We start from the raw sequence: 141,995 nt of genomic DNA, 5'->3' as shown, positions 1-141,995 counted from the left end.
ATGCTCCTAACAGTGGCCCCGTGCCAACTACAATTCTGTGCAGCCTCATAACACTTGCCATCTTTCAAAAAGCCCTCTGAAAGTTCCCTGACTGCATATTTTTATCTTTATTACAGCCTTCTTAAAATTAAGGAGGATACAAAGGCAGACACACTATTAGCACTATCCTACATTGTCACTCAAATCAACCATTGCCCCTGCCCAGGCAGGAACATGTAAAACTCAGAAATAATAAGCAGAAGGTCTCAGAGCACTGGGTGTGCACATCTAACTGCTCTGCCCAAATACACTGGCTCTTCTGCCTCCAGTCACCACTCAGGGAGTGCTCAGCTGTACTCAGTTGCCAGATACTGCCAGAATTGCTCGAGCATTTCAGGAAATAATCATCTTCCCAACAATGTCAACACCTTACCAAGGTCAGAATGGAATTAACTCCTGCAGAACCTGGCTTTAACTCTGAAAAACTTTCCACTGAGTGGCATGGCTGATTCTAGATGAAGTACCTACAGACTATGATGCTGAACTATGACCCCATGAAACAGCCCTGTGAGAATTGCTCAACCCATGTAGCAAGCACGTAAGACAGCATCAGTGGGCACCACGGGAGGCCACTCTGAAGCAGGCAGCTGTGCCTGTCATCCCCACTGGGCAGCCCTGCAGTACTCCTGGTCCTTAACATCCCCAGCCACAGCAGGTACCGACCTTCAAGGAGTGAGTCTTCTGCAGGACATCGAAAAGGAACTGTGCCTGGAGGATGGTGGCCGTCTCGGCGGGGTGCGAGGGCAGGGCCACAAAGCCTCGGTTCTGGTTGCGGAAGCCCAGGTGCTGCTCGAAGACCTGCGTGAGGTGCTGCAGGGTGGGGGTGAGCAGCGTCAGCGTGCTGGAGCCGTCCAAGACAAGGTCCCCTAGGAGGAACCGAAAGGACAGAACGGATTGTAAGCACGGCTGCCCCTACACCGGGGCCTTCACCCCGGCCAAACCCAACGGGTTCCACACTTACCCGCGTCCTGCAGAAGCCGCGCCAGGCCGCGCACCAGTGTCTCCGCCGCCGCCATCTGCAGGGGACCGCCAGGCGGAGGCGGAGGTGGTCGCGGCGCCGCTCGACACAGCCCGTCCCGTCCCGCGCCGTTGCTGCCGGTCTCTCGCACTTCCGCGTTACCACAGAGACGCGCCCTTCCGCCGCACCAACGAGGCGGCCTAAACAGCTAGAGCGTCGCTGCTTACATCCGGTTGCCATGGAACCCGCCCCAGCGTCCCCCGTTCCGCCCGTCGGGGCCCGCGCCCCCCAGCCCCCGCCCCGTCGCCGCCACCCCGCGCTGCCTGGGAGCTCCCCGCGCCGTCGTCCCGGAGCCCCACCGGTAAGCGGGGAGCGGCCTGGGAGAGGCGGCGAGCTTGTGCCGCGCCCAGCGCAGGGCCGGGGGAGGCCGGGAGAGCAGCGCCGCCCGCCGCCGCCGGCACGGCACGGCACGTGTCGGGCGGAGCGCGGTGGCGGGGCCGGGGCGCGGCGCGGCGGCGGGCGGCTCTCCGTCTCCGGCGGTGCGAGGTACGGGCCGGGCGGGGGTTGAGGTGGGGGCGGGTCCTGGCGCTAGCCCCTCCGCTGCCCCCGCTGCAGCAATCCACGGGTCCCGCGGTCACGCGTGGCGGGCGCGGTTGCCCCTTAGAGCCCAGGCAGCGCGCTCGGCTGCTCTTCTCCGGCCCCGTGTGCGGGACTCGGCGTTCACAGGGCGCTCCGGTGCTGCAAGGTGCATGGTGCGGTGCACGGCGGTGCATGGCATGGGGCAGGTCGGTGCATGGCATGGGGCATGGCACAGCACGTAGCGCAGCCCCGGGCACGGCACGGTACGGTGTGGTCCCGCGCACCGCACCATACAGATTGCACGGCATAGTACAGCACAGTGAGTGGTGCATCCCCAGTGCCGTCGCTCCCGTGTGTGTGTCTGTTTGTCTGTCAGAGCCGTCCGTACGTCCAGTGGAGGGGTGTCTCCTTGTCACTGTCTGGTAGTGATACTTCGTTGTGGAGCGGGTTTTGTCCCCATGTGCTCCTGTGTGTGTCACTGAGCTGTGTGGCTCTGTCCCGTCTGGTGCCTCCGTGAGGGGGCTGGCAGGGGCGGGTTGGGGAACGGAGCAGGTGCTTCAGGAGTGAATGGCTGTGGTGGCGTATCCAGGTTCATTCAGTTTTGGAAGGTGTAGGTTTCACTGAAATATTTAAGGCTTATAAAATACTTCTGTATTATAACTGTCGGTGTAGCCATGTGGCAGAGAGGATCTACAGGTTAAACCCTTCATGCATGAAAACTTTCTGTGTTTACTGTCTTATGTGTTGCCTTTCCATTCTGGTGTGTGTTTCCATTCCACCGCTGTGGCTGGGGAGAAGTGAGGGCTGCACAGCCCACTCCCGTTTTATTCGGTTTTGAGGCTATGACTGTCACAGCAGGAGCTGAATGCTTCAGTGTATGCAGCAGCACCCCTCTGGCCACTTTCTCTCCTCTGTGCACAGGCTTGTCAGTATGTCTTCCCAGGAAAATCTTCTCAGGCACCTAATCCTTCTCCTTTTTGAGCTCTTCCCATCTGTATCTATCAGTCAGTCTCTTCTCTTCCTCTGTCCCCAAACCAGCTTTACCTCTGTGACTTTATTACTATCTTAACATCCATGCCTTTTTTAGACACTCCACCATTAAATTATTCTCAGCCCCTTGCCCAGGCAGCTGGGGCAGCCTGCTGTAGCCTACCTGGTTCATTTTTAATACAAAGGGGCAGCATGAACTGCTCCACTCTGCCCCCTGAAGACGTACCAGATGCGTTTTTCTCAGCAAAACAGGAAAGCTCCTGTACTGCCACTCTAAAGCAGCCTTGGAGGTCAGGGGAAACCCAGCTGGAGTCCCTGTTAGCACCATGTGGGAGATGCTGTAGCTGGAAGTGTCATGGGGGCATGGCTGCTCACTTTCCTTCAGCATTCTTTTATCTTAGGTGGACAGTACGAGGTGTGGCGAGTTAGGTTCTGTTTCTGGCTGCGCTTGCAGAGAGAGCAGGGAGGTGTGAATGCGCACAAGTCGGCAGGCTGTGGATTTTTCTGGCCTCCCTTTGAATCTGGCCTGCTGGCGTGACGCTTCTGTTACTGAAAATTACTTCTAGCGGGAGTGCTGAATCACGTACTCCCAACAACCAGCAGATACAGTGGGATGAAGGCATCATTCATTCAGTTTTATTTACCGTTTTTAAAATTTTTCTTTCTTCTTTTGTCTTGTGTTCTTATAGCAGCCCATGCAGTGACGCCAGGAGGCTGCGTGCTTCAGCTTGATGTTCATTAGCAGAATTATCCCTGATATTAATTTTAAGTTTCTCTTTTAATTTTTAACCCATTTCCAAGTCTCTTTATGCAGGGCTGCCTGAAAAAAAAAAACAAAACGTTGTCATGTTTTACACCCTTGAGATCTTTCCAGACTGCTGGTTTGTCCCCTCCCTGTCTTAGTCATCACATATTGCGCTAGACAAATTTAGCTCCTAACCTTTCCTTATAAATCAATCCCTCTGGCCAAATGGCAATTTTCTGTTGCTCTTCTCTGAACTCTGTCTGTTGTGGGTGGTAGAAAAGCCAAGCCAGATCTGAGGGAGGTGTCCATCCAACCTTTCTCCACCAGTTGCACAGAGTAAGGGGCAAGTGGCCTCTAGTGGCCAGCCATCGATTAATGCACCGAAAGGGAGCACCGGTGCTCCCAGGCAATGGGATGTCCCTTTCTGAGAAGACAGGAGAGCCTGCAGAGTTAGGACCAGAGAATATGCTTCCCATCCTCACCCCTCTCTTGGCCCCAAAGTGGCAGACCCCTCAGCAGCTCTCACCCAAGCCCCCCCCCCCCAAGCTTAGAGTGCCCACCCAATGCATCCCTCTTTCACAGGGTGATGAGTGGGGGATTGATGGAAACCTGTGATCACCTTGCAGTCCCTCCAAAATTACAGAGCAACTCCCAGAGGCTCTCTTACTTTACTGCTAGTACCACTGCTTGCTTTTAGCTGTTCATTAGCATCATTAGAGTGACATCTTTTTGGTGTATTACAGAATATGCTGCTTGGATGCATAAAGAAAGACTAAATGCTGGATATTCCCTCCTTTTTAACTTCATTTAGACAATCAGGCTGTAGCTTTAAATTCGGTGTAACATCTGGCAAAGCTGGAGTCATCAGAGTTTGTTGCACCCAGCAGCTCTCCTGGCTGTGGGTTTCCTCCTGCCCAGAGTACTAATGTCGTTGTGAGCCTCTGCCTAGCTCCAGACAAAGCTGAGCTTGACCAAAACCAAAGCACATTGTCTTACAGCATTGCCGATAGTGTTAAAGTTTCCTTTGGAGGCCCCATATGGCGCATTGGTGGCACACAGGTGGAGCTGGGCATTAGCTTATTTTTGGGGGCTAAATTACTGTTTCACAAGTTTTTAGGGTTTGTGCAACTACAGGAGCTGATGTCCAGAGCTCCGTTGTCATTTTATTCCCTGAAGCAGCAGTGCTTGCAACGTGTTTTTGCAGGCAGTCTTTTGCAGTAGCTGTTATGTTCCTTACAAATCCTCAGTCCTTTCTTCAACAGTCATGATGCTGTGGCCCTGCAGGACTGCAGAGCCACGTTACCCTGCCAGATCTTCCCACTAGAATAAAGCATTCCCTGCCTTCAGTTTCAAATGTGCTGCTGTTTGTTTTCATGGATGCCTTCTTCCTGAGTTGAATGCAAAAGGAAATAAAAGCCATGTATTACCCTTTTCTCTATGAATGTCTCCTGCTGAAAAGCAACTCAGTTTCTGCTTACAGATTATTTCTCCTTTTTTCTTTCTCTCTTAGAACCCTTTTGCTCTATCTTTCTTGGAAAATGGGGTGTGAAGTTGATGAGTACAGTTTAAGATCTACAGGATAGATTGTGTATTTTCATTTTTTTTCTTGTCCTGTTCTTTATGGCCTAGACTCTGCATTTGCTTTTAGACATTTGTCTTGGCATCATACTTCTCTTGAGCTGTTCAAGTCTCATCAAAGGGCTCAATTACTGAAGAGTCCAATGAGATGTGTTTGAGGGGTTTCTTCCATTAAGTTTTGCCTTGTTACTGATAATTAGGAGAGTGGACTAAGGGAGCTTACTTTATCAGTGGTCAGATTAGCTCCTCAAAAACTTGCCTTACAGATGGCCCTAGGGTTTTGGTTTGAATTTTCCAGTTAGGATAAGCCATTCGGGTAAGTAGAGTAAGCAGAGACTGTAGTAACACCTTCTGGAGACCTTCAAAGACAGAAGGATGGGTGATGAAGTGGCCTTACTGATGTCACGTTTAGACCATCTATTTTAGTGCTTTAGTGGTCTGCTTTGAACAATTGCCCATATAGGTACATCAGATGAGGTAGTAAGAAACCCTTCAAACAGATCAGTGTGATAAAACTTATAATACTTTTTCCAAAGCTTTCATAGCTGGAGAACAGCTTGTCCTGAAATATGTGTTTTAACTTCTCTTTATTTTCATTGTCACAAATCTGGCAACTTGTTATCCAGAGAGATGGCCAAGCTGTCCTCTGACTTTGCAGTTTTTTTGCTCCTCGATGATATCACTGGAAAAATTGTTTTCTTTTGCCAGTTTTGAACTTATTTGTATTCTACCCCTGTAGTTTTAACTAATGTCTCTTTTCCTGTGCTGTGACTTTTCTTGTCCCTGTTTCCAAAGCTGCATGCAGGTGCTTCCATCTTCTCTCCTTCTCTGTGTGAGCTCAGATGAGTTTTGGAGGGGTCAATGTCTTCCCAGTGCCATTTTCTGTGCCATCTCCAGATTTTCCTGGGGTGCAGCAAGTGCTGAGATCTGCACCGTTGCTATAGATGATATCACTACTTTTGTTTCTGTGTTAGTTTCCATCCCACTCTTCATCAACTGTGGCACCTCACTGATTCTTCACTTTGGAGTTGTATAATGAGCAGAGCCTTCTGACATGGTCATTTGTGACCCTTAGTCACACCAGTGCAGACAGGGCTCAAATCTGCAGTGTGGAGGTTGGCCTCTTTCCTTGTAATGTGTTGTTTTGTGTTTGTTGTTTGAATGCTGAAATGTTTGTCCTTGTGCCATCTCCCTGGCCTGCAGAGGTATGTCTGAGCTTCCCTCTGGCCATGTCCAGATCTTCTCAGCTGAAGCTAGATACAGCTGCAATTAAGCCTGCTCCTGGTATGCCCTCCCAGCACCGAATCTCTCCAACTTTATCGTTCCACAGCAGTCTGTCAAGCCCTAACTTTGCACAGGTGTGCTGGTGAGAGGTGGCTGGGCAGGAAGCCTTTCTTTCTCTCACACAGCTGGTGCAGAAGTTATACATAGCCACTGCCTTGGTTGGCCCCTGCACCCTCCACTCAGCAGGTCATTTGGAGGAGGACAGGTTCCCACCAGCCTGTGAACTGTTTGAGTTGGTGCACAAAGCAGCTTGAGTTGGGCCATTCCTGTCCCCTTGCTGAAGTGTGCCAGGAAAATGTCCTAGGAAATGCTGGGGAGGTTCCCGAAGGACCTCTCTGGGTTAGGATCCACGGGGGTTGAGGGCAGTAGCCAGCTGTCTCCCACGACATTCCCTTGTCCTGCCCTCTCTCCACAGGTTATGCCACTCTCCAGGTTTGCTGGGTGCCTGCCGGTGAAAGAGAAGGGTTGATATTTTGCCCAGGCCTTTAGGTCCTGAACCAAAATGGCAGCTGGAGAGTCCCCTCCCATAGGAGATGTCTTCATCGACCTGCAGCAGGTGAGGTGGGAATCCAGCAGTCATGGGGCTGTCTCTTCCCCAGGGACTGTGCTCCTGCCAGGCTGCAAGCGGACCAGCATCCTGGCAGCTTGCTGCAGTAGGAGATCCAGCCTCTGGTCTCCAGGAACAGGTCTGCAGAAAGGGTGCCCCAAGGCTGCCCACAAGCCCGCATCCGCTCTCACAGCAAACTGTGGTGCAGAAAAGGCCTGAGATTACTCTTTGGGGTCTCTCTGCCTTCACAGGCTGTTGGGTGGGATAGGCAAGCATCAGATAGAGCTAGGCAGATTGCAGTTAGAGTCTCCCCGTGGAGACCAGGCTTGGGACACCCATGCTAAGGTGAGAGGAGAAGCAGTCTCACAGACAGGTATGAAGCTGCTCCCAAGGCACAGCTGGGAGCAGATGGAGGATGTGAGGAGAGGCACAACTCGGCTAAAGCTCCCTTGCTCCCTCTTTCCGCTCAGCACAGACAGATTTGTCACAGTTGGGCCTCCTTCTGTTTCCATGGAAACACGGGAGTCCACAACAGCTCTGCGCTGGCATTTTGGCTTTATTGACGAAAATTTTAACAGCTGCAGCTGCTCGGCAGGCAGAAAGGACAGGAGTCACCTGCCGATGCTCTTCTTGGAGCATCTCCACCAGTAAAAGGCAGAGAAGTGCCCATGGCTTGAAGAAAGCACACCGGGGGGAGCTGGGAACCCCTAGGAGTGCTGAGAGGAGGTGGGAAGGCACAGCGTGGTCTCTGGTCTAAGAGCAGCTTACCAGAGCAAGGATGTTGTTTCCCAGGGGTAAATACAGAGAAGGTTTAAGAAAAGGAGGGATGGCAGACTGGTCAAAGGGAAGGCCAGAGGGCAACAGTTAGATGTGAAGTGAGAGAAATTCCAGCTAAACAAAAGCTCTTTATCTCCTGTAGGAGGAAAGACATCAGTGGCATAGTCCCTTGATGCCTGTCACTCAAGAGAGGTGTAGAGGACTACTAAGGCTTGCTAGTCTGTCGTGAGAAGCCTGCTGCCTCTCAGCAAGCCCAGCACTGTGTGCAGGATCCAAAGGGGTGTAGGGGTCTGCAGTTTTTGATTCTTGTCTGGCGACTTCTGTGCAGGGCAGAGATCGTGCAGAGAAAGGCTCTCCTGGTGCCGAGGACGATGAGGACTTGGATAAGACTTTGTCAATCGAGAGGTTTGGGGACCTGATAAGCAAATCAGCATCAAGCAATCTGGAGAAGCAAAGACGCAGCTACAGTGAGAGAGACTTTGAATGTAGGTTTGAACTGTTGTATCCACTTCCACCTTCACCACCAATCCTTGCTCAGCCCTACAAGCTCTTGTTCAGGCTCTTCACTTCCTCCTTTCAGCCTCTTCCCAAAGTACTACATATGCCCAGTTTAGTACCAATGCCCATGGCCTCTTCCCAGTCTGTTCCCTGCCCAGCCCACGTAGTAGCATAGCTCAGACTGGGGTGTTCACTCACCTCCTCACTCGGCATTGGGGACCTCTGCAGCTGCTCCCTCCACATTCAAATTTCCAGTTTGAAACTATTTTTGATTTCACATGGCTTCAAAGAAACATCCAAATATGGCCACAAGCCAGGCTGTCCTCAGTCCAAAAGCAGATGGCTACAGTTAGGCATGCCTGTGTATTTTTGAATAGCAACCATAAGACCATCAGGCTTCTCTCTTCAAAGAGGACTGCAAAATAAAAACGGAGCGTGAATTTAGAATGTGAAAACAATCTCACCTGAACTCCTCTGATCAGCATATTTATTCCACTAATAGCCCTTCCATGATGAAGGCAACTAGTCTGCCCAAACTCACTTTGGCTGTAAAATGGGAGTGTGCTCACAAGAGTTGCCATAAGCCATTGCCTGGTGTAGGTGGGTCACGTTAACCTGTAGTAACAGCAGTGAAAGGCAGGAGGAAGAGGCCCCCATCCAGCAACCTCCTGGTGTGGCAGACAAGTAACAATGGTTGGAAGAGTTTCCCACTCTCTGGCTCTTTACAGTCAGATACTGCTTATTTTATGAATTAGCTTTAATGGGATACAGCCTTGGGAGCATTACTTTCCAGGTAGATCACCAGGCTGTTTTCTGCTTGGCCACTCATTTCCGATGGCTGCTGTAAAGGTTTGCTGGTAAAAGTCTATACTGTAGTGTGCTCCGGCTGCTACTTTCTGCTTGTGTCATTTCTCTACAGAGGCTCCATTCAAATAACACTTTCTGCTTGAGCACACAGTCACACTCACACATGGCTGCAAGGTGCTGTTAGCTTTGCTGTGGGTTGAATACCTGTTCTGTGCCTGTAGGACTTACTTGCTTAGAAGCTCTGCCTATGTGAACAGGTGTGTGGGTTGGCTTGGAGGACATGGAGAATCTGCTTGAGCATGCATGGCAGAAGCTTCTTTGAAAAATTGACTAGAGATTTGTACTGTTTGGGATTTTTGTTCTTCTTAATAGGAGAGTTCTTCTTTGTGGGAATCAAGCTTATTTTCCTCTGAGCTCCTGATGTATCCCTGTTATCTAGGGCTACATCAACCCTGGTTATCAGAAATTTTATGCAGTTCATATTCATATAGCTGCAAGATCTGGTTAAGTCATTGAACTTTGAAAGATAACATACCAGCCCAAGGAGGTGAATGCTCTCTAGGTTTAGTAATGTTTCCTGCCTTATTCAAAGCCAGGAATTCCTAATATTCCTTCTGGGCTCCCTATCCAAATGACCTTTTTATATTTCTCGTGTCAAGTTCAGTGAGAAGTGTAGTCAAACATCTAGTACCACTGCTTTGGCAATAACCTTCCACACAGGCAGGTTCTGCAAGGGAGGAAGCAGGGATGAAGGGCAGGGGCTGAACATGCAGGAATTGCAGGAGGACAAGGAGGAAGAAGAGGGAAGTAAGAAGCCTTTCGTGTTTGGAAGAAGTACGTTTTGCCCTCCTCCAGGCAACCTCTGTTGAGATGTGATTGGCTGATATGAGGAAGGCTGAGTGCAGGCATGAAGAGCAGTGCTCCCCTCTGTTGTGTGAGCTTGGCTGCTTACCATCACTGCCCTTCCCTGTGGTCTAAGGCTTCAGCTTCCCTCTGATCCAAAGGGTAAACGTTTCTGTCTGTCTTGGGCTGATGTGAACAAGCCAGAAGGGAAAGATGCACTGTGTCCTCACCAGCAGCTTTGTGCTGTAGAAGGAGCAATGTCTGTACAGCTGGGGCCCTCCTTGCTTCTTCTTACATTAAAAATTCATGGCTGACCTATCTGTGGCATGCAGAACAGTGCTACAGGAGTGCAGCAGAGGGACAGGAGGGTCTTGAAGCCAAAACCTGTGACTGAAATAGGGTACATATAATTAAGTAAAAAAAAAAAAAAAAGAGCACTTTGGAGGAAAGAGAGTTTTTAAAGAGCCTAAACTCTTTCCGATTTGCAGATATCTGACCATTCCAGATCTCCTCTAATTTTGCCACAAGCCTCTCTTACTGAACCAGGGATGTGTGTGAAATATCCCTGCTGTTCCCAGGGGGGGAAATAGGGAAGAAAAGACTTGAGAAACCAAAGGAAAGGAAACATGACAGCAAAACAATGAACCTGCCTGGCTCTCCCAGGGAGCAGGTTACAGCTTCCATTGAAAATGTCCTTTGAAGGTAGTTTTCACTATAAACAGATTCTGCTGCCATGTCACAGGAAAGCTGGGAAGGAACCAAATCAAAACAGACTGTGAACAATTCCTCAGGAAGAGCTGCTGAGCAAAGCCCCCTTGCAAAGTGGCTGGTGCCCCTGTGATTTCAGCTGCTCTGGGTGCAGCCCCAGGAGCTGTGCATCCTGCAGACTGCCTGTGGGAGCCTTTGTGCCTGCAGGTAGCCTGACAGAAATTGCTTTCCTCTCTTTTGGCAGGCTGAGCTTACCCTGCTCTCTGCCTGGTGTATTATCACTGGTTTTGAGTGAAGGCTCAGAAATGCCATTAATTTCATCTCACTTTGTAATTCCCTCGACACCCAGGTCAAGCCTATATGAATTTCTCTTTGTAGATTAGTTTAAAGAAAAGTCCTTCTGCCCTGTTTTTTTACCCTGGTTTTTGAAAGACGGCCTCCTAATTGAACCTGTTTTTTAGAGACTGGTAGACACAAGTCCTCACAGTACCTGGCATGTGGATTTAAGTTGCACCTGCACTAAAAGGCATTGTCTGTGGTTCCTGTGGGTATGCAAGAGGAACTGTCTGTCAAAGACTGAAGGATAAATAAGGTGCATCTATTTAATCCAAAGAACACTGTGCTGGAAAGAAATCACAGAATCACTTGTATTGGAAAAGACCTTTAAGATCACAGAGTGCAACTGAAAACCTAACACTAAGTCCACCACTAAGCCATGTCTCTTATCCCTAAGCCATGTCCCTAGAATATTTGTAAAGGGCCCAAATCATGCCTGTTTGAGACTATGAGAAACATTTCCCCATGTTTAGGAAGGGAATGGTGCCTCTGGCAGGTCATCACAGTTCTGCATAGCCATGTGGTGGTGGTGGCTTTCAGTGATGCTGGGAGAGCAGCCCTGCCTTCCCCAGGGTAGTGGAGCTGGACTGGAGTGATTTGGCCCTATGCAAGGGCTGCCTCCCCGGCTGCCCCAAGCTGGACACAGCCTACTGCATCACTGGAAGAGCTTAGCTATGTCCCTGTGGGCTGGTGGCTCTCCTTGCCCTTCCTGGTCCTTGATCTCCAGACCATGCTGTTTCCTGGAGGGGTGCCTGGCAGGTTCCTCCCAGCCTCTTCCTGCCCCTGACTCTCTTTTTCTCTCTCAGTCCACCGTCAAACCTCGCACCACATCCATCATCCGCTTTCCACTCACCTCCCTTCTGCCCTCAAGTTTCAAAAGAGGACTCCCCGTGCCAGCAAAAGGAAAAAAAGGAGAAGGAAAAAGAAGAAAACCTCGGTACCCCCATCGGAGGTCACCCCCACCATCCAGGAAGAGGACGAGGAGGGGGGAGAAGAGGAGGAAGAAGAGGAGGAAGAGGAAGAAGGAGAATCTGAGGCAGAGGAAACCCACGACAAAGAGATATCTGCAGAGTCTGAGGGTGAAGCTCGTGGGAAGGACACATCCCCTAAGCTGGAGCCCCTAAGCAAACCAAAGGCAAGGCTAGGGCATCCCTGCCTGGATGGGGGTTGGAGGCTGTAGGAAGCTGGAGTCAATGCCAAGGGGGTGCCAGGGTGTATGATCATGGGAGCATGCTGCTCAGGAGGAAGAGTTTGTGCAATATTGTGAGAAGAGTGGGTTTGTCCCTGACTAGCAGATGCAGGCACTGCAGAACAGTGATAGATAAACCATTTCTTGGGGTGGATGCTGTGCATGACCATTTTGGCAGTGTAACATCCGTGGGGGAAGATCAATGTGTCTGTACTTAGAGTGTATAGGATATGGGGGAGGGGCTCAATATGGCCAGTCCCAAGGTATGAGGCACATGGGAGAAGTGGTGTAGCCCATTCTAGGAGATGGGAACATGGGGAGGCTCTGTGTGCCAGGGGCTGGGATGAAGGCTGCTTGCCCTGACTCTGTCAGGACCCTTGTCTCTGCAGTTCACCATCGGTAGTGATGAGGAGGAGTCTGGCAGTGCACAGGCCCCTGCACAGTTCCATGTGGAAGAGGAGTGTGGCATCCTGTCCCCCATGCCATGCTTCACTGACGTGCTGCAGGACAAGGGCTCTGCCTCCCTCCACAGGTAGGTGAGAGGTGCCAAGCTGCCTGCTGCTAATCCTGGCTCAGGGGTGCTGCACAGACCTGGTCCTTGGGCATAGTGGCAGTGCTCAGCCTGCACTTTCCTGCTGAAGCAGAGGGAATATGGGGCCCAGAGAGTGGCTGTGAGCAACACAGCTGCTTTCCAATGGGACAGTCACCCCCTGGGTCTCCTGCAACCTCCATGGGTCTGTGGAATCCCCAGAGTGTGGGTTTCGGGGCACTGAGTTGCACATCTGAAGTACTCCTTCTTGTGCTGTTGTGTTGACCTGCAGGCTGGGAAGCCTCCAGAGGCTCATCTGAGTCAGGGGACCATGAGGCCATTAACTCAGAGGTGGGTCCCTAACACTGACCACAAGCTGATCCCACTCTGTGGTGGGGTAGAGGAGGAACAGAAGGGACAACCTTTAGGTTACTGGGATAAGTGACTCCTGGCTTTCCTTCTCAGGGTCTTCTTGATCAGGGCTGAGCTGAGGGACCTGAGCCGCTGAGGGGCCGGGTCCCACCCTCGTTCACCCTGTTTTCTACCATCGGTCTCTTTGTTTCTTACAGCCCCTCTGGGCCTCGGGAGCGTCAGCCTCGCAGCTGGGAGAAGCGCAAGCCCTGGGGCCAGGTGAGCGGCGGGCAGCGGGTTACCTATGACCTGAAGGAGAGGATGTGCATCGGCAGCATGACCACGCTGGAGAGTGCTGCGTACCAGCGTGTCCCCACAGACGAGGCCGAGGCCCAGATGCTGGCATCCGCTGACCTGGACGGCATGAAAAGTGAGGCTTTGCAATTCTACTTACATTACTGTGTGCATGTCCCTTGTTTCTCCCTACTTTGTCCTCTTCCCTAGCAGCTCCATGCCTAGTCTTCAGCCTGCTGAAGGAGCTGGTCCTCACCTCCCTGTCCACCAGCCCCTGCTTGTCCAGCCATGATTCCTGTCTCTCAGCTTTGTGATGTCCACAGTGTTGGTCCCCATGTTTCCAGCACCTCTACTCACACCTACCCCACCAATGCTTGCTCCTCCACCTGTCCTACTGCCCTTTCTTGTTCAGGGCTCCCTGCATTTCCCTGAGACCCAGCTCTCTCCTCTCCTGACACACTTTCCCAACGACCAGCCCTCCGTGTGACATGCCAGCTCTGGCATCGCAGAAAACGTGAGGTGAGGAGCCCTCCCTCTTCTCTGCTCTCTAGTGGAGAGCCAGCTGGCCCTCCAGAGCTCCTCGGAGCAGGACTGCCCCTATGTGCTGTGTGAGGGCAGACAGAAGAGACGTCATGGAAATGCACGCTCCGGGCCCGAGGACATGGAGAATTCAATAGGTTGCTCTGCAGGCTGGAGAGGGAGGGAGACACCAGAGGGGAGTGAGGGAGAGAAGCGGTGCTGCACACACAGCCTGGCTGTCCCTGGGCCGTGGGGATCATGTCCCTGGGCATCTAGCACGAGACTCTGCAGCACAGCAAGGACCCTACTCCTGAGGAGCTGGTGGAGCAGTCCCCCACTGGAGCATCCCTGGGCGGACCTGGTCTTACAGGGACCTCATCAGTCCTCAGGGACTGCTGCAGCCGGCACCTTCATGCCCTGTGAGGAGGGGAGTGAGGCATTGGGGCTGACCCCAGGGCTGTGGTGAAGCTCTCCCAGGAGCCAGCTTGATTTCCATCATCAACCTGGCTACCCCAGCCCCTCCTCTGAAGGCAAGTGGCTCATGGCACCTGACCCCTGACCTTCACAAGGACAAAATGACAACCCTTCAAGAGAGAGAGGAAACAGCAAAGGAATTGGAAGGGGTCAGAAGCCCAGAAGTAGCAATAAACACCTGTATTCGCAACTCACTCAGCTATGAAGACTTTGATGAATTTGCCTTCAATTTTGAAGACTATGATTTATGGGAGGCTATCAGAAACCATCTGGGCTATCCAGGCAGTGAGCCCACCTGTAAGTACCAGCCAGAGCAAGTGACCCCATGGTTGTACCTGTAGATCAGAGCCCCCAGCTGAAGTGCTTATCCCTCACGCTGTGTTTGCTGTCTGCTCTTTGTGTCAGGTTGGTTTCCCGGTTTAGGGGAGCTATGGTCTGCCCCACTGTGTGCCTGGGGACGCTGGAGGAGCTGCCTGGTGTCTGTGTGTCTGTGTATCTGTCTGAGGTCTTTGTACAGATCTGTGCTGTAGTGCTGTGGTGCTTCCCTGGGTGCGTCTTGCTCAAGCAGCTCTGGAAGCAGCTCCATCTTGCCTATCAGGATGTATCTCATGCCATGGCCAGAGAAAAGGCAGCTGCTCCAAGGTGTGTATAAGTTCAAAGACATTTCCCCTTTCATCTGTGGCACAAGGTGACAGCATGCTGCTACTCTGTTTGCTGGAATTCAAGCTGAGCTGCGGATCCAAGAGCCGAGGTGGATATCAGGTTCTCAGCTCTGCACAGTAGCCTAACACCCAGAGGAGAAAATAACCTAGTCCCTGTGTCTGCAGGCTCAAGTGTGGCTGTGACAGGGGCTTATGGCAGGCTGGCTGGGGTGCCTGGAAAGGGGTACAGAGGAAGGAAGCAAGAGGGTGAAAAGCAGGGAAGGTGAATAGGAATCCCAAGGGTGAAGAACACCTCTGTTCTCCACATCTGTTTCCATACCTGCACATCCCTTGGGAAGAGCTGGATCTCCAGGCTTTCCCAAGGGCTGTGCAAAATCTGGAGCCTCACCCCCATCTTGTGCAGGAGGTCCTTCCTCAGCATAGTGGTAACTCACAGTTAAAAGGTGTCTTTGCCTGTCACCTTAGGACTGACACTGTTCATAGCCATAGCTCTCTGGCAGTTGCCCTTGTCCCGATGATGTGTTAATTTTTCAAGGGATTTTAGGAGTGCATAAAGGAGGGTAATGTGGTCTCAGAACTAGCCCTCTTACTGGCTTTGCATGCAGGGTAGAGAAGCAGAGTCTTGCAACAGGGACTCCGGATACTTTAGCTTCTGGCTCTACCACAGCCTCTCTGCATGATCTCAGGCGAAGATCCCCAATCCCAGCATCATGTTGTCTTTCTCAGGTGGTCCATCTTTACAAGCCTTCAGGAAAGAAATGTCTACCTATGTGCTTCTGCAGGGGCCAGCAAATGGGGATTTGCTTCTGGTTGGGTCTGTTACTTGTTACCATAAATTGATAGATATCAGTAGATAGCAGCAAAGTTCAAAATAGTACCTGGAGTGAACTGGCTCCATTGGCTGTCCCAAGCTGAGCAAATTGTACATGAAAAGTGTGAGAAATTGCCTTAGGATCACTCAGGAAAGGATGGCTATTCTTGAGAAGGTAGAAGGGACAGATGGCTTCTGCAAGGTGTGATATGCATCCCTTATAAAGTGGGGAAATGGGGCTTGCTAGCAGTTAACATATTCATTAATTGCCACAGCTAACACTGCAGGTGCTTTAAATAGGGTGTGCTGTACAGACAACTCTTAATTATTTCTGCACAATGAATCCACACTGTGGATTAATCCTGCAGAGAGATGTGGTGGAGGCAGGGATGGCAGGGACACCAGAATCAGTTCTGTGCAGAGCCAGCTCATGTCCAGCCAGCGTACTTGCCCAGCTCCATGGCAGTACCTCTTCCAGGATCAGCTCAGATCCAGAAAGAATTGAATAGCTTTTGAGCAGAACAGAGTCCTGTTGGACCTGAACAGGTTTCCTTGCACTCCTTTTAGTGTTGAGAGCGTGGGGAAGGCCATGCAGGGACACCTGGATGGCAGCAGGGATGAGCTGGGGTCCAGCTGTCCCCATCACATCAGCCAGGAGAAGCTTGGAGTCTGTGCAGGGCAGGGCAATAGCTTTTTCCAGAAGCCAGCATAGGGTTGTGACTTACTGTATGTTGATTAGCGTTGTGTTTAGTCTAATTTTAAATATTCCAAGTTCAGTCTCTTTTTTTTTTTTTTTCTCTTGCTATAACTTAACCATTGGGATTACATGGGAAGTGTGCATCACTGCTGTGATGCTGGACTAGCAAGTTGCTCTCTAGTACTGATAGAAATACTCTTGATGCCTCTTTCTGTGCTTCCTGCTTGTGGATAGAGGCTAATGAAAGGAGGGAAGCAGGAGCTAACACATAAATTGAGGGCAGTTGCCTACTGATCTGGACTGGCTTGCACAGGCACTCTGGGGGAAGAGTATAACCAGTACAGTTGTATGTGTCATCTTCAGTTTAAGCTGGTGGGAAAGGAACTTGGTCTTCCAATGAAATCTGACTGTGGAAGCCAATATGGCAAGATCTTCTGAAGGAGGCTGTGGGAGATGCTATGTGGGAGGGTGACACTAGTTTGTTGTAGTGGGACTACCACAGGAATCACTGTCTGTCCTCAGACATTGTCACTATCTCATGTGTTGCTCCTAGGGAGCACTGAGAGGTACAGGAAGAGCTGTCCTTGGCTGTTTCCCAAACTGGGGAGTTTGGCTTCAAGGAAGGATGGCAGAGCTATGCCCTAGGCACATCACCCTTGGGTCTCAGTCTAAGATCCTGTCCCAAGTAAGAACCCCAGACTCAGGTGCTTGCTTGAGTTTGACTTCTGTTTGGGGAAAGTGACTTTCATTTGAGGGAGGTACCAATCCGATGGGACATAGAAGGGCTCTCTGTGGAGCAGCCTGCAGAGAGCCCTTCTATGTTCCATCGGATTGGTACCTCAGCTGGGATCTGCTTCAGACTCCCAAAGCCAGCAGCCTGTTCCTAAATTAAGCCCATAAGTCCACCCTGCTCCCCCAGTTATCTCCCCCAGATGGCATTTCAGTGGCACTGTCAAAGGAGAGCAGCGCAGCGTTTCGCTTCCCAGCCTTGGTAGAGCTCTGGACATGTGCTGTCACCAGCTCCCTCTGAGCCTGCAGCACTCTGGCTCCTCTTCCTGTCAGTGAGTGTGGGAGTCACTGGAGATGCTGGCAGGAAACTTGTCTCTTTCCATTTTATCTGTCCTCCAGACATTTGGTGGCTGAGATTGAACGCCTGTGCATGCTTTCTAAGGCTGTTGCTGAGGAGCACTGCATTGCAGCTTGTTATCACCGTGGGGGAGGCTTGCCATGCTCTGGCTGAGTGCTCTCTCTTGCTGGGCAGAGCATCCTCTAGCCCTGGTCTTCCGGGGATGTGGTGAGAATGAGTCCCAGGCTGTGTGGCAAAATCAGAAGCTGCAGGGATTGGAGCGAAGGTGCCAGATACCAGGATCACCTGCCCAGTGGACTGTTTGTTTTATGCTTGAGCATGTAGAAGTGGCCACCATGCACACAAGAACTGAGAGATCCACACAAAAGCCTGAGGAAGCCCCACACATGTCCAGCTCCCAGAAATGTTTGTAGGAGTGGGCAGTTATTGGCTCCTATTGACACAGCAGTGCAGTAAGTGGAGCAGGGAGGAGCCCAACTGTCAGCTGGACATGCATCAGCAGGGCAGCCAATGGGGGAAAATGCCCTGAGGATCAGAATTGATTCATTTTATATTTAATTTAGTGACCCAGATTTACAAGGAGCAAGGCCATGGTTTGCCTGGCCAGATGCTGGATGTGTCTTTCCATGCCAGAGATTCACAGATATTTTCCTACAACACTGAGGAGACCACTTGGCCTTCAAAACCAGTGCTTTTTGCTATCACCATTGCCCTGAGAGTGCAGGTCTTGAAGCTAAGTGTAGAAAGACACATGGAGACAACATTCATTCCAGACAGTGAAGAGCTGCCTTTGGTCCTCCAAGGAGAAGACCTTGGCTTTGCTTTACAAGCAGGGCCAGCAAGCCTTGGTGGACTGAAGCTGAGCAAACCCCCTCATTCAGTGGATGCCTGTGGGAGCCTGCCCATCCTGGACCTGGACTCTAAGGCCCCATGGGCTGTCTGTGCTGAAGAAGATACACCTGCTGTCTCTAAGTAGTGTCCAGGGAAACTGCCCTCCACGGCAGCTTGTTGCCCAAGTGCTGTTTCTCTGGCACTGACTGGCACAGTTGCGGCCAGGTTTTGGCAGGGGCTGGCTAGCCAACAGTGCTGGAAGCTTGGTGGTCAGTCTGTAATGCAGTCTCAGCAGTCACTCTGAAGGCTTCAGGAGGCTTTGATTCAGCCAGCCAAACTCTGTCAAATGGACCTTTAAGAAGCATTGCAGTGGCACTGCAGATCATCTGAAAGCAGCAATAGCTGGAGCGAGCTGCCCAGCCTCCATGCAGCTCTGGTCTGCACTGTTATCCTACAGTCTCATTGCACAATTAAATCAGTCATTGATATTTCCGTGTGTCTCCCAGATCAGCAGCTAAATATTCTTCCCCTTCACTGCCCTTTATGCTTGTTGAGCACCAGGCCTTCCTCCAGTGGGAGAAATGATCCCCAGCCAGGTGCCCACCTATGCTAGCTGGGTGCACAGCCATGCAGACAAGGCTTCAGGATGCTTTACATTGAGGGTTAATGCACCACTTATTTGGGTACCATAAGTAAAAGCTTTTGCAATGATTCTGCAGTGTATGCTCAGTCTGGGAAGCCTTCTTCTTGAAGGAATTAGCTCACAGATGTCTGGAAGAGCTGAAAGAAGGCAGATAAGTCAGAAAGAATCTTCAAAGGTCTGGAGGATAATTGCAAGTGCTTCAGCTGCCAGGACTTTGCTACTGTAAGCTAATGAGAGAAGGATGGGCTTGAATGTGTTTCTCTGACAGACAGTGTGTTTCCACTAGACAAACCAGTGGTCTTTTTTCCTTTCCTGTGTCTTCAGGCCACCGTTTTGAAGATAACCCAGGTGTGAGGAGGCATCTGATGAAAAAACCATCTCGGAGTCAAATCACCAGGACAAGCAAAAAATTAGCATCAGCTCCATCTGTCAAGAAAAAGAAGAAGAAGAAGAAGTTGGATAGAAAGCCCCATGAGGTAACCATGTGCTTTCCTCCCACACTTGTTCAGAAACCATAAATCAGGACTGGAAACAAGCACTTCATAAAGTCATAAATGTGGTTTCAGTATACTTAATTTTTTACATGACCTTAGGGTGGCATTTTAGGCTCTTATTGATTATCATAAGGGCTAAAAATACACTTCTTTTCCAATGAAAGCAGAGATTTCTCTGAAACCACAAAGCTTTGACCTTGGAAAAGATGCTATAAAGTCCCAGGGTAGTGCTGTTGTGGAAGTTGGCAGCACAGTAACAGCACCATCTCTGCTAAGTGTGGGAAATTTGGGGGGGAAACCAAGAAGCAGGCAGATGACAAAATGGTCACAGTTTGGTAGAAAAGAATTCAGCACTGTATCATTATCCTCTGCCCATGCTATCAGACTTGGAGCTTTCTGATTCTCCACGTGCTGATGGAATCTCCTGTGATGCTGCCAGTGATATTTGTCCTGCGTGCTTCTGTTCACTAAACCTCTGGTTAACTAAGGCAGGCTTGCTCAGGCAGCACTTTAGACCAAGTGGTGCCTTGAGAACAAACCCAAGGCTTTCCACATATTGCTGCTGGAGAAGTACACATCAGGGAAATTCCAGTGTCCTCTGTAATTCACATTAGGTGTTTGTGGAGCTGAATGAGCTGGTGATGGATAAGAACCAGGAGATGCACTGGAGGGAGACAGCCCGCTGGATCAAATTTGAGGAGGATGTGGAGGAGGACACAGCAAGGTGGGGGAAGCCCCATGTGGCTTCACTGTCCTTCCGCAGCCTGTTGGAGCTCAGGAAGACAATTGCCCATGGTGAGTCAGAAACCACAGGCTAGAGTTGATGTGTTACTGTGGGACAGGTTTTATTGCACAGCTTCTGTCATTGTTTGACCCCTCACTGTAAACAAGCTAGCAGCATCTGTGTCCAGGTTCCATATAGGGTCTGTGATGACAGACCATCCTGCACCCAGTTTGCCAGGGTTTGCGTTGGCCCAGGCCTGCCTGTGTCAGTTCCTCGCTCTGCTTTGCTGCTCTCAGACGTGTGGCAGCTGCCACATCCAGCTGTGCATAGGCCAGCAGGTCTTGGACACATCTTTGGTGTGAAAGGGCAAATTTGGGCAGAGTGGGAATCCAAAATGAGAGAAAGATATCATTGCATCTTGGAGCTTTTGGGTTCTCTTGGGACAAGGATTTACACAAAGGGCATGAGACAACTGGACTTGAGACATTTCTTGGTTGAGGTTCTCTCCAGCCAAAGCTTGGCTCCTGGTGGGACAACTGTGTCCTCAGAGTGTGCATGTGGTGGGGAGCATTGCACGCTAGGAGCAGGGCTCTTCCCCTCCTGCTGGCAGGTGCCATCCTCCTTGACCTGGAGCAGACCACTCTGCCTGGCATTGCTCACCTCATGGTGGAGACCATGATCATCTCTGACCAGATCAGAGCAGAAGATAGAGCAAACGTGCTACGTGCCCTGCTGCTGAAGCACAGGTGAGTGGCACATGGCTGAAGGCTGCCAGGGCTCAGGGGTTATCTGTGAGCCCCAGGTGGCAAGGGAGGCAGGTCCCCTCATGGCCACCACTCTCCCCCTCAGCCACCCCAATGATGAGAAAGAGGGCTTCTTCCCAAGGAACCACTCCAGCTCCAGCATGAACTCCGTCGTGGGGAATCACCACCACAACCACACCACTGACACCTGTGTGCCTCTGATGGGGGAAGAGCGCATTGAGATGGCTGACCCCAAGGCCAACGAGACTGAGTGCAAGGAGGTGAGGGTGATATGGAAGTTTACTGCTTCCTTTTCCACACCCTGGGGACAGCTGTTAGCTGGTGGCAGTGCTTGGTATCTATCTCTGGGGCCTTTAATGGGGTGCCTTGTACTTGCAAGGGCTGGGCTCCCCTGGATCACCTGGACTGCTGGAAATCAGGTCGCTGCGTTACCCTTTCAAGGCCTAATTTTAGTCTCGTGCTTTATGCAGATGTCTACTTGAGCATCCAATGGCAGCAACAGCCCTGGCACTTGCAGGGTGGCCTCTGCCTTGTCTGTTGAGGCTAGGTGTTGGGTGTGCAGCTGAGGCAAGCCCAGTTGCAGATATGTCAGTGGGACGCAAGGTTGTGTAGGGAGACCAAGGAGTGGAAACTTTGTGCTCACTTATTTTTATTCTTCCCTGGCAGAAAAACCCTCATCTCCATAATGCTGAGGGCCACCGTAAATACCTGAAACTGATGGAGAAGATCCCCGAAGATGCAGAGGCCACAGTGGTTCTTGTGGGTAAGAAGCAGCATGTAGAGTCCCCCAGCACCAAGTAAGACTAGTGCAGATCCTGGTCTGACCCCAGCTGTCTGTGCCCTCCTTCCTGAAGAGTATTCTGTCATCTTGTACATGTCCCCAGCATTCAGCTGGGGAGGGAGCCTGGTATGCTCTCTCCTCTGGTAGTGGCATGTTTTGTTTGTCTGCAGTAAATGTGTGGGGTGCCAGGGTGGTTCCTCTCCTAAATTAAGAAAGAGGTTGATAGACACTGCTTCTAGGAGCTGGGGCCCAGGTTAGAAGAGAAAGTCCCATCACGCTCACCAGAATATCCTATTTTGGAGCTCAGAAGTGGGCAAGTGGTGCCTGAGGGACTAATGGCCAGGCACTGATTGCTATCAGTCCTCACACTGTCCTCTGACTATGGCTGCCCTCCTTGTGGGCTCTTCACACCTCACCAGCAGCTGGACCCTGCCCCTGGCCAGTGTTGGTTGCTGGTTGTGTGTGCCAGGTTGCTTTGAATTTATGGAAGCAGAGCCTGGCTGGTGGCAAGTTCTTGGGTATCAGCCATAACACTGCCAGGAGATACTTCTTTGTACAAGAGGGGTGTGAGCAGGCAGCCTCAAGCATCAGCGGGCTTGGTGCCTTCTGACCACCAGAGTAATCCTCAGTACTTTACTGATATTAACATCTCAGCAAAGGTAGCTGCACTACAAGCAAAGTGAATGTCATTGCCTATCTAGTAGATGAAAAGTTCAGACAGGCTTGGCAGCTCTACCAAGCCGATGCTTAACCACCATGAGGCCACATCGGCCTCATAAATACACTTTGAATACTCTGATAACTAAGCACTCCCCATTGCTGAGGTCAGGCTGTTGTAGGATTTGCTTGGCCACTTCGAATGGCCCAGATTTGCTACTCCAACACAGAACACAGCTGCTTGCTGGACACAGATGGCAGAAAGATCAGCAATAATGCCAGAGAAATGCAAGTGTTCAACAGAGGTTTGTGTGCAGCATGGGAAGGAAGCGGCTGCTGTTCCAGAGGATGCAGGAGTACTTCCCAGTCTGTTAGGAACCAAGGAGGCTGCCAAGCATTGATGATATCTGGACATTGTAAAACAAACTGTGCAGTTTGCACCTATGAGTCTTTAGGAGAACTAGCTCATTTTCATCTTAAAAAAAAAAAAAGTCTAAGAAGCAGGGAACATAAGAGAAAAACAGATGAGAACTCATAACTTCAGTGCTCTAGAAGGGAAGGGCAGTGATCCAGTACCTGTAGGTTGGTCAACCTGATGTCCTTCCCGGACAGCATAATGGCAGAGCTAATATGGGATTTGTTTAATAAAGAGCTAAAGAATAAGAATGTAATTATTGCCAAGCAATGAGGTTTATGGGAAATAGGTCATGTCAAGGAAACCTGATTTCATTCTTTGATGAGATTAGAAGTTTGTTTGATAAAAGTAACATGTAAGAGACTTCCTTCCATAAGGCAGTGGGTTAGTGGAAAACAACCTTGTGATTTAAAATTAGCCCCTTGTAGTATAAGTAGAGGCCCATCTGTAAGAGGTTAAGATAGGACTATCTTGGAAGCTACCAAAAGTAGCACTGCTTGGGAGTGATCAGGGAACAAAGGACTTAGAGCAGTCCCCAGCATGAAACTCCATGCTGTGTCAGTGCTCTGCAGACAAGCTCGGGACTGCAGGGCTCATGGGAACCCCCAAAATCCCTCTTTCCACTGTTAAAGGCAGCCCAGTGCAGCTCACCCCATTGACTAACTCTGCTCAAAACATTGCCTCCGGGTAGGTTGTGTGCAGTTCCTGGAGCAGCCAACTATGGCCTTTGTCCGACTAAATGAGGCCGTCTTCCTGGAATCTGTCTTGGAGGTCCCAATTCCTGTCAGATTCATCTTTGTGCTGCTGGGACCAAGCCAGGCTAACATGGACTACCATGAAATTGGCCGTTCAATCTCCACCCTCATGTCTGACAAGGTGAGGAGCTGACAGACAGTGATGCTGGCACAGGGGAGGGAACTTTGTTAGCTCCTCCGAAGTCGGTCCTGGGACAAGAGTGCTGAGTGATGCTGTACAAAACCCCAGGTGGGGCAGGCAGATGTGAGCATCTGGCATTTCTAAGAGCTGTCTGGCTTGACCAAGTAGGATCCTCCCAGACATTTGTCTGGGACAGAGAGCACTAGGCTGGGTGAAGAAAGGTGTTCTGTGTAAAAGCAGGAACAAAGAACTGCCCAAGGTTAGAGTTGTGCTCAGCTGACATTTTACAGAGAGGAGGGGAGGCTGAGCAGTGCCTGTGACCATGATGCCTGGCCCAGGCCACACTGACAGTAAGACCCAGCAATGGCTGAGAACTCTTGTCAGGTGTTTGGATGAAGCTTTTTAGCTGAGTCCTGTGGCTGGGTCATCCATGCAGAGGAACATAGCTATGCAGGAGGGAAAATGAGGAGGCAGAGAGGTTTTTCTGCCAAATGTGTGCACTTCTAGAAGCTCCCCATCTGGCTAAATGGTAAGAAAGTGAAATTCCGTATCATGATAAGCAATTAAAGGCAAAGAAAAGACAACCCAAGCTTCTGCTGCGTATGTCCAGGACAGAAGAATCAGAGGTTCACAGGATCCTCCTGGCTGGTACCCTGTAACTATAAGAGAGTAACAAACTGTCATGCCATCAGTGCACAGCTCTCCCTGAACTGGGGAGTAAGAGATGCATTCACAGCAGGTGGGTTGTGGCCAACAAGGGCTCTGATCCTGAAGATCCCATCCTGGGAGTTACTCAGCTGAGGCTGTGTCTTTAGCCGGGAGAGGTGAGGTGCCATATTCCAGCTTCGGCACTGCCTTTGTGGGCTGATCTCGCTCACTTGAGCCTCCTCTGTTGCAGGAAAAGGGGGGCAGCTGCTGCAGCTGGGGCTGGCTGTAGCAGGGTTACACAGTGGCTGGCGCCATGAAGACAGCATGGTATCATTTACACGTTGAAGCTGAGGCTCCAGAGAGTCTGTGCTGCAGAGACCTTAGCTGTCTCCTACCTGCTTTGCAGACTGTTCACTTGTTCATCTTTCTTCAGCCTTTTCTTTGCAGACATGTTCCAGAGGCAATGTAGCACTTCCACCCATTTGCCAGCATATCTCTGCCTATCTGCAGTAGTCCTGTCCCCTCATGGTCTCCTTGGAGTCCTTCCTTGCCATCTTGCCCTCACTGTCAGGCGTGTCTCCCTTTTTCTGCCTAGTTTCCCTTGCATGGCTTCCCTCATGCTGTCACCTCCTATTTTCTCTCGCTTGTGGAGAGTCCCAAGAGTCTCTTATGTTTCCTACTCAGGTGCTTTATCTCTGGTGCTTTAGGGCTCCACCAGTTTTTTCCTCAAAACAAACCCAAGACCAGACTCAGAGGACATCAGTCTGTTGCAGAGTCCTAATTTTGAGCTACAAGAGGAATGGTGGTTGGGGGAGAAAAGCAGGGGCAAAGATGGAAAGGATGGATAGAGAAGGGAGGGGAGACATGTTGTTAGGTGGAGGTCATTGGATGGAAGGACTGGCAGGAGGGACTCAGGAGTGTGGGTCACAGAGTGGCGATAGTGAGACTAGTAGTGAGCCGAAGAAGCAGAATGTTAGTCTGGTCATAGCAAGCATTGTGTTTCCAGGCTGTTGGTGACTGGATGCAGTCTTGGTCTGAACTTTCTCCCTTTCTTTTTTTCCCTGCACCTCCCAGCACTTCCATGAGGCTGCATACATGGCAGATGATCGTCAAGACCTCCTCAATGCAATCAATGAGTTCTTGGACTGCAGCATTGTCATCCCCCCATCAGAGGTGGAGGGAAAAGACTTGCTAAAATCCATTGCCACTTTCCAGAAGTTGCTGCTGAGGAAGAGGAAGGAGAGGGAGCAGAAGTCCATGAAGGAGGGGGCTGTCCAGGAAGCCAAAGGTCTCTTCACTCACATTTTGGCAAAAGAGTTTGTGTGCAGTGCCCTGTGTGTCCCAGTGGGCCATGCCCTCACAGAGCCTGGTAGAGGGGTGAGCAGGACCTGGCTCCTGCAGTGGGCACTGGGGATGGGACACAATGGCTGGGGCAGCTCTGGCAGCTGGGGGCAGCTGGAGGCAGTGGGATGTGCAAGTTGCAGGGTGCCTATCAGGTTAGCAGTGCTGGAGAAAGGTCTTCATGGGGTATGGAGGAAAACAGCCCAAGGACAAACCTGCATTCCACTGCTCAAGCCCCACTCTGTGCACTTCCAGAGCTGTGTGAAGTGAAAGCTGATGAAGAGGAGGAGGAAGCTGAGGATGACCCTTTGAAGCGGACTGGGATCTTTTTTGGAGGTCTGGTTCGGGACATAAAGCGCAGGTACCCCAAATACCTCAGTGACATCAGAGACGCCTTGCACAGCCAGTGTCTCGCGGCCGTTCTCTTCATCTACTTTGCTGCTCTCTCTCCTGCCATCACCTTCGGGGGACTCCTAGGTAATGGGCCTGCTTTCTGGTCTGCCCTTTGCACACTGGGACACTGGCTGTGCCTGTGTGATGCTGTGCTGGGGTGGGCTTTGGTGCTGCTTGCTCAGGGAAATCAGCAGCATTGCGTCTCGGCTGCTGCCTTGTCCCTTCCCTGCCACTTGGCCTCTCCAGCCTCGGCTCCCCGGGCTCCCTCTGTGCTCCCTGTGCAAAGCAGGGGACCTCTGACTGATGGGATGAGGACCTGTCTCCTCTGTCTGGAGCTGTGTCTGCAACCTGCCTGCTCGTGGTGACAGTGCCTGTATCTGGGCTGTAACACTCACATGTTATTCTCTTTCTCAGGAGAGAAAACTGAGGGTCTAATGGGGGTTTCCGAGCTCATAATCTCCACCTCGGTTTTGGGGATCCTCTTCTCCCTGCTTGGAGCCCAGCCACTCCTGGTCATTGGCTTCTCAGGGCCTCTGCTGGTGTTTGAAGAAGCTTTTTACAAGGTACACGTGAGGCAGTATCCATGGTTGGCACTAGCTTGCTCTGCCCTTGTGCTGGAAAGGGCAGGGAGCATTTCTCACCTCTCCAAAGGATCTTTAGTGGTGTAGGCTCCTTGGATTCTGCCAGGTTGCTCTCAGCTCAGCCAAGACTGGCCCTGGCTTTGCTGACCATTTGCAAGTAACACCATAGAGACTTCTGCCTCTTGCTGTATCCTGTGGGCTGACCTTCCTGGATGTGTGATAATGCACTCTGCCTGTGTGGAGAGCTTTGTTTCCTGACTGTGAGCAGAGGTTTGTTTCCCTGCTCTGTCTTGCAGCCCATCCTGGCACAATGGCCACTTGTAGCTGCATCCTAAAATACTGGTCCATAATACTTTCTTATTCTTGAGGCTTCCTTAAAAGACCATTTCACAGCTTTTACCTGTGCGCAGGTTCCTTGTGTAGGAACCCAAAAACATTCAGTGTGCCACCTGTTTGAGATGTTCCATGTACATTACACCCACCTCTTAGGATGAGCCCAAGTGTACACATGTGCAAGGATCCTGACAAACTCGGATGGACATGTTCCGTTATGAAGCAGCATGATCGCTTCACTGTTCCTCTGTTCCTTCAAGCAGTGGGTCTTATCCTTCTCCTTTTTTTATGAATCCTATCATGTCTGGGATTTTAAAGCATGGGCTTTCCTACAGCTATATTTTCAGCTTGGTGAGTCAGGAGTTTGGAGCTGGTGATGCCATTGCACAGTGGGAAGTTCTCTGATCTCCTGTGACCGCACCACTCAATGAATGCTTTTGCTTTGCCCCATCAAGAGTGTACAAAGATGAACTTCTGTCCTGTGTGAGGGCACTGTCTACAATGGCACTGAGGAAGGCGCCAAGTGAGGGATATGATTTGTGCTGGAAGTAGTTGGTGTTGCTGTGTGGATGAGCAGAGGCAGTGGAGATGGTCTGGTCTGTGGTGACAGCCTGGGGGCTTTTTTTCTTTCTGTCTGGGATCACACCTCACCTAACGTAGCCTTTCTGCAGCAGGACATAGCAGGGTGCTCTGGCTCTCCCTTGGGGGTGAACAAATTTGTGTTGTTGAGTGCATGGAGCAGTGGAGAGCTGTGTTGGAATAAGGGCACCTGCATGTGGGTGGGATGGGGAGCATCATGCATGGAATGGCTTCAGCAGAGAGCAAAGGAGGCACAGTTACAAAGACTGGAGTGGTAAAGACCTGCTTGGTGAGAGCTGGCTGATGTTAATGACAAGCTTGCAATTTTACCTTTGACTCCACTGAATTCACTGTCTCTGTATTGGATGCCCAAGCAGATCTAGATCATTTTTTTTCCAGGAGAGTCTTTGATCTTAATATGGAGCAGATGTGGGAGGCAGCCTTAGGAGCCGTGATTGACTTCTTCCCCTTTCCATTTCAGTTCTGCCAGACACAAGGCATTGAGTATCTGACAGGCAGAGTGTGGATTGGTTTGTGGCTCATCGTCTTCATCTTCATTATCGTGGCAGCTGAGGGAAGCTTCTTGGTGCGCTACATCTCGCCCTTCACCCAGGAGATCTTTGCTTTCCTCATCTCCCTCATCTTCATCTACGAGACCTTCTACAAACTATACAAGGTGAATCTTCCCTGGGGAGATGGGCTGCCACATCTCTTGCTCCCCTAGGAACCTGCTGCTTTAGCATAGATAGGGGAACAGAGCCAGCTCAGCCACAGCTTTCCTAGGCACTCAACAGAGCAGTTCTTTGCTACCCTCTCATACCCCAGCCCAGCTGATCCTTGTGCCACCACAAAGGCTGGCAGGAAAATCCTAATATCTGTCTCCCATTCTGTTCCTGCAGGAGGCATTAAAGAAGTGCCACTTTCATATCCCCATCCTTCTCCAGCTGGGTAGGTGGCGTGGCAAAGTGACAGATGCTGGGATTGTCTGTGCCCACCATCTACCACCCTCTTCACAGAGCGAGACACCCCTGCTGCCCCCTGTCCCCAGTGGTGACAATGCTCCCTGCCTCTCCTTGTGCTGACAGTGCCTGCTGCTTCTCTCACCTGCCCAGGTGTTTGCAGAACATCCTCTGCTGAAGTTCTACCCCCCAGATGTGCAGAGTGGCCTGAACGCCAGCATGCTCTCTGCGGATGCGATGTCACTGGGAATCAGAATGCAGCCCAACACTGCTCTCCTCTCCCTCATCCTCATGCTAGGCACCTTCTTCATTGCCTTCTTTATGCGCAAGTTCAAGAACAGCCGTTTCTTAGGAGGAAAGGTGAGAAATTTGCGGTGCCTAGATTTTAAGGACAAGGGATGTGCCAAACAAATAATGCTTCTTGCTACAGCCCTTGGTTCTTCAGAGCATTTTGACCCTCCCAAAGAAACACCAGCAATCCCTTAAATATGAAGCAGAATGCACGAAAGCCTGACTTAGGCTGCAGACCAGAGCTGGCTGTTGGTGGTATCTCCACTGTCCTTCTCCAGTGAGCTTTAGTGAAAAGTCCTCTGGGCCCTGGGAAAGCTCCTTTGGCTGGATGCAAATTTGTTAAACTAGAATATAGGGGAAGAGTTTACAACTTGTTCTGTTTGGACACTGCTGTACATGCAGGGCATCTGTGTAGCAATTGGAACACCTAATAGGGCAGCAGGAGCAATACCATTCACTTAAGAGTGGCTGGAGGACTGTGTGACGTGGGCAGCGCGATGCACAGCCCTGTGGGTCAAGGCTGGGTTCACTTGGCTTGCTCATCAGCGGTGCTGAGGTTTGCTGTGGTGCTTGGCTCCATCTGGGACTTCCTATTCCTACAGGCTTCTTGCAGCAGGGTGCTACCACAGAGACAGTCTGTTCCTTTTGTTAGCAAAGGTGTTTGTTCTGCAGGCACGTAGGATCATCGGAGACTTTGGGATTCCCATCTCCATCCTGGTCATGGTGCTGGTGGATTACACCATCACTGACACATACACACAGGTAGGTGCCATCACCGCCCTCAGAGCCTCTCCAGTAGCCCAGCCGTGATCCCTGTGGCACCATGGCCTGCTCTTGTGCAACAGGGATTTGTATTTCCTGCCTCTGTAGTCATAGCAGGGCAAAGCAAGCAGAGGCACTTCCCTCATCCTCATTCCCATGCTGAAGGGAGGCTCCAAGGGTCTTGTTGAGACTTGAGAGAAGAGCTACAGGGTCTGGAGTGCCCTGATATCCCTCTGGTTCAGCTGTTAGTATGGAAGGCTTTAAGGGACCAGAAAGGTTCAGTGCTGTTAATTCCTTATAACTCTTAAAACTTGCAGTCAATCAATGCAGCATAAACTGGTTGTGCACTCTGAAGGGGGTGGCATTTAGAGTGGTTTGATTATAGGCTACTAACATTTTGATGACAATCATCTCTTTCCCAGATTAAGCATAAACTTAATGTTACCAAACAAACCCATCTCACAGGTTTCCATTTCTCTCCCTGCCCCTTTTTTAGAAGATGTGTAGTTATGTCTTTTTGGCTTGGTATTTTTTTTTCAACTAACATTGTGGAGAGGGTGGAAGGTATTTCCTGTTCAGCATGCAAGCTTTCTCTCAAGACAGCCCAAGGCTTAATGGAATCCAAATGGATTTTTATTCATTTAAATGACAATGAAAAATCTGGGTTTATCAAATGTTAATAAAATCACACACTTTGTTACATCCTTTTCATACCCTTCTACACTTCTACAATTAATATCAAAAGCATTATCATTTCAGTATTCACTCAGCATATGTACAAAGCTTTCTGAGAAAACAGTAGCTAGTTACAGAGCTTAGCTCAAGTACAAGCATTCCAGGAATATTATTCATACTTATGCTGATTACCATAAATGCAAATGATAAGCTCTCTCTGCAGCGTTCATGCAGGAAGATAGCAGGAACCACTGTAGAACAGCTCAGAGCCAAGAGTTCAAATGCTGGTGAACACAGGGTTGGGACAATGTACAGTCAGGAGTCTGTGTGGTCTCTCATGGGAGCACAAACATGATATTCCCTCTGAACTTAATCAGAGTGAGGTCATTTCCAGAGAATGTGGCCACTTCTGGGGTCCGTGCTGCAAAAACAATACCAAAAAATGTCTCGGAAAAGACTTGGAAAGTCTGGAAAGCCACCTCAGAGAAGGGCAAGCAGTTCAGTACACTTGATTTCCTCAGAGGCGGGAGCAGCCCCATGGATATGGACTGAGATGGGTTAGCTGCTGAAGCCTTCCTGTTTGAACAGGTCTGCACATGCCCGAGGTGTTAGTCTGCTCCTCAGTGATGAGCAGATGAGCAGCACAGGGGTTTTGTCTAATTATTACAGTCTGTGTAACATACTGAGGGAAAATGAAGGCACAAAGCCCCCAAGAGAGAGCTGGTGCTGTTTAACCTGGAGAAGACTGAGGAGGGGATCTCATTAATGCTGATCGATAGCTAAAGGGCGAGTGTCAGGAGAATGGAGCCAGACTCTTCTCAGTGGTGTCCAGTGACAGGACAAGGGGCAATGGATACAAAAGAACACAGGAGGTTCTACATAAACATAAGGAAAAAAATTCTTCACTTTGAGGGTGGAAGAGCACTGGAACAGGCTGCCCAGAGAGGCTGTAGAGTCTCCACCTCTGGAGGCATTCAAACCCTACCTGGATGCGTTCCAGGGGACGTTTCGGTTGGATGTTAGGAAAAATTTCATTGGAACTGTTTGCCCAGGGAGGTGATGGAGTCACCGTCCCTGGACGGTGTACAAAAAATGCGTGGCCATGGCACTTTGAGATATGGTTTTGTGGCCATATTGATGTTCGGTTGATGCTTGGACTTGATGATCTTAGAGGTCTTTTCCAACCAAAACAATTCTGTGATTCTGTGATTTATCCAAGGAGAGGTCAAGGAGCATTTTAACCATGATCTGCAAGCACTGACATAGGGGTGAGGTTCCTGAGGGTAGATATTTCCTTGGTCTCTTGGACAAACCCCAAGGGAATTCCAGTAGCTGAAAGGAAATGAGACAGGCCCATATTAGAGGACATGGAATTTTTTTGCACTGAAGGGGATTATCCATGAGAAAGTGCTGCTTGGGTCAGGGTAGCTGTCCCATCATCGGAAGCATTCAGACCAGAGATAGCAGGAGAATCAAGGTGAGTCCTGTGCAAGGCTGTGGGCATGTGTGTATTGATGAGTAACTGCAGGGTTTTGTGGCTACACCTCCAGAAGCTGAACGTCCCCTCTGGCTTGTCGGTCACATCTCCTCACAAGCGCGGCTGGTTCATTCACCCCATGGGCAGCAGTGGAACATTTCCGATGTGGATGATGTTTGCTTCTGCAATCCCTGCCCTCCTGGTCTTCATCCTTATCTTCATGGAGACACAGATCACTACGTGAGTATCTCCCCTGCCAGCAGCATCCATCACTAACCCCTAGGCAGCCAGACTGAGACAGATGCTGATGCCATTCATGTGGAGATGCATCTGGCATTCCAACAGGACAAGGGCAGGATCCTGGTCATTTCAGATGGTATCCTCTTGGGTTCTCATGTCACCTCTTGGCTCCCCCGCCTGGTGTACAGTGTGGTGGAGGTCTGTATTAGCCAAGCCAGGAGGAAAACTCCAACCTGAGGTGACAGCCACTGTCCCTCAGCCATCTCCTTGTCTCTGTGTGTGCTCTCTTCAGAGAGTGAACGCTGTCCCCAGCCACAGTGCTGTCCCTGTACATTGGGCTGAGTGTGGCAGAGACCCAAGTCTGTTCTTCCTTCCAGGCTGATTGTGAGCAAGAAGGAGAGGAAGTTGCTGAAAGGCTCTGGCTTCCACCTGGACCTCCTGCTCATTGGCACAATGGGGGGGCTTTGTGCACTCTTTGGGTTGCCTTGGCTGACTGCAGCGACTGTGCGCTCCGTCACACATGTCAACGCCCTGACGGTCATGAGCAAGGCCATTGCACCAGGAGAGAAGCCCAAGATTGAGGAGGTGAAGGAGCAGCGTGTGACAGGAGTGCTTATTGCTGCCCTCGTCGGTGAGCCTCTGCTCAGGTGAAGGAGTGAGGGGGGAAGTCAGGGCCAAACACTTGAGTCTTCTGGCAGTGTCCCTGCCCCACAGCCAGCCTGTGCTCTGACTGCTTGCTGCAGAACTGTCCCCACCTACACTCAGCTCTCCTCCAGCAGCCTTCAGTACCACCCCCCATGATCCATCCATCTCTGCAAGCCTTCCAGATAGACTACTCTTGAGCTTCCTTTCCCTTGCACCCTGAGACAGAGAGGAGGTGGGAGGGGGATGAAGGTGCCGTGCAGAGGGGCAGGTGTGGGACACCCCATGCCCTGAGCTCTGTCTGTGCAGGTCTGTCCATTGTGATGGGGAACATGCTGCGGCAGATCCCGCTGGCTGTGCTCTTCGGCATCTTCCTCTACATGGGCGTTACGTCGCTCACTGGCATCCAGCTCTACGAGCGGCTGCTCCTGATCTTCATGCCATCCAAGCACCACCCTGACCACATCTATGTTGTCAAGGTGAGCAAGGTCAGATTACAGGGAAACAGATAATGAAGAACAGAAGAAGAAGAGGTAGGTGAGGGGAGGAGGGTACTTTGCTAAAGTGATGCTTGGCTTGGTGTCTTCCCTTGGCTGCAAGTTTGTGCTGAGAAGTGTGTGCAAGCCATGCACAGAGGTGAAAAATACCAGGATAGCATGCTGAGAGGCTGCACACAGGAGTGTACTGCCAGGGGATTGTATGGAGAGACTACTTAGAGGAGTGATGCATTGTGTGAGTGGGTGTAGGGACACTGTGCTGCCAGGTGGGAATGCTGCTAGGTTGCACAGAGGCTGATGCATTAGGCAGCTCAGCCTTGTTGTAGAGTACAGGCAGATAGGGCGTGCAGCTGCATTGCCTTACTGCACTGTGCTGTGTGGAAGGGTTTTCTCTTGCCATCTGGGTCTGTGTGGATGGAAAATGCATTCTTAGATTGGATTTACCTTGCTAGGTGAAGACCTGGAGGATGAATCTCTTCACCTGCATTCAGCTGGCCTGCATTGTGCTGCTCTGGGTGGTGAAATCTACGGTGGCATCCCTGGCTTTCCCCTTCGTCTTGATCATGACAGTGCCACTGCGACGCTTTGTGCTGCCTCGCTTCTTTCAGGACAGGGAGCTGAAAGCGGTAAGCAAGTAACTGTCCTCAGAGTCTAGCTCACAACTTTAGAGTAAGATTGAGGAGCTTTGGCAGACTGAAAGGCTTTTCCTGCTGTTGTCTGGGGGTCTTTGTCTAACATCAATAGCTTGGTGGATGGTTTCCTCAGAGCTTGTAGGTCTGAGTGCAGTGTGGGATGGATGGGTACCCTAGAGTGACCTACCATGCAGAGGCCTGCAATAAGAGTTTCCTCTTCCATTCTCCTCCCTATTTGTGGCTCATTCATCGAGAGACACCCCACTTACCCATTGAGACAGCAGTAAGTACAGCCCAGCAGAATACCAGTCCTTGGCATAGGAGCACCTAGCTACAGAGCCCCGATGCTGGCAGCTCTTCAGGTGCTCGCAGTTCCTCTGCTTCTGCCAACATCCTGATCTCCTGTTGGAGAGCAGCCTGCAGGAGAGGAGAGGGAATCTGCTGGACCAAAGTGCTGGATCAATGCCCCAGTGATGGGCCACTGTCAAACACAAACATGTATAGGAAAGGGCATCAGACTGGGGATTCATGGATAAGTGTGAGGGGCAAAAAAGGGAGCCAGTTGGGAAGGAAAGGAGCAAGAGCTTTGCTCTTCCTAGTGCAGTCCAGCTACCTGGCCTGCTGTGCTGCTGATCTCTTCATGCCAGGCTTGACCCTGCACTGGGGGTGGCTGTGGCCTTCAGAGTCCGGTCTCTGCTTCTCCCCAGTTGGACTCAGAGGATGTGGAGCCGAACTTTGACGAGGATGGCCGTGATGAATACAACGAGTTGCACATGCCTGTATGAGCTGGGAGCTGCCCTCCCTGCTCATGGGACAGGCCACTTGTGCCTGTTTATTCCTCACACAGACTAACTGGACACTTGCTGTGAGTCATGCGATATCTTGCCTGGACCAACGAATGGCTGTTCAATAGCCCTGCAGGAGGCAACCCCAGCTCCTGCTGCCCCATCACTTACTCAGCAGAGGCTGTGAGTCTCTCTTCTCTGGGACCTGGTGGGCTGAGAGATGCCTCCCCACACCCTGAAGCAGCATGAGTCCCGAGTGCCCATGGGTCAGGGGTCTACCCCCTAGTTGCTGGAGGCAGCCTGTGGCTGGTCTCCATGTGGTTAAGGGGAGCCATGCCAGCTGGTGCCGCTGTGTCCCTCTCCACCACCATGAAATTTATGTGTCTCAGCACCACATGCCACCGAGCAGTCACAGGGGTAGGCTGGATGCTGCCTGTGGACAGCCAGTGGGCTTATCCCAGCCCAGCAGCCTCCTTGCTTAGCTGGCAGATGCCTTGTTCCCACTCCCTCTGCTTCCTTCCAAGAGCGCTCACGCTGGGCCTGTGTCACAGCCCCTGGCCCATGGCACTGCTACAGCCTGACAGATGGACAAGGAGGGACCATCACCCTGGCCCTGTCCTCCAGACCATCATCTGTCCAGTCACCCTCCCACAGAACTGTTTACAGCTCTTGCCTGGCACAGGCAAGGTTGTTTGCTTTCTCCTTATTTTCCCAGCCCGCTTCCCAAAGGAAAACTGCACAGGGAGGGAAGGCTGGCGACAAGCAGGTATTATGAAGATTCAAGTGCCTGCCCTCTTGCAGAGACTAATAGGAGTCCTGTGCCAATCAGCACCTCCACAAAGATTGTAGGGGTAAAAACATCACAGGGCTGCATCCCAGTTCCTGATCCCCATGTTCCTGTCCCTGAGAGCAACCCATATTTGAGAAGCTATAAAAAGGATGTGCTGGTGCACAAAACAGTCCTCTGGATCCCCTCCCTTTCCTGGGTCTGGCACCCTGCAGCCTTACAAAGAAGTCACTGAAACCTCCAGCTCCAATTCTGCTGCCATACTGGGGTGACCTTTAATGTCTAGGGGTCCCCTCCAAGGAGGAAGGAGCAGCATTCTTCATGTCTAGCTTCAGCTCCCCTCACCTCTGGGCAGCTCTGAACACTTTTTCACCTGGCAGGGCTGTCCCCTGGATGCCCTTGCTGCTTGCAGCAGCTCTGAGAGCAGTGCCAGAGGGATAGACAGCCCAGCCTCTCCCTGATGGTCAGAGCCGGAATGGCCTCGTGGAGGAGGCTGGAATGCTCGCTTCACCATTGGATTTGGGACAAGCTGCTGTCCTGGTTCCCCCTTAGCAGCCTGACTCCTGTGAGAGATGGTGGGTGCTTCATTACTGGAGAGGGTCTGATGCCTTCCCCGGGAGGCTGCAGAAATATACTGCCAGAGAGAGAAACCTCCCCCCGTGGCAGGTTCCTGCCCCACAGCCTGGCCCCTCTGCAGGGCCTGGGGTGGAGAGACAGTGTTTCTGTGTCTGTGGCCATGTGTGTCCTGTCCTCCCCATGTAGTGTAGGAGGCCTGTTGTCGCTGTGCATTGTGACTCCTCTGACTGTAGTGGAAACAGCTGCACCAATAAACTCTAGACAGGAATTGTGTCTGGCTCTCTGCTTTTGTTTATTAATTGGAAATAAATGAAATCGAATGACTTTCACAAACACAAAACTCTTTCTTGTGCACAACAGTAGTCAGTGAGAGAGGAAACCTCAGCTGAAGTGGGGACTGTCACCTTTTTACCCACTAACAGCTTGAAGCTGGGCTCTCTACCAGTGCCACCAAGCAGGCCGGTTACTGTGGAGCCCCCACGCTGGCTGCTGGAAACAGGAAGCTGAGCCCCGTATTTACCCAGGGATGTGTTCTCATGCCTGCCTGGGTCCATACATGTGCTCAAGCATGCACCTGTGTGCTCAGCAGTGCTCACTGCCCATCTCCTTACCCAGCCATGCACTGAGCAGCTGGGCCATTGGCTGAGCATGGAAAAAATCTCTCATTCAACACACGTTCTCTCCGTGCTTTCTTCCCAGACAGGAGCTGAGCCAGGTTCCTGTGAGCTGCTGTCTGCCCACAGCCCACATGGTGATGGTTTTAATGTCCTCCAGTCCAGTCATGCTTTCCTGAGTGCTGCTGCTGGGAGCAGGTGACATTCCCATCTCCTGTGGTCAGGTTTGCTGGCTGTTCCTGGGGATGGTTGCCACTGTGGGGTATGTGGCAGAAGTGGTGGCCATCCCACCTCTGAGCTGGACCCACTGTGGGACAGGCAGTGTCTGGGCTTGCAGCATCCTCTCCAGGTCCCAGCAGCGCTGCTGCACCTGTGGAAGAGAAAGCAGCAGAGGTGTCCAGCTCCTGACCATCCAGGTGGGCTGTATGGGAGTGATCATTAATGTTTCCTGCAGGCTGCGCCACCATGTTAAGAAACGCTCCCTCTCCCATTCCTCACTCCATGGGTCTCCTTCCTCACACCTGAATGTCTAGGGCTGCCTAGTGGGCCATTGGTTTGGACCAGAGATCCTCAAGATCCATGTCTCCACTCAGTCCCATAGTAGTGCCCCTGCTCTAGCTCTGGGATGTAAGGTGGGAGGTACAAGCAGAGCCAGTGTGCCCCTTACCACATCAATTCTCCTGATAAGGATGGGCCTGACCTCCAGCTCTAGCAGCCAGTCTGCCTCCAGGATGCTGTGGTGGTACTCTTCCAGCTGCAGGCTCTTCTTCAGCTCCTCAGTGTGGGCAGCCTGGTAGCAGTGATCTCCTGTACCCACACCCAGACTCTGCTGGGGCTGGGCCAGCTCTGTCCCCTCACCCTGCTGCTGCAGGTGCAGGTCCCGGATGCGCTGGGTGAGGTGACAGATCTGGGCGTGCAGGGCAGCTGCCCGTTGCCGGCGGCTCAGCAGGGCCAGCAGCTCCTCTCGGCTCTCCTGCAGCCAGGCTCTCAGCACCCTGGCACTGCTCTCTGCGCTTGAGGCCTGCAGCGGGACCAAGAGGTCAGGCAGCGTCAAGGGAGAGCCAGGCTGCTGGCTGCCCCGTGCTGGTGGCTGCCGTGATGGTGATGATGGTGATGGTGGCAGGGAGAGGCTGTACTTGCTGTGGTGTAGATGGACCCACTGCTGGGCAAACTCTGCCGTGGCCAAGGTCTGGTAAAAGACATCCAGGGTCAGCTGCAAGACCTTCACAAAGGACCCCATGCCATTAAAGCCATGCAGGTCATGCAGGCCCAGGGGGCTGCAGGCCTGCTCACTGAGGGCCCTCCCCTGCAGCAGCAGCAGCCCCCAGTTACGCCTGTGGGCAAAGAGCTGTGCGGCCAGGCGTGGGATGGGTGCCACCGGGGCCTGCCAGGTGGGGTGGGCAGCTGGCTCCTCATGCATGTACAAGTTCTCACAGAGCGGGAGCACCACCCTGGTGTCAAACCTCTCCTTCAGCATGCTCAGGTGTTGAAGGTAGGAGGCCAGCCAGCCAATGTAGCTGGCCATGTCAGGGTGCTGCCTGATCTCCACCTGCCCCAAGGAGCTCCATGGCAGCATCAACAGCAGCATGTGGTACTGGCTGCACAGGTCAAAGCTTTCCTGGCACTGCTGCACATGCCTCACAAAGGTGCTGATCTCCCCTTCCAGGGCAGAGTAGAGAGCCTCCATGGGCAGCCACGGTGATCGAGAGGAGGCAGCTGGGACTGCAGCTCAGCCACACAGTCTTGGTCCCTGGATGCACCAGGATGTGATGCACAGGCTGATGAAAGCAGGATTGCTGCAGGGCTCTGGTCTGAGTTATGCATGTAGGTTTGGCCAGCAGATAGTGCAAAGGATGCTGCTTTGAAGAATGGGGTATCTGGCCAGCTTGGATGAGTTGGTCCTAGCTGCTCTTCTGGAGAGGAGAGAATGGGTGGGTGAGGAGGGCAACAGGGATGGGCTGGGGTGGGAGGAGTGGGCTGAAAGGGGTGAGCTCAGTCAGATACCCCCACTTTTGTGGGACCAGAGGGAGAGGCTGCTGAGTGCTGCCACACCAGGAGTATGCTGGATCACAAAACACAAGTGCTGAGCATGGAGAAAAGAAGAGAGGCTGCCCGCAGCCCCCTAGGCTGCTGCTGTGGGAGGGGCAAGAGTACAATGGGCGTCTGCAGCCTCCCAGGAGGCTGCTGTGGGAGGGGACAAGGGTCCTTCTGCTCCCTGGAAAGGGATATGGTTTTCCCAGACCAGCCCCGCGCTCTGTCGGGCAGTTTCTCCCACCTCTTTGCTGTTTGAGAAGAGTTTTATCTTTACAAAAGTAAGCAGCCACCGTTACCTGTCTGGAAAACTTAAACTATGTCTGTTCCCAAAACTATCAACCATACTATTTTAAATCATTGTACGTTTAAGCAAACTCTTTGGGTTTCTGTTCCTGCCACACAGGTTCAAGTATACTCAAGCTACCTTCTCCAGCTATTTTTATTCTCCACAGCCAGGAGGGGCTGGCAGATCTCTGCTGTGAGATAGCACTGGCACCCATTTGAACGGCTGTACAGATGGGAAGTTAAGGAAACTGCTAGCTAAGACCATCCCCATGACAAAACTGGGAACCAGTACCACTAACAAAATTTCTCCTTTTTCCCCTCTATATCTGGAAGTCCTGGCCTGGGCTTTCACGTGTGCTTTTCAGGCACTCAAACGTCTTTTTTTTTTTTTTTTTCCCCACAAGGGTTTGTGAGCTCTGCATCTTGGAGGGGTGGGAGGGTGGGGGGGGGGAGAGAGAGGGGTGATTAAAATGGCAGGAGGTGGCAACAGAGCACATCCCTCAAAGCGAGGGTAGCTTTGGTTGCATTCACCTTCCCCAACAAGTGTCTGCAGGTGGGTTTGTTTAAATGTGAGTTGCAACAGTTTGGGGACAGCAGAGCTGATGCTGAGGGGTGTGATGCATGCATGTGGATCCTCAGCTCAGAAGTGCTGGCATCCAGCTTGCTGTTGCAGATGCTGAGGATGGCCAGCAAGTACTGCTGAGCATCAGTGGCCCTGCACCAGTGGCTGCAGATTCATCCCCACATTCTCTGCCCCCTTCTGCCCTCCACCCATCTCCCCATTATGTCACTCAATAAAAAGGACTCACCTACCCCAGGAAAGGCACCAGGGAGAGGAGAAAGTGCTGAGCTGGGCCCTGCTGCCTGTCAGGTGAGGAACCTGCCCTCCTCAGGCACGGACACAAACCTTCCTCCCCATGGGAACAGCAAGTTTGGACATGTCCCTTGCTCAGGAGCCAGCCTTTCCTGGAGCTAGTTGCCATCCCCACAAGCATTGCCATGGAGCTACAGGGCAGAGATGCAGCTCCCTCCAGCCCCTCTCCCTTGCACAGGTCTTTGAAAAGGACACTTCTTTTGCAGAGATGCCTGAGTCCTGGATGCTTGGATAGCAGGTTTCTTTGATACAAGTGAGTACTCCTGTGAATGGCCCTGAATTTTTCCCAAAGGCTTATCTGGCCTTGGCAAGAGAGAGGCTCCCTAGCCTCAGACAGTTTGCTGCCTACCTGCTGCCTTGTGCCCTGCCCTGCCCTTCCCAGTGCATTGTCCCTGCATAGCTCTGTAGCCCTCTGGCTCTCTGTGATACCTGTGCTGAAACTGCTCCCCAAAGGGACTCTTAGGAAAAGTAAATGGTCTCTTGATGGAATGAGAAGAGGAAATGGGAACAAATCCTCTGTCAGAGACCTGTGACAGGTACAGTACCCCTGGAATATGGATCTGGCCCCAACAGTTCCCCTTTCACCTCCACCCTGCTGCTCATGGAAGAGGGAGCTGTGACCATGGTGTTTCAACCTGCCCAGCAAGCAAGTCCTGCTGGCTCAGACAGCTGGCCAAGGCTGAGCCCAGCCCTCCTGCTTGGTACCAGGACCCTGGCTGGGAGCAATTCCATGAAGACAACACTAATGCTTCTCCTGTCCCTATGCAAGGTTTTTCTGTCTGGTGCATGCTGTTGGCTGGGTTGCATCTACCCACAAGCTGCTGTATCTTGGTGCGAAAGATGACTCACATGAGCTTCCCTGCTGAGAGGGGCAGTGTTGCTGTAGTCAGGACAGGGAAGGCTCAGCCTGAGCTCTGAAATGTGGCTTCCAAATATTTTTCCTTGCAAGGCGCAGCAAGGAGGTGTGCTGGAACCCATGGGTGTCCTACCTCACTCAGAGGGGATCACACAGGAGCCACAGCAAGGAGAGGTGCTGAGCACCAGCGTTGCACAGCATCCCCCGTCATTCCTATCACACTCGGTGACCTCCTGGGCCACAGGCTGCCAGATGTGACCTTGCCAGTGAGCAGCATGGAAGGGTAATCCCCCTCTTATGACTGCTGCAGAGAGGGGGGATCTTGTGGTTTCTGCTGCAGCAGTCCAGCTGGATGATTGCCTTCATCTATCAGTCCATTGTCCCTGGAGGATGTCCCCCTCCTCCAGCACACAGAGTACAGTAACATCACCGAGGCTGGGAGAGCGTGGAGAGTGGCCAGCTCGTGCTGTGACAGGCTCTCATCCTCAGCAAGGACAGATGGACAGATGGTGGGGCCAGTCCCTGGTGCTATCAAGTAGGGCTGCACTCACTTTTCAGCCCTGAAATGGACCTCAAAATCAGGTGCTCTGGCAGACAGAAGGAGTTAGCACAGTCTCACCTGCTCCCTGGATTTGCCCAGCATTGTGTGAGTCATGGGGACTCACAAGGGACACATACAGCAAATCAGGGCAGGGACTGGCATCAATTTGGTGTCATGTGCACAGCAAGGGGAAGAGTTCTGTCCTTTAGCACAGAAATGATTTTGCACACTGAAGCTGCACAGGTGAGACCAGAAAGAGGAAATGTTCTGAGCTCTGGCTACCAGCACTCGTCAGCAGAGCTTGGTCATGACCAGTGGCAGTGATAGGACACCATTTAACTTCCTCACTTGTTTGCCTGGATTTATTGTGCAGCCAGGGACACAGAGCTGCCTGCATCTAGCAAAACATCTCAGTCTGGGAAACGCCTGCACCACAGCTGGCTGACACACTTTCTACAGCATGAGTCCCGCAGTACTGGTATCTGTGAGCAAAGCCCTGCTTATACACCCAGCTGAGCAGAATTCACAAGGCCGTTTGTAACAGAGCCATCTGTGACCTCCACAGCATCACCCATTAATAGCAAGGCTTGGTCTGGGTCAAGCAAAAGCAGGGCAGGCTTAATAGGAGAGGAAATTAGGTGGATGCGCTTGGCTGGCCTCATCCCTGCATGTTCCTCCTGTAATTAGAGCCTTGTGCAGCCCAGATCTCTTATTCAGCACTCTTGCCACCAGGACTGCATTTCTCAGGAGCGAGGTGCAAAAGCTGCACATGGATATCTTTTGGCCCCAAGTAAACCTGTGGCAGCACAAAGGGAGAAGTGGCAGGGAACTTCAGCAGGGATAAGAGGGATGGGTTGGGCTGGGAGAACAAAATCAAGACCTCTATCTGCAGAGAAAGATGGAAATACTCAGTTATGGTTTGGTCTATCCAGCATGGCCAAGTGCACATGGGGCTGGTAGAAAGTCACAAGCTGGTGCTGGCCCTAATGACACAGCTCAGGAGGATCTTTCAGAGTCTAAGAGATGGCACATGGTGACACTGGACTGGATGCTCCCAGCATCCACCCTCTGGAGCCGTGTGCCCCAGCTCTCTGCTCTTGTGCCCAGGCTGAAAATGAAGAAGACATCCTGTTTTCCTGACCTCTAGAGAAAGGGCAGCCCTAATAGAGGGCACTCCTGCGTTTCAATGCAGTAAAAAGTTTCTCCCATTGTGGACAGACTGAGCAAAGGTGCAGCCACCCTTGGTCTGGGCCTGTAGTGTGCACAGGCAGCACTCTGCTTTTCAGTAAGATGAACTCACTGCAGACAGTGGCTGAAGTGAGCTGGGAGCCAATGGAATGCCCAGGACAGATACGAACACCCCCCACCCCATGTTGTTCCCCCTTGCAAGTAGGGCTTCCCCTCACACTCCCGCTCTCCAGGGGAGCAGGTGCCACAGTGCTTGGTGTGACCCTGTGAAAGCCCCTCCAGCTGCCTTAATTACATTCCTCTGGAGCAGGGACACATCTGGTACAAATATGATCCTGTCCCTGAGGAGCCTGGGCTAATTCCTGCCACAGATCCTCAGAGAAGCCTCAGGCAGGGAGAGCTTCGTCACAGCTTTGATCACTACCATCCTTACCTTGTGAGCAGTGAGGCAGGAGAAGAGGTCCACAGCTTTGTGCTGAGTTGGGGCAGTACTAGCCTGAGCTGGCCTAGACTGAGTGCCTGGGTCTGAGCTGTGGCTGGACTCCCCAGAGGCTGGGAATGGGAGAAGGGAGAAACTGCACTTTTCAAGAGTTGATTTTTAAGCCTATTTCAAGCAATTGTGAAAGTGAGGTGGGGAGGCAGAACTCTGGGGTCAGTGCATGCCCTGCCATGTGTCCCCCTTTCTCTTGCACTTGTATAGTTTTGACTGTCCTGTGCTTTTGGCAAGGCAGGATTTGGGGACCCTAGCAAAACTGCAGGGCCTAGTGGCAGGGGCTCTGATGGTAGTGATGCACAGCAGAGCACAGATGCCCTTCTCCTGCATCTGTACCTCCCTGTGCCCCTGTTTGGATCCTCTGCTGCTGGCTCTCCTGAGTGAGATCATCCCAGGGATGATGTCAGAGATCAGTTCTTCACCCTACGGGTATGATTGTAATGAGCCACTGGGGAGGTGACTGGGGAGGTGGCACCTATGGGTGAAGTATCACAGCTTATCCTTGCAGGTGGTGGGAGAGCAAGCCTGGCAGATACTTTCAGCCTGCAGCAGGGGCACACTGGCCTGCCTTCCAGCCGTGTGCCAGACCCGTGGCAGAGGAGGAAATTAGGACGTTGTCTGGTGTCCAGAAGGAATTCCTGCCTTGGCTTGTTCCTGCCAGTCCTCCACCAACCTTCCCTCAGTGTGGAAAGTCCAGCAGGAAGCTGACTCACTGTCTGCTGCCGCCAGGGCTGGGTGCGGGGCTCTGCTGCCTGCAGCACTGGCGGGCTGCTCCTTTCATGGATGCAGGAACAGCTCATTGCCCAGACCCCCAGCACCAGACCACCCTGGCTGTCCTCTGTCAGAGCCCAGCTCTCTGCTGACAAGCAGGCAACAGCCATGGCACCCTGCTTCCTGTGCCATCTGCAGCTGTGATAACAGGAGGTCTGGGACGTCACCGGGCTGCCAGCATTGCTGCCCATCATGCGGGCAGTGCTGCTGCACCAGGCTTGGGGAGCCTTGAGTGGGGGAGGGGACTGGCATGCTGGAGAAGGGTCCAGGCTTGTCCTGCATGGTAGGGCCCATGTCTTTGTTGACTGCTTCATGTTCATTGTGTTGCTGGTGTGGCAGCCAGCCCTGGAGATACCAGGGTGTCAGAGGTGAGGTGCCAGACACATGGTGAAGGCAGCATCTGGGCAGCCAGCAAAAGCAAGTCAGCACTTGCCTGCTTATCAAAACTCTGTGAAGAAGCCGGTGGTGGTAGCCACCCCTTGCAGGCAGGAAGAGAATCGGAAGACAGTTCAGACATCCACAGTTCTAGGTGGGCTGTATGAACGTAGGACTATTGATTTAATCTTGTAACAGAAAGGAGCAAATATCAGGCATAAGTTTCTTCTCAAGATTCTTGCCACCCTTCCTACTAGGCTGATAGAGCACAGGACTTACAGCATCAGTCGCTGTTGCTGCATTTGGGAAATACATTTATTCTATGAAGAGTTTGGAAAGCCTCTTTGTTCTAAGGACCAGGTCAAGCCACCTTCTTCATCCCTCATTGAAGGTGTCACTTGACAGTAGTGTTAATACTAAAAACCTTGGGGTTTGAAACATTGGTTCTTTACCTTGGCTTGGGCTTTCCTAGGCTGCTGGCTCAGAGCAGCAGGGAGGTCTGTCAGGCTGGAACATCCACTACTCCATTACAGCCCACCAATACATGTGCTACACCACCACCACCATGATGAAAACTGCAGTAGTTACAGGCTTAGTTTTTTTTTCCCCCATGCTGTGTGTCTGGGAAGTGCTGAATGGGGAAAGGAGCTCACAAGGAACTTGGCCTGGAAAGCAGAGGTTAGGCCCCAAGTTTATGATGAGTGCATGTGGGTTGCTTGGTGTGTTTACTCTGAATAGGTTTGCTGATGACAAATGCATAGCTGCAGAGAGGACTGCCAAGGACACATTGCTGTTGAGTTGATCCAATCCCCTCTGCTAACAGGGTAATTGGCCTTGCGGATAGAAGTATTAGATCTGAGATAAGGACTGTAGTTAGGCTTCTGGCACTGTCTTGCATGATGTTTTCAACAGCCAGGGAAAGTGGTGTAGATTAAGATAATCCAGCACAAAACGAAAAGAGGCTGGATAGTTATACCCAGGGTGGCTCCTGGTGACTTGTTATCAAAATGGAAGGACACACTCACAGTGACTGAGATATTAGGAAACCTTACCAAAAGGTCCAGATAGTGAAGGTAGAAGAGGCTTCTGGGGGTGGTCATCACAGGTTAGGCAATGACCTAGGTGTTTCTCTGTCTTGTGGTAGAGGTTGGACAAGATACTACCATTTCTGTCAGAACCCTCTCTGTGTCTCAAGTAGTTAAAAGAGCACATTACTGACAAAAATAACAACCCCTTCAAAACTTGTGTTCCACTCCTCCTCCATCAGATCTCCTTTCTTTCAGACTAAAGAAATAATTTCTTAGGGCCAGAAACAGCCTCACAGAGTAGGCATTTGTAGATTATGGTCTAGCCATGCTTTTTTGATGAACTTCACCCAGCTTTTTGCTCTATGCTGGCTGTTCCAGATCTCAGAGTCGTAATTTTGAAGCTCTACCAGGATTCCTGTTAATGGTCCCTTTCACTATATCGTGCTATGGTGACCTGCTGCAGAGACCTTGAACCCAAAATGTTTGCTCTTGTAAATGACATCAGTTGTTCTTCCAAAGCCCTCCCTTGGCTGCTCTGGCTGTATAGAGGTGATTCCCACTGCATATCCGAGGAGGCACTGGCCGCTCGGGCTCACCTCAAACCCTCTCCAGCACTCTCCACTCTCGGGCTAGCCACTCGGGCTCACCTCAAACCCTCTCCAGCACTCTCCACTCTCGGGCTGGCCACTCGGGCTCACCTCAAACCCTCTCCAGCATTCTCCACCTTCGGGCTGGCCGCTCCTCCCTAGCCAGCGTGAGCAGCCTCCCAGGCTCCTGAGTGCACCGGGGCGGAGCGGGGCGGAGCGGGCGCTCCTCGCTGCCCGCGGCCGGCGAGGCGGAGCCAGCACGGCGGCGGGGCGGGTGAGCTGTTCCTGCCCGGCCGCGGCGATGCGGCGCTGAGAACCGGCCGGCAGCGCTCGGTGCGGGGCGGGACCGCCGATGGACGCCTCTCTCCGTCAGGTGAGCAGCTGCGGGGACAAGGGGCACGGCCGTGGCGGGGGAGACGGCGGTGGCGGGGCTGCCCGCCTGCCTGCTCGCCCCGGCTCAGGGGCTGAAGGAGGCTGCGAGGGAGCCGGGCGGAGGCCGGGCGGCAGGGTCAGGTCCCGGCGTGAGACAATCAACGTGTGCCGTGCCCAGGCTCGGAGCTGCCGGGCGCTGCCCTGGGCCGGGATGCCGCGTTCCCTGCGGGGGTCTCAGTCCCGGTTGCACTTTTTCTGGAGCACTAAGATGCAGCGGGTTTATCCCCCGTGCTCCCCAGGCCCAGCGCCGCACCGGCCAGCCCCTGTGCGGGGCCGAACGGGTTCCGGGAGGCTGAGCCTGAGCCCGAGCCCGAGGGATGTGCGGCTCCAGCTGCTCGGGCGCAGGGCTCCTTGCAAGAGCAAGAAGCGGATTTGTCGCATGATAGTCATGGCTGCCCAGAAACGGCTGGGCTCGCACGCTGCTCTAATCCCCTGGAGCGACTCAGGGGTCCGGAGCCTGCTCCTGCCTGCATGTGCGTGTCACGGCTCGGCGCGCCGCACGTGGCACCGGGCCAGAGCCCGCGGAGGAGCCGCGAAGCGTGCGACAGGAGGGAGCGTCCGTCCCGGTCCCCTGCCTTTTCCGTGTCTCTGCCCAGTCACCTTCACGCAGGCAGGCAGAACGGGCTTCTCCGGACACAGGCTTGTACCCGTTAGACGGGGGCTCTGGTCCCACGCCTGCCTGCAGTGACCTTTCCTCGGGAGTTCACAGCAGCTGTTCTGGGCATCGTGTGGCACAGGAGCAAGGCATGTACAGATGTAAGGCATGTGATCTAGTGCCCTGTATTCCAGACCCCCCTCTTTCCTTGCCTGAGCACTCACAGGTTTCCATCACAGCCTGGTGCTGCCTTTGGTTGTGAGGGATAGGTGGATGCAAGGCTTGGCCAGCCCATGCTGGTCCTATGAGTTACAGGTGGTGCCCATGGCACTGGCAGTGGGCACAGCAGGCACTATGGGGTGACAGGTTCATCCTGCATTCTGCAGCTGAGTTCTGAAAGCCTCCCCTGCCCAGCCAGGGGCATCAATCATCCACCCCTCTCCAACCCCTGATTGGTTTCCAATACCTTAAACCAGTTTCTAGCTCGTGCCATGTCCTGGGTGTGGTGGGAGGACTGGCAGCCTCTCCAGAGCAGCCTGGTGTCAGTGGGCCAGAAGAGCTGATGAGCTTGGGCCTGCCCCCTCCCCAGTGAAGCACTTTCTTTATCAGAACAGATGTTTTCCCAGATCTGGCCCTGGAGCGAGGAAGGATTGGCTGCCCTGGGGGCTGTGTGGCTGAGGCTGCCCTGCAGCATTTGCAGCACATCGCCCAGGATCCTTTCAGCCATTAACTGATTAACCTGCTGCTCCTGGAAGCCTGGGCTGCCTGTATCTAATCAGATGAAGGCCAAGGTTTCCCAAAGGGCCATTGCACCAGAGCCTTTATGCCTGCCTCTCTTTCACAAGGAACCTTCTGGCCTCTTACAAAAGGAGTAGCCACCAAAGAGCCTGAAGTGCCTGATGGGAGTGGGAGGCAGGAGAGTGGATGCCCAGAGGTGCATGTCTCAGCAAGTAGCACCCAGCAGAGAACTGCCTGCTTTGTCCAGCTCCACTTGTCCAGGCGTGATTCTGCCATTATCTGGAGAACTTTCTGGGGAAGGGCTGTGGGGCAGTCTTGAAGCCAGAGACTCTCAAGGAGTCTTACATCTCTTGTAAATCATGGTCTTAAACCCCAGTGAAGTGGAGCAGCCAAGGCTGAAGAGCCAGGGCGAGCATGCGTGAGTAAGCATCAAACTAGGCTTTGCAAGAAAGGCAGTGGGGGTGGGAGAGAGGGAACTGGCTTCCCTGGAGCGGGAATGTTTGGCATTTGCTGCACCCCAGTCACTCTTCCTTCTTCTCCATGGGGGGTTCTTGGTGGGAGGGCAACGCCTGAGCAGAAGGGAGTTGCTCCACCTCTTTCTGCTGCAACAGAAGCCAAGCTTGTCCCAGGGGATGTAAGTCGTCCCTTACAATGAATAGTTTAAACCTCAGCATGTTGTTAGTCTTGCCTTAGAAGGGTTCCATGTAGTGTTTGCAGCCTTTAGATACCACACTCAGCAATGTGGTCAGTGTCTGGGGTTAAATGGGGATGCCATGCATCTTCTCAGCTTCCCTGGTAGTTCTTCCCTCAATGTGCTGGAGACCAGAGCTGTTCCTAATCTTTGAAGTTTATCTATGATAAGTGGCTTAGTGATGGGTTCAACCTACTTATTGTCCTGGCTTTGCCAAAGGGAGAAAAGTTTTGGCTGGTTGTTGCCAGCTTGATGCTGCTGAAAGGCTTCTATGTGCCGTGCCTTCCTCTGACTGCTGACCCTGGGAACTGTGAGCTGGTGTGTGCTGCTGCCCCCTTACCCTGCAGCATCCCAAGTGGCCCAGGTTGGAAAACTTTTGTCCTCAGCAAATGGTGCAGCACAAAGATGTGTGGCTCTGTCACCTGGGGTCGAGTTTGCAGCTTTGGTCCAGCCAGCTGTGAGCTGAGGAGCCAAGATGGTATGTGTGCTCCACTGTCTCCTTTCTTGGCTACTGCAACGAGTCCTGTGCCCAGACAGGGAGAAGGTGCTGTGGAGGCCAGGGCTGTGGCACACTGAAGGATGATAATTTCCCTTCATGTCTGGAGTGTGGGCAGGATGTGGGGTGACACAGAGGATGTGACTCGTTCTCCCGTTCTCCCTAGGAGCAAGAATGTCATGCCCAGGGTTAAAGGAGACACTTCTCCCATCACATCTCTCTCTGCTCTCTGGTTGGAGTGACCAGCCAGCATGTCTCCATGGTCAGCCTGCACTGAGCAGCAGCATCCAGTGGAGTCACAGATGCTGCTTTCCTTCTGCTCATGTGTCACTGGCCTAGAAACACTGGTGTTTTAAGGATTAAACAGTTTTCCTCATTGCCCTTTTGGTGAAATGCAACCTTTTTCATCTGTGTTGTAAACTAAATCCCCCAAAGTCCTTAAGCTTCCTGACATAGGAGGAGAAAGGGAGGGGGGATTCTGTGGTCATGTCCTGCATGGCTGTGGTGGTCTGAGCTGTCCTCTCTATGGCAGTCCTGGTCTTCACTTACTGTCCCTTATCCTCCCCTGGCTACAGCCTGTCTGTTGTGGCTTAGGGCATCTGTCTTGGAGGTGGGGGGAGGAACCACTTCTCCCAGGGAGACATGCAGACCATCGGGGAGTCCCAGAGTCAAGTCCATGGAGAAGCACAAAGGCTACTTGAGTTGCCACCATGCATGCATCTGAGCTGCTTTCTTAGCCCCAAACTGAGGTGGAGAGGAAGCAGCTCTTCAGTTCTCTTTTGCTCTGGCAGTGCTGCCCTGGGTGCTGTGCAGCTGTGCTGACTGCTCAGTGTAACTAGGAAGTGTCTGAATACTTCACAAAGCCAACAGTTAGTCTGCACAATGTAGCCCTTTGCCAACCATGGGATACTCAGATGTGCACACTGCCCTCCATGTATCTGATGGCTCTTTACCTCCTAGTGTAAACTCATTGTGTGTAAACATTGTCAGAGTATGTGGGTAGGGAGAAAAGCTGAAGGGACTTGTCTGCAAATGCATCTCTGTAGTGTGTAGCCTGCCTCATTGTTGGGTACAACAGGTACAGGACTGGTCTGATTTTTGGTGGCACATGCGATTCTCACCAGCTTTGAGCTCTTGGTTGAAGTTGCCCTGCTGCATCATTGAGAGATCATTGTCTTCAGGAAGCCTGGCTTGTGCTGGGTGAGGAGGGCTTGTGTACGGCATCCTGAACTGGATTTTTCAACAGCTTGGTTTGCCTTCCACTGCTCCCTGCAGCTGGGAGAAGTGGAGTTATTGTGAGAGGAGCCGATCTGGATGTCCTGGGGAATCCTTCCAGAGACTCCTGTCTGAGGTGAGGGAATTGGTTCGGCTGACTTGGGTGATGCTGACCATGAGTGATGTGCTGTCTTTCCAGATAACAGTGAGCTGAGTGCTCTTGTGTTAACAACCTTTGGCTTAGGAAGACTCCATCTTGGAAAGAAACAGTAGATAGAGAGCCATTGTCTTCAGCAGTGGGGCTGCTCCATGGAGGAGTATTCCTACTAAGCCTTTTTCCTCCCCTCTGAGAAACATGTGCTTTGGTGACTTTCCCTGACAACCTCCTCATAGTTTACCAAGAATACTGTGACTTCTTAGAAAAGAGGATGTGGAGAGACTGGGAAAAGAAAAAGAAATGCTGACTATTACATCCATGCTGTGTATGTAATGCTTACTGAGTCGATACCAACCAGAGCAAGCCCTCTCTAAGTAGTCTATGTAGTTCAATTAAAGAGAAGCACCACTGTCCTTGAAGGGGGATGGTGTAGCACGGATGTTCCTGCACACAGAATCCTCTGTCCCAGCTGCATCTCCCCAAAATCGTGTGATAAAAAGGCAGATGTAGGGTGAAAGGACCCAGCTGCCCTGTTCTGGAGCAGCAGTTGCAGGGGAAAAAGCTCTTGTGCCAAAGGTGACATGAAGAAGTGTCTGGCGGAAGAGCGGGAGTCCTGTTAGCTCCCTCCTCAGGGCATTCATCTGGAGCCAGGCTGTGTGAGCTGTGACCTTGTCAGATCCTATCAGCAGTGCGAGGGTGGGCTGATGCAGGCACTGCATGGGAACCCCTGTCTGAAGGGAGACGGGTTTCCCAGGTCCAGCTGCCCCATCACTGCCCCAAGACCACCTTGTATACCTCTTTGCTTTCACTTCTTGCCTCAGTTGTTTTTAACTAATAATCACAAATGTTTCACAGTTTCTTATTTCCCATTTTGCTTTAGGGAGAACGTGCAGGCTATTTAAATGTGATCATTAGGACTGAAACTTCTGTGAGTCCGGGTTTCCTGGTTATCCTCCAGTTATCCCAAGCTCTGCAGTTCTGTCTCTGCATTTCCCTCTGAGCTCACACACAGTTCAGCAGTATTGTAGAGCTGAGTCCCAGGAAAAGCACCTGTGGAGGGCCCATCTGGTGTGCATTGCTCGGCACAGTGTCTGGGGTACTTCTGGGTCCTGTTAGCAATAATTATTGTAGCAATTGAACCAGTAGCAGGGCCTCTCTTAGGTAACATTAATCAGCATATTTGGTGAGAAGGGGTACAAGGGCTGTGTACTAGTCCTGTTTATTCCTGCTACCTGTGTCTTGAGCCAATAATTAAGATTTGGCTGAATCACACTTCCTGGGAAAGCTGCTTGTTTTTGGAGGATCCTCTGCTTTTTGCAGTTTCTTCAAGCGGTTACACAATCTTGTTTTAAAATAAATCCTGCTTCATTTCAAAAGTGTCTGGCATCACCATCCATTTTGGGGTTCTACTCTTCTTTTTCATGAGAGTTGTTTAATTCCAAATCACTGTCTGCAAGAAACTGTTCTCTGGCACCAGGTTGCCTCTGGGTTGTTGGGAAAGATGAGACAGCAGGTAGCAGAGCAGTGGTTTCAGTACTGCTGGCAGCAAAGTTCTCACAGCAGGGTTTAGTTGGTTGAGTATGCAGGGACTGAGGTGAGATCTGCAACCCATGCTGGGCCACATGCTGCTGTGATCCCCCTCCTATCAGTGTCTGGGCTAGATAGGGCAGCCATAGCTCTGGCAAATCTACATAATTACATTAACATTTCACAAATACTTTTGCGTTACAAGGGATCTTTCTGAATAGCAAAAACGGTTGATTTTTGGTGGGGTTTTTTCCGCAGTTTTCTCTGGAAAGCTTCTTTCTCACACCTCAAAGCATAAGGAGTAAACTTCCTTACTTCTGTTTATATGTCCCAGACATGCATGAGCTCTCATTGCAACCAAATGTCTTGGGAGTTTCTGTTCAGAAATCTGCAATACTCTTTGGATCTGTGACTTTCCAGAAGACATTCCTCTTTTTGAAGTGCTCCTTGCATTCCTTCTCCCCTGAAGCTGACCTTTCTGTTTGGCTGTATTTTAATCTCGTTTTGTTCAAACAAGCAGGCTTGTGGAATTCACACTGCTCTGATGGTCTTACATTTGTGGGTCCTTACTGATCTACCAGATGCTCGTGTCTGCTAGCACTGTCAGCAATACCTTTGACTTTAAGTCCTAGATGAGAATACAAACTAGTACTGACCCTGTCTCTGCAGAGTTTAGTTAGAAACTCCCTCAATTAGTCATGATTTTCCCCATTCAGGCTTTTTTGAGATCACTTGGCTGCTGTTGGGTCCTCAAGGGCTGACTTTTATCAGAATAGTGTTCTAGATTAGCGCCATGAGAATCTATTATTTCCCTATTTGTCTCTTATGCTTGGAAAAGAAGAACTTGTCTAGATTTCTTTTGACATGTTCACTAGCACTGGACAATAATTAAAGCCAGAGTATCTTTAAGTTGGAAATGCTGAAGGCAAAACCTCTGTATTTCCCTGGGAGTGTCAGGCTGAGCAACCCATGGTTAGTTGGGATAATCCTGCTACTGCCCTCATTTAGGCTCTGACCCTTCCAGTCTCTTGGAATTTTCTCAGCATTTCCAGGCTTATCAAAACTGAGTATCAGCTGGTGAGAAACTTCATTGGACAGATCTCTGGGAACTTTTGGACCTGTGGATTTGAAAAATGTTTTACATCAATTCCATTTGGCTAATATGTGGGGAAGCACGTCAGCATCCCAGTGTGATGCAAGAGGGGTGCTTTCCAGGGATGTTTATTAAAAGCTTCTGTGTGTCTCTGTTGTTATTCACAATTCTGCCATTCCACTCTGGTAGTTGGATGCTGCTACTAGCACATGTCTTTGTTCCTAGTGATTTTAGAAGAGAAAATAGTGAAACATAGGTTCTACTGTCTTTACTATTCCCCAACTTCTTAGTTTCATGGGCTGTATCCCCCTTTTTCCCCATTTGCACTGTTATTTCAGATTGGCTGACAGTGCATCTCAGCCCAGAGGCATTGCACTTGCTTTCTGTATGGTGTTTGAAGGAAGGACACTGAGGATTATCAAACGCCAGGGAAATGTCTCACGTGGAGAATTTAAAATCTCTTGAGAATAGCCTATTAGTGAAATGGCAAAAGAGCAGAAAATAATGGATGTGACAGAGAAGGTAGATTGGGTTCCTCTGTTCTTCCACCTCTGACTGTGATAAAAAGAGATTTTCTGCTTCGTAGTGATTGATTAAAAAGTGTATGCTTCCATATAATGTGTGAGTAGTTGGTAGAACTCCACGTGGCAGAGAATTATTGAAGTCAAGGATGTGGCAAGATGCAAAAAGGTGTTGGACATAATCACAAATTATACATAATAAACACTGCAGCAGAAATGCTGTTTCAGGACTCTCATCTAAGATCTTTTGCAAAATGACATTGCATAGTGACTGTTTGGAGGCAGGATGTTGGAGCTGGTGTCTCTGCGATAGACTGCTGTATCCTTGTGGCTTCCTGAGGCCATGAGCTCTTATCTATGGATCTTGAATGCTACTCAGCTGCCATCAGCCCCTCTTCAGCCTTAAAGACATTGGCCTAATTTAATAGAGGGAGGGAGATGCAAGGAAGCTGCTTTACTATATATTTGGTTGCAGGAGGGAAGAGGAGGTTCAAAGTGGTGTCCAAGTTGAGGGCAGGAGTAGCTCTTCCCTCACTCATTGTGGAGTGGCTAGCTGGGCAGTGAAAGTTTTGCTAAGGCCACATTGGGGCTTTGCACTTGCCATTTTGCTTCTCTCTTTCAGGACTAGAGAGAAGATCTAGGAAAGCCACCATTGCTGTGATATGTCAGGGATGTTCAGAGACAGGGAATACAAACCTGTAGGTATCCGTGTGAGTAATGTGCTCTAAAACTTGTTTTAATTCAAGTTTTAAGTGGGGAAAACCTCATAGAGAAGGCATGGAAGTGGTGCTGGCTTTTTTGAACTGATCTTCAGTATGTATTTTTGAGGCTGGTAAGAAGTTCCTGGGTAGTTGCAACTGTAGGATTGTTGCTTCACCTGAAGAAGGTAGTGACTGCACTGCCCATGGTGGAATAGCAGGGGGCAGCTCTTCTTAAACTGAGCCTGGAGAGAGCTTAGAGTGAAGTCTGGAAGGATGCATACCCGCCCTCTCCCCATGCACCTTGTGCTCGTGGCAAAGGGCAACCTTGAAGAGTGGGAGAAAAGTTGGAGGTTCACTCCCTCCACTCCTATGGTGAAGAACTGTGGTTGCTACTGGGTAGCTGCTTCTTTTTGAAGATCAAGGACCAGGCATTTCCTGGGGCATTTCTGAAGTTGGGAGATGTGCAGGAGAGTGGAGAGAAGCTGTGCAGCAGCCAAGCAGGGGGAGGAGAAAGGAACAGAACAGATGGAAGGGGGAGGCAAAAGAGAGGTGGGAAGCAGTGCACATACATCAGTGACCAGAAGTGACAAACTGCTCTTAGATTATTTAAAATGCAGAAACCTTTTCCTGATACTACTCTTCCGAAAAGCTGCTGGCAGAGTGAAGGCTTTGCTCCTTAATTAGTAAAGAATGGGGCTGCTAATTGGCAGAACTAATCTGAGGCATTGACTCAGCCTGGGCTGCAGCTCCGGAGCAGCAGGACCCACAGCTGCAGGTTTGTGCTCAGCTCCATGAGCTGTGTTGATTTGCAGAGTCTAGGTTCAGTGAGCTGCTGTGTGGGAGCCATGGGTACTTCCTGGGTGAGATGCAGTCCCTTTTTGCTCTTCACTGTGTCATCCTTGTGCATTACAAGAAGACGACTTTTGCTTCTGTTAGCCCTACTGCTGCTGCTGCTGTTACAGGTATTGTCCCTCTTCCCAGCTGGCCTGTGTTGGCTGCTTCCAGCTCAGCTGTTCTTGCTGTGGTCCCTCTTGTACCTGTGGCCTCCTTGGATGTCCCCTCCCTTCCAGGAGATGTGTCATGTTTTGCTGATCAGATACAACCCAGAGACTGGCTGCATGACTTCATTTCAGCCTGACATTGGAAAAAGAGCAAGGTTGCATTCCTTCCCATATGGGTTTAGTGTGTCAGAGGCTCCCCTTCCCCACCAATCTTGTATCCATTAGCTAAGTCTCTTCATATTTGTCCTATCACTTATTCATGAACATCCAGATCAATCTGTTGAAAAGTGCATTTATTGAAACCTGATCATGGCTTTGGATTTCAACAGCCTTTCTAGCCCAATCTTTGCTGTGTGGTCTACAACCACAAAGCCCATTGAGGCTGGGAAGAGAGCTGGCTTAGCACAATGCTGCTTCCAAGCCTGGTAGCACATGGATCTCTTGCCAGGAAAAGCGCAAAGGTTGAATGCCTAAACCCTACTGAACAGCCTCAGTTTGCCAGGAGGACAAAGGTATGTGTATATATATATATATATATATATATATATATATAGTACTCATAGCTGAAAAACTTAGAGCACCCACAGAAGTTTTTGGCTTGGACTCAGTGCAGAGTTGTACAATTTTGAGACATTCCTGCCTCTTGCAGAATGGTTGCAGTGGTGATCAGGGATAGTTACCCAAACCAAAGCACAGCAAGAGCCTTCTGTAGTACTGTGTTTGCAGGTGGATCTGGAGGCTGAGAGCAGTGTTCATTCACAAAGAAAACATTACGAAAACATCCCACAATGGAAGCAGTGGACAATTGTGTGTCTATTTCATATACTGTAAGGTGTTTTCCAACCAAAAGCACTTTCCTTCTCTTGAGTAACCCCTGGAAAACTGATGCACCCATCTTGGCCATAGGCACTGCTGAGCACGTTAGTCCTGGAAGTTATCCAGGTTTGTGCACAAGGAGAAACGGGGGTGTGCACGCTGTCAGGGGCAGCACTGCTAACTGCCTCCTCAAATTCCATACAGCTGAGGTATAGCTCATTCTCACTTCTTCCTGGAAAGAAGTTTCTGGAAGAGAGAGAACATCCTGGGGGTACACAAAGATTCAAGGCTAGTCCAGACTACACAAAAAAAGAGGAAAGCTGGCAACGAAGACATGTTTCTGAAGTGTGGTATGGTTGCAGAGCATTTGTTTGCTCATTCCAGTTCCTGAATGTGTCTCCTGCTGGACTGGGAGGCTCTGGAGAGGCAGAGGCACCTGCTGCAGGTATAGAGTTCTGCATCTTATCCTCTGGAGCTTACTTTGCCTTCAGTAGCTGGATAGCTGATGGGGGTGCACCTGCTGCTTTAATGCACGGGTGCTTTGCTTCTGCAGTCAGGGTTGTGTGCTGCTCGTCTTCTTCTCCACCCCTTCCCTGGGGTACAGTGTACCAGGTCACCCTTGTCCTTTCCCTGCTGACACAGCGTACTGCATCTGCTGAGATGCACGTACAGGTGTGTGAATGCAAGAGAGAACCTCTGTATCAGTCACTGGAAAAGTCATGGAAGGACAAAGACATCTGTGGCTTCAGTTGATTTCTTGATATCATGGAAACCTGGAAATGTTATTTTTCATTTTTGAGTCTGGGATCCTAAAATGCCAGGTGTTATGTGAACAGAGAAAAATGTCATCTTTGAGTTTACCGTGGAAGATTGGTGTGACAGTGAGGCAGTACTGATGAAATGCTACTGTCAGTATAGTATCATAGGATGCTTTGAGTTGAAAGAGACTTTTAAAGGTCATCTAGTCCAACTCTCCTGCAGTAAGCAGTCACATCTTTAACCAGATCAGGTTGCTCAAAGCCTTGTCCAGCCTGACCTTGAATGTGTCCAGGGATGGGACTTTTACTACCACTCTGGGCAACCTGTTCCAGTATTTCACCACCTTCATTGGAAAAAATGTTTTCCTGATGTCTAGTCTAAATCTGCCCTCCCTTGGTTTAAAACCATTACCCCTTGTCCTTAAAACCGTCACCTCCTTGCAACAGGCCCGCTAAAAAGACTGTCCCTATCTTTCTTACAGTCTTGCTTTGAGTTCTGAGAGCCTGCAGTAAAGTCTCCCTTATGCAAGCAAATTTATTTTCTAAATTATAACCCCGTGTTATGGGATCCATTTTCTGACTGCTTTGCTATGCACTTTGTGGCAAGGCCAGTTCATGGACAGATTGTCACTGAGGCCACAGGAATGAGGATGTTTGTCTCAGAGTTCTTTTAACATCTGAGTGACCTACCCTTGATACAGGAACTCTGGTACATTACTACTTTATTCTTTCTTTCATTACTTGCCCTTGCTGCTCCACTTCAAAACAACTCCCCTAATAGCATCTTAGAGGGATTGGGAGGGAATGAGCTATTCTCATTAAAAAAAGGGCTCGAGTTAACTGCAGCACCCGTATTCAGCCAGCTTTGTTCAGTGGAAAGCAATTGCAAAAAAATTCATTGCTCTGTTCTTCCTTAGCTGTCTTTGAAGGTGTTCTTTTCAAATCAGTGGTTGCTCATTGCTTCGTTTTGTTAAACTGTTCTGCCTTTGGTTGCAGGTGAACGCTTCTGCATTCCAGTTTGAAAACTGATTTTATCTTTTATTTTGAGGTTCGCTCTTGTGCTAGAAGAGCAGGGGTTTTGCCACCATCTGTGGTGGTGCCTGTGGAAGCTGAGATCCCCCAGAGCTGGCAGGTACACTGCTTTGCAGTTCAGGGCTGTGCTCTGCTTTGGTGCTCTTACTTTTCCCATGGAACTTCAGCCTTGATGCCTGGCAGTTCTGGGAAGTTTTCTGCTCAATTTAATCCTTTCAGCTGATCAATGAAATGTATGGTATTGGGGAAGAGAGGAGTGATCTGAGGGCAGCCTCTCTGGTGTCACCATCTGTTTCTGTATTTAGTCAAGGCTCCTTTGGGAATTTTGTATTTAGAAAAAGGGGCTGGTGGAAGGAGATGCACTAAAACAAATTCAACCTTTCAGGAAATGGGCTATGCTGGGCAGAAGTTACAATAATTATTTGCTCTGTGGTTCCTGGTCTGGCTGTCTCAGCGTGATACTCCTTTTGGAAACAACATGAATGGGTGCAGAGGCAGAGGCAATTGCTCTTTTAAAAACATCTAAGTAAACTGAAGTAAGTAGTTCTGGGCAGCTGAAATTCCACAGTGCCTGGCAGTTTTGTTGTGTTGCCTTCTACTTAGCAGCACCCAGAAGGATTTGCCGTAAGTCTGTAGGAAATGCTGCAGTATTGTACAAAAGAACTATATCTTCTTAGGAGGTTATTTATTACTACTTTCCACATGGACTTCTGCTGAGAAAGAGATCTGAGTCAGTCTGGACTTTCTGATAAATTGTAGGTGTGAAGATACCAGAAGGATCTCTTTGTCCATCTCCCCTCTTTTTGCCTCTGAATGATACCTAATAAATAAAAGTGTTCATGCCCAATATGTGTCAGATTATGAACTGCCTCCAAACTAATTTCTGACTTTAGGGAGTGGAAAGTGTGTGTAACCTGGGCCTCCCTGGCCTGCAGGGACAGACCATGTTCCATGAGCATGGCACACTCGTGATGCTGCATGGGTGCTTCTATGCATGCCATGGCATCGGGGTGCGGTGTGTGCTTGAGGTTGCAGGCCTAGCTCATGGTTAAACTGCACTTGCCTGCAAGTTGTAATCTATGCCCTGCTGGGTTCCTGGTGTCTGAAGGCAAAGAAATGCAGTGTTAGGACTGAGTGTTTGTGGTAAGTGTATTAGAAAAGGTTTTCTTTCATCCTGCTCTTGGAAACTCCAGACACAACTTCACTGTTCGCTGACTTTTTGCTTTATACTGTGATATAAAAAAGGAACCTTTGGTGAAAATAGCATAAAAGATCTTTTACTATCACATGCTGCTGTTCATATCTTAATGCAGAGTAGTCAGAATGTGATTTGGGAAATGAATGATTTCTCAACAGCAAGGTCTTGCCCACATCCCTTGGGACACTGTGTCTCAGGCATCAAGAGTTCCAAAAATGTAAGAGGATGTCATGAAGACCTTCATATAGTTCCTCAAAATCTGTATTCAGTGTATTGCTTACTAGCTCTCTGGGATCTTAGAGCTTGAATCTGTAACATAAGGAAGCATTTTCTATTGCTAATGCTCACTGGCCATGAGAGGCCACACATCATCCTGGGGTTTAAGTACTGATCAGATGCACTGGCCCTTTTCATTCACTTGGTGAGGGGAAATTAGTCCACCTGCTGTGGAAACTTTAGAGCAGAACTCAACAGCCAAGCTAGAGTTAGGTAAGCCTTTTTAAATGTCATTAAAACCAGTTCCTTTATTGGGAGGGCTGGAGTTTGGCCAATGGGCTTATCTTCTACTGTAAGGAAAATCCAGGGTACTAAAGTGTTTAAAGTGACTAAAGTAGTTTACCCCCGCCCCCCCCCAAAAAAAAAAAACCAAACCCAAAAAAACTAAAATAAATCATTGAAAATAGAATTAGTTTTTCACATTCTGTATAATGTAATATAGAAATACTATTGCATCTCTTCAAACATAAGCCTATAAGCAAAAAGCTAATGGTGCTGTCAGGTTTAAAAGAATAGGAAGGGCTTTTATAATCAATAACTTAGGGGCAGAAAACAAATTAGGAAGAAAATAGGTCTATGAGTCAATGAAGAGCAGGCTGGCCTTAATGTTGCTCAACAATTCAGCACTTTGGCTTCCCTCAGTACTTGCCTAAGCAGAGTTTATGTGATTTCTCTGGGAAGACATGGAACAGATTCGTATGCAATAACTGAAATGCAGTGGGATGTTATGCCTAATTCTGCATAATTGCAGGTCATGGTCTCCCTGATTTGCCTTTTTGCTCCTGCTCTGTTTCCTGTACCAGGTCCCCAAGTCAGACAGGATGAAAGAGGCTGATCAAGCAAACTGATTTTCCCTGCACTTTCTTGAAAGGCAGGCTATCAGCTATGCTTGTCTTGCAGGTCCCTGCGTATGCAGTGTCAAAAATCTGACTTGGTGCTTGGGATTGTCTTGAGAGACACTGAGCAATTAAAGATGGTGTAGTGCATGTGAAACTGTATGTATACTGGGGCCATCAGACATACCTCAGTGTATATATACATCAGAGAAACACTCAAGTCATGTCACTTACAGAAGGAAACTGTTGCAGGAGAGGCAAACAAAGCTCTGTGAAGTCTTTGTAGCTGTTGCTGATGATTTCTGGAAGCATTTTGACTTACAATGATGTGTGGGTGCATGAAATTGTAAACAGGCTTTATTTACATTTTCTACTGTTATTATTATAGCATGACTTCTAATGACCAGCTAAGTTGGAAAGTATTTAGACAGTTGAAGCCACTATCCTCTGTGTTTGTATCTTTCCATGATTCTTTCTATAAAAATTTGTTTCTTTAGTTTGGTTTCTGCCTGAAGCCAATTAAAACTACATTTTCTTCTTCTCATGTTACCTTAAAAAAATGAAAACCGGTTTCCTTTAAAATGTACATTGGACTTGCTTAAAAATTTTAAGCAGCTGTGGCTTGGAAGTAACCTTTGAATATGGTAGCTTCTCACAGCTTTCCTTGGGTATTTGCATCTGGTGTGCAGACCTCACAGGCTCCACTTCTTTCTAACGAGAGGTCTTTGGGTTTTGCAGGGTGCCAGGGTATGGCTGCGGGAGCAGGACCAGCTGCAGCCATGCACTGTTGGCTCATGTGCCGATGGAAATGTGCTCTTCACCTCAGATTATGGCATGGTAAGTGAAGTTTGCCTGAGGTTGTAGCCTCTGCCAAGTTGCGAGATTGACTTCTTGTTCTTGCATGACCTTCCGGTTAAAAGGAAATATATCAACTGAAATGCTGCAATTCTGTCTGAAAAGTGACCCAGCTCTGTTACAAACCCTGTCAAAGGTCTAACAAAGGTTAAAAAGAGATTGTTCTTTTTCTTCTGTTCATTTTCCTGCCCATTTCACTTTTTTTTTCTTGTGCTATCTTTGAAGGAGTTGCTTAACATTGGCAAAATGCTCCTGGGGAGGAGGCAGTTTCACCAACTATGCAGCCCTTTCTGCTGGGGGCAGGGGGTTGCTTCTTGCAAGCCATGCTGCTTCAGCAGCTTTTGCCATCAGCCATTTGGGTCAGGGGCACCTGGAAATGAGCTGCCCATGTCTGCAGTGGAAGCACAGCAGCTATGCACAGGACAGTTCAACAAGGCACCTGAACTCCACTGAAAGCAGAGCTTGCTGCCAGTGATAGCAAGCAGGTCTTTTCCCTGACTTATTTCCAGTCCTGTGTTCTTTGTGGCTCACTGGCATGATTGCTGCAGTGCTCATGAAGTAATACTGGTAGGAACGGACCTCTGGGAATCATTCAGAGTCCTCAGTGAGTCAGCTCAGCTCCCTGATCCTGGGAAAACTATTCACTGCCCTCAGTGAGGTTTTGGTGAGTCAAACTGGTGCCTGGGCTGGGAGGAGGATGTGGAAATGGGCGGAACTGTGCCCTGCAGCAGTGAGCAATTTAGATCTGCTCAGTTGTTTTGGTGCAGGCAGCTTCTTTGTACAGAAGACTAGAGGGAATTTTCAACCCACCACAAGGTTTTTTTCAGACTCTTACCTGGCAACAAATGAGAGTGCAGGAGGAAAGGGGTTTTAGGACTCCAGCTCATGGAGAGTCAGTAGTAGGACTGTCACGTATTTCAGTCTTGCTTTGAAAGGGCTAGATTGCAAATCATCATTCCTTTTTAAAGAACCTGATTTGTTTCTCAGAGACAGAAGCTCACCTAGCAGACACACATGTTTTCTGTCTTACTCAAGTCCCTCAAATCCTTTCTTGATGAGCTGCCTCCTTTTGGGAGTGCTGGGTAGTCACTAACTCATTTTAGGAGATCACAGGGGCATTCATCATAGATAATGCAGCAGCCTGCAGATGGTCAACAAGCAGTGAGTACTTCTGTGACTCCCAGACTTGCTTCTGTCTCTTCTGATCTTCCAAACCCAGCTGGCACCTCTGAAAGAACCCCAGAAATCCCCCCACAGAGCCAGCTGAGGGAGTGCACCCACCGCCAGCCTGTGTCTGTGAAAGAAAACGTGCTGTATGGAGCCACACATATAAAAAAAATGAATTTGGGAGTTTTCCTCCATGGAAGGAGAAACCACTAGGCTGAAGGAGTATGTGCTTTATGGCTTATGAATAAAGAGCACATGGTGATCATTAAAGGACTTGTTTTATTTAGTGTCCTCCACAGTGGCTGCCATATGTGCTTCCCTCACCTGCCACCTTCATTGCCTTTGCCTGAGGAAGGGTGAGCTGCTAGAGTTGTAGTGATGGGCAAGGCTATTTGGTGAATGTTCCCAGCTTTAGGGAGAGACAGGTGAGATCTTGGCTTCTGGTGTGGTGTCAGTGTGGCATCAGACACTCCAGGGAGTGTATTTCACCTGTGCAGTGTTTCTGTCCAGGGGGTACCAGAGTCCATGCTCCTAATCCACCTTTGCTGCAGTCCTGCTGGAGTACTTGCTTCTCTTTGAGGATCTTGGAAAAGAGTTTTTAGAGAGGGATGACTGAATACCTCCTATCAATTGGCTCAAGAGAGGTTTAACAGATGATCTAATTCCTACTAATCATGTATTCTGTATTCAGGGCCCCTGATAGTCTTCAGGTTCCCATTTGTTCCAGTGATGTGTACAAGATGAAGTGAAGAAGTTCTTACCCATCACACAGTTATTCTTCATGCATAGCAGCTTCTTGGCACAGGTGCTGCCATCTGCCTAGTATCTTTTGGGACACTTGTCCACTCAGCTTTTTTCCTAGATGTTCTCTTCTGGCCCAAGTGGCCATGTGTGTTGACAATGCAGTAGTAAATGAGTAAGTGCCAGGCAGATGTAAGAAAAGATCATGTCATATGGTGTTGGTCTTGTCCCCTTCAGAAATGTGTCCATTTGGCAGTTTTTTGGTCTATGCTTGCACGGTGAAGGTCCTGCTGCTGGCAGAGTCATGGCTCTCTGATACCCAGGCACAGAAGTGGTGTGGAGAAGACCAGAGAAGCCTGGAGAGAGCCTGGGTGGGCTTCATTTTACACTGTTCAGGAACATGACCTAGGTGTTTTTGAAAGCCTCATGACTAGCAGTAATTGGGCTGTGGGCAATCTCCCAGTGGAAGAAACTGAGTCCTTGTAACATTAGGCATGACTGGGCTGACCTGGAGCAAACACATCTGCTGCTCCTCCCCAGCTCCCTTCAGGAAGAGAGCTGCTCTTTCATTTCTGCAGGCTTTTGCAGGCATCATGGGTGTCTTGTAAAGGATGCTGTGCCAGGTTATTCCTTCCCCACACTGGCAAGGGTGCAGGTTCAGAACTGAGCACTAGTGCTTGCTGGGCACCTGCAATGCGCTGCAGCAGTAAGCGCCCTGCAAGGGACTCACAAGGGTGGCTCACCAGAGGGGGCAGGGTGACCTCATTCTGTCTTCAGCCTGCAGCTGCGTGGATGGCCTCTGCCTAGCAGTTACGGCAGCCTGAGGACTCCAGGAAAGGAGGCAGGAGAAACCAGTCAGATCAACACTATTGATTGTGGTTCATTCTGTATGGAGTCTGTCAGTTTCTTGGGGCACCTAGGAGTGCTGACAAGTAGGGATGGAAATGAGGTAGAGACTAGACCCCCAGAAGGGAAGGAAGAGCCCACTTTTCTTTGGAAGGATTACTGCAGGCCAGTTTGCTCCTCTAGCCTGCCTGTATAAAGTCTCCCATCTGTCTGTCTTGGGTCTTACCATCTAGCACAGCTTGGGCTGCTGGGTGGGAGATGGCACATGGTGGAATGCAAGAGTGGGAAGCAACTGAAATAACTGTTGCAAAATGCCAGCATCGTGCTTGAGAAGGAGGAAAGGAGGACTGGGATGTGGCTATGGTGGAGGGGAACAGTCATGTAATTTCAGCTGTGTTGAAACGGGATGAAGAAGATAACCTGATAACTGAAGTGTGGGTTATCGAGGAGGAGGAAGCTTTAGTAGGAAGAAGGATGCAGCAGTTGAGGTAAGAAGAGTACAACAGCTTAGAGAGAGAAGTGGGTACTTCCCAGAGCAGTGATAGAGGTTAATAGATGTCACTGTACAAACACTTTAAAAGCTGCATCATGCACACACATGCCAGCATGTGCACAGGATGTCAGTACTTTATTTGGCTTCTTATCTGCCCTTCTTTCCTTTGCTCTTGACGGAAACCTTTCACAGACACTTTGTGGCTGCTCCTATGAAGAAAGAGTGCAGGGCAAAACCTGCAATGTGAGTAAGCTTTGCCTCAATCTCCCCACACTTAAGAGACAAAATCCCACTTGTGCTTTTGTGAAAGACTGTAGCTGGTCTCTAGGGAGCAGCTGCCATCATTGTTCACAGTCATGAGTGCAGTGTGCAATACCTGTCCAGCCTAGGGCAGCTGGAGGCTGCTGCTGTGCTTCTGCTAAGGGGATTTGAGTAAAAATCAAGTAAGCTTGCACTGATCTGTCCCTGTCAGTAGTGAAGGTAAGAGATTAACATTGTAACAAGAGAAGAGGGTGTGCTGTATGATTTCTGGCCAGAGAGATCAAATAGGAACAGGAACAGAAGAATGATTATAAAAATAGGGAGTGGATCCGTGCCTTGCTCATTTCCTTTACCAGTGCTGAAGTATAAAGCTATGGAAATGGGCACGTTTCTCATAGGAAATCAGACCATATGCCCAGGTGTCATGAGCTTGTTTGTCCTTCTCTCCGTTGTTCCAGGTATTCCAATACCCCAAGGCCTCCCTATCCAGAGAAAAGGTCTTGCCAATGCACCAGACCAGTATTGATGGGGTAGAAGACATGTCCATGCTGGGAGATCTGCATGAAGCTGCCATCCTGCTTAACCTGCACCAGCGCTACCAGCAGGGTAACATCTATGTAAGTGCTCAAGCTTTGCCATATCCTGTCTGGCTAATGATTTTTGTTAAGCTTCAGGGCTACCGCTTTGCATGTTAAATACAGACTTTATCATTGTTTCCTAAGCATTGTTTCATATGGGTGGAAATTGAGATATTTTTTCTGCCTGGCCAGCTTCATCAACTCTGTGAGACCCTACCCTTAACCAGAGGGGACTCTTTGCATCTATGGAAGACCTCTCAAAACATGAACATTCACCCCTAGGTTTCATGATAGTTGTGCAGCTATGTATCCACCATGAACATCTGTGTTTTACAAGCAGGCATTCATGTTCCCTGGATTCCTCATTATTGCTGTTCAGAGGTTTATATGGACAAGCAGACTCGAAAGTGCAGTGTACAGGTTGTAGCTGAATATCCCTCCTCATCTGCAAAAAACTACTGCTTAACAAAATAGGAGAGCAAACCTGTTGATTAACTCTTCTGCTTTTACATGCATTTGTGCCTTGTTCTTGGGTTGCTCTGCTCTCCTTGCACACATGAACATTCAAAGCACCTCCTGATTTCCCTTTTGAGCCCTCAGGAATGAAGCAAGTGCCAGGAAGGGGACTTGTAAGGAAAAGCACACCTGGGATGAGATGTCCCTGGAGAGCTGGGGTGACCGCATGCTCCTCTGAGACTTGGAGAGGACAAGCAAAATGTAGTACAAAGACTGCCCTACCTTGCTTTACTCTTACCTTGCTTGTCCATGCTATATGCACCCAGAGTTTTTCAGATTATGGCAAGAAAAATGTAAATCTCTGTGTTGCATAGCAACTGTTACCGAGGCAACCAAACTGTATGCACCTGTATTCCAGGAAATGATCAATAAAGTGACCCCATTTCTGAGCCATCTCCTGCACTGGGATGCAGAGGAGACTGCAGATTCTCTTTCTTGCTGCTGTAGACCCACTTGCCTGTTTATCAATGCAGCTTTGTGATCCTGTGGCAGTACACACTCTTTTGTTTGTACACACTCTTTTGATGCCTTAGTCTTTTGTGCTCTTTCTGACCTGTGTTTGAGTTGTGCTGAGTGTCTGTGCAACTTTTTGCCCATTTGGGTATATTTCTCCCATTTCCCCTTTGTCACACTTTGAAACATGAGGCAGGATTCTCTCTCTTTTCAGTCTATGCCTTGCACCAGAAATGCCACAACACCAGCACTGTGACAGTGTCAAAGCAGCCATATCTTCTTATCCTCCTATTCAACATGAATTCTGTGCCTTCACTATGCATGTTAAACTTTAAATATAATGTCACTTCTGCCTGTGTATAGTGCATGAATGTCAGCTGTCTAACTCAGAGCTAAATGTTTTGGAGATTCCTGAAGGGGCTTGACTTCTGTAACATGCTCAGCTGTGGGAAGAACCCCTCCATGAGGGATTGTAAGCTCTTCCTTCAGTGGGGTTGTATCGAGATATATCATGTCTGTCTTGGAGAACCATACAATGTGCTGCTTTGCGTTTCTGCAGTGCAGACATGAATATTGCAGGTACCTCATCACTGCCTGTTAGGTTTTGCCTTTGTCCAGCTGCATGTAGTTTTCATTTAAGCAGAAACTGAAAATGTCAGCTGTAGTGCCACCTAATGATTTGCAGTGATCTGTGAATGCCACAAATGTTACAGGGCTTGAGTTCATTTATTATCAAGCTCAACACTCTGCACAAGTAGAACACATAGGCTAAGGTTGCAGGTGAAGCTTCAGTGAGAGGAGTTACTCCTACCAGTCAGGACTAAAAATACCTGGAAGCAAATAAGAGACATTAGAAACACGCAAGAAATGACATAATTTTCTGGAAAACAAACTCACCTGAAGGAACAAGTGATCTGGAGTAATGGTAACTCCAGTATTAAAAATAATAAGTAATAATAAAATAATTAATGAAAGGATGGAAAACTGAGAATGTGAAGCGAAGAACTGCAGTATAAAAGGGCAGTGCTGAGCTATATTCCTGGAGGCATCCTACCATGAGCTCCTAAAGGGGATCAGTTTTGGTCAGGGAGTGTAGGTAGCACTATATCTACACTGGTGTGGTAGCCATAATTACTGTATTGCAGCAATACTGACAGTCTCAACAGTTCCTTTTGTTTTCCAAGGAAATACTATTCAAGCTCTATCAAACTTTTTAAGGATGTCATATGAGCACAGCAACAGCCTGCAGCTTTTAGGAGTGCATCTTCCCCCTTCATTCCTGCTATTTCTGTATTTCTTAATAAAAGCAGACACAAGATAATGTGAGTAATAAATAAGTGAGTATGGGGCTGTACATTTTGTGCTGTCCCTAGCTCTGCTATGTCTGACTACACAGGTAGAATCTATTGTCTTGAGGAGTAAACATGCCACATGTGGCTTGTCCTGCTCTGCAAAGTTCTCTGGGGACAATTACTCCTTGCTCATACAGTGGCTAGTATGTACATGGTTGATGCACAAATGCTCCTGCTAGTAGAAATTGTGGATAGAAATTACCTACAAGGACTGCAGGTAGTGAGGAGGCTGCAACAGGGAGATGGAAAAATGTCCTAGAAACACATTTGAAAGGGATAGCTGTAGTTGAAGAAATTCTATACAGGGCTGTGATGGGAAGTCAGCTGCTTGGGAGAGTGAGAAAATTGAAAATTAAACATCTGAGAGAAAAAAGTGGTTTGAAGATCTGGGAGAAGTGTTAGGATGGACATGTCTGTCTTGTAGTCTCTGGACAATATCTGTTATTCAACTGCTTGAATGGTGCTTTTTCTCAATCCATTTTTCTCTTTCAATGCTTTCCTATTTCTTTCTACCTGTCTTGCCAAAGATCATCTGCTTGCTTGTTGCTTATGTCATCAATGAATTGTATTTCTGTCCCCAAAGGACCATGTCAGCAGGTTCTCGGAACTTGCTCTCCTGTTCATAATAACTATCATAACTGATAATGCAGTTAGGCCTAGGTGATGATATTTTTTCCCCTGATGGTCTCTGGCTGCTGGTTTAATAAATGAGTTTTAAATATTTTGGTGATTACATCATCTTACTAGTCTGGCTTCAGAGCTTAGTATTGCAGTATGGCCCCAGATTTCATTTGGCAGGGAGCAAGCATGTGCCTTTTGTGTCACCAAATGCTTCATTTTCAGCTTCTGCAATGGATGTGTGCAAATCCTTGTATGTGCATGTGGTGACTCCTAAATCATGGTTTGGCAGTAACACTAAGTGTTGTCCCTGGCCACCAAGCTTGGCACCTACTGCAGGAATCTACATCTTCTTCTGTCACCCTTGCTAAGAATGTGTATTTCTGGAGTAGAGCAGCCCAAGGTACCTCTGTGAAGAAGCCACCATACCAGCAGCAGGATTTAAGATAGATGTTGGCCATATTTCAAAGCCATTGTTAGAAGCAGCTCTGGGAATAACTGGATTTGAGCTGGTTGGCTGAACCGAAAAAGTCATGCCCAAAAACCAAAATTCATTTCCTCTGACTTCACAAAATAATCTGTTTGAAATTCAATATTAGACTTTAGGTATTTTATTTTAAACCATACTATCTCTTTTCTTGAACTGTGAGATTTTTCAAAATAAATATTTTCAAAATGTTTAGGAAACACAGATACATTTTGAGTGGAAATCCTGAGCTTCATCTTCAGCTGTCAATTTTGATTTGGCTTACCAAATGATTTCAGCTGCTTCAAACAGCATTTTTCAGCAGAAGAAAATTAATACGCTGAGGTGGCTCTCTGCACACATCTGTGCATGTCTCTGTGTCCCACCTCTTTGTTCAGGAGGTGCTTAAACTCTGCCAAGCCCCCTCCACTTCAGATTGTGAATAGGGCTATTGAAGGTACCTCTTGACACTCCTTCAGTCCTGGCTCTGCTTTTCATCTTCAAGCACAGAGCAGGGTAGCACTGGTATGATGATGGCTTTGATTGTAAATTGTGTAAGGTTATTTAGCAAAGGCAACAGGATAAGAACATATTATTGTAAAGCTGCAAAATTCAAAATCATATACCCAGTCATGTAGCCCCTGCCCTGGGATTTGACAAATTCCAGACAAACTTCCTTATTTAAGCTTTCTTCCATCACCATGAGTTATTTCAGGGTCTGAGTTTGTCATGTTTGTTGTGTTTGGGTTTTTTTTCAGGAGTTTTATTTCCTTGCTTGTGTTTTGTTTTCTCCCCATAGACAAATATTGGTTCCATCTTGGCATCAGTAAATCCCTACAAACCCATCCCTGGTCTGTACAGCGTGGATGCCATAGAGCTGTACAGACAGCACCGCCTGGGTGAGCTGCCTCCCCATATCTTCGCCACGGCAAATGAGTGCTACTGCTGCTTGTGGAAGCGTCACGACAGCCAATGTGTTCTGATAAGGTCAGAAACAGGAGAGCCAGCCTCTCCCTGACTGCATTACCTGCCTTGCTCATGCTGCTTTGTTGGCAATGACATCTGCCTAAATACCCACTCCAGCTTCCCTGTCCTTTGCCTGATTGCTGCTTGCCACAGTGCAGATGCCGCATGTTTGTTCCTGGAGATCGCTTCTCTGCTGTGGGTAGGATGGTCATTAATGCTTTTTGTCCCGGGTTCATGAATTGAAGGTATGTTTTCTCTTAACAGTGGAGAAAGTGGAGCTGGAAAGACTGAGAGCACCAAGTTGCTGCTCAAATTTCTGTCTGCCATGAGCCAGACCTCCCTTGGGGCACCTGTGTCTGAGAAGAGCACTCATGTGGAAGAAGCCATCTTGGAGAGCAGGTATGACCACCCTCACAGGCACTGGCGTGCAGAGGCACTGCCTTCTAGGCAGCTGGGCTGTGGACAGAGCCAAGCCTGGGCAGTGAGGATGATGCAGCTGAACTGTGTCATGTCAGGAAAATGTGGAGGTTATGGTCTCACTAGGGCAACTCATGCTGGCTGCTCTCCCAGCTACTCATTGATGAACTAGGCATCTTTCCAATAGCAGTACAGGGTGCATCCAGAGAATCAATGTTCTAGCCAAGGCTGGGATTTCTCCTTCCTTTGGTAACTCATGTCCCATGCCTGCCTGGCTGTACCCTTGAGCTCATCTGCAGATCACTTGTGGCAGTGGCTGGAGAGGATGTGGGTAGCATCCCTTCCTGGCTGTCCCAGGTTGTCCTTGTATTCCATAGCTCTCAGTTGTGGCTGTGCTTGTAGTGAGCCTCCATCATACTCTGACTCTTGGTCTCTTCCTTTACATCCTGCTCTCCCCCAGCCTCTGTTGGTTTCAGGCCTTTGGTATGTCTTGCCCTCCTGTGGCAAGATCCTGTGGGCCACCTTGCAGCTCTCTTGCTGTTCAGGCAGAGGACTTCACAGAGAAACATTCATGGGAGCTGTTAGTGGTACAGGTGAGGAGGTTTGCTGGGGACTGCAGCAGCGCTTGTGTGAGAGGGGGCCCCAGGATGATCACAGCTGCTCTTGGCAGGAGCTGGCACCAGGGAATAGCCACCACCCACCAAAATCTTGCCAAGGTGTAAGGCAGGCAGGGAACTGCATGGCATCCCAGATCAGATGTGTTGGGAAAGAAACTGGCAGCCATGAGGGGATGGAGACACACTCTGTGGGACGTCTTTCATGCCAAAGGAGATCTTGACACCCCCGAAGGACCATGCCCCATGCCAGGGCAAGGACACCCCTGGGGGACTGTGACCCAAGTCAGGGCAGGGAAATCCCTTAGGGACTATACTGGAAGATGGACACCAATGAAAAAAAAGTCAGGAAAACCTGAGGAAGCAAAGTGCAGCTGAAGAAGACCAGTAAGAGGCTAAGAGCAGCAGAGAAAATGAGGAAGTAAAGAGCAACAAGAAAGACACAGTTGTGTGTGTGTGTCTGCCTTGTTGGGGGAGTTGCAAGTGACTGGTTGTAACCTGAGGTAAAAATAGAAACTGATGGTAAATAAAGGAGGATAATACATGTTAGAATTTCAGGTAAGCCTTGGGAAGAGGGAGAAGTGTCTGTTTTACTGTCCTCCTATTTAGTAACACTTGAATTTTGTTTAATACATTAAATCAAATGAAACATTTCCCAACACAAGACTGTCTTGCCTCTGACTGAAGGGCTTGCTGGGGTCTTGCAGTTTGGTGCTGTAAAGGGCAAGGCTGCAGGTTGGCCCCAGCTTGTGAGCCTGTGGTAATTGTAGAAACCTGCAAAGGAGTAAATCAGATGTCTGCAAAAGGATCTAGTTGTATCATAAGCTAGAAACCTTTGAAGCATCTGTGTGAAAGTGACTATCATGCACATGGTATATTTCAGGGCCCAGAGTAGAGAGAAGAAAGGAAGACAGTGGTGCAAAAAACGTTACTATTAACTGTGGTGAAACTAAGCAGACATGCAGTGTCTAACAAGGCAGATACAAGAGCATTGCAGATTTTAGGATCCTTATAAGCAGACAAGCATGAAGCAGAAGGGTTGCTGCCTTTGGACCTGGTGCTGAAGAGAGCAGTGTCAGATGATTTATCCTCTGCAGGTGTGCAGGTTTTACCAGAGACATCTGCAAATTGGAACAAGCTCTTAAGTGCAATACAGTCACGACTGAAGATCAGCAAAATCCACTTTAAGGCAAGCAGCTTAGAAGGCTCAAGCCCACTTAGCAGTTAAGTGATGACTTGACTGGGATCCAGAAAGCTTGTGATGCTAGATAGGTGATTCCTGAGTCTGCAAGTTCCCACAGCTGTGGAGTGAGAACTTACAACTTATTTCCTGTGTGTCTCCAGTGCTTTCTGACCTACTGCAATGTGAGTGCAAGAGAATTTGATTTGTTACTTTTTCCTTGAGGAAGAGAAGCTGAAGACCTGGCCAGAAGCTGCTGCCACTCCCAGCAAGTCTACCTCATAAATTTGCAGTTCAGCTTCACTTGCTCTGCCATTGGCCCTCCTCTAGTTAGCTTGTGGTTGATTTTCATCCTTGCATCCTAGCATGTACCCAGGAACAATGCTGTCAGACAGCGTTATAAACAAAGCATTGTCAGCTTTCTGTTACTTGTATGTTGTAACATTCATACTTGGTGTATTTCTCAGAAATTGAGCTCTAAAAACTCCCTTGACACTTGATCCGTTTTAAGTCTGGAAAGTATCCACCATTCCTTTAAAAGAATTTGCTGACTTTCCTTTTAACTTTTTTTCTTGCTTGCTCCACTCAGAATCTCCATTCTTCATGTTTGGTGCCACTACTGATAGCATAGCCACCTTTCCTGTAATTCATCCCTCTAGCCCTTGAATCTTGGTTTCTGTCAGTCCTGGAGCTGCATATGTTGCAGTGTTTCCAAAATCCACGCTTTGCTTTCTGCTGCCCTACTGAGACTGATTCCCATTGTTTCAAGTCCTGCAGCACGCTCTGCCCATTGTCCTGCTAAGCAGCCAGCATCTTGCACAGTTCAACTGCTCCGTCAAACGCTGTGTTGTGATGTGCCTGCTAGTGCAGACAATTTGCTTGACCCAGGCACCTGCCTTCATTCCTGTCACTATCTGTTCAGCCACCTCTCTGCCCTGCAGCTGCTGCCAGCCTCAGACACCCATGTGCCTGTTTTCCTTCCCCATCCCGGAAGGACTTCTGCACTCGAGTGCATGAGCCTGTTGCCAAACTAAACTATAAAGATACTTCCTTGTGCCTTGCTTATCTAATTTAACATGATTTACAGCATAGAGATTGTCTGGCTGGTTACTGCACTGTCACTGCAATGGTGGTGGTCATCATACATGACCCTGTCCTCCCTTCTTCTGGTTGTGCCCATTATTTTGTGTTGATTTATGGCGTTGGTGTGTTTCAGAGGCGTGGGTCTTGGAGTTCACATTCTCCAAGGCAAGGAACATACTTCCTGATCTGTGCACACAGATTTCTGTGGCTGGGATTTCTATGATTGTAACATGTTTTAACAGAGCAATTTGATTTCTATGGTTTTGTTTCTTAAAAAGTGATATTTTCAAGAGACAAATTAGAAAAATGCTGCCTGAATTTTGCTGAAGGTTGTTGGACCTTTCCCACAAGCACAGCTCCCACTTAGCTAACACCTGCAAGGCTTGAAGCCTTCAGCAAAGTCCACTGGTTTCTGGGGTTGTGATTGTCATAATTACTAACTTGTGAACAGCCCTGCATCTGCCCCTGTCTGCAGTGGTACCACACAGTATATCAATAGACATGTTTAAAAAGCCTGTATTTCTCAGGGCAATAATGGCAATATTTTTTTGTCAAATAACTGTGCATATTAAAATTAAACATGACCACATACAGGCTGCTCTTGCAGCATCTCCGTGACTCCTTGCTTGTCACACCCTCAGATTGTTTTAGAATTGGCTAAACTCACAAAAATGAATATTTTAATCCCGGATTCAACATGTCAGTTTGAATGGTTTAGGCTTTTGCCTAGTACTGTTCTGTGGAGCAAGAACCATGCTGCATTTTTAATTCACCATTTTCCATGTTGTATGAACATCCTGAAGACAGGACGGTGACCAGGAGACAGAGTTCTTCAACTGATCACCTCTTTGAAGTTTGGTGATACATTTTGTTGTGAAGTGGATGATGTGGCTTTCTCAGAAGGAATTTTTCAAGTCTGTTGTGTGTATATAGTCCCCCTACTTGGAAACCACATGGCTTGTATCAACCTAAGCAAGATTTTAAGTAGCGAGAGCTTGCGTGTTTCAGTATCGAATGTCAGTGCCAAACAAATCAGTTTAGTACTATGTTTGTTTGTTAGTTTGAAAATGTTTGCCTGTAATTTTAAGAGATGGCTCATACTGTCTTCCTTCAAAGGAAGAAGCAGAAACAAAGATGTGATTTAAAGCTACAGAGTGTTTGCCCTTTATGTTTGATGCTTCTGAAATAACCTGAAAAAAACATAAGCCCATTTAATGGGATGCTGCTGTGTTAAACACACAACCTGGCTGGGTTTTGCCACCTTTAATTTCCTGAAGCCACGTCGGTGGGGTATGCCCTTGACAGCACGAACACCAGCTGCCCATGCTGACTGGGGACTGATTTAATTAACTCCAATCCCAGTGGTTTAAAATTTATCTAGCAGTGTGTTAAATTGCTCTTGCCATCCTTCTTTGCCCTTGAGCTCTTCTTGCTTGTCCACTCTGGTGCTGTAACAAATTAATCTCACATGGCAGTGTGTGCTGTACAAATGGCAAGCTGCTGGGCTCATGCTTAGTTTTAGTGGTATCTCATCAGCAATCCTATCTTCTTTGCCTTGTTTCTGCAGCCCCATCCTGGAGGCCTTTGGAAATGCCAAGACAGTTTATAACAACAACTCCAGCCGCTTTGGCAAGTTCATCCAGCTGCACTTCTCACAACATGGACACATCCAGGGAGGCCGAGTAACTGACTGTATCCTTTTCTTCAGTGGACCAGAAAAGGATGGACTGAGGAAATCCTTCATCACGGTTGCTCAAAGGCAGTTTATAACTATGGCCAAATTTGCAGCTTAAAGTGGGAAGAAATGTTTGTTTTGTGGCTCTGTAGCACCTAACTCTGGAAGCCTTTTGTCTAGGTACTACATGAGGCAGGGACGTGTTTGACTTTTCATTTTGGCAGTCATGATGCTTGTTACTTAAATCTCTAGAATTTGCTGCCTAGGAAGATCCTTCATTTTTATTACATCCTGTCTTTCTCAGAAGATTGTTCCCTTCTGTTATCTTTGCCAATGAATTAATGATTTATAAAATTTAGACCAAGCTAAGAATTAATATATTCTGTACAATGCTGAGGAGAATAGGTATTTAGAGCTCAAATTATGACTCCCTGTTTTGGGCTGCCCATCTCCAGTGGGTCTTGGAACTCTAACCATAGAGTCGTAGAATATCTCAACTTGGAAGGGACCTGTAAGGATCTTCAAGTCCAAACCCCTGCTCTGCTCAGGACTACCTAAAACTAAACCATATGACTAAGACTGTCATCCAGAACCTCCTTGAACTCTGACAGGTTTGGTGCTGTGACCGCTTCCCTAGGGACCCTGTTTTAGTGGCATAAAGGACAGGGAAATTATCAAATTCTCTTGTGCCATGACACCTTCCTTCTTTGTATGCCCATGTACTCCTCTCCCAAAGGCTCTGACGTATCTTTGTCTATATGAGGCAGCTAAAGCAGCCCTGGCTGCATTTCTTGGTGGTGCTATTCAAAGCTGCTGCTGACTGCAAACCACATTAGTTTCCACTGGAGTAGCAGCCAGAAGAATTTGCTATTGTCATAAATAACAGTTTTGGATTGCTTAGTCTCTGTTCTTTGTGCTGTCAGTAAGTTAAAGAATGCAGTCTCCTGCAGAAGTAATGAGAACTGATGCAAGACTTGCTGTGTGTCATACAGACTTTCAGATTTCTAAGTGTCCCTAATGTGGCTCATCCTTTGTTAGGTTTCCTCACCATTGTGCTCTATCTGACCCTCCCTTTTAAATATCTCTTTGGCACACAACACCTCCTTGGATAAGGAGTAGGGAAGAAGATCCAAGATGATGTTTGGGGCTGTTGTTAGCCCACTTTCCAAAGCAACAGTTCTTTAATGATTTGTTGGGTATTATGGGGTTCATCTTAATGTGTCTAAAAGATTCTTTGTCAGTTGTCAAGAGACCTGTGCATACGTCATTTGAATGTTTTCTCCTTAACATGCTGTTCAGATTTACTGGAGAAGGTAGGTATCACCTATACTGACTGCTGGGTGAGCCTCCCCTGGTATGGTTGGGGCAGTGCCAGATCTTCTGGATGATGCTGCCACCATTGCAGCACATAGATATTATTAGCTCTTTAGGTGCTACTACTGCAACTGTCCCAGCTGAGAAAGAGGATGGTGTAGGAACAATGTTTGTTCTTTATCTCTCAGCATCTGTTCACCTGTCTTTGATAAACTCTGTGCATTACAGAGAGACTCCAAGAAAAAGCTGTTTACCGAGAGGAAAGGGAGAGAGAACGAGTACCTGGAAATTGAGTTCCATAGTGAGGAATATCAGGGTACAACTCCACAACAGACATCTCTGCTCTGATGTAGTTTCCTTTGGACTGAGGAGCAGGGATAGAACTGACAAGGCTCAGTTTTTCTGTGCACACGTTCTCCGAGTTTAGAGAAGTCTGTATGTGCTGACTTGCACAGCCACACATGACAAGATCTTGATGCAGAGCTTATTTATACAAGATGATCAGTAAACTGGAAGAAGCCTCTCTTGTGCGTTGGCCCTGGAGAATTGCCTGTATCCTGGTCCTGCCTTTGCCTTTGCAGTCACAAGTGTGATCTCTTTTCTACTGGCTACTCCTGTATTCTTTGTTTCAGAACAGAGTGGTACACCAGAACCCTGGAGAGAGGAATTACCACATCTTTTATGCTTTGCTAGCTGGTGTGAGTGGGGAGCAGAAAGGTAATTTCATTTTCTGGGATATGACTCAGTCATCTTTCCAGTCCAGCATATGAAGCAGGTGGAGAGAGCATGGATATTTCAGATACTTATATTTAAGTCTTTTCCTGAAGGCCATATGGTGATTTCATGAGAAACAGAAACGGGAGTTGAGAGAAAGAGGGAGGGTGAGGATGACAAAAATGCTATCTGAGAGAAGACACTTCAGGCATTCTAGGCTGGAAGGAAAAGTCTCTGCAAAGTGATGAGGTAATGAAGCTGGCTGAAGGGAAAGGAAGGGTAAAGATCCTTGATTTAGATGCTGATGGAAGCTGTTCAAGGAATTCAGAGGTTGGACTGATGGACATACTTTTACACAAACCTTCAGTATATGTAATAGTAGTGATAAGAATTAGAAGGACCAGGCAGATTTGTACGTAGGGACAGGAAAAGTGGGTCTGGCAGAGGGCATGCAGAGAAAGCAGCAGCTGCCAGCTGTGGAAGCATCCTTTTTGCAGTGCAGCACCTAATTCTGGTTTTGTGTTTAGTTCTATGTTCCTTCTAAAACTGAAGGAAGTTTTTGCCTGATGCTCAGCACTGAGATGATATCTTCAGAAATCTTTCTGTGACTGTCTGAACTTTCTCTCAAGTGGTGATACCCAGTTTAGCAGTCATTACTGTATGTGTACAGTTCAGACTATTTTCTGTACACTTTGTGAGATTGAATTTAATCTTCAGGGCTTTTGTTGTTTGTTTGTTTTTTCTGAGTCAATTCAGTAGTGCAATGTTCTTCACAACTCTGCAGCTTGGGATTTGACTGTTATAAAACATTTTGCATACCATCTGCAAGCTTTGTTGCCACACACCCTCTTCTTTCCCTTCTCCAATGTGTTCTAGGTGTGGCTTTTGAGGGATATGGAATCTGTTCAGATGAACTCTCTCCCTATGGAAAACATACACAGTTTTGGGGGACCAAGATCACAGAATGAAAAGGCTGATGGCTAAATAAATTGTTGTCTTTCTCCTCCTTGCCTCTTTGTCCTCTGTTGCAGAGAGCCTCTCCCTCTCCGAGCCAGAGACTTACCGCTACTTGAACCAGTCTGGTTGTGTGACTGATCAGAACCTGAATGACGTAGAGATGTTCCGTAAGGTCATGGTGAGTCTTGTCTGAACCTTTGGGCACAGGGTCATGGGTGAAATGTGCTGCTTGGTCTGAATCTCATAGGCAGAATTTATTTGTCCTAAGCCGATATTTGGTGTTCAATGAGTCTGAAAGTCAGCTTTACCTGCTTGTGGTAAAAACAAGGCTTGAAGAGTGTTTTTAGGGTACAGAAACAGCAGAATTTGGGAAACAGTCAAGGATGAATAATTTAGAATGATGGAGTCTTGGGGAAGCATGAACTCCAACTGCCACCCCATAGTGGTTCCTGGGAGTCATCTAGATTGCCTGATGCAGGGAACCTCACACTGACCATCAGAAAGGGAACAGCTTGGAATGGAAGTAATGTGCTCCAGAAAAGTTCCGGTAAAGTTGTACCCCGTGTGCAAACTGCATATTCTGAAATGCCACACAGATTTTGATAGGCATCTGTAACTGTACCAGAGGTTACGGGTTTAGCAGGATGAATACTCAATGTTTTGGTTGTTAAGTGGTTATTGTCCTCAGGGCTTTAATAATGTAGGTGAAACCAGATAGGCAAGGTGGGAGGAATCATCTTAGGATTTCAATAGCTCCTCCTTAGATGTGTTTTATGGGAAGGAACTGTCTCCTGCACAGCAGAGGGTTCAATGGCAACATGACATCTAAACTTCAGCTGAGGAGATGCCTGGAGGAAAGATGAGAACTAGAACCCTTCAGTGCCCCACTGACAGGGCAAATGCATGAAAATAGATCCTGCTTCTCAAAGTCAGTTTATGCCCCAAGAACCCTGGTTCACATGCATACATTAAGACCAAGGGACTGTGCTGTACTTCCTCATTATCTTGTAACCTATTTCTAATCTTCTAGCAGTTGGTGCTGGAAGCCTGGGTTTAAATCTTATTGCATAAATCTACTATGGGAAGCTAGAGTAAATTCAGGGGTTATGTGGATCAAAATGAATCCAGTATATTATATGGATCCATGCTTCAGAGAAGACAATAAGGCAGAATGTGGAAGCAGTTCAGTGACATCAGTAAGCTGTACTGCCAGTGTGCAGGGAAGGATTCCCTCACACAGGCACAGACAAACACCTTCTTCCTGGGACAGACAGTGGCAACAGGAAAGTCCAACTTGAGGATAGGGCAAACACCCACCTGCCTTAGATAGGAATAGAGTAAATTAAGGAGAGTATGGGAGGCAGTGAAGATCATTGACAGGTCTATAACTGAGAGAGGGTCTGTGCAATCCTGTTTCACTTTGATTCATGACACTATAATTCTGAGTACAACTGATACGGGCTATGCATGAGTGTGGTGGTTGTGTTGTACTGTACATACAGCTGTACATACAGCCAACATTAGCTGTATGGTTTTGCATAGACTGCCATGAAGGTAGTGGACTTCAGCACTGAAGAAATCAGAGACATCTTCAAACTTCTTTCTGGCACACTTCATTTGGGAAACATTGAGTTCATGACAGCTGGTGGGGCCCAGGTTACAACAAAAGCAGGTAAGCAAGACCCTAGTATTTTGGTTGACCACGCAAAGCCCCATAAGGCCTCCAGTAAAGCTCACTCCATCATCCTTTGTCCCTCTGCTATGCTAGCCTGTGGTGCTTTTGCCAGCAAGTTCCCTGCAGTTCAACTCTGCAAAAAGCACTGCCACGGGATGCATGGCTCTGGAGTCACTGGTATGATTTGCTTGGGCTGTGTACTTGTTCTCCTGGATACACTCAGACTGAGTCCACAGTCTCCTAGTCTCTCTTGTGCATAGAAAGAACAGGAAGAAATAGGAACAGGGAGGAGTCTGAGATAAAACTAGTCTGCTGCAGACTTTATCTCATCTTCCTTTGAAGCATCTGCTATTGTGCACTCTGTTACAGTTATCCAGTCTGAGCTGGTTTGGTAAAATGAATCCCTAAACAGAAGCAATAAATACATGTTGCAAGTGCTTCAAATCTTAATTGCCTCTCTTCTTGATATACAAGTTTAGAAATCCAATGCTCAGACTGCACTTTTGTGGCTTTAGGAAAACATTTTCTCATTCAATAACTGCTTTGCTGGTGCTAAGCTTTATGCAGTTTTGCTTTGCTCTTCCTGTTGCCAGCCGAAAAGCTGACTTATATGAGTGTGGCCCAGAACAGGTGCTGGCCCTGCCTCAGACTGGCTATATGAGCTTACAGCTTTTGATATGCAGAGACTTAAGTAAAGAAGAGTGTGTTTTGTACTGGGGCTTAGTCACTTGCCTTATAGAAGTCCCTGGGATTTCCTCACTGGACTGCAGAATATAGATCCCCATGAGTGACAGGGATCCATGCAGGAGAAAACAGTGTGTCCTCCTTTGTTATAGTGCTCAACATTGCCAGTGACCTCCTGGGTTTAGATGCCTTTCAGCTATCTGAAGTACTGACACAGAGGTCCATGATTCTGCGTGGGGAAGAAATCAGCTCCCCTCTCACTGTGGAGCAGGTAAGTGTCCTAATCTATGCTACTCCTCTGCCATTTTTGCATTTCCAGGCCCTATCTCCCTCTTGTGTCATCCATTCAAGTTTAGGGTTTCCTGTTGCACCTCCTAGGTGCTCAGCTGTGTCCTCCAGTATTTTGCCCTTATCGGTAGTTCAGGTCCCTTAGTTTGACTGTGTTTTTTAGTCTTTACAGACTTGAGTTTGCTTGCAAATGGCAATGCACAATACTAGTTTTAAGTCACCTTTACCCATTAGGAATTGGTAATGCTCCTGTCATGTGGAAGGTATGCCAAATGTTTTGTGGTAATCGCACGTGCACATGCTTTTACCTTGCAGGACTCCCAGGTTGCTCTGCATTTACTGGAAGATAAAAGCTTGCACACAGTTACCATGAAACATCCAGCAAATGGTAGGCTGTTACCCCACAGCAGCTTCTTTGTGTGTCTATACCAGCCACAAAAGAGGATCAAATAAAATGATATGTAGTTCTCATCTTCTGAACCTGGAGCCAGTCCTGTTACAGGCAACTAGTGACAGCACAAGAGAGAATGGTATGAAGCTGTGCCAGGAGAGGTTTAGGTTAGATATTAGGAAGCACTTCCTTCCAGAAAGGCTGATTAGGCACTGGAATGGACTGCCCAGGGAGGTGGTGGAGTCACCATCACTGGAGGTCTTTAAGAAAAGATTGGATGTGGCACTTGGTGGCACGGTTTAGTTGATGTCACGGTGTTAGTTCATAGGCTGGACTTGATGATCTCAGAGGTCTTTTCCAGCATCAATAATTGTGTGATTTCTCTGTGGTTCTTTTCAGCATTGTGCCTACTGGCTTATTTGTGGTGCTCATGATCACTTGAGGGCACTCTTGGTGTTTTCGGTCCATGCACAAATAACTGTAGAAAATCTTCCGTCATGAATAAAATGCAAGACACTGGGAAATAAGGAATAATATTACTAGGATGGAAGAGGCATCATCTGTAATGGAACTTCTGTAAATGAACATCTGCATTGGAAATCTTGTGCTGGCAAGGTCTGCACAGGGTTATCAATCCAACCCCTACACTGGCAGAGAAACCACAGTTACTAGGCTCTCTCTCTGGCACATGTCTATCTAACTTGCCTTCAGATTTCCCATAAAAGGAATTTCAAAGCCTCCTCAGGTATTCCTGAAGATTTTCATCATATTTAGATTACCTTTGACATCCCAGCTGTCAACCTTATAAGCATCTGTTTCTGTGAAAATTTTCATATGGTGTTCCCTTTTCTAAGCTAAACAATCCGGTTCCTTCAATGTTTCTTTGTAAACAATTTTCTAAATCTCTTCTTCTTTTGTCTCTGTTTTCCCACATCTTTCAAGAAGAGGAGTGCCTGTAACTGGACACCATATTCAAAGTAAAGTCTTAGCAGTGCTCATCACAGCAGGATAGTCACTTCTTTTTTTGCAAACACACCTGCTAATATATTACAAACTAAGCCTTGCCTTTAAGGAATGGTATTTTCTTTTTCCTAGTCTGTGACCTTTCTTCGCAATTTCTTTGAAATTCTGTGAAAATTATTTTTTAGTCTATAGTCTGTGGTAGATATCCTCAGTATCCAGTATCTACAGTTTCTCTTCTCAGCTGTCTGTCCTAAATAAGCCACATCTTTCTGTATCAGTGCACAAGGGTGGATAACAAATAATGCAAAGACACTTCCTATGGTCCAGAGCAATGATGCACAGTTGTAGGATTTACAGGAGTCTCCCTGAACAGAGCTTTCCCTGATATTATAATTATTCCTGATGTTTGTGCATGGTGGACCCCACACTTCCTGCTTGCAGCCCAGTGAAGCACTGAGATTGCGAGAAAACTCTTCTAGCTGCTCCTTATCTGTCTTAGCCAGGCAAGCCTCTTGCACTGAACGCTGGGCCTGTAGAGACTGTTCCCACCTAAGCCCTCATGTAATGCACCCACCTATTCCCAGTTATTGATGTGGGCATGCACTGAGAGAGCTGCCAGGGATGTCTCATTGTGTAATGGGCTCTTTACCCATCTGAGCTTTGACATTTCAGTGGGCTGAATAGATGAACTGGCCTGAAGGCGGGCAAAGCTGGGAGGATGAAAGGAGCCTTTGAGACTCTCATTTGAGCCATGTTATGGGGAAAGCGGTTTTGCTTACAGCTGGATGGGGAGGTCCTGTTGCTGGAAAATGACTCCAAGTTACTGTGTAGCCAGAAACACCACAGAGGCATGGCCTTGAGGGCATTCTCCATCCCAACTAATAAGACAGATCATCTGATGGAGCGAAGAAATAGAAAAGGCATGTGTGCCCATGCTTGGAAATGTTCTCTTCTGTGGAGAAGTGAGGTTGCTGAGAGAGGTTAGGAGGATTCAGAGGCTGTTGGTCTGTGCCATTATCAAAGCAGAACAAGAGAGGTCATGTTATTCAGGCTAGCAAAACTGAAGAGGATGGTTCATGTAGATCTCTGTCCTTGCTGGTCAGAGAGGAGATAGTTGCTTGTCCAGGAGGGTCAGGCAGAAAGTTGTGTTGGTTCATGCTGTGTAGCTCCTTGCAATTACCAGTCTCAGGAACTACCAGCCAAGGTCCTTGGGCACACCCTGATATTCGTCTCCCTATGTCTCTGATCTTCAGGATCTTTCCCCATTTACAGCATCTTTTTTACAGTCAAGATCTTTGCTGTCTTACTTCCTGGCCCCTTTTTCTGCTCTCTGGGATCATGTCTTCTCTTTGGGAACCCTTATTTCCAAAACCCTGAGCTCTGATTTCCCAGTATACATAGTATACATTCAGAAGGACAGCATGCCATCAGCCTTTTAATTCGTGGTTGTGACTCATGTCTCTTTATTAATTGGAGGATTTGAGGTGTGCCACTTTTGTTTAATCCAAGTGTTACCAAAATTTACAACCAACCCATTCCTGTTACAGCCATTATGTATCATGCTTTTGCTTGAGATTTCAGAAATTTGACTTCAGACATTCATCCACCCACTTACACCCACCCCATTATTTACTGCCTGTTAGTGATCAAAATTTAAGTTGTTTTTTCCACCTGTGACACTTGGGGTATGATCACTGCACGGGGTCATGTTGAGTCAGCTCCAGAAAAGTCTCTCAACCCCTGCTTTTCTGGGATGTGTGTCCTGGCTATTGGCCAGCCTACCTGACTTCCAATAAGATAAGGCTGTTTGCAGGAAAATCTTGGAAATAGGATTTTTGAGAGTAACGTAGTGACAAAATACTCTGTTAAATGCTGCCCCAACAGTTTTTGGAAAACAGAGCTGATAGTCATTTGTCAGCTCTGCTAGGAGCACTGAACCAAGATACCTTGCCTGTCACTGCAAATATTGGTTCAGGTGATGAAATTGACTGCTGCAGGAATAGTCATGAGGTACTTTGCCACTTCCTCTGCCCCAGCTCTTGTTCAAAAAGGTGTCAGTGATTTTGCTACTTCATTCAGCCTCTCAAGTTCAGTTATTCACAGGTCATAGGTGACACATCTGTGTATGGCTGAGCTATTTGCAAGCTTGAATGTTGACTGTATGTATAAATACAACACTGTGCACAACCACTACAGAGGTTGTGACATCTGAAGAGGAGTCGAGGAATGTCCCATAGAGATTTGTGGTGCCCCTTATGCCTTCTGTTCTCCCTGTGACTCATTTTTTGCTCTCTCTATTTACAGGCAGCTGACTCCAGGGACTCCCTCTCTATGGCACTCTATTCCCAGTGTTTTTCATGGCTTATTAGCAAGATTAATACGAAGATCAAAGGCAAGGAAAACTTTAAGTCTGTGGGCATCCTGGATATCTTTGGCTTCGAGAACTTTCAGGTCTGGATTTTCTCTTTTGTGGGGTGGGTTACTTGTGGAGATGTCTGTGCATACAGGAAGGGATTGTGGTTGGTTTATATCCTGTTTAGATTAGCATAGGCCATTCTGGGATTTCTCCAATGTCACTTCCCCCTGGAAGCAGCAAAATATATTTAGCTGCCCACTTCTGCCACCTGCATTCATAAGGCTAATGTTCAAGGTCTGGTCTATGACACAGACCCTAAGCAGATATGCTGTGATACGTAGTAATGATTTTTTTTCCTTGCATACAAATTCAGTGTCCAGCTCCTATGTGCACATTGTTTGTTTAAATCTGTTTTGCTTTGTGTTGAGACTCTTGTGTGTAATGTTTCCAACTGCACTTGAGGAGGAACATGTCTTGAACAGCCATGTAGTGACTACTGAGATATTTCACAGAAGAGAAAGCTCAGTGACCTAGCACTTAGGGAATTATAGTTCTTTCTTCCTAGGAGGAAGAGAAATGTGATTGTCTGTAGCATTCTTTGCTACCATTTAGACCGACTGAATTAACCTTGCATGAGCTACGAAAGCTATTCTCCTAGTGGACCTGAACATGTTCTCCTTGTGTCCATCTGACACCCCTTGTCTCTGTGCTGTCTGGCTGAATTTGAAGCCTGACACCTCCCCCATTGCTGTTATAGATCCTTTTAGAGACCAGGCAGAAGAATGTCAGGTTTCATAATGTTTGTTTCTTCTTACAGGTGAATCGTTTTGAGCAGTTTAACATTAACTATGCAAATGAGAAACTCCAGGAATATTTCAACAAACATATCTTCTCCTTGGAGCAGCTGGAGTACAACAGGTGACTTGCCCCTATTGCTTTTGTGGGTGGTGGAATGGAGGACATCATTCCTCTGTGCTGTCCAGTCTTTGCTGCTAAGGCAGGAGAGGCAGCTGCACCCTGGAGTGGATGTGTTTGTGAGCACTGCCTGTGTGCTCTGCCAGAGCAGATCACTTGTCTCCAAGCAAAAGCTTTCTCCCTTGTAGTATTTAGGAAGTCCATATTCCCATCTATCTCTTGGATGAATGGGAATATCTTGGGCTCACACCCATTAGGACACATGGTCACTGGCCTTATTACTGACTTCAGTAATGATTTACCTAAGGTAGTGGTGTCATTATGCAGGTGGATTCTTGGTGTGCAAAAACTACCATCCCTAAAGGCAGATTATTAGATATCTCACAGCTCCCTGAAGGTAGATGATTTGATATCAACAGCTCTTTCTGACATAGTGTTTCTTATGATGTGAAAAGGGCTTTTTTCCTCAGCAAGGAACTTTGAATCAGACTGTTTCCTGAGCTTAAAGAGCATGAGGTCTTCTGCACAGCTGTTTCTCTTCTGTGGGCTTCATACTGGATTGGATTTTGTGAAGTACCTGGGATGTTCTAGAGTGTTTCTGCTTCTAGAGAAAGCTGCTAGTCAAATGCTTAGTTAATGCTCTGAAACAGAAGCCTTTATGTTTGTGAATGAAGCAATTGAATAGGGTCAGTGAGGGCAAATGAGAGCAGCCTTCTAAAGGGAGAGAGTTGAATAGGCAATTCATGACATTCTAAAGATTACAAAACTGCAAGGCTATTAATGCACTCACTTCTCAGGCCAATTCCACCATTGCAGGAAGCTTGCAGTAAGAATGGTATCACTGTGACAAAAGATTTCTTCCTGATGGTTACATAGGAGTTTAAGTTCTGTGGCTGAATTTTGGGAAGAACAAGAGAAGTTTATTATTGACTACTCAGCAGGTTATTCTTGGGTAAAGCTTATCTTGCTTAAAGCTTATCTTTCACAATATCAGCTCTGCTTCCTCAGATTTAGTAAGCAGTTCCAGGTATTTCATCATTTGATTAGAGAAGAAGCACCAGAGATGATTTATTTGTGATTTGATTTGTTTCAGGAAACTCTGCTCCCTTCAATTCTAGAAGGTTTTCTTGGTCTTAGAAGGAATCCAAGAGGGATTTTTGTAAAAATATATGGCCTCTCTGACACCCATTGTTGCAAAAGTCCAAAACACCATGAACTGATGCTTTTTGTCATTAAGTAGATAAGATACTCCATTCCTTGTGGGGAATAGATAGGTTTTTCCATTCTTCAGAAATTATTCCACTTTGTTGCTTCCAGCTGTTGCCCACAGGTTTCTGAATGCTTTGAACATGGAAGAATGCAGCCAACACTGAAGGGTTTGTAGACAACAGCTTCACTATCTTCAAAATGTTAGCTAGCCTTCATCTGAAAGGTGGCTGCATCATGGTCAGGGTTAGAAGGGACCTCCAAAGGTCATCTAGTCCAACCCCCTCTGCAGTAAGCAGGGGCATCAGAATGTTAGTAAGTAGCTTCACACATAGCCTGAAATCTTCCTAGGATTCCTGAGTAAGGGTTATTCTCTGAATTCTGAATACAGAAATGGCCTGCATTATGAGAGTGTAAGAAGGTGGTAAGAGAGGAGAAAACACGTTCAGCACAGATTTACAGAATGTCATAGATGACTTTCAAAGCACACTTACCACACTGCTGTACCTACATCAGTTCCCATTCCCAAAGATGCAGGACTACTGTGTAGGTCCTCTGCATGTCAGGCCAAAGCTTGTCTGTGTCATCCTCTTCAAAGCTGTCTCTGAAAAGCTGCTCCTGTCTCTTCTTCTGGTGGACCTATGAATTGTGGTTCAGTCTTCTGGCAGATGCTCTTCAGGCCTGCTGTCCAGATCAGTGGGCAGCAGTTCACTCTTGAAGATGTGTAACAAACTGTCCATCATCACCACCGCTTGGGCTGATGCTCATCACTTCTGACAGAGCGAGTGAGAGCAATTATTATTTCTTAGTGCTTTGTGTGGAATTTGCTCAGTGACTACAAGATGAGCATCAGTTCAAACCAATGAGATGTATAGGAAAGGCATCTGCTACTTCTGTCCCCTTGTGTTAGCAGTACATCGTGTCCCCTATTCTTTTTCCTCAGGCATGGCAAAGCCTAATTCCTGCAAATAATCTTGAGTCTTGGGACAGCTACCATGCTCAGCTGCTTCTGTTCTCCTGCATCTCCAGGCATTTGATCTTGCATTTCACATACTTTTCTGTTTGTTCTTGACTGTCAGGGAAGGGATAAACTGGGAAGCCATTGACTGGATGGATAATGCGGAGTGCCTGGACCTTATTGAGAAGGTGAGCAGAGACAGTTTCCAGGAATCACAGTGGGGACTGCTGATTGTCTTGAGACCTTTCCTGGTGTTTCCTGATCCTCTTCCCATTGTGACCTGGCAAAATTATGAGCTGTTCTAGCCATTGTCCTGGCTCAAGAAAGCAGATCTGTGCTCATTATTGAGAGTAAGCTTAGGGAGGGTCATAGTTTTGGACAGGGAGCAGCATTGCAGTAAAACTTCCATCTGATTTTTTTGTATTTAATCTCACACTCTGCTTGCTAAATGCATTGACTGGCCAGAGTTCTGCTTTCAGCTCGAACTTTGCTGCATATAACTCAAGGGTTATTGCTCAATGTGCTGTCCAGATCTCCAGTTCTTGGCCTGTTAGTTAGAGCTTTTGCTGACTGTAAAAGCCTGTCTCATGTTTGGCTGTAGAAACTGGGTCTACTGGCTTTGGTGAATGAAGAGAGTCGATTCCCCAAAGGCACAGACAACACCCTTCTGGAAAAACTTCACAGCCAACATATGGTAAGTAAGAAAATAACCTGGCAGTCAAATGATCAGTATGTTAGCCCTATCAGCATTTCAAAACTGAAAGTGAAGGTTTTGATGATGTAAAGTATGTGCTTTGTGCAGGAAATTTAAAATGCCTTAGGTCCAAACCTGCAAGTATTTAATAAGGCTGCACTGAACAAAACTAATGTGTGAAGAATCCTGAAAAGAGGCTCTTGTGCACATAGAGAGAGGGAGCATGCATCCCACAGGCTGTGTGTAGAGGAGATTTGAATTTGTAGCATGGGATGGAGATTGGGTTTTGTAGCACCCCAGGCATAGGATGTGGCTGCACAGTGTGCATGGGTTTCTCCAGCCAGCTGACATACAGGAGTCTGCTCCAGAGCAAATGTCTGTCTCCTGGGACTGGGGATGGCTTTTGCCTCATGATTTTTAATGAAAGTCCTCTTATTGTTCCTAATTAGTCCAATTTTGTCCTCCTCTTGTATTCTGGACACAGGAGTTGAAGGTTTCTTTCGTGCAGATCAGAAAGTTATCCTGGGGACATAGAAACCACAGTGAGATGACTGTAACAATCTCTTACCCTGCCTCTGGTACAGCCAACACTCTGCTTTTCTTAATAGCAAATAGATTGAAAACAAAGCAAATTACATCCTGTAGCAGTGACTTACTAAAGCAGTAAATTACTCCATAAGGACACCGTCAGCTAATGTTGCCTAGTCCTCTAATTTGGCCTTATCCAAGCCTGAAAACATACAAATTTGTGTCTTTTATCTGACTTTGTTTTAAATTGTTATAGATGCAGCTATTATACTTCTTATATTTGCATCTAATTCTGCTAGTAATACTCATGGCCACAAATTAGATACAATAGCAATGACTTGTAGGCTACTCACACATATTTTTGTGGAAATATTTCCCTTCTTCAGGCTTAAATTTATGCCTTCAATTTGCTCTGCTGTGGCTTTCCCTTGTGTTATAGGTCAGGTTATGTGAGAATGCCTGATTTGCCTTGTTTATTTTTTTATTACTGTTAGTATTGTGTTAACTTTCAATACAGATCTTATGAATCTTTTTAATACACCACTCCTTTTGAATTTTCTTTCTGAACTGTCTCAACCTCTTCATTTTGTCTCAAAATGGAGAAATTCCAAAGCTCCTCTTTCTTTCTTCTGTTTTGCTCTGAATTCCTCTACATTTTTTTCTCTATTTTTTTCTGAGATAAATAATCAGCCCAGAATGTGCTTCCCTTGGTAAGAAGGTACCTGTCATTTATTGTACAGCAGCATGAGACCGTCAGTATTATTTTGCATTCCTTTATGCCCCACAACATTTTGGTTGCTATTTTTGGTGATTTCTGTGCATTGAGTAGCCTTTTCATTAACCTGTTCATAGGGTCACCTCTGTCTGCTTTGAGGGGATAGCAGGTAACAAGGAACACTAGGGAGCTTATGGAAGATGGAAGAGGCTGAGGAGTTGAAGTGCAGGGATGAATGATGAAATAGATAATGCTCTAAGGTTTGCATTTTTTGAAGGCAAGTGCGAGTTTTGTACCAGTTAAAGTCTCGAGTTCTGGCTGAAAGAGCACTGGAAGGCATCCAGCCAGCATTGCCCTCTCTGTTTTCTGTGGATTGCAGTAGGCTTAAAGAGGGAAAGCATAGAGCTGGGATTTAAGAGAGTATGACCTCTGGGACAACTGGGGAGAGGAGCAATAGGGGAGATGGAAGAAGGAACCAGAAGTGGTTGTAGGCATGAGTGAAATAAAAGGAATTGGTAGAGAGGGAGAGGAAAGGAGGATGCCAATGCACACAAGAGAGTCGTTAAGTCATGTTTGGAATGGAAGTACATGAAGTGTGTGGCTGGAAAAAGATGACTGGATTGGGGAAAGGGGGAGCAAAGGAATAGGGTCAATATAAAGAGCAAAAATGGGCAATGAAAATTTTCAGTAGTATTAACAAATTATCAGGGTGAGAAGCCATCTGCCCAACACTGCCAAGAGAACTTGAAGATGAAAAAAGCTGAATTGCTAACAGTATTGTGCAGTGTCTTACTTAAAACTTCTGTAGCACTTGTATCTGAGAAGATAGCAAATAATTTTTAGAAAGTGTTCTAGGAAATTATAGACCTGTTATTTCACTAATCACAGAATATAAATGGTCAGTTACCTCAGTGGAGGGAGGCCTGTAAGACTGTCTCATAGGAGCAATGTGGTGGCAGTTTTCTGATGATTCATGAGGAAGGCTGAGCTGAGAGGAGCCTTATGAGACTGACTGGGTTGAAAAATGAATATGAAAAGTTATGTAGATAAATGTAAAATGGTGTGCCTGGAGGAAAACAGTCCCAGGTTCAGTCCCATTTGAAATGATGGTCCCTGAGCTGATTGCTGTTCTTCAGGAGCAAGACCCTGACAAAGGCTTTGATGGATAGTTCTATGGAAACATCAGCACACTGCTCAGCAGGGATGAAAAACTCAGATCAAGAATTAGAGAATTCTAGGAAACAAAGAGAATAAACCAGAAAATATTGTTACAACACTGTATAATCCACAGATCACCTGCACTTTGAACAGCATACACCACAAGGACCTTCCACTCAAGAAGGGGTTGTATCAAATCTGGTAAACAACAAGTCTAGGACAGTGTCAGTGTTACGGAAAACTATACTGAAGGGACCCTGCAGTGTGGAGAACGATAACCAAGAAGGGATGCAATGAGTTTAAAAGTTACACATGGCCCACAGAAGAAAAGTGGCACTAATGGGAGCCATACTTGAAACTAGCTGTACTTCCATTTGTGGTTGGTCGAGAGGTTCCTGTGAAAGGAAAATCTGGTTGCAGTGGTTCTGTATATGGGTTCAGGTGTGGAATAGGCAAATATTTCAAAGCGAAATCCACTTGGGCTTACTAATTAGGCAGACCTCATGGAAATCATTGGAGTTTGAGAGAGTATAGGATGAGATAATTATTCACTTGCCTTGTTCTTACTCTACCTCACATAGCCACTGTTGCAGGCAGAATACTCAAATGGAAGGACTGTTGGTCTCAAGCAGCAGGGCTGTGCTTACATAAGTAATGGGTTTCATAGAACAGTGAAAGGAGGAGAGAACAGAGCAGCTAGTAAAAGAAAGAGGGAAGAGAGGTGCAAAGAAAGATGAGATATAGATGAAGACAGGAGATTGGTAAGATATTTCTTCTGACAAAGACAAGACATGCAGTTGTTCTGCAAAGCTACCATCTTCCTTGCATCCTAATCCTGTGTCCTTGCACCACGTGGTTTGTGTGGAGCACAGTCCCCTCAGGTGTCAGACATGCAAGAATTAACATTTCATCCATGGCATGCCTGCCCAACCTTGATTCTGCAAGCTCTCGATCACATCAGGAATGCCTCGAAGGGCTGGATTTTTCCATCGTGTTTGAACAATGTATTTGTAATATAGCTGCAGCCCATGTTGCAGCAGCTAAGGTCCTTGCCCATGCCAGCCTTGTCATAGTCATGGCATAGTTCCTGACTAAGCCTATTTATTCTTAAACTGGCATTATAAGAAGACTTCTTTTGCTTTCATTTCAGAGCAACCATTACTATGTGAAGCCTCGGGTAACAGACCATCAGTTTGGCATAAGACATTATGCTGGGGAGGTAGGTGTTCTTGGTGTGATTTTAGATTTGAGAAATCAAGAATATCTCTGAGCTGTGTGTTTCCACACAGTTGGTGTCCCATGCCAGAACACCAGGAGTGTCATTCTCCAGTATTAAATTCTCCAGACTGGACATTTGTTTTTCTCAGGTAGCTTTTGGTTTGGGGAATAAACTTCTTCTTGCTTCTGTTATTCATGTTGTCTTTTCTTAGACATTCACAAACAAACAGAACCCAAAGTAAAAGTCAAAAGGGAAATTTGTCTTCTGGGGAGAAGATAAAAAGGCTAAATACCTATTGCCAGAAGGAAAAGGTCTCAAAGCCTTCAAGGTTAAATGCTGCTCCTCTTGTGGAGCAGATGAAGGCATGTCAAGGGAGGGTACTGCACACTACAGATGGCCTAAACTCCCTAATGGTTGGACTCAGTGATTTTAAAGGTCTTTTCCAACCAAAATGATCCTGTGATTCCTTCTAGAATCATATCGGCTGAGCACTAGTGGTTGGGAGGTCATGGCACCAGGTGGTACAGTTAATATTTCCTGAAGTGAGTGGAGTACCTTGTACCTTCCAGAGGATTTCCACACACACACCACAGGCAAATCTCTGCAGCTGTTTCACTTGGCTCTTCTTTTTGAGAGGTTTTCGTGGTGTTTGGTTTTGGGTGGTTTTGTTTGTTTGTTCTATTGATGACTAAAAGTGACTTTCTTGCTGCTAACTGCAGAGCTCTGGAGCAATTTGATCCCCGGAATTTGGATCTTGGCACATGTTACTGCACAGCTCTGCTGGAGGTCTTGTACATTGGCATTGTAATGATTTGTACAACACTGTTCTGGTGGCTCTGTCTATGTTGCAGGTGCTATATGATGTAAGAGGCTTTCTGGAGAAGAACAGAGACACTTTTCGAGATGACATTTTAAACATGCTGAAAGACAGCAGGTATGCTGCCCTTATGCTTGTAAGGAAGCCACATCTGTTTGGCTGGATTAAGCCGCATTCATGTGAAAACCAGACTAGGGAAAGCAGTTGCTTTTGTCTGAGCATCAGGCATCATTCTTTGTCATTCTTATCATGCTTAAGTGTCCTGGCAAAAGACAGGAGAACTGGAGAAGTCAAATGAGGCACAGATTTAATCAGTACTGTTGTCTCAGTTTTGAAAAGATCTATAAAAGCATGACAGAAATCCCTCCAGGCAATGCCATCTTTTTCCCTGCTCTGTTCTCTCTTTCCTCTTCTTTGTCTTACCTCCATGTCCCAACAATGGCAAATTTGCCCCCGAATGATTCAGGGCTCTTTGCCATACTGTCAAATGTCAGCCTTTGTACAGAGGCTGCTTTTTTTCCAGCCTGCTTTTCAGTGGAGAGCTTCCATATGTATCATGAGCCAGACTGAGCCCTTGCTGCAGCACTGGGCATGGCCCTTAATATTATATCCCAGTGCTGCAGCATGACCCTAGAGACGTGAGCTGACTTTGAGCTTCAGCAAGGTCTGGAAGACAGAGGTGGAGCCTATTAGGAGGAGAAAGGCATTTAATAACATGGCAGACCCTAGAATTTTTTGAGTAGCAACTCTACCACATGCCCCTTGCCACAGTCCATCTCTTGACTCTGGGCTCCATCCTGATGAGCCTGTTTCAGAGTTGCATGTTCTCTGAGGCCTGCTGCAGAGTTTGCAGTGTGAGCAGCCTTGAACCAACCTGAGGGAGCTGAAAATAGGAATTGCTTCTAGCTGCTTTACTCAGACAGTGGCATCTGGGGAACATTTTACACAAGGCTTGAAGCCAGAATTGTGGTCATCATTGTCCAGCATAATGGAAGAACTCAGTGTTTTTCAACAAGCCAGAAAGGGAAATTCTGCTCTAAGCAGTCATAACAATAAACTGGCACAAGCAATGCTGGAGTACTTCGTGCGAGTTCAATTAACCATCTCCACTGTCCTAAAGAGTAGCAAAACAGTAGAAGATACCTCATAGGTGACTTGCACTGAGGTTAGCTCTAGAAGTCTTCTGTCGACAAGAGGCAATTGCATAAGCATGTCATGGGATCTAGGGTGGCTGGGATGTCACAGCACACAGTCTAGCGGAGGTGCCTTCAAGATAGTTCCATCTGAGGCATATAGCTAGAGGAGGGTGTCCTGTCCAGTGCAGAATGGAGATGGTCCATTGTGTAATACTCTGCTTGACAGAGTGAGGTGGGGTTTCTCGCCTTGCAGCCAAGTGTGGCATACAAGGGCAGCCCATGGGGTCTGGACAGCCACATGGAAAATATTAATTTCCTCCCTAAAGTACCCAGCTGAACTGCCTCCTGCAGCCACTCTGTGGCACAGCAGGAATAAAAATGTTTCATATTAGGACAGGGCAGTAGCTGAGAATGAGAGCCATCTTTTCACAGGTGGTGGGTGTCTTGTATCTTTAATTCTTTTTTTCTCCCTTAGGCTGGACTTCATCTATGACCTTTTTGAAAGAGTCTGCAGTCGCTGCAGTGAAGAAACACTGAAAATGGGCACCCAAAGGCGCAAACCAACTGTCAGTTCCCAGTTCAGGGTAGGATGTTTTCCAAGATAGCAGCAGGCTTCTGGGGAGGAGCAGATGGGTAAAGCAAGGCCTGCAGCCAAGAGGAGTCATTCATCCTTGTTTTGTGTCCAGCACCAAAAATATGCAGGAATATTGTAGTGTGGAAAAAAAAAAAAAGACAGCACCGCTGCCCCAAGGATTTGTCTGGTGTAAAATGTGAAATGCTAAAACTGAGCAGGGTGGCAGAGGAAAAGATACTTGGCTAAATATACAAAGTTCTTGATGGTCTTTGACATTTCATGTTGATTTGGTGGTTCATCTATGTGTTTGTGTGTGTCCTTTCAGGCCGTATCTTTTATAGATATAGTGGCAATTCTAATAAAACCTTATTGAGGGGACCTTGCAGGTATGAATCTCATTCCCCTAGATTGTCAGCAAACTTTCTGTTAGTTTCACAGTTTTAGTTTCCTATATTTAAAGTTTGAGAGTCTTGTAAAAATAATTCATCAGCTGTACAGCTCTGAGAACAAAGATAGCCATGTAAACAGTGTTAGAGTAAACAAATTCTGTGTGTCTGTTTTGGACAGGAAGTTTTGGCAATCAGAGCCAAAGGAAATTAGGAATGGGAGGGCTGCATGAAAGCCCTATTGCATCAAATGTATCCCTCCTGTAGTGACTGATCCTTGGGATTTTGTCTTGCTGCTTTTTAGGATTCTCTCCATTCTCTGATGGCTATGCTTAGTACGTCCAACCCATTCTTCATCCGTTGCATCAAACCAAATACAGAAAAGGCAAGTCTGACTTCCAGGAGAATGTATGCATGTGACACAGGCCTCCAGGAGCACTCAGTTGCACAAATGCCTGCCTCATGCCTCTGTCAGGGTCCAAACCGAGGATAAGGGCTATTCCACCTCATCTTCCCTTTTTCCTTCTAGTTATTTTATGGTGAGGAAAAATACACCTTCCTCCTGGTAATCAGATGAAAGACCCCATGCTGAGGGTGTGATATAGCCATTCCCACCTCTTTCTGTGCTCATGAAGCCTGAAGGTGAATCAGGCTTGTGCAGAGTTCAGAGCTGTGGTAGAAGAAGCACTCACTCGTATTTGTGGTGCCTGTAGACAATTTGTGCTGGAATGCAGGATTTGTGCAGCAGGAAAGCATGTCCTGCAGATCCATGGCTCTGAGGCAGAGGAGGTGGACACCTCATGAGCTAGTCACAGTGCTTAGTGACAGGCTGGCTCTCCCTTGTATTGTGAATTGTGACGGGAGGGCATGCTGCTAACTGGGTTGTGTGGGGAGCTCTGAACCAATCATTGTCTTTGTATGTTTTGAAACCATGTATGACATGGCAGAAGAAAATGTGCTAGTGCATTGTGTCGTTGCTTTACTGCTCGGATCTGACTATGACAGCAGTCTGCAGAATGTGTTTTTTTCTAAGATCTGCCCAACCCCATCTCATCACATTTTCTGCACCATGCATTCCTGTGAGGTTGCTTTCCTTTTGATCCAAACTTCTCCCTTTTCACCTGCCATGCCCAAATATGCATGGCTGACTTTCTACAGAGAAATGGACGTAGGGGCTGTGACTGTCTGTGCTCAGAGAAGCAGTCACTGTTGAGTCAGCAAAGTAAACACCAAATGAACACCTGTTCTGTCTCTCCTTTTACTTGTTCTTGAACCTGGATCACCGTGTAGGCGCCGAACCTCTTCAATCCAGATGTGGTGCTAAATCAGCTCCGATACTCAGGGATGCTGGAGACAGTGAAAGTTCGGAGGGCAAGTTTCCCTATCCGGCGCCTTTTCCAGGACTTTCTCAGCAGGTAATTGCTATGACTGTACCACATGCTGGAACAGCCCCAAGGTATAGGATTCTATATGTTTGTTCCCTCAGTAACTGCAGTGACTGATATGGATCACCTGTGGAATGTTTTTCTAAACATGGCCTTATTGACTGTATCAGAGGCTGATTTGGAAGCCCTTGTGGAGATTTGCCTTTAGGGTAAAAGCAAAAATGGCAAAATAGCGATTTTCTTCTAGCCTTGCCACGGATTCGCTTGTGTGATGCTGTGAAACTCAGCTGGTCATAATATGCAATAAGAAGATATCACGCTTACAAGCTTTAATCTGGCAGGCTGAAGCAAATTTTAATGGACAATATAGTTGATGATTAATATTGGAAAGAGTGATTATTTCTTTTAATTAGCTGCATCAAAAGGATTTCTTGAAGTTTAAAGCTAGAAGGGACCATTGAACATTGCTTCCTTTGTCTCTTGGAACATTAAATGCCACCCCTATACTGAACAAAATAACTTCTGTCTGATGAAAGCACATGTTTCAGAAAGACAGTTGTTCTTTGCTGAAAAATGGCTGTGGAGTTTGTATTTTGTTACTGGGATTGCAACAATAATTGCCAGTGTGGTAGGAACAGATAAAGGTTGGTGGATGGAAATTTCCAAATTGGAAGGCAAACATGAAGAAGGGAGATCCCTGAGGGAGGGAGACTAATGGGAGGAAGATAATTAGAGTTAAAAGATTAGTGTGGGAGGGGGTGGGTTACTATCATATATATCTCATGTCATTTTGTTTGGTTCTTAGGTACAAGATGCTTGTGAAAGGACCAAGTCTCTCAGACAACAGTAAAGCTCTGTGTGCAGGCTTTCTTCAGACCTATGACAGCAGCAAGAAAGAATGGCAGTTGGGTAAAACCAAGGTACTTCGTCACTGCAGGGCGGAGCTTGTTTTTTTCCCAGCTGCTAGGGATGCTTTGCATCTGGTGAGATTGAAACCAGTAGAAAGGGCAAAGTAGTGATGACCCTTTAAATACATTGGACTATGCCACTGACATGTAGCATCTCAAATACTTCCCATATTATGTACCTAGAGATGTAGAAGGCTTTCTGATTTTATCTAAACTCCTCCTTGTTGACCAAGCCAGGCTGATTTTGTTGGGTCTGATCCAATATAAGGAGAACAACCATGGGTCTTATTCTATGCAATTACTATATGCAGTTAACTCTTGCCTCTTGTGCCAGATATTTTGCTCTGCTTGGCTAACTGAAATTACTGCAGGAGGCAGTGAGCTGCTGCTTGGTATAGATCTAAACTGTGAATAGGTAGCTAGATCAGCAGATACGTGACAGCTTTCTGCTATGGAAGCTCGGCTGATGGTTTCTAGATGTTAGCCCAGATGCTAGCATACATTTTCTAGGAAAAGGTATCCAAATGCTTCTTCCCATTTGCATCATTCAGATTTTGGTGAATGTTTAAGATGTCTCTCTTACCTGATGTAGTGGAAGTTGGGGGGGGGGGTTGCTGTTCTCCAAATACCCACCTGGAAAAGTACTATTATCTTTCATTTCATGGGGAAGGAGCTGAGTGTTTCAAGGTGATTTTTTTCAAGCTTTGAAACAGCCTCACACATTGTGAGGTATATTGCTATCAAGGTAAGAGTGTAACTTTATTATCTGTATTATAACTTTCCACATACTCCAGAGAATTCTTCGAAGATACTCCAAGGCAGATGATGTCCAGTGCAGACAGCATTTCTAAGTAGTGGGTATGCAGTCCATATCCAGAACATATGGTGGTCCATCAAAGCAACTTTTCTTGCATTTTTTGCCCTTATGCCTTCCAAAATGTAGTTCAGAACATTTCCAGAGTCACAATGGGACTGGAAGTGTTTCTAGTGAAATTCACATTTAATTTGCTCAAGAGATCAGATAATGGTATTTGTTGCTTGGAGAAATAATTTCTTAATGAGTGGATAGACTTAAAATGTTTCTTAGAGAGTGAGATTCCTCTCTTCTTTTCTTAGTTGACTGGTGGTAGCCCACTTGGTAGTCTGGACTATGAACTCTGTGACAACCAAGGAAACCAGTGGCCACTGCTCTGAAGTTTCTAAGACCTTCCTTCACATGCTTCTGCTGATATTCAAGAAAAAAAGGTTTTATGACTTAGCTGTATTTCTGCTCTGTGATTAAAGCATTCCCCATCTTTGATTTGGGAATCTGGTATCTCTTCACCTGTCCCTTCAAGTCAGGAACCATTTCAGTCATTCTTGTCCCTAGATAATCCACACTACTTAGGTGGCTGCCAGTCTCACAACATTTTAGTGTTAAAGCCTGTGTGGAGTATATGTGTGCTGCAAAGTTGCTTGTGCCTGGGAAGCTTTAGAAAGGGGTAGTTAGAGCTGGTAAACATGAAGGTCGAAGTTTCTTCCCAGCATGACAAGAGATGGAAGATTGCTGAGCTACAAGGGCAGCAAGAAAATATGTCTGAGGACCAAACTCACATGCACATAACTTTTAGAATACAAAAGGTTTTAAGTCCAGGGATTACAACAGACTGACAACACATGGGAAATCCAGGCTGCTTTGAGCCCCTGGCAGAAATGGAATCCCTTTTCACTCTGAGTTGTTCATCATGAAGGACTGAGTCCATCTGTCTTTTTTCACTCCTTGACCTGTACATATTCTTTTGGAAAAACAATGTAGGTAGTAACTTGTGGCCTACAAAATGTGCTTGTATTTTTACAAAACACTGGATGCACCCTAATTTTTTTGAACAATTGTGTCCTATAAACTAAAACTTGGCTGAAGAGCTGTATGCAGCATGTTGGCAAACAGAAGTCTGCTCGGGCACCGGTTGCTGTCGAGTCTGAATATGGTAGAAAGAAATGAATTATTAAGAATGGCAGTCTTTGTATCTCTCTATTTCCTTCCTATGAAAAGGAAAACTGAAAGGAGTTGGGAAGAAGTTAAGCCATCTTTTTTGGTTGCAGAAGTTATTTTATATTTGACATGGTTTGGATTGGGGATGTCTGTCATGGTTGAGGGGAGCAGTTCTATTTACTCTATAGAATGTATCACTCCAAGGCTGCCTTGTCCTTTTCCACCCTTTCTGCCATGCTGAATGACTGGCCAGCCCCTGCCTGCTCCAAGGTGCTGTCACCATGGTCATGCCATTTTATTCTTCAGTTGAGTTGCTTAGCAATCTTTCCCATGCTCAGATGGTGGCAAAACTATCTCATTGCTTCCTTGGAGACCTCTCTTGCAACTCTGATTTGTGACAGTGCCTCCAGAATATCTGCCCTTAGGGAAGCAGATGCTGAGGTGAGGCTGTGCAGAGCAGTGAGGTTCCTGGTAGTCCCTTCCCTGCTGCATGTATCCAGCTGTTGTGCTTTGGTTTTTGGTTAGAGAGCTTTGTCCGTGTCCATGTTTTAGCAGTGCTGGGTAACACAGGCGTAGAACACTTGGCTTTATGAATAAGAGGTCTAATTTTTCTGGAAGCTTTGAGGCCAGAGTGAAGTAAAGCTACCAGCTAAGGGGCACAAAGTGTAGGTCATTGTCCTGGGTGGGAAGTTCCCTCTGTGCCCTTGTTTCAGCTTTTGCTGCTACAGGTGCAGATCTGGGTACCCAGGCAGTGATTCCCAGAATAAACCTTGGCTTATGGAGTCAGGAGTAGCTACTGAAAAAGGTGTGACAGGCCAATGAAGATGTAACCTAGGAAGAAGTATATGGGGTGAGTGAAGAGAAAGGCTTATTGAAGGGGGAATAGTTCCTGCAAAATGAATAGAAGGATAATTATATCCCTAGCAATTGTTTGGAGGAGGAAGGAAAAGACTCTGTGAATTAGTGCAGGGGATTGTGTAGCTTGGGAAAGGAAATAGAGGAGGAAGGGCAGGATGATCTTTGTGTTTTTCATTAAGAATAGAGCAGCTGCTGTGCTGGCAATTGTCAAATTAATGTTTATAAAAGGTATTAATGTATATAAGGCAGGTTTTATCCGGTGGCATGGCAATGATGAGGGCTCGGATGCAAAAAAGCAGTGTGATGATGGAAGAGATTGTGCTAAGGTGCCCTTAAAGGTCTTCACTCGAGATGTGCTAGGATGGAGCAGCAGTTTCTATGCCTCTTTCCTCAGTGCACCTGGACCTTCTGGTACACCTGCCCATACCTACAACACAGATTTCCTGTGGCTGTTTAACACAGTGATCCTTGCTGTTAGAAAGCATTCATTTCCACATCTCAAACTGCTGTTTTGCAGGGCCTCTTTGAAGGAGGAGGTTTCTGTAGACTGTTTAACATCCAGGTCACAGTGACCCACTTCCTGCTTTCCCAGTGTTGTCCCCAAGAATCATATGATCCCACTTATGCACACATGGGTGCACACGCCGTTACGTTTGTGTCTGCTGGTCTGCACGTAGCCTTAACATGTTCACTGTTGTACTGATGGTGCATGCAGGCATGAGGTTGTGTGAGGAACACTCGTCGTACTGCACTGTGATTTAGAACTTGGTCAGGTTCTAATATGAGCAGATATGATAGAAGTAACCTTCTGTGTTTTGTTCAATCATTCCTTCCTCTGATGAAAATGATCTCATGTTTTCAGAAAGCGACTATAAATTATGACAACGAAAAGGCCACCTTCCAAGTTATTTCTACAAGGTATCAAACATCTTTCTGGATTTGAACGTAATTTATTCTTCCTCATCATCTACAGAGTCTAAACAAACCTTCAAAATACCAATAGCTTGTAACTAGATATTGTTATCTAAGGTTAACCGCTCACTCTCAAGCATGTGTAGAAAGCTCTGTAGGGTTAGAGTTGGGACTTGTTGAACTCTGCACATCCCAAAGTTCATTTTTGTTCCCCTCACTTTACTGGCAAAGCGAAGCCTGTGCTTGCTAGTGAAATACTGATGGACTGAGTATTTTTGCAATTTGATTATAAGATAATGGATTGAGACAGTTTTGCTGGTTGCATTCTTGAAATGGGTTACTGTTGCTTGGTTCTGGAATGTAGTGGAAAGAGCAATCCCTGCCTCAAAGAGTCTTTAAAAGATTGTTGAGTGGATGTACAACTTGCATGGAAGGATGCCAGCTTCATGGTTGGCAGTACCTTGGTAATGAACCTTCTTTTAAGGCTACCCATGGTTACTTTGTCATTACATAACAGCTCATTTCTTAAGGCCATCTTAATGGCAATGGCTCCTCAGGAAAAATTCTAGTCTAGGGAAGCCACTGGCTATGGGTCCTAATTCAGGGAGAGGTTTCAATACACAGTGGTCACTGTAGGGGAAAAAACCAGCCTAAATAAGTGATGACACTGAAAGCAGTGATGAGGGGAAGATACACAGAGACATAAAGGGAGGTTAAGTGCAGAGAGGGAGAATTTTGCAGAACACTGGCCTAAATGACTGTTCAAATATCTGAACATCCCTCTGGCCTCTCAGCATAGCCACATGGATCCAATAAATTTGTAAAGAGTTTTTACTGATTAATGTAGTTCTGCAGATTGTCAGCTCAGCCCATGTTCAGGGCAGTGCTTTAACAAGCAGAGCAGCACTTTCCTAGTGTATCTGTTCTGCTGCTGGCTCCAGCAGCGATTTGGCCAGTGTCAGGCAGCAGGTCACATGGACATGGCCATATGGCTGTTGCTGCTGTGACTGCAGCTTGTATGGACATACCTTAGCCAATTTATTCTAGGCTGAATACTGCTCCAGTGTATCCACAGTGGCATGGAGTTCCATGCGGACTGCAGTCCCTCACAGAATCAATAAGGTTGGAAAAGACCTCAAGGATCATCATCACCTGTCACCCAAGACCTCATGACCACTAAACCATGTCACCAAGTGCCACGTCCAGTCCCCTCTTGAACACCTCCAGGGATGGTGACTCCACCACCTCCCTGGGCAGCACATTCCAACGTCTAACAGCTCTCTCCGTGAAGAACTTTCTCCTCACCTCGAGCCTAAACCTCCCCTGGCACAGCTTGAGAAGCAAGGCATTTATTTCATCACCCTGTGCTAACATAGTGCCAGCCAGCTCAGATATGTGGCACATTTTCTGTAAAAGTGCTCTTATCTTCCTTGTATCTCAGTCCTTTTGTCTTTAAGACAGCACCGCCATCCCTCATGCATGCATTTAGTATTGAGTCTCAGAGGTCTGAAATAAAGGTGATGGAAGATGCTTGAGAATTAAAATACTGGACACTGAAATGCAACCAATAATATCTGGAGACCTCCCTTATTTGGACATATCTCTCTAATGCGTGCTGCACTGCTGAACCTCTTCAGCACGGAAGCATTCCCACCTCAGCCTTTCTGGAGGTTGGTGGTGGACTGAAGGTATGCTTAGGTGCACCTCGACAGGGCTTTTAGCTTTCCAGTTCTCTTACATTATCAGGATTGCTGGAGTCTAAAAACTAAAAGTTTCTCCCTTTCCTCGAAATACAAAGGATTTTCTTTGCAAAGTGTTTAATCACCCAAGCAGGTGTCGGTGCCTACTGCAGGAAGGCACTGGGCTGTGCAGGGAAAGCTGTCAGCCGGGAAAGAGTTAATCACAAGCCCTAGCACAGGCTCTCCTCCGCCTCCCTCCTCTTTCCCTCCTTCCTCTGCTCCCTCCCTCTCTCTCTCTCTTTTAAGTCTTGACCACAGAGTGAGGGAGGTGGGGGTTGGGTGCAGAGATTGGCTCCTGTTGTTGCAGAACTTTTTGCTGGTGCCCCGAGCACGGCGGGCGCCAGGGCGGGCGCCGGGCAGAGGGTGCCGCGGGCGCCGGACACGGAGCGCGCTCAGCGCTGGTCACCGGGGATGAAATCTCCCGGCTCTCCCGGGGACTGACTTCTTTCCTCTCTTTGTGTTTATTGAAACTCCTCCCCGTGGCGTCAGGTTTTCCTGAAGGAAGCTCTTGAGCAGAAGCTGGAGAAGGATCGGGAAGAGGAGTTGAGGAAAGCAGCTATAGTCATCCGAGCCCACGTCTTGGGCTACATGGCAAGGTCAGTGCTGGGGGCTGCCCTACCATCCCTGTGCTTGCCTGCATGGGTGGCCCCGACCCCCTGCTCTGCTCTCTAGTCCCCTCGCATCCTTCCCTTCTTCCCTTCCTGTATTATAAGGGAGAGTATCTGCCCTCCCTGCCACCATCAATTCTGTTGAAACCTTTCTATACTTTTGCCACCCCTTCTTTGATTCCGTGCACACTTGCACCTTCCCTCCACACTGCTTAGATGGCTTCTGCAGGGAGGGACTTCTGTACCCATTGCTTGCCTCCGATGACACCTTTTCCTTGCCTTCAGGGTTTTCCTGGCTGGGCCCCACCTACGCTTTGGGTCCCCTCCTTTTCCTTATGCTTGTCAACTCTTTTCTGCTCCCCCTGCAAACTGCTTCTTCAATTGCAGCTCTGCCTTTGCTCACCCTCTTTCCTCGCCCTGCCTGTTTGCCTCGTGATCTCTCTCTCCTTTTAATTAACTCTTCAGAATTGGTTTTTGGCCAGCTTTGCACCAGTACTCTCTTCTTGCCGCTCCCTTTTGCACCTGACCAGAGGAGGGCTGGGAGAACCAACTGCAGACAAACTGCCCCTCCTCTGCCCCTTGCAGTCAGTGTAACAGCTGACTCCTTAATGGCTGTGGCATGCAAACTTAATCCCAGCAAGATGCTCTTTCCTGGCTGGTCTCTGCTCCAGACACCTGTCAGTCAGGAGTGTGAGGAGGTAAACTCCCTGGCCAGCGGAGCTCTTCCAGCAGGCAGTCCTCTTAGAGCTCCAGTTACACCAGGTAGCTCATTTTGCGTTGGGACATGTGTGCAATATCAGCAAAATACACATTTTTGTGTCAGGGGCTTTTTATTAATTTATTTATTTCCCTCTAGGAAGATAAATGCGCTACCTGTATTGTTTGTACATGGGATTGCAAGTTCTTTGTGTCAGGGCCTCTGCTCTGTTTTACTTTGTGTCTAGCATTTGGAGAGATGAGTAGGGGTTAGCACAGGAAGATTGATTTTTCTGGAAAACATCACTGCAAGCAAACTGGATTACTGCATTTCTGAGTTCCTGGGGAGATGGCTACTGCCCTGCAAGCCTGTGATGGAGACAGTGTTGCAGTAATGTCCTCTTGGCTGGAAATCCTGTGGTCTTGTAGTCTCCACAGAGCCAAATTCCTCATCCCACATGTTGCTTTTCTGAGTCTCATCTTTAAGAACAAGCTATGCTTCTGCAGCCAAAGTGGAAAACCTCACAAGCAGCTGGAGGTAACTGGACTGTGCAGAGGAGGAGAGCAGGGAGTGCGGAAAGAGCTAGGGAGGGAAACTGGAAAACTTCCCTGTGAAGAGTTTCTAGTTGCACTGCACCTGTATTGAAGAGAGTCCGATACAGTTCATCTGGGAAAGTAGGAGTGGTCTCTGGAGAGCTGGGCAGAGGTCAGGAGAATTTGTGTGCACCGTGTTAAGCTTGATAGTATTTTTGTTAGTTTTGCAAGGATAAGTGTATTTAAATTCATTTGGTGTCATGCAAAGTAGGTTGGCAAAGAAGGGTATGTATGACACAGGAAAGATTTTACTGGTTTCTCCCCCTTAGTGAACTTGTTCTTGAGCCTGGAGAACCAGTCATAAGGGTAAGAACTTTTTGTTTTTTGCACTCATTTCTTGCAACCTAGTATCTCTGACTGATCACTAAATGTGAGACAAGAAAATCAAGCTCATTCAAATGACCCCATTTTTCGTAGCTAATCTGTGGAACGTTGAGCTGCAGGTAACAGCTTCACCAGCTAAAATACACATAACTGTTCCCAAGCTTGCAGAATCCCTGTACAAATTTGGCTGTATCCCTGGATTCTGTAGGACCTTACTGCTCAGAGGAAGACGACAGTAAGAAATTACCCCATAGCTCTATGTTCTTTAGTCCTGGGAGGCCTAACTGCTAGCTGTGGCTCATTGACAGAATAATTAACTAAATTCTAAATGCAGCATTGGAGCCGTGTAGCCACTCCATCTTCTTTTGTGATTTGTGGTCAGGATGTCTGCCAGCTCCTTAGCATGGGGTGCAGGTTGAATTTCTTTGACCAGTGCAAGAAGGTAAGTGGAAGGCTGAACCAAGGGAATGCACAGCTCATGTGCAGCAATTCCAGCTGAAGGGCGTCTGCAAGCTTGGCTGCAGTCGTGAGGAATGAGGGGGCACTTCAGCCTGGCAGATTAGCAGGCAGAGCCAGCCTGTAGCTGGGCAGGACTTGGCACACGTTGCACTTGAGAGAGTTTCTGGCAGATGCATTTTGTAAAAGTCAGAGTGCCCTTTTTGATGCACTTATCTGCTTTGGCAGAGAGTGTGTCTGCAGCTGTTCACACCCCATATGCTGGGCACAGGGAGGACAGAAGGAGCAGGGGTGAGGGACTGCAGGCCAGGAGCAATTAATCTACAATCTCCCGCTTCTTATCACCTACTCCCTTTCCTCTTCTTTTTTCTGTGCTTCCTCCCTTTGACTTATTACTTCTGGAGGAGAGCATGACCTCTGCACACTACTGCTATTAGCATCCATCTCCTGATTTTCTTGACTAGGCTGAAGTATCTGATGTACAGGGAGATGGCAACCTGTCAGTATTGGTCCCTGTTGCCATTTGAGGGGAGTTTGATTGCCAGGAAAAGGATTTTGAGATGTGTCTTTTCCTCAAGGGGGTTGCAGAAGGTCTGTGGAAAGGATATGTGAGAATGTTGTGCTGTTCCCAGTGCACTTTCCAGGAGTGTAAGACCTTGCAGGATTTGCTGGCCCAAATCCTGTGTAACAGTCCCATAGAATTTGCCTTTACAGTTTCTGGTTTGGAGTAAAGAAGGCTTTGATTTTGGTAGCACAAGTTATCATTTCCCTGCAGCAAGATCATTAGGTGTCTAAATACATTCAGTTTTTAAAATGCCTGCTTATTTCCAGCCTGTAGAGACTGCAGGTTAATTAAATCTTGTGCTGCCTGTTGGATAAACAGAAATACCAGCCAAAAATGTGGGTACTTTGACTGACTTTTCCATAGTCTTCCCTTTCTTAAGATTATGGAACAAGCATTCTTAATTATAAGCCAGATTTTCTGCTTCCAATCCTGCTTCCTCAGAAGTCACTTGAGGGTCTAATACAATTCTTGAAATAGAGGTGTTAACACTGAGCACAGGATAAAGGTAGCAATGTGGTCCCCTTCTACACAGTATTTCTGCTTGCAAGTATAAGAATCCCAGTAGCACTTTTTCCTAGAGCATTGTGATGGGAGTTTGCCTCCACCAATGATCTTTGTGGCCCTGAAACTCATTTTTGGATTGCTGCTTCCTAGCATAGTCCCATATCAGGTGCATTTAGCCTTTGTTTTTTCACTGCAACACCTTATGTTTGAATGTTTTGCATTGTTTAATGTTTGCTTGAATCTGGCTTACAAATTGATCCAGATTACAGTGTAATAGTAACTCTTTTGTTGTTTGCCCTGGTTTTGCATCATGTACAAATGTCTACCAGTGACTTTTTTTTTTCCAGCCCTTGATAAAAATGGTCTGTAATACAGAGGCAAGAACTGACTTTCCTAGAACTTAACTAGACTACAGAAACACTGAATGATGATTCTTTTCTTTTGGGGCTGCACCATGTTTTTTGTTTTTAAAATGCTGCAAAGTGGAATCTGATATCATTATTGCTTAAGCAAAATGTTGTGCAATAGAAGTGTATGTTTGTGGGATCCTATTATAACGTTAATATTCAGCAATCAATATCGTCGCATCACTGTGTTTCCTCCTAAACAATATGAGACTAGTATGACCAGGTCTATTTTTGCCCTTTTCCTGGAGTAATTTGATTTTAGCCACTTGTTCTCATATAGTAAGGCCGTTTGTGTGTTTCTGTTATAATAAATACACAGTGAGTGATGTTGCTAATTGCACAGTGAATGAGTTTATGTACAATGCAAGGAGACTCTGAGCCAGTGGACCTTCTCTTTACATGTGCTAAATATCTGTCCTTCATCCTTGAGAATCTTCACAAAAGCAGGTGCCCATGGAAGCAAACTAAGGGTAGGTATAGGAGTGAGAAGAGCGAGGAGAGTATTGGCAGGGTAGGAGTAGAAATTGTGTCATTTCTGAGTAGTATTTTTCCAATCTTCACAAAAGCAGGTGCCCATGGAAGCAAACTGAGGGTAGGTATAGGAGTGAGAAGAGCGAGGAGAGTATTGGCAGGGTAGGAGTAGAAATTGTGTCATTTCTGAGTAGTATTTTTCCAAATTCATTTTTCTGTGGATGCGGTAAAATTGCTCAATATATAAGGGCATGAGAAACACAAAGCCTGTTACTTCATGGTGCATTAAGTGTCTTGTTTCTGGTTTTAGGAAGAAGTATCAAAAGGTGCTAGCCAGTGTTGTTATAATCCAAAAGAACTACCGCGCTTACTTCTGGAAGAAGAGTCTGCTGCGGCTGAAGGCCTCTGCGGTCACCCTGCAGAAGCACTGGCGAGGGCACCTGGCTCGCAGCCTCTACCAGCACCTGCTGCAGCAGGAACTCAGGCAGAAGCAGGAAGTGGAGGAGAGAAGGAAGCAAGAAGAGGAAGAACAGATCAGAAGAGAGGAAGAGGAAAGACAATGGCAAGAAGAGGAGGAGCGTAGGAGGAAACAGGAAGAGGAAGAGGTGAAGGAAAGGTACAAGATGCTGAGGTGTAAAAGCGGGTGTGGGGCAGCGGCATGATGGTAACACTGGAACAGAATTGCATGAGGCAGTGTCCCAGTGCTAGGGTGGAGATCAGTGTACGCTTGGGGGTAGCTTAGAATAGAAAAGCAGTGTGGAAAAGGAGTGTCCTGCTTCCTTCAGGAAAGCCATTTCTGCTGTATTTTTATCTCTGCTTAGTGCTTTTCTACTTTCAAATATACATGAAAGGAAGCAGTTTCACTGGCTGGGCAGAGATGCATAATTTTCTCGCTGCCTTTGCAATGTTAAAAAAAGTTTTATGCAGTCTTCCAAACTCAGGAGGGATTAGCAGTGTAAGAAGGCACCATGGATCTTGGTGTGCCCAATAAGCAGGATCAAAAAACAAGATGGGGGGCATACCTGTGCTCCCACTGCAGTTCTTGCACTCATGAGAATAGGCCTGGTCTCCCTGCTCCTGCTGCTGCTTATCTCTCATCAGGAATATGGATGTGCTAAGATCAAGAGAGGAAAAGAAAAGCTAATGTGATAAAAGGAGATAATCTGTGAGCAGTGACAATACACCAGTTGAGAATTCTGCACCTCAAGTGTCATTTACTGTTTGCTGTGGTAACCTGCATCCTGTCCAAACTCAGTGTCTCTTTTGTTAGTCTTTCATTTTAAGAAGCTTAAAGCTTAAACTATGAAGTTGTTATACAAGTTTGAACACTCTGGTAAAGTTTCTTACAGGCTTTTGTTGCATACTTGTCCCAAAGTTGGATCTTGGCAGACTAAGATGTGTGACAAGCATCATAAAACTCTAAAGTTAGAAGCATGTCACAAGGAAAAGAGATTGCCTGTGGTTTCACTGGAGACAGTAGGGTGATGTATCTACTGGGACAAGGCATGGAGTCAGTGACACCAATGATGAACAGTTTGGCCAAGGAATTAGTTGAGCAACACTGAAAGCTCTATTTTATCAATGTGTCTATTTTCAACAGCAGCCTCATCAGCAACAACAAGCTGTGCAAGTTCAGAATGTCAATAACTAGTTGGCAGATAGCAAATGCTAACAGACCCTCTCTCAGGTCTAAAGTCCTCATTGTATTCACTAGAGCTTGTCCCTACCTTTTAGATAAAAGGACGTATTTAGCTTATTCATTCTAGTGTGTTTCTGCCCCTGCCCTTTAGTTCCCAGCCCATGAAAGATACGTTGAACCCAGCATCATTGTAAAGGAGTGTCAGTGTTTCTAGGAATCAGGTGCCCATTTTGCTTTCATTTTCTACTTGATGTCAAGTGGCTTCATTCAAGGTGAGTAGCCAAGAAGGTATAAGGAGACCAGTGTGGCTAAATGCTGAGCTTCCATTTGACCTCAAAAGTGGTGGGGAAGTCCACAGAAACTGCAAATTGGCTAGAAGAAGCAAAGAAACCCAACACACAGGCAGAGACAAAATTAGAAGGATCAAGATGCAACCTGAGCTATAACAAACTAAAAGTTATCATGCAGTTATTGTGCACACACTGCTAGTAAAAGGGGGACATGGAGGAATTTGGTCTACTGTTCAACAGGAAAAAAATACAATGTTGAGAACGCTGAGGTATTTCATGCTACTCTTGCCTTCCCTACAAGGCCAAGGAAACAAAAGGTTAGAGAATACTCAGATAAATCAGATTACAAAGAAGTCATCTGGACTTGGTGAAATTAATGTTTGGGTACTTTGAGAACTAGTTGAAGCAGTTTAAATCAGTAGCTGTTCTCTTTGTCCTCCTTTGTGAATAGTGGTGAAGTTTCCATAAAACTGGAAAATTCCAAACATAACGACACCCTTGTGAAATGGGAAAAGGAAGAATGAGGGAAATGTGTACAAATCGACCTAACCTCGTTTCAGGAAGATTTTGAAACAAGTTATCCAACAGTAGTAGATGCTTAATAAAGGAGCCAGAAGCCCGCATAGATTTCTGAAGAATAATCAGCATTAGTTACCTTTTTCTTTCCATGGTATCTTATGACATGCCTCGTGGGTAGGTAAGAGTCACAGAGGGTAGGTAACTTGACTTTGAGTAGGTAGATGGTAGGTGAAGGCTATGACATGTTCTAACAGTACTCTAAGACATAGTAAGGAATGTGGTTTGGATTAAAGTACATGAAGCTAAACTAGGATCTGTGTTTTCAACTGCATATTAATAAATAAATAGTAGGGTTTTTGTTAAACAGAGAACTTTTGAATGGAATTCTTCCATGTCTGTGCTGCATATGGTACTTGTACAGTATTTTCATAGGTTGGATGAGGAAATATGAATGTCCTTGTTCAATTTGTAGATAAAACCATCTAAGACAGGATTACAATTCACATAGTTTTGGCATGTTAAAATAAATGGTCTGGAAAACATAGGATAACTTTCCATAGAGACGTATTCCTAACTGTAGATCTGCATAATCAAATGCAAGGAGGGAGAAGGAAGAATGCCTGCTTCAACAGCAGGAAGAGGCTGAGTTGAGTATTAGTCACCACTGTCATGCTGTGTGAGAGGAGAAAGCAAATACTGTCTATAAACAGCATTGTTTCTGTAAGATGTGGGGGTGATTCTACTGTTCCGCTTTGCACTGGTAAGGCTTCAGCTGGAGAACTGTCCCTGATTTTGGATATCAGGTTTCAGGAAGAGTGTAGATCAGCTGGAGATAGATGAAAAGTAGCAAGAAGTATCAGAGGTCTAAAAATGTGAGAAACATTTGCAGGAATGAGTAGGTGATTATTTCTGTTTCGGTTTCTTGTTTTGATGTCTTCCCTTTTTTTTAAATGGCTCTGATTCTTGAAGCCTCTTATCATTTAAAGCAGTTGTTTAACTCATGACTACTGTTAGAGATCTTTCAGCAGAGCTGCAACCATCTGGAACTTGCCTAAGTCAGCTTACATTTATAAACATTTCCTGGATTTTTTTTATTTTTTTCTGAGAGCAAAAGTGCATCAGTGAGAGCTGTAAGGACTTTGTGACTTGGGGTTGCAATTTAGAATTTGGCTGGGCAAAGCTGCAGAGCTTGGGAAATAAAAGTTGTTGCCCTCCTGTTCTGCCTGGAGTTGAATTACAGATTTGAGAATTACCACTGGCAGTCTGAATTTAGTTGCACAGTGGTTGCTACAGGCTGTCTCTTTTACCCAGCCATATCCTATCCGTGCTCCCTCTGCATAACCCTGGCATTTTCTGTCTCCTGTTGCTTGTAGCGTGCTTGCTGTGAAGGAACTGGCTGTAGTGACTGCTTTCTCTTGGAGTACCTTTTTGAGCTGGGTAGAGATGCAGCACCATGGGATATGTTTTTTTATTTCTCCTCTACTCATGTTTACTAACAAACTCTGACTCTTACAGCCTTTACTAATAAACTGGTTTTTGAGAGCCACTGAAGAGTTGTGCAAACTGGAGCACCCAAGTCTTCGGAATAGAAAATCTTCAGTTTAGTAATTTAAAAAAGTACAAAAATGTGATAAATTTGGAGGACTTTAATACTGTGAAAACAAAACAAAAATTCAGTGCTGGTACTGCAATAACTCTGTCCTCTTTTAAAAGAACAAACACAGTTTCCTGATACCTATCAATTGTGCATGTGCAATCTCATTTAATGTACATGGATATATAGTACTTCAGAAGATTCTGTTTACAATTATGATGAGTCAAACTGATCTGTCATTCTGTCACTGTTTCCAATGTCCTTCCTAGTGTGTTCCAACTAATCCAATTTCCTGATTGATCTGAAAGTTAAGTGCGTGGGGAAAATCTGTTGTATCCGCAAAGGTCATGCCAACCACAGAGAATTGGATTTTTACTAAATTACAAAAGCTTTTAAGTCAGTCTTACAACAGGTACCTTATTTTAACCTTATACATGAAAGGATGATACATCCATGTAATTCTGAAAGCCTCATGTAGGAGAACTCACTATCATATCTTGTTTTTCAACAGAGAAAGGGAGCAACTGAATGCTCTACACCAAGTGGCTCAGGTAAGCTTGGCCATTATTCTTTCCCTATGTCTTCTTTTGAGTATTCGTGTATTGCTTGTGCTTGGCCTGGAGCTGCTATGTTTTGTTCAGGCTTTGTTCATTCAAAACCTGCAGATGCTTGGCTTTGGCAAAGGTGCATTGAGCTAACAAGGCAGGATTTTTTCCAAGGCTCATGGATTGGCTTGCATAGTTCCTACTTGAACGTTTTGGTATTGAACATGCAGAATCCTTTTTTTGTTTCTGCTGCTGAGCTTATTGCACACCTTGTGATGTGCTACACTGACACTGTCTGTTTGGCTGGATTGTCACCTGTAACAGCTAAAATAAGAGTGCAACTGGCTGCTACCATGAATAAAATAAGCCCCTTGTAACTGATCTGATTGTTGGGACTTGATATATCAAAGAGCAGACCCTGGGGTGTGTGAAAACAGCAGTGTGTCTTCCTTGTCTCTTCCCAAACCATTTGTTCCCCTGTTTCAGGCCAGCTCTGTTCAGGAGAAATGCGTTTGTCCACAAGTAAGAGTCAGGCAGAGAAGAAGAGTAATTGTAAACAAAACAAGAGGTTAGCTTAAATGGGCCAATTGATTGGCTACATTGTCATACTCCTACAGGGAATCCATGAAATCCTATTTGAATTTATTTTTGCTCTTTCTTGTGTGTGTATGTTTTCATCATCCCCCACCAAGAGGAAGGTGGAAAGTTACCAGTATCTTCTGTCTTCTATTACTGTGTACCTGCTAGAAATTTCTGTTACTTAAGTGTAGAGAATAGAGGAAGACCAAGTCTTCAGCAGCTAGCCATCATTCATCCAGTGATGCTAAAGAATGCCAGGAAATTCTGGGTGAAGTTTTGGTGTGATTGTAGTGGATATAATCCCACTTCATGGCAAATAGCCTTTCCAGACCTGAATTCTGATGGTCAGACCCCCAACTCAGGAAACAATGAAACCTCCGAGAATTCTAATGAATTTCTGGGAAATCTTCAGCTCTTAAGCAGGCCGTGAGCATACACATATTTGTGTATATATGTGCTTTCTCCTATATGTGTGTATTTTGTGAGGTGGTTAAAAAAGAAAAAGAGGGTGGACTTTCAGAATGCTTTTATCTGAATTGTAGTGTACAGAGGGCTGTGACATGGGTGGCATAAAGAAAGGCTCTTCTAAAAAGTCACTGATCCCAGTGAACTTCCTTGTATGATTCAGAAAGGAGGTAGGCTGTTGGAAAAAAGGAGGTACCTGAAGATCCAGTAGTTCTACCTTTAGCTTTTACACAGTGGATGACTGCAGGATGCTTAGAGTCGTCTTTTTGCAGATGGGAAGTACAAGGCAAGCACAAAAGATAGGAAGAATGAAAGGTCCAGGCAAGGAACACATGTACATTGAAGGAACTGCTTTAACACTATTATAAATTCTTTAAGGCGGAAGCAGTAAAGACTGAGGAGGTAGATATTCCCCTGCAAGAAGAAGAGAGACGTCAGATGGAGGAGATTTTAAGATTGGAGAAGGAGATTGAGAAGCTGCAGCAGCAGAAAGAGGATCACATGTCTATTATATGTGAAAACACCAGGAATGAAATCAATCGGCAGCGAGAAGAAGAGATCCAGAGACTGGAAAAGGAGGCATCAAGGGTTGCCCAGGAATTCTTGGAGCTGCTGGATTTTGGCAATTTGGATGAAAGTGTGCAGAACTTAGAGCGTTCACTTTCAAGTGAGGGAACACTCAATATTGACTGTAGCCTGGTGGCACCACTGGCTGAAGAAGAAGTGGATGAGGGTTTTCATGCTGATGATGAAGGGCGGCCGACTTCCAGTTTGGTCTTGAATCAGCACAGCACAAGAAACTCAGAGGAAGTTGTGGACACAAGACTTTCACTTCTCCAGAGGGAAGTGGAAGAGGTTATCCCTGCTCCAGGACAACCTGTGGAAAGAACCACTAGTCCCAAGGAGCAGAAAGCCCTGTCTGACCCAGCAGAAAGCATTTACAGCACTGTCTCAGATAAACAGAGGACTAACAGCAGAGAAGCGGGAGAGCCAATTTACACTTCACCCCAAGATGTGGAGTCTGACTATGACCATGAGGAGTTTGATGGCTGTGGAGATGCAGGGAGTGCCTCAGCTGAGCCTCTCGATGGTGAGGAAGGTCTGAGACACTCCCATGGTACCAGCCTGGACTCCAACCGTGGCAGCCTGGACTCGGTAAGAATCCCTCCCCTCACCTTTCCAGACATTAGTGTGACTTTGTTGATATTTATAACATCCTCATGTTCTTCTTATGTACATGCTTGTTCTGAGTGTTGTTACTAACACGTTAATTCTCTCTCGCATCAATAATCAGCTTGGAAAAAAAAGGAAAACTCATAGATAGGCTGAAGGCCAGAGGGCTTGTGACTGTCCAGTAATCTAGTGGTACACAAGCTAGCACATATGTACCTAGGCTATTTTAGATTATTTCCATCACCACATATTAATGCAGTACCCTTTAGGAAGACTGAAAGTCTCCTATCTGTTAGGTGTATGTTCTGCCTTAGAGAGATTTCACAGAAGTAGCTTGAGCTTCCAGTGGACAGTCACAAGAAGAAATGATAAATGCTGGGGTTTGATTTGTTTCCATCACCAAAACTTTTCTTCTTCTAGTCCTGTCACTGTACAGAGTCAAGGGTTTATTTTCAGCCACTCTTTACAAATTATGCTATCCTAAGGCTTAAAAAAAAATCACGGTGCTGATCCAGGCTGTGTGTCCCAGTGCACACAACTATGACCACTGAACCTTTTCATTCCTACCCCAGGGAAAATGACAGGGTAGTAATGCTGGGCTGTTAGCCTTGAACTCTGAGGCATCTCAGCGTAGTTCACACACTAGGCTCTGGGCTTCCTGAGTGCCTTCAGGCTAGTTGCTTAGTAATGCAATGATAAATCCCGTCACAGAACAGGATGTCAGATAAGCCCACATAAGATTGTGAGGATTTCAGGTGTGAAGCTAATGACAGCCTTAAACATACTTCAGATAAATGGTGGCTCTGAGAATAGAGACTCAAATAACAAAAATGTCTTTTAGAAAAGAGTTGATATTTTTTTTTTCTTTAATGAATTCAGTTTACTTCCTTGGCTGTTCTTTTCCAATAGCAGACTCTGACTGTTCTTAAAACACTCTACAATTTTTCCTGTTTACATTTCCCTAATGTCAGCTGCCAGCCTTCAGAATTTTTTATGATGTGATCTGTTTCAGCAAAGATACCCTCTCTGTGGGCAGGTACTCACAGATCACTGTCAGGTAATCTTCAAGTCATGAATCATTCTGTCACAGCCTAGGCTAGTTTCTGCCATTCTTCGTAAAATGTAAATAGGGGTGGAGGGTTTTATTGGGCTCCTCAATGAGTAATGTCTTGTCTGACCTGTCTGCCAGAAAAATCAGAAAGTATGTCCAAAATAAAACTTCTCTCTGAATACCATACAATTAGATTTTGGACTGCAGGCTCTGCCTTGAAACAGGAAGGTTTGTTATAGCAGGTAACTGGCGTTTTCTAGGCATGTCCACTGCTGAATGTTGCTCTCCTTTCTGGTATGAAAATTCCATGCTCTGGAGACCGTTGCTTTAGGCATTAATGGGTAAGCTGTCAAGCCTCTGGTTTTGCTGTATTGCTTTTTTTTTTTTTGTGAAGGGAGTACGTGTAGTTTTGCACTTTCTGATCATGCAACTTCTGTAGCCTTCTTAATTTGCTCCAGTCCTCTTGCTACCAGGAGAACCTGAGCAGCCTGTATTTCTTCTTTTCCTTTTAGTTTCTGGACAGTGAAGAAGAAGTGGATGTTTACATTGATACAGATGAAGAGTTTTGCAATGGACGAGTCACTATCTTCAATGGCTCAGGACCACCCTATTTTCACAGCTATCTCTACATGAAAGGTAAGTGAGTTTAGCCAAAAACATGGAAGGACGGGATCCAGGAAACCAGCTTTCCTCTTCTGTTTCTCTAGAATTATCATCTTCATCTGCTCTTAGTTCTTTGTGTAATCTCTTTTGTTTTCTTTTATTTAAAACAAGCAAATGAAGAGCTAGGAGGTGGATGTCAGGGAATTAGACTGGATATCTTTGCCACTGAGACTTAGTTGTGCCTGTTTGGTATGGGCTTAAATGACTCATTCTGAGCTACAAAACTGAAGACAGTAGAAAACATATTTCTGTATTTTGTGGCTTTGGTGGTTTGGGTTTTTTTGGGTTTATTTTGTTTTGGTTTGGGTTTTTATGCGTGTTTGGTTTGGTTTGGTTTCTTGTTGGTGTTTCGTGTGTGTGTGTGTTTTTTGTTTGGTTGGTTTTGTTTTGTTGTGTGGTGGGTTTTTTATTTATTGTTTTTGTGGTTGTTGTTTCTTTTCTGTCCAGACTTAAGCATATCCTTGTTCCTCCCCTTCGGCTCCTGTGTTTTATGCAGGAACTGAAGTGCTAACTAAATGCCCATGAGGCAGGATCGTAATGGATGCGAGGCCCTTGTTGCATGTTTGATGAAATCTTCCTCCCTGACTTTGCAGGAGGTCTGATGAACCCATGGAGGCGACGCTGGTGTGTTCTGAAGAACGAGGCCTTCATGTGGTTCCGCACCAAGCAAGAGGCACTGAAGTCAGGCTGGCTCTATAAAAAAGGTGGAGGCATGTCAACGCTTTCACGCCGCAACTGGAAACGCCGTTGGTTTGTGCTTCGAGAATCCAAGCTGATGTACTTTGAGAACGATAGTGAGGAAAAGCTGAAGGGGACGATTGATATCAGAAGGGCAAAGTGAGTGAAGAAACGACTCCTTTTATCCTTGATATTCAGTCTCTTGGTCGGTAATGAAGTGTGCACTGCTTCCAGTTTGTCAGCTGATGTACCTCCCATAGGGCTAGGAGGATCAGAAATACAAGGGAAAGAAAAGACGATTAGAACTTCCAGTCTTACTCTGAAGGGAGTCTGTAATTACTTGGTAGTTCTTTTTCCAGTCTTGTATTTCATAATCTGTCAGAATCTTTTTCCAAGCCATGGATGGAGCCAGACCAGGAGAGACTAATTAAGTACATACCCCATGCATTCTCCCCTACCCTGACTCCATCTGTTTCCTGGCTTTTCGAAGCGTTTCACAGAGGTGGTATGAAGCTCACAGCGGGATTTGAATTTGGCAGCACATACTTTGCCTTTTCCTGAGTCCTGAATGCTTTTTTTGCTGCCATAGCCAATGCCTCAGTTCCTGCTGTAAGAAAGCAGAGACTAGTCACCTATTAGCATTATGTGGGCCTGTAAAGTGCCACAGAAGAGTGGCACATCCACTTTGTAAAGAACCTCTCTCTCAACCTCTCCTTTATCTCTTCTTCCATCTAATCTGCTGGTGTCTTGCAGAAAATCCATTTAATGCCTTAAGCTTTACTTTTGTACTAGATTAACTGTATTAATATTTTTAAGGGGACCCTAAAAGTTTTAATGTGTATTGGGGGAATTTTGTCTTTCTGTTAGAGTTACAAGGCATCTTAACCAGCGATTTGCCTTGTGTGTGGTGAACAGTATCATGTGGGAAAAAATGACCATTTGGAATTTAAGCCTGTGAAATGTTTTCAGTTATGTCTCTTGTGATTTGCTGTGTTCCAGGGAGATTGTGGACATTCATGAAAAGGAGAATGCCTTAGACATTGTGACAGAAGACAGAGTTTATCACATTGTCGCGGAGTCACCAGAAGATGCCAGGTATAAGAAGGAGTTTGATTGGGTTTTTTCATTCAGTACAGGTCTGACCCAACTACTCGTAGGAGAGCCTGGGGAATGTGATCCCCTTTTTGCTGGAGAGAAGAGGGGAGTCATTCCAGTGTTACTTAGTGCTTATTGGGAGGTACCACGCCTACTCTGGGGACTCCCCATTGCAGCTACCAAGATGGTGGTTCAGCCTATCAGTCAGTCACAGGATTGCCACCCCCTTATGTGGCTGTGGGCATGTTGAATTCAAGGGTTACTTCAGGAGACACACAAAACCTTAATATAAACTGGAACATCTAATAGCTGATTTATTTATTAAATGGAATCTTGAATCAAACAAAAAGTCTATTCATGTTGTCTGTAAATGATTGCGAGAGCAGCTGGGTTTTATCCAGGAGACAGAGAAAAGGCTGCAGCTTATCAGAGTCTGTAGTGTCATCTGATAAAATCTTCCCAGTGCAAGGCAAACAAATGACTCATGTCCTTCCTTCTTGTCGTCCTGGCCAAGCAGTGGGAATCAGTTGTTTAAGGGAAGGTTGGACAACCTGTTCTGGCCATGCAAAGCCAAGTTAAGAGGTTACTGTGGCTAGCTGCTCATGTCTTCCCATTTTTCACACTCTTACCAAGGTTTCTGCTCTCTCAGCCCAGCCACAGCTCTGCTTTCATCTGTTTCTGTGACTTAGGGTCTGTTATTATTTCATTTAGGTGTCGGGAGAGGAAGGGATAAGGTGTTTTGACACAAATTAACAGAGACAGACTGAAAAACAGCCATATGAATAGAAAACTAGCAAATTCAAAGGGCAGTAGCTGAAGAAACAGTAATTTCTTAACCCAGAAGTTCCACAACTGCAATAGATTGCCCTAAGATAACATTGCAGAATTGCTGGGACAAATATGGCCTCTGTCAATGTCATGTCAGTCCCTGTTCTGAGAGAGAAGAAAGCACCAACACTTGCACTATCAAAGGGCAGAATAGCAGATGATGTAAAATACCCGGTTTAAGAATCCTCCATGAAGTCTAGATGTTTGCTGATCTCACTGGAAGCTACAGATAAGAATCTGCTTTCTGCAGCAGAGATTAGCCTCCAGATATGTCTGTAAGGAGAAGCCCTTTCACAGACAAATAACTTAGAAGGAAAACCATGAGAAATTGACAGCCATATGATTTTCAAGTTTATGAGCAGATCAGAGAGATACTGGTTACGAAGGCTTTCTGGTGCCTCTAGGACTCCAGGCCAGGAAGATGCCCAGCTGACCCTGTCTTTACAACTGGTGTATGCTCCTCTCGGTCTGCTGATGCGTGCTTGTGGTAAGGCTATTGCCTGCTTACAAGTAGAAAACTGAATTTTGTGAGAGCAGCTGTCTGTGAGCTGAAGAACGTGGACAGAATTTTCATGGATAAATAAGGAGGAGGGAAGACATTAGAATTCGTTATGAGCAACCCAAGACATGTTTTGTAGCGTAGTCCTCAGGAAACTGTAAATGAAGAAATCTTCCCACTGGCAGCTAGTTTCACTACCCAAATCTTAACTCTGAGTCTGTTTTCATTGCCAGCGGTTGGTTTAATGTCCTGAGCCGAGTGCACAGCGCGACAGTGCAGCAGCTGAGGGAAATGCAAGATGAACAGGCCAATCCAAAGAATGCTGTGGTGAGTTACTGTGCAACCAGCCTGTGGGCATGCTTAGAGTCCTCTGTGTTTAACTGTTTTGCACCTGCAGTGCTGTAGTTCATGAGCAGTGTAAGAAAGTTGGACAGTTATTATAAAGAAACAGCAAAGCTGATATTAAAGAGAGAAAGCAGTGGGGAACGTGGTGGGTGGGTGGTTCAGCGTGATCACAAACAGCAGTCTTTGGTTTGAGGGGAGGAAGGGGGCTGCCTCATGCAGATAAAATGTCTTTGAATGGGATTATAGGACTAGTCTGGGTCATGGTTGTTCCAGACAGAAGATACATATTTGAGAACAACAATGTATTTATGTGTTTTGCAAGTACTGAGATACCAGCAAAGGTTATTTCAGACCTTCATAATGCTCTCTGGAAATTTGTGGCTTTTGGTTTTCCTCCAATCCTGTGGAGCCTTTGCATATCTTCTCATGCTGTTTAGGGAGCAAAAATGACTTGTGCCTTTCTCATATGTTCATTTCTACTTATGCTATTGGAATTCAGAAGAATAATTTCAGTTCCAATCCAATTCATGAAGGAGAATGTTAGTAATTTAAGGTGCAAGCAATTGCAGTTATCTGTTTCTTTCTCACTGTGCAGGGCACCCTGGATGTTGGGCTTATCGACTCTGTCTGTGCCTCAGACAATCCTGATAGGTAGGTACAGCAGCCTGACCATCTCTTAGATCAGAAACTCTCTAACATCAGTTTGTGGGTAGGTCCAGGTTTTCTCTGGACTTGCATTTGTTCAGACACATAAGAATTTATCTCCAAACAAAAAGACACAACTGAAGTCTTCAGCTTATTTCAGGCTAGGTCATTTAACAGACATGAAGCTTACGCATGTATTTTCTTCAAGTAAAAGTTTCTCACTTCCCTCTTAAAAGTGGAAGCTGCATAATCTCAATGTCAAGAAATTATGGTTTCACCTCTTACTAACACTGAACAAAAAATATTCTGCAAAAGCAACACTTCCCGTTTTTCAACAGAGTAATTTTGAGTTAATCTTGTAAATTTAGGGGAAAGAAACAGTCTTGTGGAAGAATAATGGATGAATTTAGAAATCTCTACTCTTCTTGAAATCTTTGCAATGCAACAGAGCAAGAGACTTCAGTTCACAGATTGGTTAGTTTCAGAGAAGAGATTATGGGACATTTCATATCACTTTTGCTAACACTGTGGGAAATAATTAATTGTTAACAGGTACAACCAGAGCAAAAATTCTTACAAGAGGGCTGAAGTAAAATGTTAGCTATTAAGTTTATGTAATAGCCAGGCAGTTGCTTGATTTGCATTATTTACCTTTTGCTTCATATTGCATTGTACTTCTTAATTTCTCATTGTTTTCATAGAAATGAATGTTTGCTTGCAAAGCTTTTTTGAGTGTGTCCTCTGGAAATTGGTCATATTTTTATTTTTCCATTTTCTTGTAAAGAATCAATTCTGTGTAGAATTGTGAATATTCTTTTGGTAGGACACATTTGTTACAGGAGAAGGACAAAGTCATCCAGGTGCAACATAACAGCTTTTCCTCTGTATTGTCAGGATCAACTCATCCTTTTTAAAACCAATCTGAAACAAATTTTAGCTCACCCTGCTGGGACCTATGTTTGTAACTGCATCTCTGGTTTTAATAAGTGCTAGGAGAATGGCTGTACTGGCTCAGCCCAGTTGTACTAGCTCAGTCCAATCAGAGCATAGAACAAAGTCTTTTGCCTGTGAACCCAGGACATTACAGCTGGTCTTTAGCTAATTAATGTTTTGTAGTCTGTGGAGATAGCTTTTGAAAGTTTATTAATTCCATTTATCTGGTCTCTGCATTCATCAGTTTGCAGATCGACTGCACAGGAGATGCTCTTAAGTCTTTCTACTCTTCTCTGTAGTTTGGATTCAGAGAATATTTCTGCATTGTTTATGGGAAGGTAGAGGACATGACATTGGGTGTGCTGTGAGTTGAGGTATTTGTATGGTTACAACCAATTTCAATGCTTTTGTTTTCTGGCAGACCAAATTCTTTTGTGATCATCACAGCGAATCGAGTTATTCACTGCAACAGCGACACCCCTGAGGAGATGCATCACTGGATCTCCCTGCTGCAGAAACCAAAAGGCGAATCCAAGGTTGATGGCCAGGAATTCCTTGTGAGAGGTAAAAGGAAATGTATGCAATTATGACATGTGAAGCTCATCTTCCATTTAAGGTCTGAGGGGGAGGTTTGATTGCAGCTAAACTAATCCAGGGTTTAGCTGCTTCTCCAAAACAATCATTCACTGTCTCTCTCCACCTTCCTGCCCACTGCTTGCCAAATCTTGTGTTGTGCTGGTAGTGGCTCTTACCTGATTCCCTGTCAGGTGGATTTAGAAAGCTAAAACTGAGAAACATAAGTAACTTGATTATGCATTTAATTTTCTAATATTAGTCTGTAGTCTAATCCAACACATCCAAATGCCAACAGGGAACAGGAGGGAACATGGCTGCTGGAGCAGCTGGCTTAGACTGACTATAGCATGACACTGCAGCTTTTGTTTTCAGAAAGCTCTATTCCTTCTGACACCTGTCATAGAGAGAGGAAAAGAGATTTTTGTGGGATTGCTGCTGTCCTCAGTCTAACAAACTAATGTGATTATGGTAGCCAAAGTGAGGCAAGAAGAATTTTCTGAGGCTGAGCAAGTGATTTAAATAATGTCTCTAGTTAAAGCTTGGCTGGAGACAGAGGAGCTGATGCATGAGCAGTGATCACACACATATGACAAAATATTCCCTCATTTGTCTCAAATAATTTTAAATTTCCTTAGGACTTTTAGCTCCTCACATGATGTTAAATGTATTCTTACATACAGTGTCAGTCAGCTATATTTCCCATAGTGTAAGACACTCCTGATCCCATTTGTGGAAAGCAAGCGCGTGAGAAAATTGTCTTACATCTTCCAGTAGGTATCTGTAAGGGAATAAAGGTCTGAGAGTGGTAATGAACAGGCAGGAGAACAGGAAGAAAATCATGACCAAGAAGTGATGTAAGCCTTCCATCCTAGTCTTAAACGTTTCAAGGAAACGGAATGATGTAAAGCAGATGCTCAGACAACACCTTAAAATCAGAATGCTTAATTGAAAGACAACAGTTCCTTTTATCTCATATTGTTCATTAGTTAAAGAAAAAAAAGAATACTGCTTTGCAAAGGCAGTGTATGCTCTGCACTTCATAGTAAGATGTCTGAGTGACAGTGGCATAGCAATGAGAACATGTGTTTGGGAAGGTCTGGCTTTTCCTGTCTTTGGAACCTCTGGGCTCAATCCCATATTTTTTGAATTTTTTGCCTTGTGGATGGACATTGATTTTTACAGCTCTGAATTGCAAATGGTCTTTTTAACAGCTGTAGCAATGCAGACTGTCCTTTTTCCTTTTATAGTATCAAATTTTCTTTTATTTTTCTTTTGTGAGAAATCTGAGAGAGAAGTGATTTTTCCTGACCGTAGAAGGAAGAGTTGCATGTAATGCTTATAGATCTTTCTACTAGAAGAAATGTTTCACGAAGCCTCTTCCATTGAGGTTTGGATGGGTGTTTGGAGTTTCTTTGGAGGAGTGAATGGTAAATTATTTATTCAGATGTTTGTGGCTTACGAAGTCCTGAACAGGATGCCCTCCTGGTCATGGCAATCTAAACTGCAGATAATTAGTGTAACAGCTCTGTGGAAATTTTTGGGCTAATTTCTTACTGTAACTCTGCAGGTTACTGCTATAGCCACTAAAGCAGAGCTGATAGGTCCCAGTGTGATCTTTTCACAGAGGTGGGAATTCTGGACTGAATTAGAGAGCCACCAGGCAAGAGACAAGATTGCTGTGGTGGTGAAATGTTGACGGGTTTGTGTTCCCGTGCTAGGCTGGCTTCACAAAGAGGTTCAGAGCAGCAACAAGATGTCATCTCTGAAGATGAAGAAGCGCTGGTTTGTTCTGACAAACACTGCCCTCGATTACTACAAGTCATCCGAGCGCACAGCTGCCAAGCTTGGCACACTCGTGCTCAACAGCCTTTGCTCCGTAGTGCAGCCTGATGAGAGGGTCTTCAAAGACACAGGTAAGAGGAAGAAAGCAGCAATGAGTTTACTTGTGTGGAGCTGCCTGAAGAGGGGATGGTGTAGGGTTGCAGTGATGAGACATGTTGAGAAGGTAGTCTTGATGTTATCGGAGGCTCTGCATCTGACTGCAGACATCTTCCCCACAGAGTCAGTAAGAGACTTGCAGAGTAGTGTGCAGGTGACATTCAGTCCCTCACAACTGATGGAGATACACAGTGCTGGTGCTTTTTCACTGGGTAATGTCACTGTTCATCTAAGTTTGTCCCAGACAGGGAAGGGGTGTGGGTTTTTATAGTTGACACTGTAATTATCAGCACGTCTCTATAGATAACTGTACCTTTGTGGCACGACCAACGTTGGTCTCTGGTGTCAGTGTTACTCTCTGAAGTGACAGCAGCAGTATGAACTGTAAACCTTTTCTGTAGCTTTGCTCAACTTGTTAGAAACAAAAAGATGACAAGGGCCTTCTGTGCAATGTGACAAAGAAAGTGGTTCTTAGGATAAGACTTGAAATACTGGGCATTTGAGTAGTGGAGTTACTGGGGATATTTTTTAAAAGGGCTGGAAGCATTTAGTAAAGTGAGGTGGGAAGAAATTTATTCTTTTCACTCACAAGAAATTGTCCATGTCTTTGATCTCAACAGATCTGCCTTTCGCAGAGTGAATTATCACTGCCCTAACATGTTCTCTGAATTTATTTCAAACACATTATTTTTAAAAGTTATGAGAACCTACTGGCAGTCTGACTGGGAACACCACTAGTGACTGGCTGCTGACTGGATTGAATTTCATTTGCCACAACTCTTTGGGCCCAGTCATCCAGACATTTTTTTTATTCAGAAAAGACTATGCCTGTACAAGCCATGAACAGCCAGTTTCTCCAGGAAAATGCAGTGGGAAATAGTGTCAAAAGCTTTACTAATGTCTAGGTGGACAGCATCCACAGCCTTTCCCTCATCCACTAAGTGGGTCACTTCATCATAGAAGGAGATTAGGTTAGTCAAGCAGGACCTGCGTCCATAAACCCATGCTGACTGCGTCTGACTTCTTAGGTATCCTGGATGTGCCAAGATGATCTGCTCTGTTTGCCTTCCCTGTCACCAAGGTCAGGCTGACAAAGCCTGTAGTTCCTCAGTTCTTCCTTCCAGCCACTCTTGTAGGTGGGCATCACATTTGCTAACATCCAGTCTTCTAGGTAACATGGAAGTGAGTTTCACCTTCCATCTTGTTTCTCCACAGGCTACTGGAACATCATTGTCCATGGGCGAAAGCACTCCTACAGGCTGTACACAAAGCTGTTGAATGAAGCCATGCGCTGGGCCTCTGCCATTCAAGGTGTCATTGACAGCAAAGTTCCCATAGAAACACCCACGCAGCAACTCATTCGTGACATCAGGGTAGGTAGCATCATCCTAATTCTCAAGGGAGTTGGGAGCAGCAGGATCACCACTGGCCTTACCCAGGTGCCTGCATTGGCTATCAGCCACAAGCCACATTTGGAGTCAAAAATCCTGTGCTGGTGACCTTTGGTAGAACCCAGCATGGCTACTTTTATGTTTAATGTACAGAGTAACTTTGATATGTGAATTACACTTCGGTCACCTAATTCCTCTGTGGACCTACGGAAACTTGGATAAAGATAGTTGAGCTTGAACCTAAATGTACAAGGACATCCTGCAAAGGACTATCCCCATTTGAGGATATTTTTTTTTTTTTCAGGAAAACAGCACAAACTTGGAAGTGGTGGAACAAACGTATAGGAGGAACCCAATCTTGCGATATACCCAGCACCCCTTGCATTCCCCATTGCTCCCACTGCCATACGGAGACGTTAGTGTCAATTGTAAGTATTTTATCCACGTGACAAAATCTACTCATGTTTTGAGGAACAGTGTGGAGCCTGAGCACCATAAAAGTGGTCTGTAAGCTCTCTCTGTGCAGTTGAAGACCATTTGGGTAGCTTGCAGGATTCAGAGAGGAAACAGTTCCTTTCTCTGCCCAGAATGTATTCTGCCCACTGCCTTGTGTCTTAGGAACTTAAAGTAAGTGATGGCAGGTAGTTTTATCATCCATCCAGGGCATGTGCAGCCTGTCATCCTTGAGCTGGAACTGTGCTGTGAATGACTGCAGTGGAAATCCTACAACAGGATTACAACATGCAACTGGCAGTGGAATAGTCTTCATAGAGAAGCTGCTGTAAAACCAGACTAAGTGAATTGTTTCTTCAAATGCTTCAGGAACGTGAAAGAGCCAGACTGTTTTGATAGACCACCAGAAAACCAAAATGTTTTGCTGATGATTCCAGGCTGTTTGGTGTGCTAAAACTGAAAGTTGCTGCTGAAGACACAGAGAAGAATCTCTAATGCAAAGTGATTGGGACACAAAATCTTTTTGGAAATTAATGGCAGTCTGGATATGCAAAACAATGGATAGTGATCTAGTCCTGCTTAGAAAAGGCAACGCAGGTTTATGTAGCCTTATGAAAATGTCAGCTCTTGTGCTGAGCACAGAAACAAAACAGCCAATGCAAGGTTTTGAAAGCTTAGAAAAGGAAAAAGGTTTTTGTGCAGCTGTGTTGATATGTCATGCGCCTGCATCTTGAATGCGAGATGCTGTTTGGCCTTCACATCTTAATGAAGATACAGGAGAAGTAAAAATGCACCCAAATATGTTCAAAGGCATAGAAAGACTTACCTACAATTAGAAGGTTCAATACAGCAAGACTCTTCAGCCTCACAAAATAGTTTTTAGAGTTAGACTGTCATGAAGAAAGGGAAAGAGGAGCTCACTGTCTCTCATGATACAAGGATCAAATTAAGTGTCAGACTGAAAGCACGGGACAATCAAATTCTGAACTACAGAGAAATTACAGAGCAAGTACTTACACCATGGAACTTGCTGCTACAGGGCTATATATTTGTATTGTACAATTAATGCATGGCCACTGGGGAAGCAGTGGCTATATAGGAGATTCACAGGGACCTACAGCCCCACAGATGTGCAAAGGAGAATGCAAGCCTCCAGCAGCATGGTAGTTTCATGCACTTTGGAGCAATTCAAAGCAGACATTTAGGTGCTTAAAAACTTACTCAGTTTTGGTGCATCCATGGTACAACAGTTTGCCAAATCCACAAGTCATGGCTAATTTAGGCACAACATACAATTTTGGAAGTCAGGCAGCGTTGTCTGCACTGAGACACCTAAATTCTTAGCTGCATGAGTGACCCTCTTTCTTTATAGATGTGCCTAGGGAGGACATAGTTTACACATAGATGACTTTCTGCCACCACTTCACCTGTATCTAAAGGTGCCTAAAGCTGTCTCTTGACGCTTCATCTGCAGACAATGAAGCCTAGCTGCTTGCAAATACTAACTAAAATGGCACTTCAAGGGGAAGCATTAATGATTTTAGAGTATAAATTTAAGTTCAGGAGATGAGCTTACTCTTCTTTGTCAGACTATTATAGTTGCTTGTAGTGTGGCTGGGCCAGTAGCAAATGAGGAGATGCTCACCTCTCTGTCACCTTTGTGATTGTTCCCCAGTGCAACAAGAGAAGGGTTATAGCAGCTTACAGGATGAAGCAGTGAAGATCTTTAACTCCCTTCAGGAAATCGAGACAGTGTCTGACCCCATACCCATTATCCAAGGCATTCTGCAGACCTGCCATGATTTGAAGCCCCTCCGTGATGAAGTGTACTGTCAGCTCATCAAACAAACTAATCACATGCCACATCCTAACAGCACTGGGAACCTGCACCACTGGCAGCTGATGTCCTGCATGAGCTGCACGTTCCTGCCCAGCAGAGGCATCCTGCGCTACCTCAGGTTCCACCTGAGAAGGTACTGTGTCCTCCTCACTTGCAGCCTCTTCCTTTTCCCTCTGCTTTTCTTCCACTGGCTGTCATAGTTACCTGTCTTGCCCTCCTCCTGTGCAAACATCTTCCTGTGGGTGTCACAGTCTCCTACCTTTGTCCACAATTCTTGCTACGGGTTGTTCTGTTGTATTCAAACTTCCTCCTTGCAACCTATCTGTTGTGTTGAAAGGATGTGGTAAGTAAAGCTACCCAAACAGAATTCCCTGGGACTGTGTTAAAATGGATTTACAGCTGATGACCTACTACTTGCTAATATCCATATAAACATTCTGAGCCTGCAGGAGAGGCAAAAACTGCACTTTTTCATATACACTGAAATCTGTGCTACCTTCCAGCTGCCACAGGCAAAATGCGCACTCTGGGGTAGTAGAAATACTGAAAATCTGATCGACGTTTCAGTATTTGTTTGCTTAACTATGTACATATGGCTTATAATGTGTATTTCTTGTTTATTTTAACCTCCAGCTTGCCTGAACCAAATAATTTGCATTCCTTGCCAGTTAATCTTCAGCATCTAATGCAGCTTTCCAAAGCAGTTGGGGTTGCGCTTGTAGCCAGGTAGCCTCACTCTGTTCACTAATGATGAAGAAGATCAGGAAGATCAATTTGATTCTTTCCAAGCTAAGAAAGAATGAGGTGAAATTTGTGGCAAAAATACACAGAATAGCTATATCCAGGGCCTGGTTCTAAGAGGTGCTGAGGTATATACTTCATGTTGCTCTTCCATGTTTTTATTGCTGGAGCTGCAGATACTGTTATACTTAGAACTGCTGTCCTTGTAGGGAAGAGAACAGAACAATGTACAAGCCTCTACTTTATATCTTCTCAGTTCTGAAAAATACTATAAAAGTGGCTCAAGCACAGCCAGCAAATAAAAAAATAATTAAAAAACCCCAACCACAACAATTAAGACTAAATGAAAAGAAATTCACATTTGAGTTCACAATTTCTAATCTCAATTTGGTGAATTGAGGTAGTCAATCCAGTCAATGCTACTACCTTCAGCTGGTACTGAAGCTTTGAGCTGCTTGTATATCATTGCTGCTAAGTGCCACTGAAGTGGCTCTGGAGTGACTCATAAGAGCAGGTTTAGGAAATAAGCAGGCTCATTCTTCCTGTGGTTGTACTTTACATCATTCTCTCTCATGAACTCTTTCCATACTGTAGTGCAAGTTGCATGGTAACGTGCACTCTTTCTGGTTTACCATGTAATGGTTGGTTTTGTTTTATCTTTACCATTAGGGTAAGAGACCTCTTTCCAGGCTCAGAAATAGACAAGTATGCACAATTCATAAGTGATTCCCTGAAAAGGACAAAGACAAGGGAGTTTGTGCCCTCCCAGGAGGAAATCCATGCTCTTCTCACCCGTGAAGAAATGACCACAACAGTGTACTGCCATGGGGGTGGCTCCTGTAAAATCACCATCAATTCCCACACAAGCGCTGGGGAGGTAATGCAGCATTAACCAGATGTTAGCACATCTCTGGATACTGGGTCTGTTGAAGGGACCTCTTTTTCCCATTCAGCTCCAATTTCTTATTATTTATTTTTCTTACTACAGTCTTTTTGCTGTATCTGCAAAGTCTGTAGGGAAAACTCAGCTTATTCTGTAGGTTCACAATTGTGCAAGGCCTATGCCCAAGGTTGCAGAATATCACTAACAGTTGTGTTGCAAAATCTCAGTGCTTCTGGTGTTCTGCTGACTGGAAAGGTAATACTGAGCACTTGCTAAGTACAGGTTTCTGGTGAAGTTGAAATTCCAGTTCATAATGTAAATGTAATTCTTCTGGAAGCGATATCCTACTGGTATCTTGACAGTTAGCAGGTCAGAAGCAAGATTCCGTGTCTGTGAAAACATTAGTACTAAAGAGAGGTAAAAATAGTACTGAAGAGTAGAATTGTTACTGGAAGCATTGAGAATATCACCATGACATCTAAATCCATTATCTGCCTGTATCTTGTGCAGAGTTGTAATTCTCTCATCTTCAAAAGGGTGTTGGAGATTGAAAAGATTCAGAGAAGAGCAGCAAGGACAGTCAAATATAAGTAATGACTTCCTTGCAAGGAATGCTCTTTAAGGTTAGAATTCTTTAATCTGAGAACAAAATAATTAAGGGAGAAATATGGTGGAGATCTATGAAATGATGAGTGTCCTGAAGAAGCACTGATATTTCATTGTGAAAGTGTGTGCAGTCCCTGCTCTCTGATCTGTCTCTCTGATTTTGCAGGTGGTTGAGAAGCTGATCCGAGGTTTAGCAATGGAGGACAGCCGTAACATGTTTGCTCTCTTCGAACATAATCAACAGGTGGACCGTGCTGTTGAGAGTCGGGTCATTGTGGCTGATATCTTGGCCAAGTTTGAGAGGTAGAAGAACATTTCATAGAACCTTAAACTCCTAGCTGGATGTATCACTGGGTTAGGTGATGGTACAGTCAGGTAGCTACATCCAAAGCAGCTGCAGTGATTCAAACATTCACTCTGGTGTGAACTCCCCTTTAGTAAGGTTCAACTGTTCTTCCTCACCATATGGAGAACTATGTTCACTTTTCTTTTGATGATGAAGCAGCATTCTTTATCAGGCTCATCAAGGTCCAGTAGGGCTCAGGGAAGGTTTGCTTAAGTCTGTTAATTATATTGTCAATTTACATCGTAACAGCTAGAACAGAAGTGAGAGCAACAATTTGGGCATAGAAATGCAACTCTAGTTTCTTACTATGGACTGTGGTTTTGTGGCCTGACATAAAAAGAAAGGAATAAATTGTAAAAGAAGCTGGCAAGGCCATTGTCTATTTTACATCTGTTCTAAAGATGAAAAAAATTATTTGAAGGGGTGGCAAGGCTTTTCACAGTCACAAGATCACACAGAAACAGTATCTTGAAAACGGAGAATAATTTGTGTCCTGCCTCCCAACTTTTGTATTTATCTAAAACCATCAATCTAATTTTTTGATAAAGTATATATGGTCAGAACTTTGGGTCCTTCTGAGTTAAAATCCTGTGGGTCTCAGAGGCAAAAATGGAAGTTACCAGAAAAGTCTGTTGCACTGACATTGTCCTGGTAAATCAGATACTTCTGTATGCTCTTTGCTTCAGAAATTCGGGGATACCTTCATATAGTGAGTTGCACTGTGGACATCCCAGTACCATTGCACTTCTGGTTACTGGTTCCTTCCCTTCTTATTAACTCTTTTATGTGTTACAGACTTGCTGGCTCAGAAGAAGAAGAGGAGGAAGGACAGTGGCAGCTGTATTTTAAGCTTTATTGCTTCTTGGATATTGAGAATGTTCCTAAAGATGGAGTGGAGTTTGCCTTCATGTTTGAGCAGGTAAGCTTGTCCTGGGAGAATAATGTGGTTTCCAGGGTGGCAGAAGCACACAAGAGTATGCAGAAAACTGGCTTACCTTTGCATTGGAAGTGGGAATACTGGTTGGAAGAGAAGAATTTACTGTGTTGGATTTTTGCGTAGAATCTACCGAGCAGATGTACTGCAAAGTTCTCTAGGAAATAGGAGTATTAGAACAAAAGAAAGAAAAATTAGCAAGGACTTCAAAAATATGGAAGACCAATGATAAGGAAATGCTTTTAAAATTTATCTTTAATTTTAAAATACACAGAAATGTGGATAATAATTCTAGAAGACTCACTAAAAATAACTTCTTGCAGAACCCAGGTGCAGAGAAAAGTGGGAAATCTAGTTATCTGCAGAGAAGCTTTCAAGAACAACACATCTGTGAGGTGTTAGAGGAATTAATGAAAAAAGTCTACCTTTTGGGCAATTTATTTTGATTAACAGAAAGGCACTATCAGAGTGCTACAGAAAAAGGAAAAGGCAGTGTAGTGGACAATACTGATCTGCTGAGTAATCTTTTTTCACATCACTATACTCCATAGCACAATGATGCTGGTTAGGCCAGAGTTCACAGAATCACAGAACATTAGGGGTTGGAAGGGACCTCAAAAGATTGTCCAGTCCAGCCCCCCCCTGCCAGGGCAGGATCACCTAGAGTAGGTCACACAGGTACTGGTATGAAAAAACCTTGCAATTAGGGATGTGAAACTAAACTTACTGGAGTACTCAGCTCTGTGGTTTTACTTCATCTTTATTACTTCTAACGAACACTTCGATCTTGCCTCAGAAAATTATAGCTGTTGAAAATTAATTGCTAGGTGTTAAAGGGGGTCAGTGTCATGAAGACTGACATTTGCTGGTAGCGGATGGCACGTACATCACACAGACAATGGTTCCCCAGGAGTGTTTTCTTGAAGTGAAGACTAAGTATTGTTAACTTGCAGAAACAGTCTGGAACAAGACATCTGGTACTCTGTGGAAACACAGTTATACCAACCCCCCCTTGCCAAGACCTTCAGTCTACAAAACTTTCACTAGCAAAGAGTGGTGAAAGAGAAGTAATAGTAGGAGAGTGTATGTTATACAGATTAGATGTATGTGAAAACACCTTCCCCCAAAAATATTTCACAGAAACAGGCAAAGGGAATCAGGTGAAAGAGAAGGTGGGAGGTGCCACTGTGCAATGAGACTGAGATTAAGAGTCTGGAGTTTATAATATTTAACTCTCTGCTGGTGAATATAATCTCCACACAGGAGCTGTAGACGGTACAGCACAAACCAAATTGCCTCAACTCCAGTCTCTCCAATCTGTCCCAGACCTAAAAAGTCCTCATTGTAAGACTTTCAGTACAGGACAGGAGCCCCTTAGATACCTGTCCTGCCCAGGCTTGCAGAAAGAGATGTTCCCTCAACATTGTCCAGTTGCAGACTTTGACTTCTGATGGATTGACTTTCTTGCTGGGATGGGCAGATGCCATAGGAATCCAGACACAGACCCAGCTGTGAATGAAGTGTGCTTCTGCTTTCTAATGAGTTTGGGGGACTTTTTGTTTGTTTGTAGGCTCATGAAAGCCTCATAGATGGTCATTTTCCTGCACCAGAGGACACTCTGCAGCGCTTAGCAGCTCTACGGCTGCAGTATCTTCATGGAGATTATTCTAAAATAAGTTGGACCCTTGATGGAATCTACCCAGTTAACAGACTAAAGTCCAAAATCCTGCAGTCAACAAAGAACACTGGCACTACCAGTCATACTTTAGAGAGGAGACGGACCAGCTTCCTTGAAGGGACATTGAAACGCAGCTTCAAGACAGGCTCTGTAAAAAAGCAGAAGATAGAAGAGGAGCAGATGATGGAGATGTGGGTAAAGGAAGAGCTTTCAGCTGCTCGGGCAAGCATAGCACAGAAATGGACCAAGCTCCAGGGACTCTCTCAGCATCAGGCCATGGTGAAATACATGTCCATTGTAAAGGAGTGGCCAGGTTATGGGTCAACCCTCTTTGATGTTGAGGTGAGTAATGTGTAAACTCATGTAACTACTGCCAAGGAGAGGTATCAGCCTGGAGAACAGATCCAGCTCTGTGTATTACAGTGCTCAGCAGCAGAAGTGAATTTCAGGAACTGGCTGCATTTTGCCTTTGTAAGCTGAGGGTAAGCCTGATGTACTGTGTACCCAAAGAGGTGAGACACAGCACAGAACAAGCAAGCTGCTGCATCCTGGTAATTGGAGGGAGTCAGTGGCTTCCTACTTCATTGGAATAGCAATACCATTTCGGGGTGGGCTTTATAAAGGTGGTGGCTGGGGAAAGCAAAAGTAAAATGAAGCTCTGTTCTCCTTACCAGCAAAAAGTGCAATCCTGTTTTGTAGCAGCACAACAGAAACTGTTCAGACTGCATCACTTCAACCACTCAGCCTGCTAGAGTATAAATTCACAGTTCCAATGGTATCAGTTTTGTTGCTGCTTAGTTGGATTACCATGGGAAGTCACTTGTGTACTGTATTATCTGCAAAATAGTAAGTGGAATATTGACTTCGTAAAGCACTTCAGAATCTAATGAGAACTGGGAGGTATTACAGTTCTTTACTAGTCATTCCATTAGAGTGAGGAGCTGAAATGTCCTATAGGAGCTAGAAATGGAGGGCTTTTCATCCTCCAATGCATTTATGCAAAATTTCGTGTTTCTCTTTCTGCAGTGCAAGGAAGGTGGATTTCCAAATGATCTTTGGCTTGGAGTCAGCACAGAGAATGTGTCAGTCTACAAACGAGGAGATCCTAAACCACTAGAAACCTTCCAGTACGAGCACATTGTCTTCTTTGGAGCACCACAGCCTAACACCTTCAAAATTACAGTGGATGAGAGAGAAATGTTCTTTGAAACATCCCAGGTATATGAAAGCACAAAATTTGTATGTGGAGTTTTACTAGCACCTGAGTGAAGCTTGCTTTCTAAGGACTAGACAGGTTTATTTGCAAGAGCTCTTGCTGAATGGACTGGACAGCCAAGAAAAAAAGATGAAGGGAGTTTAAGCCTAAAGTGGCCTGGTCACTGCTCTGGAATGCAGGGATAAACAGACAAAAAAGGATGCCTGTTAGAAAGTGAGGGAGGTTGAATGGTCTTCTAGAGCAGTGGGAATTTCTGATTTTGGGGTGCTTGTGAGTGTGCTTGGCTTTTTCATTCCCTTCCAGTATGTAAGCACAGAATTCACAAACTTCAAAAAACAAAAACCAAGCAAACAACAAAAAAACCCCACCAACTAACCACCACCACCAAAAAACTAGTAGCATTAGAGTTGCTTTTCTTTGAGATACAAGCCTGTTTGTGTCGCTACAACATAGCACTAACTTATTAAGCATTTCTTTCCCTATGGTCATGTGCTCATTTAGTGTACTCCATGCAGAATTTGTAGTGCTATGACTTTGGACAAGAGGGATATTTTTCTGCACAATTATCTGGTGTGCCTCAGTGGAATTAGGTTTTTCATGTGCTTATCCTGTGTTACTGTGTTCTCTCTCTAGGTGGGTGAGATAATCAAGATTATGAAAGCGTACATCAACATGATCGTGAAGAAACGCTGCAGCGTCAAATCCGCCACCAGTGTGGACAGTCACGCTAGCATCTGGACTAGGTGATACGCATGCACTGCCACAAAAGAGAGGCAGTTGTTTACTGATTGGTATTTGCAACTTGCCAGCACAAGTGTAGCAAGGATGTTTTTTTATGAACTCCACTTGACTGACTACTGTACTTAAAAACTGAAGTGACACCTACAGTACCATAGGATTTGCACCGCTGCCCAAAGACATTAAACAGTAATGACTCTTGTTAAATATTTACGACCCAAAACTTGTTTTTCCCTTGCTTGTTTGATGAACAATGTACCTTAAAGAAGCAAACTCAGAAGCATCCTCCTTCTCCTGTGTGTCCTCTGCTGCTTTCACCATGACCTGTCATACTGGCAGAAAAATTCACAAGAATCATTTCTGCACTACGGGAGACAGACTTAAGCTTCCTTATGAATTTCCAACATGCAGACATCTGTGGTCATGGGATTGCAGTACAATCTGCTAAAAGATCTCTGGGGGTTTATTTATTTTGCAAGAAACTCTAAAATGTAACTCACTGTGGGTTTTTCCCTTCAGGATATACTAATGATCTGATCTGGTCTTAAAAGAAAATGCCTTTGTGTAATGGAAGCCAGGTGGTCCAGCTAAGTGTGAAGGGAGCATTATCATCCTTACACGAGAGAGCATGAAACAAACACATAAAAATAGCCAAGGTGATTCTTTACCTTCCAATAGAAGTTCACAGGTACATAAATGTAAAAAGTGGCACTTTAAGTTAAAATTATAAATACTCCAGCATAGGAGAAAATCTCTGGGACTAGCACCATTGAAACAGATCATCAGGTGCCATTCCAAGTACATTCCAAATAGCACCTGTTGCCTAAAACTGAAGCCTGCCTTTCCCCTGCACAGCCCAGGAGGTGAGACTGATTTAGCTGCAGTTCCAGAAGAGCTACTCTTCACAAACTCTGGGTTGTAGATGGAGGTCAGGGGGTTTTATGTTGAGCAGCCTGCCTCCATAAGAGTTCCTCCTTATATGGGATTTCAGGATGACTGAAATCCCTGAACTTTAGTTTTAAGTGGACTGTTTCCTACTGAGTGAATAGGTGCCTAGAAAAATTGTTATAGACAAGAATTTCACTTCCTCTATACCACTGTAAGCAGATGCCAAACCATCCTTTAAATTCTAACTGGAACTACTTCCATTGCTGAGTCTCCAAATCCCCTTCCAGTCTCCTCTAGGTCCCTAGTTATTAGCAAAACTTGAAAACAATGCTGTTTTGCCAAAACAACTGCTTCTTGAAGGTTTATATTAGCTACTTGAAATTTGAAGAAGCAGAATTATTTTTGTTTTCTTCTCAGTGAAAGATGACATCCATCTTCAGTCTCTTGACTTCAAAAACTTGATTATGTTGTTTAAAACTATTCAGTATCAGCCATATCATAAACTGGTTGCATTAGCAATCAAGAAACCTGATGGCTAGTCCTTTTCCATGGCCCTTGTCTAGTCTTGGGATCCCAGAATGCAAAAGTCCGTTCACTAACACTGTGTTGCAGACCACTGTAGTTTTGAGGTTAACAGTACAAGAGGGAACCCTGTACATAATCCAGGCTTTTCTCTCATTCCCACTGCGCTTGCAGCATGTGCAAACACGTGTGTCCACTTGTCACACAAACAGCCTAAGAGGATAGCCACTACTCTGTGTCATATGTTCAACTGGAGTTTTGCCTTAAACTGCTTCACTGAAAGATCCCACAAACAGCCCCTTTTTTGTCACAAATAATACAAACATAGCCAGATCACAAGTGAGAGAGCAGGAATGCAGAGGCAACTTGAGAAGCAACACTTTCTATTGGTCCATACACTGACTAGATTGCTTTGTGTATCAAAATAGCCCTGGTTATCCCTCTTACTCTGCACTAGCTCTGTGTTCTGGCTCTGGGGTTGCTGCAGGCAGCTTGAACCCACTTGGAAATGTAACTCCCATTACTATTTGTTGTAATTTTGCTCATTTCTATTAAAGAATTCCTTCTGCTGTCTTTTTAATTTGTAACTGGCTTTACAAGATGAAAGTTTAATAAATTATTGGATTGCACAGGCTGTATTCACTCAGACGTTGTGTGCCCATGTTGAGGTGACTACTCAGGGATCTAACACTCGCAACTTAAAAGTTTTGCAGGCATCATTGACATGAGGAAGCAACAGCCCTTCCTCTCAGAAGCAAATTTGGCCTCTGTGTTGAATTCTAGAAAGTAGTTTGCTGCTAGAATGAAGACGACTTGATTTCAGTTTCTGCCACTTACTTTGGGACTCAGTCCCACCATTGGTCAGTGGGTGATGTCCTATGGAAGTTCAAGGGACTGGTTCTGAGGTGGTTACTGTGGTGAAAGCAGAGCAGGGAATTGTCTCTGAAGGCCCAATCTGCAGAATGAGCCCGATTCCTTCTCTTGGGCATGAGTCCAGAATCACTAGTAACAGAGAATTTCTCCTAGCTCACAGAAGCTGCCAGCTGCATGTCTCAGAACAGCAGGACCTGGGCATATGTTGCTAAAGGGGTGAATCCAGGTAGGAGGCAGCTGAGCTGGCAGCAATGCAGACAGCCTAGCTTTTAGCTGATGAAATTTCCCTCTTCATGCACAGGTATGGAAACCAAGCAGCGACGCATAATCCCCTTTAACATGCTGTCATATAACCCCTGTTCAGACGCTCTGAGCACCTCGAGACCCTAGAAATACATCAATGCAATTTCATCTCCAACTGTTCACAGATGCTTAGTTTCTCTATCCTTTAACCTTGCATAGTTTTTTCAGGTCTTTATTTGAGGCTGGAACTGCCTCTGCTTACTTCAGCAGTTGCTTTTCTTTCCTCAGCTGTTACATTCCTTTCTGTGTACTTGGGGAAACACACCTCCTTTCTGCTAACAAAGTCTTAAGTAGGTTGTGTGCTGGCAACTACTGCTTGTTTGGGGGAAGAGGGTGTCAAAACCAAACACATGCTGCTAGGCCTGGATGTCTGTCTGAAATAACCCTCCTGTGATACAGCACCCCTCAGTCCCATCAGGGCCTGGCATGGTGTGTCTCCTACACTCACTACCTGCTGAGCTATGACTGACTGAAGCTGATTATTTTAATTTTTTTTTCTTAATGGCAAACACCGAGGCCAACTGCAGTCATCATGGATTAAAGCAAGAGCCAGTTTTCACTTTTTGCAGCTGTTGGATTTCAAACTCCCCTTGCTTCGTCTGAGACATTGCTACTATGATAAAAAAATGAACTGCTGCAGGTCCAGCACAACTCTGACAATGTGGCACCAATTCATCTATGACTGGTGGCAGTGAATAAGCATGCAAGTTGGTGACTAACAGCATTCTCTCACTGCCTTCCTAATTCTGTTTTATCACCCCATCTGGCCTCCACCCCAGTATTTCTTTTAATAGCTAATTCAAGTTTGTCTGTCCTAATATTTATGTGCTATGAAACAGTTGCAAGCCAATGGGTGTTGGTTTAGAACAGGATACAGTTTGTAATCGGCACCAACACAGTAAGCATAAATGGTTTATATACAGTCTCACAGCCCAGGTAAGCTCTATCATCACAAGCACATGTATCCAGTTATTAAAGCAGCTTGACTGTAAACTGCAACTGTTTGTTTACACCTTGCTCCAGAGCAGGCAGCCTTTCCCTGTGTCAGCTGCATGTTGTATCACTGCTCTGTGCACTGACTTCAACATTTACATGCTCCCCTTGGCACTCAAACAAATGCCTCACACATGAATTCAACCCTTCTGTAAAATAAAGGCTCCTAAATCTGTGGATTGCAATTTTGCTAAGCTCTCCTCCACATTTTACACTTTGGCTCCATGCCACAGTTCACACAGAGGTGATTCCCGAGACCTCACATGCCAGTAGAATTCACTTACCTCTACCCTCCTGTTCAGTGCTGCCTTCCTGCAGACCGGCCAGCCGTTGAAACCCAGGTGGAGAGGACTTGACCTGGACTCTGCAACACTGTTTAGCTCTGGATGGAACCAGGAGCATTTTTGGATGATTCCTGGCTCCCGTCAGATGTGCACTACCCCCATGTGGCCCAGCTGACAGCAGATCACCACTGGCTGTTAGGGAGCTGAGCTCCACCACCTGTTAATGCCACACCCAGGACATGCCTGTGGCCTCCCACAGCCATAATGCACCATGTCATCTCATCTGCCCCTGCACAATGGGGTCTCAAGGCTTTCCCCAAACTGGGGTGGTGGCTCTGGCTTACCAGTACAAACAACTTGTCCTTCCTGTAAAAGCAAACCTCTGTAAATGCTGAGTGAGTCTTCATGAAATAGTGACAGCCTGTCACTATAAACTCAAATGGTTCTGTAGTGGCTGAGGTGCTGGACACAGCTTTTGCAAGTTTGCTAATGCACCACACATTCACAGGTGCAACTTAACTGCCTTGTTTCTTTCTTCTGTTGCAGCATGGGTCTGAGGGCAACTCAGCTGCCCCTGCTTGTGCTTTGTCAGGGTGTGTCCATGGCCACAGCCATATTTAAACCATGAGCCTTCTCCTCCTAGTTCTCTTGGGATAGTTGTATCTTGGTAGGTTATCGTCTCTGAGCACAGCAACACAGAAGGTCTGTGATCGATGCTTAGAAGAGCTGGATCTGCAAGGTGAGATGGGTGTGGGATACAAAGGCACTTGATAATCTCAAAGGTCTTTCCCAATTTGGTTGTTTCGGTGATTCTGTGAATCTTTGCGGTAGGAGAAGCTCTAATTGAAAGAAGGGAGGTAGGGAGGCAGGCAGGCCCCTTGGGGCTGAGAGAGGCGAATGTTGGCAGCTGACTACAGCAAATTCCTTGTTGTTTTCCAAGTGCTTGGGCCAGGGTCAGAGAGCTGCTGTCTCCAGGACTGCTGTGGGTTTGTTCCTTGCAGAGGAGGGGAACAGACAGAGCTTCATCAAGGCTGTGGTGTCCTGATGTTACAAGATGTTCTGGCTGTTCACGCAGGCTAGTGCTTTCCCAGCCCCCTGTGCTGGTGGTGTGGGGCTGTAGGCTCTGCTCATCCCCCTCCCTTCAGACTGGTGTCTGCACGCAGCTAGCTGCTGCTCTTCAGAACGTGGTGCTTTTGGGCCTCCTTTCCCAGGAGCTGGCACTGGTGGAAGGCTGCCTGGTTGGCTCTTGTGCCTGTAGTGGTATGCACATTATTTTATGGCTTAACTGTCAGTGCTGCAAAGCTGGTATGAGTCAGAACAGGTACAAAGCCTCATCTTTGTGCCTGGTAGCTGCAGGAGATAATACATGATGCAAATCGCAGGAATCCAGCCCTTTTCTTTACAGTAGCTCACAAACCAAGCCCCGGTGAATGTGTCCTGCTATTGTTCACACACACCTCTAATTCACACTCTCACCTGACAAAAGATGCTCTTTAAACACCCAGATCACATTTATGAAAACAAGGACATTTCCATGAAGCAGAAAGCAGTTGGGGATGATAGAAGAAGATAGCAGAAACCTAATGGGGATGATACTCAATCACAGCTGTATTTGTGAAATCCTCTCAACCAGCTATTGTGTGAATATGCATACAAGGCTTGATAATTCTTGCTACTTACCACATTTCTGTATAATCTGTTCCATATCATCTGTTAAAGGGATGCTACAACTCATGACATTTGAAAACACAAGTTTTATAGAGAGCAGTAGTATTCTTACTGTCTATATGAGTATCCTGAGATGCAGTGTGCAGAGAAAGATCGAGGTTCTCATTCATTCTAACAAAAAAATTGCATGTTTTGCAATCATTATTTTGTATCACTGAAATCCCACATTCTTAAAAGCCACATTGGAGTAAATTATTATATTTATGCTGAAAAGGAACAAAGCTAACAAACAACTGTTGTTCTGTTTATAATTATAGCCCCTTCTGCATTGTCAAACAGAAATCCTGAAGGACTTTCAGTCTGTGTTGCATTACTGTGTAATCACAATAAAATCCTCATCTGGTATCCTCCTCTACCCCCATGTTAAAAATTTTAGTTCTTGGCAGATATTACAAGAGAGTGCACAGTTTTCAAGGTGAAAGTACCATAAAGGAATGAAAGCAAGATAACAACATTTTAAAATTGCAGTTATGCTATGCACCATTTGCAAGTTAATTTGCTGCCAACAGAAAATTACCTTTTCTAGTGCTTTGTCAACTCTCATCTTAAAGCTCTTCTGAACTAAATAGGAAAGGTCCATTAGAGTGGCAATTGAATTTTTCTCTCTAGTAGCTAATCTCCTGTTTTTCTAAGCTTAGTTCTTTAATAGTGCTCACAGTTCTTGCTTTAAAACTCTGCAGTCTGTTTAATTTGGTCAGTAAGAATTTTATGTACTTCTTGACAACAGAATGAATGTAAGTATCTTCTGTGATCTTGGGTGTTACAGATCCTGCTGTGCTCCACACATGCAGCAACAGTGGATGCACAAAGGGTCCAAACTAATTGACTTTTGGCAGCAAAAATGGTAATGTTTGGTCTTTATTTGCAGCCACACTAAAACAGTATCATTGACAGGCCATGCAATGTACTTCCTCCTTTCAGAAATATTTAGATGTGTAACATATGTCCAGTGCAATGAGCAGATGGTGTGTTTGGTTTAAAGGAAAAAAATCTGAAGAAATAGAACAAATATATCAGGCCCAAACAGTGCTCCTGCATAAACACTTGTGGTTGATTTCTATGCCAATTAAGTTATTGATGCTGAAATAGTATTTATTAAAATAAAAACGCTGGCTGGTCTAGTGACAGATGTGCATTAAGCTTCCCATGACACAGAGACCAGGCAAAATTCATGAAGAGGAAACAAAACCTATGCTGCTCCACTCATCATGGGAGAAGCTTACTCCCAGAGGAGTGAGCTCTGCCCTAACAAGAGGGAGGCCAAAGAGAGAATTACGCATCAAGCTTTCTGCACTTACCTGAAGCTCTACAGTTTTTGTTTAGAGGTACCATAGTCTAGCAATCTGTGATCTGAGATGGAGTTCCAGGATGTCTTCTCACCTCCATCGCTCTGAGACCTGTGAAAATTGCTTCATTTATGTGCTTCTGTTTCTCTGCTCATCATCTTTAGCTTTTGGATTAATGTTTTTGAAGCAGATGACCTCATTCACTGTCCTGCACAATAGGGTGTTTATCCCAGCAAGCTGTTACTGTAGCTAAAAGAAACACTACCCTTTGACCAGCAGTGACAGAATTCAGAGGTCTAGTATCAGAGGTCAGGTGACACTTAAAATGAGCTCATCTCATGCTTTAATTGCAAATGTTACATGGCTGGAAGCAATTTAACCTTGCCCATGCTTTATGAGGAGATATGTTGGGAGCTCTTACAAGTTAAGCTGGGCCATGAGGCACTAATGAACTACTCATTGATTAAAACAATGCACAGTGTGTTTCCTTTCTGTGTAAGCCCTGATGCAGTTTGATAGAAGCGAGGTGTGACCAGGTTCCATCAAAATGCTTTCAATGACAAAAAGAGAGTTCCTGGCATTCTTTTAAATAGGCCACAGGTTTTTAGTGCCTCTCAAGTTTTCTCATCATGGTAATAGATAATTATTTGCTTTAATTGTGATCACAGTTCCTCTGCTATCTGCTGCTTTTTTTTTTTACCCAGGAATTAATAAGCTGTGCCTTAGCTCTGATAGCTGCTTCCACACAAATAAAACCAGTGTAAGCTGTTTACTCTTTTATTTAACTTTATTATTCCTGTAGCAATACTGCTAAATAATTTGTGTCTATCAAACAAAATGGGTTATTCACCTGCACTAAGGCAGTTGTGCTTATTCAAATAAGAATTACCAGTGATTAGACAACTTGGGTATGATGAAACAAACATAAGAAACGGGGCCTTAAAAAATTATTTACATCGTTCATAAGAATAAATTATACAATTTTTTTAATAATAAACAGCATATAATTCATGTCTGTTGGAGAATTAGGATTTTACTACTAATTTACATTTTTCCATTTAAGATTCACACCTAAAAATGCTCAAAGTATAAACATCTATAAAACTAGTGTATCTCAAAACATGAGAAATTGCAAATAATTTTTGCCACTTACTACTGCTGTTAGAAAAGGGCAATAACCAACACTTTCTGTAATCCATTAAGTTAGAAGTCATTTGGCAAAGCACTTATGCATATAAACTAAATCAGAAGATGAAAGGAACCAGGCTTTGTTTCAAACACTTCTCATACCAGGGTAAGCCCAAGAAAGGAGAGAGGGCTATTTTCATTACATAGCCACTATCATCTGAACTACTTTTTCCACAAGTTACCTCAAGAAGAAGAAAGAAAATGTTTACATTTGTGCTCAAAGTACCAAATAAACAACAAAGTGCTTACTTATTTGATCAGCAAACTAACACAATGGTTCCTTCACTGTGTCCCTTCAGGCTGCTGTTTTAACAGGCTCTAAAGCTCTCAATACAAATGATAAACACTTGCTTATCAAAATAGTGCAAACAGGAACAAAGAAAAGTGCTGCCAACATAAGTAAACTGCAGGGGGAAAAGGCAGTTGAACATCATGATCACACACCATCACTTCAGAGAAATCAGTAGTACTTTTCTCAGCACATCAGACCAAAGGTATTCCTATTTACTGTTACCGTACCTCCATGGCAAGGGATTCAGTCCTTTACATAGCTTTCTGCATAAATGTGCCTGTTCTTTGTATTGTGTATTTAAAAAAAGTCTAAAGACTTTTTCAAAACATTAATAGATCAAATCATTAGAGTGATTAAAATACACAGTTCTGTCTGTCTTTTCTCCCTTTATAGCTTTCTTTGGAGTGTGTGGAACAGGCCACAGTGACATACCACATATAAAAATCAAGTTTAAGTTGTATGTAAAATACTCAAGTATTTTTAGCATTTATGTACAAAAGTTTATTTACTATACATCTTTTCTCACTCTCTTCTTAGATATATATTTATCTTGTTTCTTGGACAGATGACATACTTCACCTATAAAGTTAGTTGGGCATTTATCTTATTATAAATAAGAATATTAGGGGAAGTAAACTTCAGGAGGATCTCATTACAGAATAAGGAACACTGCCACTGCAACGCTGCTGTGTCCTTGGAGTAGGTCTTTTTGGTGTTTTGATCTACAAGAAAAGCATCCAAGTCTGATTTTAGAGTAGTTTGAAGTTGTGAAAAAGAATGTGGTGTCTTAAAAATGAATGTTGTGTCTTTCTCTAAATACTACTCCCAGTGCATTTTTTTAAATCTTATTGAATTAATGCTTAGGTTCAGATGCTGATTTTTTTTTTTCCACTGTAAATATTTCTGCTATTTGTGTTTTCCAAACTTTGTGAAGGGAGCTGTTGAAAGAAACTGAACCACTTAGTTAAAGAGCAATTAAGTCACAGGGTAAAACATATCATTCATGCCTTTGCTT

General features: G+C 46.3%; 3 protein-coding genes across 3 annotated transcripts in view; 2 read left to right on the top strand and 1 right to left on the bottom strand.

Moving 5' to 3' along the window:
* Positions 1 to 1,055, bottom strand: part of STK11IP (serine/threonine kinase 11 interacting protein) — a 17,894-nt gene extending 16,839 nt beyond the window's left edge. Inside the window, exons 1-2 of the mRNA XM_054380852.1 lie at positions 1,001 to 1,055; positions 703 to 905 (exon numbers count right to left, since the gene is read on the bottom strand). Coding sequence (XP_054236827.1) covers positions 703 to 905; positions 1,001 to 1,055 — 258 coding nt within the window. The remainder of the gene's footprint in view (positions 1 to 702; positions 906 to 1,000) is intronic.
* Positions 1,056 to 6,675: 5,620 nt separating this feature from the next.
* SLC4A3 (solute carrier family 4 member 3) lies at positions 6,676 to 34,322 on the top strand. The gene is made up of 22 exons (XM_054381021.1): positions 6,676 to 6,729; positions 7,826 to 7,982; positions 11,496 to 11,824; positions 12,268 to 12,410; positions 12,977 to 13,188; positions 19,101 to 19,252; positions 19,885 to 20,065; positions 20,605 to 20,740; positions 20,844 to 21,018; positions 21,425 to 21,521; positions 23,303 to 23,487; positions 25,210 to 25,423; positions 25,732 to 25,953; positions 26,284 to 26,432; positions 27,844 to 28,038; positions 28,475 to 28,681; positions 29,285 to 29,374; positions 31,600 to 31,766; positions 32,144 to 32,397; positions 32,718 to 32,887; positions 33,358 to 33,531; positions 34,245 to 34,322. Exons 1-22 carry the CDS (start codon positions 6,676 to 6,678, stop codon positions 34,320 to 34,322), a joined length of 3,741 nt encoding a protein of 1,246 aa, XP_054236996.1.
* Positions 34,323 to 54,905: 20,583 nt separating this feature from the next.
* On the top strand, positions 54,906 to 132,632 carry LOC128966910 (unconventional myosin-X-like). Its single transcript, XM_054380865.1, has 41 exons — positions 54,906 to 55,010; positions 60,153 to 60,251; positions 64,236 to 64,394; positions 68,560 to 68,747; positions 68,991 to 69,125; positions 73,588 to 73,712; positions 74,995 to 75,008; positions 75,642 to 75,726; positions 76,755 to 76,858; positions 78,223 to 78,352; positions 79,192 to 79,310; positions 82,986 to 83,132; positions 83,855 to 83,955; positions 86,238 to 86,304; positions 86,718 to 86,810; positions 90,362 to 90,430; positions 91,282 to 91,364; positions 92,859 to 92,967; positions 93,648 to 93,728; positions 94,634 to 94,758; positions 95,534 to 95,648; positions 101,607 to 101,713; positions 106,053 to 106,358; positions 110,296 to 110,335; positions 111,752 to 112,528; positions 114,110 to 114,233; positions 114,854 to 115,097; positions 115,938 to 116,033; positions 117,594 to 117,687; positions 118,301 to 118,356; positions 119,705 to 119,847; positions 121,578 to 121,772; positions 123,013 to 123,170; positions 123,493 to 123,616; positions 125,317 to 125,614; positions 126,892 to 127,099; positions 127,878 to 128,014; positions 128,853 to 128,976; positions 130,562 to 131,011; positions 131,696 to 131,887; positions 132,519 to 132,632. Exons 1-41 carry the CDS (start codon positions 54,906 to 54,908, stop codon positions 132,630 to 132,632), a joined length of 6,240 nt encoding a protein of 2,079 aa, XP_054236840.1.
* Positions 132,633 to 141,995: the final 9,363 nt, after the last annotated feature.

This window comes from Indicator indicator, chromosome 5 (assembly GCF_027791375.1).
Source record: "Indicator indicator isolate 239-I01 chromosome 5, UM_Iind_1.1, whole genome shotgun sequence".
Classification (NCBI taxonomy): domain Eukaryota; kingdom Metazoa; phylum Chordata; class Aves; order Piciformes; family Indicatoridae; genus Indicator; species Indicator indicator.
Note: the sequence above shows the minus strand (reverse complement) of the source record. Positions and strands in the feature narration are given on the sequence as shown.

Bases quoted from the DNA above. Each gene is read 5' to 3' on its own strand.
- SLC4A3 (XM_054381021.1), top strand. From the start codon at position 6,676: ATGGCAGCTGGAGAGTCCCCTCCCATAGGAGATGTCTTCATCGACCTG. The intron at 7,983-11,495 runs GTAGGTTTGAAC...TTTCTCTCTCAG, and splicing joins CAGTGAGAGAGACTTTGAAT to TCCACCGTCAAACCTCGCAC. The intron at 11,825-12,267 runs GCAAGGCTAGGG...TTGTCTCTGCAG, and splicing joins AGCCCCTAAGCAAACCAAAG to TTCACCATCGGTAGTGATGA.
- LOC128966910 (XM_054380865.1), top strand. From the start codon at position 54,906: ATGCTGCTTCCAAGCCTGGTAGCACATGGATCTCTTGCCAGGAAAAGC. The intron at 114,234-114,853 runs GTAAGTGAGTTT...CTGACTTTGCAG, and splicing joins CAGCTATCTCTACATGAAAG to GAGGTCTGATGAACCCATGG. The intron at 125,615-126,891 runs GTACTGTGTCCT...CTTTACCATTAG, and splicing joins CTCAGGTTCCACCTGAGAAG to GGTAAGAGACCTCTTTCCAG.